This window comes from Ictidomys tridecemlineatus, chromosome 2, assembly GCF_052094955.1.
Source record: "Ictidomys tridecemlineatus isolate mIctTri1 chromosome 2, mIctTri1.hap1, whole genome shotgun sequence".
Taxonomy (NCBI): Eukaryota; Metazoa; Chordata; class Mammalia; order Rodentia; family Sciuridae; genus Ictidomys; species Ictidomys tridecemlineatus.
The window spans coordinates 113,593,543-113,737,721 of record NC_135478.1 but is presented as its reverse complement, the minus strand read 5'-3'; the positions used below and the strand labels follow the sequence as shown (position 1 = coordinate 113,737,721).

General features: G+C 36.6%; 1 protein-coding gene, 1 long non-coding RNA gene and 3 pseudogenes across 2 annotated transcripts; 3 read left to right on the top strand and 2 right to left on the bottom strand.

Moving 5' to 3' along the window:
• The first annotated feature begins 8,454 nt into the window (after positions 1-8,454).
• LOC144368475 (A-kinase-interacting protein 1 pseudogene) lies at positions 8,455-9,407 on the top strand (annotated as a pseudogene).
• Positions 9,408-9,521: 114 nt separating this feature from the next.
• LOC144369996 (uncharacterized) lies at positions 9,522-10,751 on the bottom strand. Its single transcript, XR_013429898.1, has 2 exons — positions 10,534-10,751; positions 9,522-9,897 (listed from the first exon to the last, which is right to left on the bottom strand). It is a non-coding gene; the product is annotated as an uncharacterized LOC144369996 (long non-coding RNA).
• A 29,168-nt stretch (positions 10,752-39,919) lies between these two features.
• On the top strand, positions 39,920-114,635 carry Hormad2 (HORMA domain containing 2). The gene is made up of 11 exons (XM_078039625.1): positions 39,920-39,975; positions 44,444-44,532; positions 54,334-54,475; positions 56,513-56,576; positions 57,070-57,106; positions 62,199-62,219; positions 62,878-62,904; positions 68,361-68,428; positions 70,936-71,087; positions 71,255-71,508; positions 113,776-114,635. Exons 2-11 carry the CDS (start codon positions 44,482-44,484, stop codon positions 113,878-113,880), a joined length of 921 nt encoding a protein of 306 aa, XP_077895751.1. The 5' UTR covers positions 39,920-39,975; positions 44,444-44,481; the 3' UTR covers positions 113,881-114,635.
• LOC144370626 (histone H1.0-like) lies at positions 46,453-47,002 on the top strand (annotated as a pseudogene).
• Positions 89,647-90,719, bottom strand: LOC101977078 (archaemetzincin-2 pseudogene; annotated as a pseudogene).
• Positions 114,636-144,179: the final 29,544 nt, after the last annotated feature.

The window sequence follows — 144,179 nt, the reverse complement described above, 5'->3', positions numbered from 1 at the left end:
ATTATCTGTAGTCTTAGTTCTACAAGTAATTACATATTTAATGTTCACTACCAGTCCTCCTATAGATATACGAGTTATTTTTATTGAATTAAACAGACACTTCTCAAAAGAAGAAATACAAATGACCAATACATTAAACACTAAAAAGTGTTCAACATTATTAGCAATTAGGGAAATGCAAATCAAAATTACACTGAGATTTCATCTCACACCAGTCAAAATGGCAGTCATCAAGAATACATATCAGAACAAATGTTAGAATGGATTTGAAAAAAAGAAATATTTTATACTCTTGATGGGATTATGAATTAGCATAACCACTATGGAAATCAGTATAGAGGTTCCTCAAAATACTAGGCATGAAACCACCATATGACCCCCCTATACCACTCCTTGGTTTTTATTCTGAAAAATTAAGGTCATAATACTACAGTGATACATACATACCCATGTTTATAGCAGCACAATTTACAAAAGTCAACTATGGACCAGCCTAGGTATCCATCAATGGATGAATGGATAAAGAATGTGATGGACATCGTTACCCAAAGTACATGTATGAAGACACAAATTGGTATCAACATGCTTTATATAAAACCAGAGATATGAAAAATTGTGCTGTATATGTGTAATAAGAATAGTAATGCTGTCATTTATTTTTAAAAAATAATTTAAAAATTCTGCTGTCATTTATTTTTTAAAAATCAATTAAAAATTTTTAAAAAAGAAAATATGATATATAATAAAAAATAAAGTTTTATTCATCATGAAGAAAACTGAAATTGTGTCATCTGCAGGAAAATGGATGGAACTAGAGACTATTATATTAAGTGAAAAAAGTCAAACTCAGAAGGTCAAAGTTTGTGTATTTTCTCTTATTTGCTGATGCTGGAGAGGAAAAAGTAGACGAAAGGGAGGGTCAGGATCTTATGAACATCCAAGGGAGATCAATAGAGTAGAGGAAAGGGAACGGGGGTTGGGGAGGGGAAGGAAGGTTGATACAGAGAGTCTCCTGCCCTTGGTTACACCCAGGGCCCCATCCCAGGATCTTGTGGATGGAAGGAATTCCCCTCCCCTGGATCCTCAGAGGCCTAGTTGTCTGTATGTATCCCCTGCCACCCCCACTCATATGTGTCTCATGCACACTTCTCTAAGTGGGAATGTTTACTCCCAATCTCTCTATACCATGTCTGCTCCATAAACACCACTTCTTTTACTGATTAAATGCAGAAGCTCTGAGGAAGACTTGAGCATCATTCTCTTTGATTTTGAGCATGAATACACTAGTAAAAACACTGAACAAGGGAAGGCTGTACATTAAGAGACTTTCTCTTCATTTCATTATTATCTATCTCCTGCTGACCTCATGTACCATTCCAAAACAGTGTGGAAAATTTCAAGAACTTTAATCATAAGGGACCACTAGGATTAGCTGTTAGGTACACTTTTATAGAATTTTTCCTCTGTTTACATTTAACATCATTTTGTGACCAATACCTAAGATGAACTAATTTGGTGAGCAAATATTGTTTTGATTTTGCTTGGTTTTTTCCAGCGAAGGAATTTTAAAGAATCCATGGTTTTGAAACACACTCAATATTCATTCAACACGAATTCTTAAAGGAATACTATGAAGTGTATAGCACTGCCCTGGACATGTGGGACATAAGACACCTGATCTCTGCCATAGGAGGACAGCTGATGGAAAGAGCTTAAGTTTACAACCAGGCCAAGATCTGAACTGCTGTCAGTGTGTGTGTGTGTGTGTGTGTGTGTGTGTGTGTGTGTGTATGTGTGTGTGTGTATGTGTGTGTGTGTGTATCTTGTATATATATACATATATATATACAACTTGTGTGTGTGTGTATATCCATGTTTCTCTGTTTTCTCTCTGTAACTTAGATACAATAAACCTTATTTCCTGATATTGTGAATATTTAAATCCTCTAGTCGCATCAAAATATATATTGCTTCATGACCAAGTTGAGACTACCTAAGGGATAAGTCATTTAATATTTTTTAAATACATTTAATATATCTATTAAACAGTGATTAGAGAAAAACCATTTGATCATCTCAGTATAGATGGAAAAGATTTTTGGAGAAAAACTTCAATATTTAATCATGATGAAAACTTTTTTTTTTTGGTACTGGGGATTAAACCCAGGGGCACTCAACCACTGAGCCACATAGCCAGCCCTTTTTATATTTTATTTAGAGACATGATCTCACTGAGTTGCTTTGGGCCTCACTAATTTGTTGGCGCTAGCTTTGAACTCATGATCCTCCTGCCTCAGCCTCGCCAGCCTGGGATTACAGGCGTGCACTACCATGCCTAGCAAAATGAAAACTCTTAACCAACTCTTATGAACTTCCTTTACTTAACAGTGCCTACCAAAAACCTAGAATTAATATCTTTATTAATGATGACATGTTAGAAGCATCCATTTAAAATCAGCTCAAATGGAGGTTGGATGGGTTTCTTTTCTTGTTGTTCATTCATTTTTGTTTTGAAATGCTAGGGTTAGAACCCAGGCCATATTCATGCTAGACTTTTTTACTACAATTTTAAAACACAATAAGTACATGAAGACTTTCTAAGAGACATGTTGGCAAGGATACTTTTAAGGGAGAATCTGCAAATATATGTTTTCTCAAAATTTATTTGCTGCAGATTCAAGAGTCTCCTCTATCACTCCTATCAGAAGAGCCTCAAAAACCCTAAGTGCTTTAGCAAAACTTCCCTTCCCAACTGGTTTTATAAGATAAAAATTATTTCCTTTACAATGATTTAAATTTACAATGAAAACATATATCACCTTAAAATATACTAGAAGATACTATTTTTCAAAATTATTTTAGAAGGCATGCAAACCGAAAATATTTGATGACTTGAGTTTTTCCAATTTTTTTCTTCTCTTCTCAAAACCCCAACTTTACCCAGATTCTATCAGTAGATGACCTGACTTTCTATTGTTGAGAAAATTAAGACTTTCAAGGCAAAATCCGCCCCCCCACAAAACACCTGCCACATCTGTACACTAATATCTGCACCTACTCCCTCTGCTAACCCTCCTATTCCTAGAAAGCTGCTAACTCAGCCCAATCCCCCTCCTTTGTACCAGGCACCCTCTCTTCTTGCTTCTTCCAAGGAATTGAGCAGCAATCTACTTCTCTCCTTCATCATCTTTTCCCCTTTCTACTGGATCATCCTTATTTGTATACAAATATTCTGCATTTTCCTTCATATTAAAAATAGTAACAACAGGAATGGGGATATAGCTCAGTGGTAGAGCACTTGCTTAGCATACAAGAAGCCTTGGTTTTCATCCCCAGTACTGAAAACAAACAAACAAAACAACAACAATCTGTTTTGATCTGTGTTCCCTGTCAGTGACCCACCCATTTCACTCCAATTCCTTTTTGTATTATTTTATAATTTATAGCAAAATTCTTTAAAAGAGTTGTCTAGTCTCAATTCTTCAATTCCTCTCTCAGGCCCACTTCAGTGTGGTCCACCTTCCACTAACATTACTCTCTCTGAAGTCAACAGTGACATGACACCTGTTTGCCATGTCCAGTGGTCAGCAGACACAAATCAACCCTCCAGACTTCTCAACAGCATGCAGCACACTTAATGTTACACTGTCCTGGAGTTCGTTTCTGGTTGCTTTTTCTCAGTCTCCTTCACTGACTCTGTTTTATCTATCTAAGCCTGTATGAACTGGAATCTTTCACACTTCAGTCCTTGATCTCTCCAAGGTCCTTTTTGTCTGCAGGACTTCCCTTCATCACATCCAGTAATGGTTTTAAATGCCATCTTATCCACTTGCTCCATGTATCTTCTCTTTCCTCTATACTGATTCTCTACCTTTTTCCATCCTGGTCTCTACCTAAGAAGCTGGCATCTATGTACTTTACTAACAGGTCTTTGGTTTCTAATTTGGTGTGGACTATGGTGAGGATGGCAAGTTAATACGGTGAAAAAGAAGAGAGACACTGGACTTTGATTTCCTTAACTCCCTCTGTGTGAGGACCTTTAACCAATGATGACTCTTCCGAGGCCTCCTCCTCCTTTATTCAACTCTCTCCTTCCAAGTTTCTTAAACCCTGTCTGCCCTGGACTTTGCATTTAAAGAAGAATGCTTTGTGTTTCCCTGCACTCGTACCTCTAAAAATAGTCCTTTTGTAAATACCCTCATTAAATGTTCCTAATTTGAGTATTTCATGTTCTCTGTTGGGATCCTGAAAGATACAATGCAGATGATTTTCAGTTGTGCAGCTTCCTTTTGAGTCTCCCTTCTGAACTTCAGACTTCTCTAATCAGCAGGCTGTATAAGATCATCTCTGAATGAATTAAAAAATGTGGCATATATACACAATGGAATTTTACTCAGCATTAGAAGAGAATAAAATCATGGCCTTTGCAGGTAAATGGATGGAATTGGAGAAGATAATGCTAGTTGAAGTTAGCCAATCCCCAAAATACAAATACTGAATGTTTTCTCTGATACAAGGAGGGTGACTCATAGTGGGGTAGGGAGGGGGAGCATGGGAAGAATGGATGAATTCTAGATAGGGAAGAGGGGTGGGAGGGAAAGGGAGGGGGAAGGGGATTAGCAAAGATGGTGGAATGTGATGGACATTATTATCCAAAGTACATGTATGAAGACTCAAATTGGTGTCAATATACTTTATATACAGAGATATGAAAATTGTGGTATATATGTGTAATAAGAATTGTAATGCAAAAAAACAAAGTCCATGTATAAAGCATGAATAGGTATGAACATACTCTAGATACAAAGATATGAAAAATTGAACTTTATATGTGTAAGAAGAATTGTAATGCATTCTGCTGTCGTGTATTTAAAAAAATAAAATCAATAAAACTAAAAAAAAAAGGTCATCTCTAAGATATCTAATAGAAATCTCAAATATCATGTCTAATGTCAAGCTCCTGGCATTCTCTCTCCAACCTGTTCATCCCTCATCCTTGGCTTCTCAATCAATGGCATCAAGGTCCTTCCTGGTGGAATCAGCTCTTGCTTTCTCACACTTTACACTGAGTTTGTCAGCAAGTCCTGGTTGTGCTGCTGTCCACTGGCCACTGCTCACCACCTTGTTGCAACTATTTTACTACTAGTCTGTTCCAAACTCAGTCTCATATGGATTACTCTAGGACCTCTCAGAATGCCTGCCTGCTTCTTCCCATGCCCCCTTCATCCATTCTCAGTCAACATTCAGGGCAGTCCTGCTACACACCATCAGAACTTATCATTCCTGAGCTGATCAGAGGCTTTTCTCTTACCCATCAGAGGGGCTCCTTTTCCTCCACAATCTCACCTATATCTCCTGGTTTTTTGTCTCCACTCCTGAGTCCTGGGCTCCTCACAGTTCTTCAAACACCCCCTGAACAAACCTGCATGAATTTGGTGATGTGGCTGGTATCCTTATTGCCTTCAGACCCTTCGCTTTTTTTTCAGTTATTTATTTTAAGTAATTATTTTGTTTATTGTCTTCTTCCTACAAGAAAGTATGTTCTGTAAGGGCAGAGGGGTTTGCCCCTTGCAATAATATTCGGTGCATAGCAATTGAAGGAAAGATAGCAGAATACAACAGTCACTAGTATGGCAATATGTAAAAACATGGATGTGTAACCAATGTGATTCTGCAATCTGTATACGGGGTAAAAATGGGAGTTCATAACCCACTTGAATCAAATGTATGAAATATGATATATCAAGAGCTTTGCAATGTTTTGAACAACCAATAAAAAAAGAATTTTGAAAGAATAAAAACCTAAATAAATGAAGACATGCTGTTTTAGTGAGTAGGAAAACTCAACATTATAAAGATGTCAGTTGTCCTCAATTGAGGACAAATTCACCACAATTTCCCTACTATTAACATATGCTGATGAACAGAGTCTAAAAATGTTTATCCACCTGTAAAGAAGAATAAGGTGAGGGAATTTGACTTTCCAGAGATCAAAACTTTTTCTTAAACCAGGTGTGGTGGTACATGCCTGTAATCCCAACGACTTGGGAGACTGAGGCAGGAGGATCACAAGTTTGAGGCCCACTTTAGCAACTTAATGATATCCTGTCTCAAAAAAAAATAAAGTACTGGAAATATAGTTCAATGGTAAATTTCTCCTGGTTTTAATCTCCAGTATGAAAAAAAATTTTTTCATAAATTTATGGTTAGGCAGACAAGGTGGTATTGGCTCAGGACTAAGAAGATTGACCATAGAACAAAAGAGAAAATCTAGAAACTGACCTATAAATATGGCAACTTATATAAGACAGAAGTAATATTGCAGTCACTGGAGATAAAAGAAAGAGTATTCAATAAATCACATGGGGACAACTGGTTACCCACATGGAAGAAAAGTGAAATTGGATTCCTATCTCACACCATACACACAATTAATTACAGGTGAATTAAAAAGCAAAATTTTAACATTTTAAACAGAAAATATATCTTCACTATTTTAGAGCAATAGAGGACTTACTAAAAAGACCCCACCAACAATAAAAAAGTTAACTATAAAGAAGATACTTATAAATCTGTTTACATAAACATGAGAAACATTTGTTCATTAACAGATACTATGACAAAGTGAAAATATACATAAAAAAATAGAAGATATTTCAAATAAACCTAACAGGCAAATGAATATATAATAAATTTCTAAAAGCCAACAAGAAATATATGGATATCCCAAAATGAAAATGGACAAAGAACTTGAATCAGCTTTCACAGAAGCAGAAATGCAAATGCCTAATATGCATAATAATATGCTTAATTCCATTAATAATCAGAAAATTCAAAAATTGCAGTATAAAGCACTAGATTTTTATTTCATTAATATCATAAAACAAATGTGAGTGCAGATATGGAAACAACGTTCTGCTGGTGGAAATGTCACTTGGACAACCATAGGGAAGACAATTGGTATTATCTTTTTATAATATCAGAAGATGTGTTAAGGAAAATGTTTAGTAACATTGTTTAAATTAACAAAAGTCAAACTATAGCCTTAAAGAAACACAATTGTACACAATGTAAAATTACTCGGCAATAAAGAAGAATGATTTTAAGACACTCACCCATAAATGGATGGATCTGAAGACCATCTGAAGTGAAATAAGCCAATCCCCAAAACACCAAAGGTTGAATGTTCTCTTTGATATGTGGATGCTAACCCACAACAAGGAGCAGGGGAAAATAGAAGTTCAGTGGATTAGACAAAGGGAAATGAAGGGGAGCAGGATAGGAATAGGAAAGGCAGTGGATTGAATCAGACATAATTTTCCTATGTACATAGATGAATACACCACAGTGAATCTCAACATCATGTACATCCACAAGAGTAGGATCCTAATAAGATATATTCCATGCTTGTATAAATATATCAAAATAGATTCTACTGTCATGTATAACTAAAAAAATAAAAATTTTTTTAAAACTCAAAAAAAAGCTAGAGAGAATTCAGATTTTCACAAAATGAATAGATTTATATGAATAGATAGTTTATTATTAGCATAGTAATTATATGTAGTGAACTTATATAAATTTTTTTATAATAGTGGCAATGGATGAACCACAACTACACATAAACTTTCTGTTTAGTCCTACCAGCCTGTGTTTTTCATGTCCACCACACCATGCCACTCAGTTCCAGCTGGAGATAACTAGTCAGTTTGGTATCAGTGTAGATTTTCAGCACAGCTCCATTTCCCTTCAGACTCATCCCACTTCTGACTCTGTGAAGGAAACAAAGCAGGCGTGTGTGTGTGTGTGTGTGTGTGTGTGTGTGTGTGTATGTATGTATGTTGACTGCTGTGTATAACAGGAGAAAGGAGGATTCTGGAACAGCATTAGAATTCTGATAAGATGAGGAAGGAGGAAATGGACACTGGTACACAGCCATCGTCCACTACTGTTTCTGTCTCCTGTTATACCACAAACTCCTTGAGGGAGGGACTACGTCATGATCATCTTGCATTTCCCCAGCACTAGGCCTGGAACATCTTACACATTAAACAAATATTGAAATAAAAAAAGAAATATTGAACAAAACATTAGCATAAGAAACATTCAAAAACATTAAACTGGTCAGATCTAATGAAACAGATCAACTGAAACCCAAATCAGGTCAGGAGCCCCTTGCCAGGACCAACATTCTCACTGAGAAGGCTGGTGTGGACAGACAAGGAAGTGGGCGAGGGCAGATTAGGACACAGATGTAGTTTAGGGGCTACTCTGAATGGCAAAGTAGCTGGTCAGGTGCAGTAAGCTCCCTGGGAGTGAGTTGAGGTGTAAGGGCTGATGGACACTTTACCTTCTAATGAAAGTGCCCTGGAATCCTTGGAGGTGACTGCACAGTAAAGTGGTATTTGCCTAGTCTTAAAAGTGCGATAGAGAGGGTGCATATGCACTGAGAAGATGGACTGGGAGACACGGAGAACTATTTCACTGACAGCAGTGAACCAGGTGGACTAATGTTCCCTTCAGCACTCAGCTAGGCTGGATCAAGAAGTGCTGGAGTGCAGCGGGCCAAGAGGAGGGCAGTGGACTGGCATTCACAGGAGTATCCCAAAAGCAGCATAGGGATTCTTTCCCAGGAAAGATCCTACCAAGAAAGACGACTGGCAGCAGGTCCCCAGCACTTTTTTTCCCAGGAGAGAGAGAAGAAAGGTACCAAATCCTTAGTGCTTCCTTCAGAACAGTGGCTGAATTCATGGACTATACTTCAAGTCAGTGTGGGAAATATTATTCTTCTGTGGCAGAGGAAAGAGGGACAACCCATGTCTCTCATTATCACAGAGGGAAGTCGCAGCTACACATGTGCTCTTACAGAAGGCTTGGTCAGAGAAATGACAGAGAAAAGACATCCCTCAGTTCCGGAAGCAACTATGAAACATCAGCATGTTTCAGAGGCATCCCAGCCGGCCAACAACGTATCAAAAGACCTCTACATAAAAGTATATCCAGGGGCCTATTCTGTCATTGTGGGCTCAACTTCCTTGACCAAGAAGACTCACGTAGTAGCCATTGTTTACTGGACAAAGTGTCTTCCCTGTTGGCTTTCACTGCCATCACATCACTCTTTTTTTCTTTTTCTTTTTTAATTTTTTTTTACTTGTAGTTGGACACAGTATCTTTATTTTTTTATTTATTTTAGTGTGAGAACCCAGCTCCTCACACTAGCTAGGTGAGCGCTCGGCAGCTGTGCCACAACCCCAGCCCCCCAACATAATTCTTTTTTTTAAGTAGCAAGAAGAATAAAGCCATCATATGATTTTCTTAATAACTATACATTAATCCTGCTTTTAGCACTGACTGTAGAAGTCAGCCTTCCTGGGAACTGGAATATGTCTCTTTCAGTTCCATTTTAACTTGAGAGCCCCCCATCCTCATTTGCCTGAAAGTAATAATGTGATGATGCTGTCTGAGCAGTTTTTACTTCTGGCTTTCCAAGTAAAGGCTAATTATGATAATAAAGGGAAAGATTTGGAAACAGAGAATTCATTTTATTGCTATTAAAAAGAGGTCAAACACAATGTTCCCCATGTACAACTGTAGACTTTATGAAAAGACAGCAGAGAGGCTGTGGAGACATTTGCCCAAATCAGGTCTTACTATACCCTGAGGCCTCTGTGGAAGTGTTGTCCTCAAGCAGTGCCACCAAGCAGGGCCACTGTCTCCTGTGCCCCTTACACATGGGGCCTTTCTGCTGCTCATCTACAGTGAGGTCTTAATGGGGTGAAGATGCTGCTGCTTACTTGACTCTCACCTGTAGCCTGTGTTCTACCTTCCATTGAACAAGGTTTTGTCGACCACTCTTTGTAATTTGTCAGGTATTTATTGTCATAATTCTTTAACTTCCTGTTAAAAAGAAAAAGAGAAAAATCCTGAGTCCCATGCTGAGTAAAATTTTAAGGATCAAGCTCTTGCCTAGCCTGCATGAGGCACTGGGTTCGATCCTTAGCACCACATAAAAATAAGAAAATAAAATAAAGGTATTGTGTTCATCGACAACTAACAAATATTTTTTAAAACTGTTTAAGGATCAGAAATCACTGTTTTTAGAAAGTTCATTGATATATCCCAAGATTTCTTAACCTACCACACCAACTGCCAGGTAGATCATATCATTTTGAATATAGCTAATCTTTCCTCAGGAAAAATGCTACATATTATGTGACCAAAATAAAGTTTTAAATAGATCTATATTAGCATTCCCATGAGGAACAGACTCGCCTAGACAGTGAGACTAATAAAGCAGACCCGTGGGACAGCGCTATTTAAATGGAGAACCTAGCACCTCCCCTCTCCCAAGAAACCAATGATGAGCTTCATGGGTTCTATAAGCCTTCTGAAATTATATGCAAAATTGTGAGTACAATTTTCTGGAAAAGAGAGCCATTGGTTTTATAATTCTCAAAGGGCATGTGACTCCAGATGATCTAAGAACTATGTAAGGATCCCCGAAAATGACTCTTCTCAATCATTCTGCCTTACCTAGACCCCCAGGGATTTTAGTTTGAATTCTTGGGAATTCTTGTCCCTTGGATGTATCCTGGTACCTCAGTTTTCTGTGTTCAACTTCCTCTGGCAGAGTTTACAGTGGCTTCATGTTGGTTGCTTTCAGGGTCAGCTCCTTAGTAGTCCCCACCACTGTACTTTGAACTCTCTGCTGTTTGTTGTTCTTCTCTTCTTTCCAGATGTTGCAACCTCTTGTTCCTAAACCCAAAATAATTAGGTATGGTGAATATACCACCATTTTGATGAGATTAGTCTTGATGACAAGTAGAACTACATTAAGATTCACTGAATGCTTAAGTATCTATAAGCTGCTAATATTGTTCTGTATTTTTAAAGAGAAATGGACTTTTGTTAATCATTTAAAAAAAAAAAGCACAGTAGAAGTTTTATTCTCTAGTCACCAAGAGTGGAGCCAGGCTGGCCATCCAATAGGACTTTTAGTGGCATTTCCCAGCTCACTCCCTAATTGAGCCAGCCAGTCTTTTGACAGGCTGGGGCACCTCAGTTCTCATGCACCAGGCCCACAGGGTTCACCCACTTGCCCTGTTTAACCAGTTAGAACAGTGTTAACATTTCCTACAACTCTGGTAATGAAGGATTTAGAGCACCTGAGTCTGAGGAAAAACAAGTAACTCTAAGAAACCCAAAGTCCTCCTGACTTATGGTGAAACTGCTATGATCTGGCCATTGTTTCCAAGTATTTCAGGACCAAAACTGAACTTCATTCCTGCCTACACCACAGGGGGATCACACTATAGTTAGATACTTTGTGCATTTCATGAAGGCTCTGACTGAGGGGCACTGGACCTGAATCCAGACTGCACTCTGCTCACTAGACCCAGGGGTCTGGTTGCATCCTGCATCTCCCAGGAGAAGGGGGCCCTTTTCTTCTTATAGAGGCAATTACTGCTTGCCACACTAGAGCTTCATCTGCCCAGAAGGGACCCTTCAACTAACTAGCACAGAGACCTATTCCCTTGCCATTGAATTCCTAAGATGGACCCAGAAGCCTTGAACTGATTTGACATCATTCTTGACTCAACAGGAAGTACCTCAGGCTTTCTTACTATCAGTGAGACCATCATAAATGCCTGACCTCATTGATTCTGTTTACCAGATTCTTATTCCTGGCCAATCTTCCCAGCCTTGCTGATGAATATCTCCGTCTCCCCAGCTGCTGTCTTCAGAGCATCCTCTGACCCCTTGATTTCTGTGCTCAGTGGCTGCTCATCCTGCTCCTACCTGCCCCCTGGCTCCTCTCCTGGCAGTTTCCTGGCTTACAGTTTAGCTCTGAACTTTCTTTTATCTGTGCCTAGGCTCCTGCGTGAATGCTGACATCAACACTGAATGCTTCTGGTCCTGGTGTTCAATCTTGATTCTGGGCTTCAAAACTTGAAGGCTTAGCATTGACAACAACCTCTGATCTGGGCAGAAGGGATTGTTATCCACAGATGGAGTGCCTCTGTCCAACCCAATAAGACATCCTTGAGCAGCCAGACCCAACACACAGGGCATGCTTTACAGATCTCTATTTGGAACTTCCTCTGATCCAGCACTCACTCCCCACTTGTTCTTCTGCTCAGTGAGCATGGATTCATCTCACTGTTGTCTTGGATCACATGCATCCTTATAGATGATTGGCCTTGACACTATTTTTGGCAATTTTCTCACAAACTCTCAGCAACATCCTTCATAATGTGGCCCATCTCCTAAGATCTTCACAAATGATGCCTATCGCCCCAGCTATCACCCCTACCATCTTCCCTTCATATCCGCAACCTGCTCTGGGGTAAGGTCCAGAGACTTTCATTGATGACTAGAATGGGAGGACTCAAAAGCCAAGTCTGAGAAGGGGCATGTGCTGAAAGTCCACATTGTTACCCAGCTGGACTGGCTGCCTGGAACTGAGTGTCATGGTGTATCAGACATGAGACACACAGGCCAGAAGATCTGGAGAGAAAAACCAGAATTGGAAAGGAATAAGAGACTAGGTTTATGAACCAAATGTTTGTGTACCTCTCGCCAAATTCATAATATTGAAGCCCTAACTCTCAATGTGATGATTCTGGAGGTGGAAACTTTGGGAGGTGATTAGGTTAGATCAGGTCATGAGGGTGGGGACCATATAATGGGATTAAGGGTCTTTTTAAATTTTTTTTTTTTAGTTGTAGGTGGATGCAATACCTTTATTTTATTTATTTATATGTGGTACTGAGGATTGAAACCAGTGCCTCACATGTGCTAGGCAAGTGCTCTACTGCTGAGCCACAACCCCAACCTGGATTAAGGGTCTTATGAGAAGAGAAAGGGTCTACATCTCTGAGTGCACACAGCAAGGAAAGTCTATGCAATGGCACAATAAGCTATCTACAATCTAAGGAAAAACCCTCCACAGACACTGACCATGCTGGAACCTTGATCTTGGACTTTCCAGACTCTAAATCTGTGAGAAAATAATTATTTATTTTTAAGTCACCCACCAGTCTATGGTATTTTGTTATGGCAACCCATGCTAAGACATTAGGGTGCTGATCCTGTCAAAAGCCTGGGAGAAAAATTACTGTTATCATTTAAATATAAGGTATCCTCCAAAAGCTCTTGTATGAAATAATGCAAGAAGGTTTAGAGGTGAAATGATTGGGTTAGAAGAGTCTTAACCCAATCAGTACATTAATCCTTTGATAGGGATTAACTGAGTAGTGAATGTAGACACAGTAGGGTGACACTGGAGGAGGTGGGGCATGGGGGCATGCCTCTGGGGTGTATAGTCAGTAGTGAGGGGTGTCAAGAGTATTATGAATGAGGGCCATAAACACTCACCTTATTGATTATTTATTATTTATTATTGTTTTTTTAACAGTCCTGGGGATCAAACAAGTAACTCTAAGAAACCCAAAGTCCTCCTGACTTATGGTGAAACTGCTATGATCTGGCCATTGTTTCCAAGTATTTCAGGACCAAAACCGAACTTCATTCCTGCCTACACCGCAGGGGGATCACACTATAGTTAGATACTTTGTGCATTTCATGAAGGCTCTGACTGAGGGGCACTAGACCTGAATCCAGACTGCACTCTGCTCACTAGACCCAGGGGTCTGGTTGTATCCTGCATCTCCCAGGAGAAGGGGACCCTTTTCTTCTTATAGAGGCAATTACTGCTTGCCACACTAGAGCTTCATCTGCCCAGAAGGGACCCTTCATCTAACTAGCACAGAGACCCATTCCCTTGCCATTGAATTCCTAAGATGGACCCAGAAGCCTTGGACTGATTTGACATCATTCTTGACTCAACAGGAAGTACCTCAGGCTTTCTTACTATCAGTGAGACCATCATAAATGCCTGACCTCATTGATTCTGTTTATCAGATTCTTATTCCCCTTCCTCCAGTAGGGCTGGGATGCTGGCCAATCTTCCCAGCCTTGCTGATGAATATCTCCGTCTCCCCAGCTGCTGTCTTCAGAGCATCCTCTGACCCCTTGATTTCTGTGCTCAGTGGCTTATTGATTACTGGGAGCTGTTGACAGGGTTGGCTATCCTCAAGTTTGATAATCTACAAAAATATTTAGGAGACTGATATGCTATATTTAATGTGATATGAAATTGAATTATTTACTTATAAAATACTCCAAGGTCTTTTCTACATATTTAAGAGATTTTAAAGATTTCTATTGTTTAATGAATGAAAGTTAAAATTAAATTTTCTTCAGGTGTTTTCCATAGAAACATAAGTGATTTTGTTGTTGTTGTTGTTGTTGTTGTTGTTGTTTTAACAGTCCTGGGGATCAAACCTGTGCTCTCATACCTGTGCTCTACCATTACCACTGAACTACATCCCTGAAAGCCAATTCTTTAAGGGGAAAATGTGTATTCTACTGTTCCTGAAAAAGTTCTAGATATGATGATTTTATGTATTTTACAACTGGGTAGTATTTTTTCAACATTTAGTAATGCTTGTTACCCACTTCCTGGATATTTTCCATGGGTAGGTACACTTCCTCTCTAAATTTACTTGATTAAAATAATTTAAGAATTACTTGGCAATTCAGTTTATAGAAATAAACTGTTATTTTAAGATATGATCCTAGAGGCTGAGACAGGAGGATCCAAGTATGAGGACAGTTTGGGCAACTTAGTGAGATCCTGCCTCAAAATAAAACATTAAAAAGGGTTGGGGATGTGGCCCAATGGTACAACACTCCTGGATACAATCTCTAGTACTGAAAAAGAAACAAAAACATGAAAAAAGGATGTGATTTTAGAGATTCATCACCACTTATTTTCAAAATTTTTCTATGTATAGTACTGAAAAGTGGGGGTAAGAAATACTTACCAATAATCTTGCCATCCTAACCTAAAACAGGGGGGTTGTCTATTTCCTTCAAGGAGTTTTTCTTAAAATATTTATTCTTTTTTTAAATATTTTTTAGTTGGACACAATATCTTTATTTATTTATTTATTTATTTATTTATTTATTTATTTATATGGTGCTGAAGATCAAACCCTGCGCCTTGCATTTTCTAGGTGAGCACTTTACCAATCCAGCCCCAAATATTTATTCTTTTAAAAATTAAATACTTCAAGCATACAAAAACTAATAATTAATATAACAGAATTCCTCTTTTCTTCAGTGTAGCAAATTATTTACTCTGAACATCCCTTCACTGGAAACAAAAATGCTAAATAAATTGTTGGAATTAAAAGTTATTATTAAATGAATCACTGAGTTGATAAGAGTATAAAATATCAGAAGTAAACATGTGGGAATTCTGAAAGATGAGAGTGCTTTGAACATAGCCTTCCTCATGCTTTTGACAGTGGCATGAGATGAAAGGGACAAGAAACAAGCCCAGAACCCAACCAATGTAAAGTCTAATAGGAGAGTCCCAGGTGTAGCTAGGATCCCAAATGGCAACACCTTCAGGAGACAAGTGCACTAGATATAAACACATCCCACAGATAGAAGCAGTAAGGAAATTTTTTCATCTTGACCACTATACTGTGTTGGATAGAAGGGTGTAAAAATCACCCCTGAAAATTCATAACTACAAACTAATCCAAATAGGAGTTTGTGTTCCACATTTTATATCTATAAGGATGAAAAAAACTTAAAGATAAAAAGGAAAAATGTAGGCTGGTTACAAGTTTCAATCATTTCAACAAACAAGATCTTTACTAAAGGAAACCATCTTCAAATCCCATGTCTAAAAGTTTCCACCAAATATCATCAAAGAGTATGATTTGACCATGAAAAAATCTCAAAACACACAAGCAGTCAAGACACTATAGAGAATATCCAAGAAACAAAGTAGAAAAATTAAAACCAAAACATTAGATATTATCATTATCAGTTGCACAAAAAAAGTGTGTTTAATTGGCTAAAAAATATTAATAAAGGGCCTTAAAATTCTATAAGGAAAAAGGACTAAAAATAATGACCTTGAAAATTTTCTCAAGAAATAGAACATCTAAAAATTAAAATATACTGTTTAAACATACTAAACACAGAAGAAATTATTCATAAGGTAGAACAGAGACAAAGAGATGAAAAGCATGAAATGAAAGGCAGGGTACTTGTAGCTATTAGCTCTTACATAGATCTAAGAGGAATGTCAGAGAGTAAGACTCAAATTCAATAGCAATCAGGAAAAGTTTCTTTTTTATTATTTTTATTACTTGAAACAATCACCACTTATTTTTTTCTCAGCAGTTTCTTTTTATTATGAAAAAAACGTGTTCTAATATATGGGTCTCCAGTTTATTTTACTTTCACCTCTTGATGGACACTTAGTCTTCATTCTATTATGCTATGAACTTTCATGTAAAGGCTATGGGTGAACATAATTTTCCCTACTCTTAAATAAACTCCTAGAAGTGGAATTGCCATCCCATGAGATAAGTGTGTTTCACTTTATAGGAACAGCCAAATTGTTTTCCAAAGAACTATATCATTTTGTATTTCCATCAGTAACTTGATCCCTGGTCCTGTCAATTTGAATTTTAGAGAGGGCTATCTAGAACCTAAAGGAAATATGAGGGAAAAAAAAAAGAAGGCAGATAATTGGAAGAGAAATAAGAATTCCAATTTCTCAAGAGAATGTGAACAAAGGAAAATGTGCCCTGCTTGGACAAACATAAAGTTCTTGCAGTTAAAAATGCTGGATAGGATATACAGTTCTAACACTGGCTAAATCACAAAATACAGATGTTTTCACTCTACCATCAACCAAAATAATTCATTCATTGTATAGAATAACAAAGTACTTGATACTTAAATATTTTAAGTATCAAGTACTTTCACTCCCAATACCTCCACACAGTCTTTGTCTACATACAGTGTGATATATTCTGATCACATTGCTTTCTGTGAATTGCTAGGAATATATGTAATGACACAAGAGTTGGGGGTCCTACAACAAAGGACTAGGGACCACCAGGCATAATACATGATTTCTTACTGTTTTTAAAGATGGAAATTGCTGATACCACCATATCTCTTTATTGTGACACTTAAAATTGTACATCATAGTAAGAATCAAGTACTTAATTTATTGCTATAAGTTGTTTGCATATGTTGTTGCTATTATTTGTCTCCCTCTAATCTGTGAGGTACTGGAAACCTACAAGGACACTATAAGTTCATAGGGTAGAAACTCTCCTGCTTCAGATCCATTATATCAAAGAAGACATTTGGTATTTGTTTTTTAGGGATTGGCTAGCTTCACCAAGCATAATCTGCTCTAGTGCCATCCATTTCCCTGCAAATTCCACGATTTTGTCATTTAGTTTAGTTTAACTGTAAACTTTCTAAATTCTTTCTCTGACATTTCCTGTGATGTCAATTGAGTCTGTTGTTGAGGCATTTGGGGTGATTTGGGTGATTTGTTCCCTTGGGGTTTTTCCGTATTGTTTTAATGTCTACCCATCTATCCAAATCATAGATTAGAAAATATCTTATGCAGTTTTTCTTATTGTTTGCCAAAATTGCTCTTCTTTCCATTCCCAACATATAGAAATTTTAGTTAAAGTATTTACCTAATCTCATTACATTCCAGGTTCTTAGATACTGCCGCCTCCCTCATGGAGCTTACATTCAAGTGTTACTCCTGGTTTAATGTTTTCCCAGTCTCTTCAAGGCAGAAATAATTATTCCCTTTTCTGTTCTACTCTTAGTTCATAATGCAAGGATGACACTTAGTATCAGTTAATATGTTTTAAAGCAGAGTGCCATGTCTTATTTATTTTTGTGAACTACCTAACTCAGTGTTTGGCACAATAAATAAGTGCCAATAAATAAGTGTTTGCTGAAATAATAAACATTTACAATTGCAGAGATCAAAAGATCAGCCATGCAGGATATAAACCCACACAAGGGGCAATGAAGAGAAGGGAGGCAGGATAGGAATCGGAAAGACAGTAGAATGAATCTGACATAACTTTTCTATGTTCATACATGAATAAAATACCAGTAAAACTCCATATCATGTACAACCACAAGAATGGGATCCTAACTAGAATAAGCTGTACTCCATGCATACATAATATGTCAAAATACACTCTACTGTCATGTATATCTAAAAAGAACAAATAAAAAGAATAAAAAAGCATGTGGTAATAAATGTGGACATAAAGAAGACACAAACTTATATCTACCAAGTTTTGTAAATAGTTATGATTTCTCTTTTTTACATATTTTAATTAAAATTAAATTACCCACACATTTATGGGGTAGATGTGATTTTTATTTTGTAGTGCTAAGGATTGAAACCAGGATCTTGTGAATGCTAGCAAGTGCTCTACAACTGAGCTATACTTCCAGCCCAAAATGTGAGATTTCATTCATGAATACATGTGTAAAAATCAGATGAGAATAACTGGCATATACATCACCTCAGACATTTATCATATCTTTGTGTTGGGGACATTCAAAATTCTACTATATAATCTGAAATAATTAATTGCTGTCAATGATTATTGTCTGACTATGCAATGGAACGTTAGAAATTATTCCTTCTACCTAACTGCATCTCTGTTAGCCAACCTTTCTTCATCCTTCTTTCCCCTATCCCCTTTCCAGAGTATTTATGAGTGGTTAAGAGGAAAAAATCAAACTTCTGAATAATGTGAATAAGAATGTAAAACAAATAAATCAATAAATTGATTTTTAGGTATGCAATTGATCCTTCTTATTAGTAGATGTCACATTTGTGTGTACTTGCCTAATAACTGTAATTTATTTGTAAACCCAAAATTAATACTCTTTCACTTTTGCAATCACTCTCAGATAAGCACAGAGCAGCAACAAATTTGAGACAAGTGAAGCACATGTTCCCATGTTTATAATATTTAGTGCCCAATTACATTAAATGTTTATGCTGCCTTTGGTGATTTTTCTATTTAAAATGGCCTCACACATTGTGCTAAAGTGCTGGTTAGTGTTCTGAAGTTCAAGAAGGTTGTGATATTCTTTAGAGAGAAAGTATATATGATTGATAACTTTCATTTAGGCATCAGTGGGTGAGGATGTGTGTGTGTGTGTGTGTGTGTATGTGTGTGTGTATGTGTCTGTATACACTTGTACATGATGTGCATGTTTGTATGAGCAAGGAAAAGGGTGTAGAAAAAAAGCATATGAAGTTTTTAACACTAGTCATCTCAGATATTGACTGAGGGTAGAAGGATATGAAAGAGACAGTATGATGGAATGGCTAAGAGCAAGAACTGTACAGCCAAAGAACCAGGTTCAAATCCTTATTCTGCTACTAACAAGTTGTATGGTCTTGGGCAGGGTCATCAAGCTCTCTATCAAAGAACCAAACAGTGAATATTTTAGGTCAAGCTCTCTATCAAAGAACCAAACAGTGAATATTTTAGGCTTTGCAGTTAATTCTACTATTATAACATGAAAGAAGCCATAGACAGAATGGGTAACATTCTGTAACAGAATGGGTACAGCTAGGTACCAATAAATCTTTATTTACAATATCTGAAAGAAAGAAACTCCTGGTCTTCCACAAGTTGTTTAACCCCTCTGGACTTTAATACTTCCATTTGAGAAACAGATAATAGTGACAATGTATTGTTGTGATATTAAATGAGTTAATGTTTACAGATAGTGCCTGATCCAACTGTTACTTATTTTTCATATAAGGTTTCCCTTTTTACAATAAGTGTGTATTACTTTGGTAATTTATCCAACATCAAATAAAGACAACCAAATGTAAAATAAAGAGAACACCTATACCCTCAGGGAATTTAAAAATCCTGTCAAAATGACTTAAACATAAAACAGGAGTTAGTACACAAAACAGCAGAGACTAAGCAGCAAATGAGTGCTCCAGGAACAAGAAAGTGAACTGTTGGTTACCTGAGGCTGGTTCAGAGAAGAAAAACTTTGTGGGCAAAGTAAGAACTAGTTGGGTAAGAAAATGTGGAATTCAGACAAGTGGCAAGGAAGAAGAATGTGATCAGTCCAGGCAACGAAGCAAGAACGCTGTGACACATCTGGAACAAAAAAAATCAGGTTAGTGTTGCTGGCACTGAGTTAAAAAAAGAGTAGAGTGAGAGAAAAGATAAAGTACATAGAAAGCAAGATGTAGAAAATCTAGAATGTCACTTTTATTAAAAAAAGAAATGCATTTAATCATTTAAAAATTGGAAACACTATATAATAAAGACTTTTAATAAAGATTGAGTTAAAACAAAAACTCCAGCTCTAGGACCATCAGAAGTATTTTTATGTGTGATTAATTCTTTTTAAGAACAAGTCATACTTATAACCTTCTATTACCAATAAGTGTCCATATGATAAAATGCATTTGGTTAGGTTCTGGGGATTCCAAAACTTGGTGACAAAATTACCAGTTATAATTGTAGTGATATGATACTAATCTAGATGGGCCTTAATAATAAACAGGCAGAAGAGTTTTTCTTTCTTCGTCAGATTAAAGTTTACACAATTTCACAGGTAGTTCAAATCTGAAGTTCTTTTTAGGCTTTGAACAGCATTTTTAAATTGGAAGAACTTTCAAACTAATATAATACAATACACTCATACAGATGCCAAAAAGAAACCTAGAAAATACTGATTTGCCATATCATAGAGTTAGCAAATGACAGGGGTCCTTTTACTATACTACACAGTTCAACAACTTGAATTCTAATAATTATGTTACCTAGAGGCAGGTACTTGTAAAGAATAATAATAAAGAGGAGACACAGACAAGGTGCAGGGGCAGGGAAGGTGGCAGAGTGGCTCATTGTTCAAGCGGTCATGTTTATTTATAACAATAGGTTACATTAGGTCATTAGTACCATAGCCACATTATTGTTTAGAGTTATCAGTAAGCTTGCTTATTTTGCAGTTACATATCATAGTTACAATATGCAATGTTGGGAGTTTTGTGCAGTTTTCAAAAAAGGTCCATTGTCTGAAATTACTGTTAGGTGGGCGGCTCCAGGAGCACTGGAGATTGGTGAAACATTGTAGTTATCAAGCAAACAAGTTCCTTTATTTCCAGGAGTTATGTGCCTAAGATTAAGGTTGAAGCTGATAAGACTCTAGCATGGAGGGCATTACCATAGTGACTGGGCATCCTGTGCCTTTGCACAGAAACTTTCCCAGGCACCAAGCATGCCACAACCATGAAGTCATCAGAGACCCCAATCCCAAACACAGAACCCCTAAGGTACTACCTGAAAGAACAATCAAGGCTTACCGATGGAGAAAATGCCCTTGTGGCAGCTTTGAGTTCAGCTTGTTGATTGGTGGTATTGGATGGGAGAGGTTTTGCCTCTATGATGGATGAGAGGGAAACAACATCATACCCCGCCACTTTAACCCCTTTGTGTATAAAGGAGCTACCATCTGAGAACCAGAGGAGGTCTGAAGAGGGCAGGGATCCCTCAGAAATGGTGGCAGGGCAGGGTAAAATCGTCTCTAATACCTCCAGGCATTTGTGGATGGGATCTTGTAAGGGAGAAGATGGGAGGAGGGAGGCAGGGTTCAGAACCCTGGAAAGAGGAAGTGACTGTAGCCCCTTGTAAGTGAGGAAATCCTTTAGATGGTGAGGAGATGAGATGGTTAGTGGGGAGCCAAAGGTAAGCTTGTGTGCTTCTTTCTGGAGGTCATGGGCTGCTGCTAGGGCTCTGAGGCATGGGGGCCAGCCCCTGACGGTGGGGTCGAACTGTTTGGATAGGTAGGCCACTGGTGCAAATGTGGGGCCATATTCCTGACCCAGAACACCCAGACTTTGTCCCTGTTTTTCATGTACATAGAGGGTGGAGGGTTGGGAGAGGTCAGGGAGATGCAGGGCGGGTGCCCAGAGGAGGGTCTTTTTGTAAAGGGCTTCCCTACCGCTGAGAGTAGGGGTTCATCTTGGGGGCCCTTGACCAGATTATATAGTGGCCTGGCAAGGAGGGAGAAATTCAAAAGTAATCCAGGCCATGAAGTACCCAGCCAAACCCAAGAAGGAGAGTCATCTTTGGTCTTTGGTGTAGGTATAGACACAATAAGCTGTTTTCTGTCTACTGTAATGGCCTTTTTCCCTTGAGAGATAGAGAACCCTAGATACATGCTATTTGGGCCTTTTGTGAAGAGGCCTGATATCCCTTTAAGGCCAAGAAATTAAGTAGGAGAACTGTGTCATCTGTTGAGCGCCCTTTGGATGGGCTAGAAGAATTTGAGAGGTTTGCAAGGGGTGCAGAGAGCAGGATTGGATCTGAGCAAGAAGAAAGCCTGGAAGAGATCCCTTAGAATGGAGGGATCCAGGGACTCAAAAAGGGGCCATCTGCTTTGGTTGTCTAAGGGATAAGTAGGCCAGGCCTGGGTGCTATATTTGATCCAAGAGGCATTGTAGGGGAGAGTCGACCGGCAGAGAGGACACATTACCCATGTAAGGAGGAAGGAAGAGGACGCAGAGAAGGAGAAAACTGATTTATTGGCAAAAGGGGCGTTCCCGCTAGAGCCAAAAAATCAGGAGTGCCTAAGTGGCAGGTTCGAGCTGCAGAGATTGGTCATCACCAAATACTGGCAGTCGAAACTCTCATCCTGGACGGAGCCAGAGCTGTGGGAGACCTTGGCCAAGGCTTTTCGGGACCCCTCCTGGAGAGGCCGGATACTCCCAGGGCTGGAAAGAGGGGAGAGGAAGGGGAGGTAAGTGTCTTTCTAGCTGCCAAGTCTTAAGGTGAGAGGACTAGGACTTTACAATCTGCCCAAGGAAGGAATCCCTGAGGGCCACTGTAGCCTTAAAGGCTGTAGTGGGATGCTTTCCTCCCCACAGGTGGGCAAAGAGATTTGCCGGACGATAATCAACATATTGCAAGAGGGTGGATTCAGGGCACTAGGGGTGAAAAGATTGGAGGTCAGAGGCCAAGGTTTGTCCAAAGAGGTGTGGACTATCTTGAAATCCCTGAGGAAGGACAGTCCAGGTTAAAGGCAAAAAGATATCCATTAAATCTATGACAGAGAAGTGGGTGGCAGTGTGGGGGATCTGAGACAGCAGAGTGTATGGGTTGGGAACCAAAGGCTATATGGGCCTAACGGAGGTGTTGATGAGTCATAGGTAGGACCCGTTGGGCTTTTTTACTGCTAGTATGGGAGAATTATAAGGGGAATGAGCAGGATGGAAGTATCCCTTGCTAAGAAGGTCCTGAATAATAGGTTGTAGGCTCAAGAAGAGCTTTTGTGGACAGGGGGTATTGAGCCTGATTTGGGAAGGTGTTAGGATCTTTGAAATGAATGTTAACTGGTGGGCAGGAAACAGTGGAGGGGGTATGGGTATTTGGGCTTGAAGCAAATAGGTGATAAAGAACCAGACAGAGGGTTTGAGAAGCCAGGTCATCTTACAGCTAACTTTGTTTGGCATGACCTGCAGACCAGCCTGTCCTGCACCTAACACCCTCAGTTCCACTCTTTATTCCTAGTACAATCTAGCTCCCTCCCCTCTCTATTAAGGCTGCTCTTCAAACTTTCTCCTAACTGGGTGTACCAGCTTGCTTCTCTCTTTGCTTTTCTCAAAGGTGGCCAAGGGAGAACAGTGACCCATTGTTACCATATTTCCCTTTGAGAGCAGTCAGATCTCTCCAGGTTTTATGTGAAACACCTCAACTTTAAATACTGATACTTGAAATTCTTACAAAACTGGGAGGGTAAACAAAACACACATGTTCCTCCTTAGGCCCAAAAGGCAACTAGTAAAGTGCTCTCTTATGATCACACTTATTCAGGGGTGATCATGCTCTGGACACCTAAGTGGTTTGTCAGAAGGACAACACACAACGGTTCCACTACCGGCCAGATCCAAGCAAGTAGGGGGCCTATAAGGAAGAGAAGGGGGTCTAGCTGGAGGGGGCCCTTAGGGTCTCTTTCCTTGAATGTAGGTCAAAGAGAGAACCCAATAGGGGCCAGAAATGAGGGGGAGAATTAGCATTAGGTTCTCAGATGGTAGCTCCTTTATACACGAAGGGGTTAAAGTAGTGGGGTATGCTGTCATTTCCCTCTCATCCATCATAGAGGCAAAACCTCTCCCATCCAATACACTGAACTCATAGTTGCCACAAGGGCATTTTCTCTGATGGCAAGCCTTGATTATTCTTTCACTACCCACAAATATTTTCTTTTTATGAAAAATATATTCCCAAAGGCTTATCTGTATTTATAAATCTGCTCCTAGAATGTGGTTAAGACATTTGCTGTATAAGAATACCTCTTGTTTAGTATACTATGTAGTAAGTGGTAATGAATTACCACTTCATTCTTTTTGTCAAAGTTATTTTATTCAGTTGCTTAAAAGTTACAATATTGCTTTTTGCATGTATCATGTGTAAGGGCTGCAAAATATTTGAAAAATTGCTTTTTGTATCTATAGATCCTAAGAAAATAATGTTCTTTTGAGTAGATGGGTAATAGCTGGCATAGAGTGTATGTGTTAACTTGTTGAAAACACTCCAAAATGTTGAGGCAATACTTGAAAAACACATTTGTAAGACTAAATAACTATGTAAAGGTGTTTTATTTTTAATATGCCAATTGAAAGTCCATTTGTAGTAATAAAGATCAATTATTGGAAAATACCTCTATAGGTTTATTACTAGAAGAATTATTTTTACTCAGTTCAGCTTGTATAGTACTTTAAAGAAAATTATTGATATTTTAATAAATGTCAAATACATGAAAATCTATATCACATTATCATAAAATTATTTTAATAATGTAGTGTGCTAGTGCCATAGTGCTGTTTGAAAGTTCAGCTATCAAGTAAGTGATTGTGGGCAAGTTACTTTATTTCTCCAGTTTCTTCCTTAACTGTGAGGTGTAATTGAAATAATAGCATAAAGTTGTGGTGGGGGGCAGTACAAGGGATTGAACTCACTCAGGGGCACTCTATCACTGAACCACATCCCCTCCCCTATTTTGTATTTTATTTAGAGATAGGGTCTCACTGAGTTGCTCAACACCTCCATTTTGCTGAAGCTGGCTTCGAAATCTTGATCCTCCTGCCTCAGCCTCCCAAGCCACTGGGATTACAAGTGTGTGTCACCAAGCCTGGCAAAATAAAGTTCTTGACACAACACTTGGCACATAGTTAAGTGCTTAATAAATGTTGGTTTTTATAATTATTGTTGTTGTTTTTAGTTCTAAAACAAAAATCACAGAGACACTTAAAATTTACTGAGAGAAGTAGCTCAAAAAGTCCAAATAACAAAGATTTGGTTGAAGCAAAATGTCAGTGTGTTAATTTACAGTGAGAAAAAAATAACTGTGAAACTATTCATATACTCAGTTCAGAACTTTCCTCTCAGGAAGGAAACACATTTAGGAGCCCAAATGAGATCAGGGTCTACTTGGTGAGTACACTGAAATCAAGCCAGAAATGTGACAGCTTTCTCTCTGCTCTATTTCTCCTTCAACTTCAATCTTTCCTATCTCTACTATAATTTAATATTCCTAGGAAAATTATTTTACTTGCTATCATGAACAAACCCTCTGGCTTTCCATTAGCTACAGAATAAAGTCATAAATTCCTTAGAAAAGTTTTCAAGATCCCTATTAATATGTTTCCAAAGTTGCTATCCAAATGTATTCCCTCTTTGTGTCCAATATAATGAGCTCTGCACTCAAGATTGGTTCTTTGGGGCTGGGGATGTGGCTCAAGCGGTAGCGCGCTCACCTGGCATGCGGGGTGGCCCAGATTCAATCCTCAGCACCACATACAAACAAAGATGTTGTGTCTGCCGATAACTAAAAAATATATATATATTTTTAAAAAGATTGGTTCTTTGTTATTCTCGGAAACAAGTCATGCTTATTATTTTTTATTAATTAACTTATTTATTTTAATAAGGTATGTATGGCAGCAGAATGCATTTTGATTCATTGTATACAATTGCAGCACAACTTTTCATTTCTCTGTACATGATGTAGCATCGCACCATATGTATAGTCATACATGTACATAAGGTAATAATGTCTATCTCATTCCACCATCTTTCCTTCCCCGCTTTGCCCAATCAAAGTTCCTCCATTTTTCCCATGCCCCCCTCCCCATATGGATCGGCATCCATTTATTAGAGAAAACATTTGGCCTTTGTTTTTTTGAGATTGGCTTACTTTGCTTATTGTGATATTCTCCAACTCGATCCATTTACCTGCAAATGCCATAATTTTATTCTCTTTTAATGCTGATTAATATTCCATTGTGTATATATACCACAGTTTCTTTATCCATTCATCTATTGAATAGCATCTAGGTTGCTTCCACAGTTTAGCTATTGTGAATTGAGCTGCTGTAAACATCTGTGTGGCTGCATTACAGTAGTATGTTGATTTTAATTCCTTTGGAGTGGGATAGCTGGGTCAAATGATGGTTCCAACCAATAAATGGGATAAGGAGCTGAACAAACACTTCTCAGAAGAAGATATATGAAAAAATGTTCAACATCTCTAGTAATTAGAGAAATGCAAATCAAAATTCTCTAAAATTTCATCTCACACCAGTCTGTTGCCATGCTTATTCTTATTTCATAATTTCCTCATGAAATTCTCCTCTTTCCAAAGTCTTTTGATCATTTAAGTTCCAGTTTAAGTCCTACCTTCTTCATAAAGAATAGACAATTCATTCCAGTCTATACTAAATCTCTCAACTCCTATGATTTGATTTGCCTTACCCTTTTTTACAAATATGCAAATATAGGCAAACTGACCTCTTATAAATGTTATTTCCCTAATCAGATTATAAACTTCTGTAAGAGGAAGTGTTTGGGGTTTGGGTTAATCGGTATATACTTTTACAATATAACAGTGTTGCATATATAATACTAAATATCAATGAATAAAAAAAGATGCATTAATGATTGTCCTAATTCAGCAAGGTTGTTTGTCCCTGACATGCCCCTTGTTATAGTTTGGATCCTAAATGTCCCCCAAATGTTCTTACATTAATGTGAATGGCAAGTCTGTAGCACTTTTGGGAGTTGATAGAAAATTTAGGAGGTCAGGACTAGTGAAAAGAAGTTAAGTCATTGAGGGTATGCCCTTCAAGGGAATATCAGGATCCCAGACCCTTTCTTTATATTTGTTTGCTTCTTGGCCACCATAAGGTGAGCAGCTTTGCCCTACCACCTACTTCCTGCCATGATGTCTGCCTTGAAAACCCTCAAAATAATGAAACCAACCAACCATGGACTGAAACCATGAGCCAAAATAAATTCTTTCACCTTTAAAGATCATTAACTCAGATATTTTGTTACAGTGATGGAATGCTGATCAACACACTCCCCCAGGCTCCTAGCATTCAAGTTTCTCTGAGTGCTCTCCCTACCCTTTAATTTCTGTCATTTCATCACCATATACAGCACAAGTTTCCTAACTGCTTCAGGAAGTGAATAACTAACAAAGAATCATTCTCTTCAAATGTCTCTTTATTTCTGATTTGTTTTACTCTAGACAATAAAAGTACATAAACATGAAATAAATAGGCAGTAAGTAACTTTGTAGACAGTTAAAATGTAGACATACTCTCCCAGAATATTATGTGACAATTAACTGATAAAAATGCTGCTAAATGGGGGCGGGGAAGACACGTGAAAATTCTGAAGTGACTCACTAAATGATCATTGACCTCTCTTTAAATTCTACACAAATTGGGTATTTTTTCAAATTTTTTTGTAGTTGTAGATGGATGGCATGCCTTTATTTAATTTGTTTACTTTTATGTGGTGCTGAGGATTGAACACAGTGCCTCCCAAGTGCAAGGCAAGCACTCTGCCACTGAGCTACAGCCCCAGTCCCAAATTGTGTATTCTGATGGAATTAGAGAGCTGAGCAGGAGCTATTTGTGAGAATGTTTCAGTTCCTTCAACAATTAAAACTTTTTAAAAAATTTAAGAGCTTGCCTAATACACTACTTCCTATCTTACTTGGCCCAAGGATGGAAATGAAAAATTCTAAAAACTATAATCAAGGATAGTTATATAAATAATTTCCCAGGTTGTTCAGTTAGGAATAAATTTAACAAGCTCAAAGTTGAAAACACAAAGGAAGAATGAATACAAAAATAGTCTTATCAGTCTATCTGAATCTGAGTGGGAAATATCTTTATTGTGAATTTTCCAAAGGAGAACTATTGAGATTGGTTGCCTTCTTTGGTAAATAAGTTTAAGAAACATTTTAATCTCCACTACTAATTATCTATAAATTTAACATATGGTCTCTGAATTAATTTTATCAACTGCTCAATGCAAATCATGGATGATTTGTTCATTCAAAAATACTTTTGTATAACCCAATCCAGAGGAATTAAATAGGCAATTCACAGAAGAAATATGAATGGTCAACAAATATATTTTAAAATGTTCAAAATCTTTAGCAATTAGAGAAATGCAAATTAAAAATGACACTGAGGCTGGGGATGTAGCTCAATGGTAGAGCACCTGCCTAGTATGTGCAAGGCCCTGAGTTCAATCCCCAGAACAGCAAAAATAAGTAAGTGAATAAAGACACTGAGATTCCATCTCACTCCAGTTAATAATGGCAATTATCAAGAATACAAGTAATGGGCTAGGGTTGAATTCAGTGGTAGAACATTTGCCTACCATGTGTGAAGCACTAGGTTTGATCCTCAGCACCACATAAAAATAAAAAAATAAATTAAATGTATTGTGTCCATCTACAACTAAAAAATATATTTTAAAAAAGAATAAAAATAGCAAGGAGTGTTGGTAAGGATATGGAGGGGAAAGGCACACTCATATATAGCTGGTGGGACTGCAAATTGGTGCAACCACTCTGGAAAGCAGTAAGGAGATTGCTCAGAAAACTTGAAATGGAACCACCATTTGACCCAGTTATCCCACTCCTCAGCTTATATCCAAAGGACTTAAAATCAGCATAGTACAGTGATGTGGCCACATCAATGTTCAGAGTAACTCAATTCACAATAGCTAAGCTATGGAACCAACCTAGAAGCCCTTCAAAAGATGAATGGGTAAAGAAAATGTGGTATATAAAAACAATACAATACTACTCAGCCATAAAGAAGAATGAAATTATGGCATTTGTTGGTAAATGGGTAGAACTAAAGACTATTATACTAAGTAAAATAAGCCAATCCCAGAAAACCAAAGGCCAAATGTTCTCTCTGATACCACACAATAAGGGGGGATATAAATTCATTGGATTAGGCAAAGGGGAATGAAGGGAAGGGCAGGTTGATGGGAATGGACAGAAAGACAGAAAGACAGAAGAATGAACTAGACTTAACTTTCCTATGTGCGTATATGAATACATGACTAATGAAATTCCACATCATGTACAACTGCAAGAATGGGATCCTAATTTGAATAAGCTACCCTCCATGCATGTATAATATGTCAAAATACACTCTACTGTCATGTATAAGTAAAAAAATTAAAAATACATTTGGAAGAGAAAAATAAATTATAAATCATGTGAAAATTCAAAAATATATCTTACTCATTTTTGTGATTCCCTCAGAGTGTAATACTGCTCTGCATACAACAGGGGTTCAAAAACATCTCTTGAATTAATTTCATATGTAATTTGTTTGTAAATTTCAAACTCAAAACTTAACATGTATACTTTATACCCATTAGAATGACTATCCAAAAAGGGGAAAAGAGTAAGTGTTAGGATATGAAAGAAATTAAACCCTAATCCACAGCTAGTGGACTGTAAGAGGGTCCAGTCATTGTGGGAAACAGTATGGCAATTTCTCAAACATTTAAACAAAATTACCATAATATCCTGAATCCCACTTCAAGGTATACACTGAAAAAATTTGAAAGTAGGGACTCAGGTACTTGTAGACTAATGCTCATAGCAGCATCAATTGAAATAATAAAAAGGTATAAATAATCCAAATGTCTAACAATAGATGAATGAATCAATAGGTATGGTGATATGCACCAGTAGTCCTAGCTACTCAGAAGTTTGATGCAGGGAGATTACTACTGTCTGGAAAATTGAAATGAGACCTTGTCGCAAAAAAAAAAAAAAAGACAACAACAAAATGTAGACAAATGAATAAACAAAAGGTGGTACATACGGGGAATATTACTCAATCTTTAGAAAGAAGTAAAATTCTAATGCATACTACAAGATAAATGAACCTTGAAAACATTATGCTAAATGAAAGAGCCAGACACAACAGGACAAATACTGACTGATTCCATGGATGAAATAACCATCACAGGCAAATTCATAGAAATAGAACATAGAATAAAGGTTATCAGGAGCTAGAGAATGGAAAAGATGGGGAGTTTAGTGGGTAGAGTTTCTTTCAGGGGTAATTTTTTTTAAAGACTTGGAAATGCATAGTGGTGACAGTTACACAACATAGTAAAGGTTCTAGTACCACTAAATTTTACACTTGAGAATAGGTGAGGTGATGAGTTTTATATATAGTGCACCAAAGTAAAAGAAAAAAAAGTAGCATTTAAGACATTTGGTTTTCACCTCTTTTGCTTCACAACATAAACATAAACTTCCCTTTTCTTTTCAAAGACCTTAATTAATTTCAGTTGAGGTTATTTTCAGTGTTTTATGGAATTCTGACTAAAATATTTGTAAAATAACCCATATGAAGAAATTTTATTCTGGATCACTCAGGATAGGTTGTTGTGTTATCAATTAACTCAAGATTCTAGAAGCCTTTTGCCAGTAACAGAAGGTAGAATTATTTCAGGATACTGCCACAAGGTGGTGATAGAGATTACAAACAGTAATATTTAATTTCTCAAATTACTTCTTCAGAGAGGCACTAGGAGACACTATTACAATATTTTTATGAGACTGAAAACTATCAAGTAAGTCCTTAAAACTTCTAAAGTCTCTTGTTGACTTCAAATTATAACCATTAAACCTGATTCAACACATCTGTTGCCTCCCTTAAATTTCAACAATTTAAAAAAAATTGTTATTGTCTAGACCTTCATTGGGAGTTTGGAATATAGTGTTATTCTATCAGTTCTTTCTTAGTTGCCAGTTGGAATATTTCTATGAAACAATTCTTCCAACTATAATTGTTACCTACTTGTAGATAAGATAAAAGAAAAACCAAGATAAATACTTGATTATTTTCCTCTATTCACTCGATTTTCTGAAACAATAAATTTATTTGCAAATATCCTGCAATGATAAACGATTATTTTTGATTTATTGGTATTATTGTGAATTCATAGATTTTTAAATGCATTTGGTGTGTTTGAATCCATTAAGTTATCACCTTTTAAAAAAAATGAGGAGTGGGGGTGTGAGTAGCAATATGAGTTTCAGATCTAGTTCTAGCTCATTAAACTAGGACCCCCTACTGATGTATTATTAGTTTCAGAGACAATAAATAAGAAAAATGATTATTTTTTAATAGCTTTCTATACTTGTGGGGTCCTTTTTTATGGATCTACAATAATAAGATATTCTGAGAGCATGTCTAGAGAAACTGATGCCATCTGACATGCCCTGAAAATAGTGTCAACCAATTAGAACATGGTACATTACTACACCTATATTTTCAGAATGTAAATTTTATTATCACTAAAAACAGGGCATTTGCTTTTGAGAACAATATATGGTAATATGTGGTAAATTCCTTAGGAATTAATATTTATGAGTAAAATTAAATTTTATACACACAAATCTATGTATACAGAGAAAAATAACCAGCAGTACAATCTAGTAGAAAAAGGCTTTGAAGTTAAGGGACCTAGATTCAAATTCTGACTCAACTACCTAGCAATTATGTGATTGTAGCCAAATTACTTAATTTCTCTGGGCCTGAGTTTTCTTTTTGTAAAATGGAGACAATAGATCCAACTTTCCATGGCTCTTTTCTGAGCATGTGTTTTTCTGGAGAGGTAGCATAGCACAGCAGTTAAGTACTTGCACTCTTTTGAAGGTGGCTGCCTAAAATCATATCTGTACTTGACTCACCATATGACTTTGGGCAAATAGTGTGCTTCAGTTTTCTCATTTACAAAATAGAGATAATAATAGTATCTACTTCATAAGGTTATTTAAGTATTAAATTAGTCATTATTTGTAACTTGTACACTCTCTGATACACATTTCATTATATGTAACAAATCATATTTGCTTAAAAACATTACAATCTCCTGATTTTCCTCTAGCCTCCTAGTTGTTCTTTCTCACTGTTTACTTTAGACTTTTCTCCCTGCCCGTTTTTCCTTGTTATTTTGATGTTCTTCCAGGTCTGTCCTAGGAACTCTTCCTTTTTTCACTTCTAAACACACTCCCTGGATGAACAAATATACTCTCATTTTCAGTGACAATTTATATTCTAACTATTGTTATATGTATATCCCCATCCCAGATTGTTCTTGTCAGTTGCTGACCAGTACCTCTGCCTCTCCATTAGACAGTTCCACTTAATATACTTAGCATATTCAAATGTGAATTATTTTTCCTAAAAATCTACATCTGTTTCCAAGCTAAGTGAAAGACATTATCAAATACTAATCATCCAAGCCTAAAATATATGACTCAACCCTGATCCCTTCCATATTCCCCTGCCCAATCATTTTAATATTTCTCAAATGTGTTCACTTCTCAGTTTAGCCATGTTATGGTAATCTCCACTTTAGATCAGACAAGACTTGACTTTTGCCTGAACAGTTGCAATCACCAATCTGCCTGTTGCAAGTCTTGCCATTCTCCATTCTGTTCTTTACATTGCAGCTAAAGATTTCCTTTCAAGTCACAAACTTAATAATGTATTATTTCCTAGGCTGAAAAACTTCAAAGGTTCCCCATTGCCCTCAGAATAAAATTCAAACTCCTTAGCATGTTTCAAGATTTAGCTCAAGCCTCCCTAGCCTCATCTCTAATCTAATTTCCTCTTGCATTTCTATGCACTAGCCCTTCTTATCTAGTTTAATTACCCTAAGGTACTCTATGCCCTCTGGCTTTCAGGCTTTGGCAATATTTTCTCCATCTGAAATGTCCTTCTCTATTCCAAGGTCCTACTCATATCCTAGAGATGGCTTAATATAATTTCCTCAAGTAATGATTTCCTGATTCTAATTATCACCACAATCGAGTTCAGATTATGTGTCCATTGCAAAATATACTGTATCATAGTTGCCTTTACCTACTGACCATATACTGTGAGCTAAAATAAGGACAAAGTTTATATATATATATATATATATATATATATATATATATATATATATATAAAGATTATATATATAATCTTTACCATTTAACCATTACCACTATCAAATTTCAGAACATTTTATCACTCCTAAAAGAAACTACATGCCCATTAGTCATCATGCTCACTCTTCTCTCAGCCTTCAGAACTACTAATCTTTTTCATCTCTATGGATTTGTATATTCTGGATATTTCATATAAATTGAATCATATAATATGTGATCCTTTATGTCTTATTTATCACATTCTTAAATCCTGAGTATCATCACAGTATGGGAACAAAACAGGTGCTCAATAAATATTTGCTCAATCAATGAAGAAATACTATTGTAACAAAGAATTAATGGTCTAGGGGGGAGAAATTACAAAATTGTAGAGGTAGGAGGAACTTTAAATATCATCCAGTGCAAATCTCTAATTTTCTAGATGAGGAAATCAAGATCCAAAATATCATTGACTTACCCAGGGTCAGTCAGCCATTTAGTGGTAAAAGTGAGACTTAAAAATGCAAAATGTTGGCACAGGACCCAGGCCCACAGTAGGCCCAGGTCCATCCCGCCACTGGCAGACATTTGCCAGAGCTCAAGCTCTGGCACAGGACTGCCTCTTCTGACTAGCAGACCACCACAGGAGCTCAGGCCCAGCCCAGATCTGCCCACATCAACATATGCAGGACCCAGGCCCAGGTATTGGCACCAAAATTTTTAAAGAACTCAAAAATCTTAACACCAAAAAACAAATAACCCAATTAATAAATGGGCCAAGGAACTGAACAGATACTTCTCAGAAGAAGATATATAATCAATCAACAAATATATGAAAATTTGTCCAACATCTCTAGCAATTACAGAAATGCAAATAAAAACTACTCTAGGATTCCATTTCACTCTAGTCAGAATGGCAACTATTAAAAATACAAACAACAATAAGTGTTGGTGAGGATGTGGGGAAAAAGGCACACTCATACATTACTGGTAGGACTGCAAATTGATACAGCCAATATGGAAAGCAGTATGGAGAATCCTTGGAAAACTGAGAATGGAACCACCATTTGACCCAGCTATTCCACTTCTTGGTCTATACCCAAAGCATATTACGTGGATGAATGGATAAAGAAACTGTGGTTTATACACAATGGAATATATACATAATGGAATATTATTCAGCATTAAAAGAGAATAAAATCATGGTATTTGCAGGTAAATGGATGGAGCTGGAGAATACTAAGTGAAATTAGCCAATCTCAAAAAACAAAATGCCGAATGATTTCTCTGATTTAAAGATGTTGATTCATTATATGTTACTGGGGTCAGGGGATTAAATGAACTCTAGATAGGGCAAAGGGGAAATGGGGAAGGAGTAGAAGGGAGGAGAAATAGGAATAGGAAAGGTGGTGGAATGCAATGTCATCATTACCCTAAGTACATTTATGAAGACATGAAGGATGTGACTCTACTTGTGTATAATCAGAGATATGAAAAATTGTGCTCTATATGTGTAATATGAATTGTAACGCATTCCGTTGTCATATATAAAAAAATTAAAATTTTAGATAAAATTTTTTAAAATGCCAAAAGTTTAATTCACAATGTAGGAGTTTTTCTAGACTGACTCCCCAAAATGAAAATTCCCTTTTTCTTTCCCTTTACTTAAAATGATGAAGTAGCCATTGCTTTCCTAAGTGTTGGGCTTGCTTACTTGCTTGTGTCTAAACATGGTAGATTCTTTATCTGATGTTTTAGAATGAGCTTGCTTCATGAAGGTAAAAAGACATAAATCATTTTTCAAAATAGCCAAGCTTCCTTTCAGTCTTTAATATTCTGCTGCCTCTATTGTTTCTCCCTTTGAGCAAGTGTCTTGGGAAGCTTCCTATTGAAGTACAACTTCTTCTTAATTTTTTTTAAATTTTTTTGTAGTTGTAGATGGACCAAATGCTTTTATTTTGTTCATTTTTATGTAGTGCTGCATATTGAACCCAGTGCTGCACACATGCTAGGCAAGCAGTCTGCCACTAAGTTATAGCCTCAGCCCAGTTCTGCTTAATTTTGAAAGCTCACATGCTAATGGACCCAGGAGGTATGACTATCAGAGATCACACACTCTCAGAGAATAGCTCTGATTTTTTTAATCACCTTGTTCTGATTCAATATCTAAAACCTAGAAGATATTTCCTTGGAAATTAAAAATAGAACTCTTTCAAGTGTCTTTTGCTTTTGTATTTGCTTGCATATTGGATCCACAAACATCTGAAATTTCACAGCGTATCCGTATCATTCACTCTTATGTTTGATATGCTGATTCTGTGACAAAAATTAATGATCTTCTTGAAAAGTCAAGATTTCTGTGTTCTTTTGGGAAAAAAAATCACTTTAGGCTTATCTTTTGATCTACATCTCAAATATTCTATTTTATTTATTATTTATTTTATTATTTTAATTGGTTTTTTTATTTATACATGACAGTAGAATTTATTTTGATATATTTATATAAGCATGGAATATATCTTATTCTAATTAGGATTACAGTCTCGTGCATATACACATGTTGAGATTCACTGTGGTGTATCAAATACTTTATTTTATTTTTTATAGAATATTTATTTATTTTTAGTCATACATGACAGCAGAATGAATTTTGACATATAATACATACATGGAATGTACATATCAATCATATTGTCAATTCTATTCTGCTGCCCTTCCTATCCTCCTTACTCCTCCCCTCCTCTCCCATCCTTCTCTCTATCCAATCTAATGTGACACACTTTTTTTTCTTTTTCTCATTACAACATCATATATGTATTCTGTATAATAATGAGGTTCTCCTTCCATCTTCTGTGCAAGTCCCCTTCTCCCTCTTTTTCCCTCCCACCTCTCTTTCCTATTTATTGGTAGTCTTCTTCTCATGCTCTTCTTCCCTATCCCATTTTGAATCACCCCCCTTATATCAGAGAAGACATTCGGCATTTGTTTTTTAGGGATTGGCTAACTTCACTTAGCATAATCTGCTCTAATGCCATCCATTTGCCTGCAAATGCCATGATCTTGTTATAAAATGCTTTATTTTTTTTTCACAATACCTTTATTTTGTTTATTTATTTTTATGTGGTGCTGAGAATTGAACCCAGGACCTCACACATGCTAGACGAGTGCTCTATCACTGAGCCACAACCCCAGCCCCTAGACTGTATTTTTTTCTTTTTTTAATTTTTGTATTATTAGTTGTTCAAAACATTACAAAGCTCTTGACATATCATATCTCATACATTTGATTCAAGCGGATTATGAACTCCCATTTTTACCCCGTATACATATTGCAGAATCACATCGGTTATACATCTTGTTTCCTTTACCACAGTCTAGCTAGGGATACTGCTACAACGATGTTCATAGCAGCACAACTTTTTATTCCAGCCAAGCCACCACCCCATTGTCAGTGCTGCCCACACTTAGGGAGGGTCCCTACTGTAGTTCTTTATCCCACATGCCAATCATTCCTAGACACACTCTCATTGACACATCCAGAAGCCTCTTAATCTTCAGCATCTCTTAATCCAAGTTGACAATTCAAATTAACCACTATTTTCCATGTAAGGAATATGTTTATGCGACTCCTTCTCTCACTACACCATAATCTCCCACAGCTCAGGGACCAAGTCATTATGTCTCTGATCCATATGGTACCAAATGGAATGCTTTATAAAATGGTAGTATAAAATAAATGCTTGATGAATGGACAAATACAGTGGTGTCCGCTTTTGATAACTGGAAGTTATATTGATTTTAGGAGTTATATTGATTTTAGGATTTCTATTGAAAGTTGAAAGCAAACAGCAAAAAATAAACCACCCTTCCTACTTAGCTTCTTTCTAACCAATCTCTTCTAATCACACTGAACAGGGACACCTCTAGAGATGTCCTGGGGACACATTCTATTCAATATGTGTGTTTTGAAAAGTCTCAAGTATCCCATCTTTTGGAGAAGATATCCAAGATTTATCTGAACTTGATGGGCAAAGTTCTGATTGGCTTAAGTAGGCAAAAGTGAGCTGTTTTGTATCACAATGTGTTGTCTGGTTTCTCAGCAGAACCTCTGAGATTCTAAAAGCTGAGAGCTTGCCTCCACAAGATTCTATTAACACGTTGCCAAAATAAAATTATTAAGATCAAAGAGAGAACCATGAATTCCTATTAACTGAGAATGAAAAATCATCCTTAGCACTCAAAGATTAAGGGTCAATGATTAGAGACTGTGTCTTTAGAAACATCTGTGTCATGTGACTATCAGATACAGTCACATGACACAGATGTTTCTAAAGTGGAAAGAGAAAATCTTGCCAGTGAATCTGGGTGCAGTGGCACCTGCTTGTATCCTAGCACTTTTGAGGATGAGGATGGAAGACCACTGGAACTGAGGAAGTCAAGACCAACCTGGGCAACACAGTAAGACCTCATCTCAAAATAACTAATTAAATCCAGCCAGGGAAAGTCACCTCGAATAAGATTTTCCTCCCTGTCCTCCTTTCACCAGTTTTGCCTGTTACTATGTGTATAATAAGTTTTGGAAAAACTTTAACAACCAGAGAATTTTGACATCCTTCATGAATAATGATCAACTTCTAGTGCAATACACATTTCCCCATCCCTAAACAAGACATTTTGCTTTGAAATCAAGGATTTTCAGTCTCTTATCACTAAAAGGGTGGATGTAGGGGCAGAAGCTGGGAAATTGTTTGAGTTAGTTTACTCAATTATCTATTGAAAACCTTCCATGAATATAACCAATAAAATGAAATTAAGCAGCTCCTGCCCTCAATGAGTTGATAAGCTAGTCAGAAAGGTGAATACTTTACCCATAGCTCCTACTGCAGGGCCAGGGTCAGGTGCTCATTTATCCATTCAGATTCTAAACAAAAGTCTCAAGGAGATCAGCAAGGAATGAGCAGGAGAAAGAGTAAGAGAAACTTCACAGAAGCAACTAGAAGAAAGAGAGGATAAATTATTTTTTCAGTCCACCAATATTTTTTTTTAATACCCATTATCTGCTGGGTACTGTGCTGAGTACTGGGAATCCTGGGGTGGTAATTCAGGCCTCTGATGCAGCTTATTTATAGACTATGGTTAAGAAAGAAGACCAGGTTAACAGATAGATGAAATCTAGATTGACATAAGTTCTATGAAGGAAACAGAATAATAAAAAGTGAGAGAAAATAATTGAGTGGGAAGGATTGCCATTAGTAAGGGGCAAGGGAGAGGTTTTTGGAAATGGTATAAGTTGACTGAGCTCAGACCTGAAGGCAGGTGACAATTAGGACAGCCAGCATAGAGGAGCCAGTGGTCCATTGGAATGGAACAAGACCATCTATGTGTGTGGTCGGAGCTTCAAAAGCAGTTACTTTTGGCAAGTTCAGGATTAAAGCAGTAATCAACTGAAAGTGATTTTGCTCCCCAGGGAACTTCTGGCCAAGACTGGAGGCAGCTTTGATTGTCAGGACTGAGGAGAAGGATGATATTAGTGCTGAGATTGCAAAAACCTGCTAGGAAGGAATATTTCATTGGAAATTAGTTTTCTTCATTCTATTCTTTTGTTTGTTTGTTTTAACACATGACAGTACAGTGACCTTGACATATCATACATTTGAATCACATGGGATACAATATCTCATTTTTCTGAAACTCCTGTTCTCAGCAGCTTGGATCTTTTTTCTTTCAGGCAGGAACAAAATAAGAACAGCTAGCTGTCAAGTGGCCCACTCTTTACTCCACTGTCTCAGGAAATCCCATTGCAGAAGCTGAAAGGACTCCAAGAAGCTTTGGAAAGTTGTCCAGGTTAGAAAAGATGTACTTAGACACATGGGAAAAGCCGTAGGGAAACCAGGCCCTGCGGCTGCCAAGGGTTACCTCTGAGAAAGGGACTGAGCTCAGGACCGGGTAAGGAGAATCCATGTAGACTTTTTAGTTTGCATAATTACACACTAAAGTTGAAAATACATAATGGGCCACTAGCAGGAAAGAGGTGGGAGATGCCCTGGAAAACTGAGGAACTTTGCCCTTTGGATCCCTAACCCGTCCTTCTGTTCAACGCCAGACCCCTCCAAGATCTATCCGGCCCGGGCTCCCTCAGTCCTGCGTTGGCCTGGGACCTCTCTGGGACCCCGCCTCGCAGTGGCCCGTCTATGGGTCCCAAAGTCCCCGGGACCTCACCCCCACCCAGCCCGGCCGCCTCACCTCAGCCGGCAGGCACCGCCTGTGGGAGCCCCCAACAGACTGTTCTCATTCTACGGATTGCCCAGACAGACCAGGTCCGCCCGCAAGCTTCCCGAGGCCCCGTGAACTTGGTGCGGGTCCCTGACCGCGCCCCCAGCTCCCAAGGCAGCACGAGCTTGGTGGGGGTCCCTCTAACCCCGGAGCGCGGCGCGAGCCTAGGAAGTGAGGAGATCTGTGGCTCTAGCTGCGGGAGAGCCGCTCTAAGAGCCGGCGCCGGAACTCAGCTGTGAGCTGAGGGGGGCCCCCCGCCTTCCAGCCGGCGGCGAGCATTAGCTGCCACACGCCCCGGCTTTGCATATTCATTTGGCTGTGCTACGCCTCCCGCGGTAGGTGGAGGAAAAATACATTATTCATGAGGAAACATCTGACCCCGCCCAGGAAGCCTTTGCTGATTATTCATGAGCCTGAGAGGGCTTGTTTGAGCCGTTGAGTGGGGTGAGAGGGAGGCGTTGAGCCGCTAAGGTGAGAGCTGTTCAGAGCCCAGGTCTCTTGAGAAAGGACGCTTGGGCGTTGTTAGTCCTGTGTTCTTCGTGTTCAAAACGTTTTTCTTTTCTTCTTGTTTGAGCCTCTGTTTGATTTTAAAGTATTTCACAGAGTCAAACATTTTCTGAGAAGCAGAAACTCCGGGGCTGAGGAGGCGGCCCAGGGGAGGCTATAGGTAACTTCCCCCGACTTTTTTTTTGTGTGTGTGTTTATTTTTTACTTATAGGTGGGCATTTTCAAGTGGTGCTGAGGATCGAACCCAGGGCCTCACGCATGGGAGGCGAGCGATCTACCTCTGAGCCACAACCCCAGCCCCCTCCCCCGACTTTTGATGAGGAAAATTTTCATACATTTAAAAAAGGAGACGGAGAAGGAAATACAAATGGGGTGGGAACACCCGCATCCCCACTGTCCAGTAACTTTAAAATTCAGACTTTTGAGGAGCTGGAGGGATGGGTCTGGCGAGGAAAAGCAGCCTTTAATTTGCCGTGAGGCAGCCGCTGGCTGTGAACTGGAAAAAAAAAAAAAAAAAAAGCATGTGGAGTTTTGGGGGTTTTCCTTCACCTGGTCAGGCTTTCTCCAGCCATTGACGTGTTAGGCCGATGCCTGGGGCAGACCAAGATATGAGAGAGGTGGCCACCAGTACCCGGGGAATGACCTGGGTTCCTCTTTCACTTTATGGAGAATTTGCCTTTAATCTCTGTAGACTACAGTCGTCCTAATAGGACAAGGCAGCCAGTGTCGTCAGGTGTGAACATACTTTATATACAACCAGAGATATGAAAAATTGTGCTCTATATGTGTAATAAGAATTGGAATGCATTCTGCTGTCATTTATCTTTAAAAAATCAATTAGAAGTTAAAAATTTGAAATTTAAAAAAAAAAACTCAAGATTAGCCAATGGCCTAGCTGTGCTCACCTGATGAAAAGGAAGGAAAAGCTTGGTTGTTGCCCCCTAGTTGGGTTTTAAACCTTGTTTGAGGGGAAAAAAAAAATCGTTAGGATGATACTCCCATTTTGCCCCCATTGACTCTAAGACCCTTGAAATGGGAAACCTCTTAGAGTTTATAATCCTGCAGGATGCCTGGCACATCGCAGTTGTCTGGTGAATGTTGCATGAACCATTGAAGTAGCATGAAAAAGTTATGCAAGATCAAAAGAGCATCAACAAATACCCAGTTAATGCAGTGGAAATCTTTTACTCTGAAGGAGCATGGAGTAGCAGAATTACTAGGGGCAAATGGAATGTGTTGAACCAGTGAATAATTTATTGAAGCAAGCTCTAAATGACAGGTCTAAATCACTGGGTGAACTTTGGTAAACCAAGTCTCCTTGCTGAACTTCACTTTCTTTTTCATTATGGTTATATGTTTTACATTTAAATCCATAATTCATTTTTAATTAATATTTGTATATTGTTGAATTTTAGGTTGAGGTTCTTTTCTTTCTCTTTTTCCCTTTCTCTCCCTCCCCCACCCTCTGTATATCCTTTTAATTCTAGCAATATTTGTTGAAAAGATTATCCTTCCTCCACTAAATTGACTTTCCTCTTCTTTAAAATGAAAAGGTTGGATTGGTAGTAAAGGATTCTATGTTGTCTTCCAGCTTCATTAATCTTTTGAACTCACTTATGCTGCATTTGAGTGAAGCTATCCTTCATATCATACATATGTAAGGAAGGTCATCTAGAGTTCATGTGCTTAAATAAGGTGCTGTGGTACCTCTCCAGATAAACACATGCTCAGATAGAACACTGAACAAGCCTGGAAAGTAGGCGCAATTGCCTCCATTTTACAAAAAAGGATTTTAAAGCCAAGAGACATTAAGTAATTTGTCTAGAGTCACAGGACTGCTAGGTAGTTGAGCCAGAATTTGAATTCAGGTTCCTTAACTCCAGTGCTTCTTTCTACTGTGTTATTATGCTGGTTATTTTTCTCAGCATACATGTATTTGTGTGTATAAATTTTAATTTTATTCATCTTATTAATATTGATTCCTTAGGAAATTACCAAATACTAAAAAAGCCTAATTTGAATCCTTTCTGAAAAGCAAATGCCCTGCATGTCTTTACTCATAATATAAATTTAATATAGGCCATTTATACATTGTAAAATATAGGTGTAGTAATGCATTATATTTTAGTTGGCTGATGCTATTTTCAGGGCTTGATTCTCTCTATAGGCCATTAGAATAGCTTATGATCATAGAGAAATAAAAAGAACCCCACCAATATAGAAAGCTATTTAAAAATCATTGTTCCTCTTATTGTCTCTAAATCTAATAACTACCACCCAGTGGGGGATAATGGTTTAACTGGCTAGAATTAGATAGAAATTCTAATTGCTACTTTTCCCCTCTCCTCATTTTAATTCTTGAAATTTAAGGGAGGCAACCGATCTGTTAAGTAAGATTTGAGGTTATACTCTGAAGTCAATAAATGGTACTGTGGAAGCTTAAAGACTAAAAGACTATTGGGTGGTTTAGTGCCTCATATAAAATATTGTAATACAGTGTTCCCTACTGCTGCTCTGAAGAGAGAAATTTAATGTTACTTATTTATAATCTCTATCACCACCTTGTGGCAGTGTCTTCAACTTATTGGCAAAAATCTTCAAGAATCTTGTGTCAATTGATAATACAATAGGTCACAGCCTATCCTGGGTGCTCCAAAATGAAATTTCTTCAGAAGAGTTATTTCACAAATCTTTGAAAATAAGCTCCAAATGAAATTAAATAAGGCTTCTGGAAAGAAAAGGGAAGATTTGCTTTTGTTTTATGTTCATGAAGCAAAAGAGGTGAAAACCAGATATTCTAAACCTTAGCTTTTTTTTATTACGGTAAACTATATTTAACATAAAACTCATCACCTCACCCATTCTCAGGTGTACAATTTAGTGGCACTAACTACATTCACTATGTTGTGCAGCCATCACCACTATCCATTTCCAAAACTATTCGTCACCCCCCACAAAAAACCCTACCCATTCGCTCCCCTTTTTTATCCCCCTAGCCCCTGATAACCTTTATTAAATTTTCCATGAATTTACCAACTGTTGATACATAATCTATAAAATTATAACATATTTGTCTTGTGTCTAGAATTTTTCACTCTGCATGTTTTTGTGGTTCTTTACATTGTAGCATGTATCAGAATTTCAATCCTTTCTATATTCCCTGATGTATACCACATTTTGTTTATTCATCTGCCCTTTCCCTTCCTTCCTTCCTTTCTTCCTCCCTTCCTTCCTTCCTTTCTTCCTTCCTTTCTTTCTTCCTTTCTTCCTTCTTTCTTTGCAATAAGTTCTTGTTATGTGTTCCTGGGCTTAAATAGCCCTCCTACCTCACTACCTCAGCCTTTTCAATAGCTAGGACTATTGGTGCATGCCACTGCTCCCAATATTGATTCATAGGCATTTGTTGTTTTTACCTTTTGAATATTTTGAAAAGCTGCTATGAACATTATAAGAATCTGAACCTTCATTTTCAACTTTTTTTTTTTTTTTGCTATCTTCCTAGAAATTGGATTGCTGGTTATTAAGGTTATTCTGTTTAAATTTTTGAGGAACTGCCATACTGTTTCCCACAAGGATGGACCATTTTACATTCCAATCAGCAACGCATACAGTTTTTAATTTCTTCACATTTTCACTAACACTCTTTTCCGTCTTTTTGAGTAGTCATTGTAATGGATATGAAGTATACACATTAGCTTTTGAATTTGGAATTTGCAAATAAATTACATCTGAAGTTAATTCAAGAAATGTTTTTCAGCCCCTGCTATATACCGAGCTGTATTAAACTCTAAGGGAAGTAACAAGGATGAGCAAAATATTTTATTGACTCTCTAGGTGGTTTATAACTTATTTTTCTCCTCAGTATGTGTTTGTGAATGAATAAATCATCATATGATTTTAATTGGGTAGCTTAAAAAATTAATCCAGTGACTTTATGCTAAATTTATAGAGAATGGGTAGTGGAAATTAAAATGTTCATTAAACTTATTTGCTGGGGCTGGGGTTGTAGCTCAGCAGTAGAGCACTCACCTAACACGTGCAAGGTGCTGGATTCTATCCTCAGAACCACACAAAATAAATAAATAAAATAAAGGTATTATGTCCAACTACAACCAAGAAAAAATTAAAAACTTATTTTCCAAAGATTACATTCAACTATAACTTATGTATTCTTTGGAAAATTCTCAATAAGGATCCAAATTTATTTTATAGTTTGGATAAGGCCTGATAGCACTATTGTAGTATTCATTCTTCCTTTATGTTTTCAAAATTAAGCTTAGACAGCTTCTCTCTAACTGAACAATCTGAGAAATAGTTTATACTTAACTGTTCTTGATTTTAGTTTTTCATTTATCTTTCAGTTATACCTTTTGGAAGAGTAAAATAGAAAGTACTATGATAGACAAGATCTCTAATTAAATTTTTTCAACAGGTTTTAATTATTGAAAGAATCCTGAAACATTTTTACAAATGGCTACTGCTCAACTCTCTCATTCCATCAGAATTCACAAGGCATCTAAGGTATTTGTTGGGAGTTAAAAGAAAATCAATGACCATTTATTGTGTCACTTCAGAATCAAGATGTTAATCTTTGCTTTTTATTGAAACAATTTTACCACTTATAATTGTCACATAATATTCTTGGAGAATATGTCTACATTTTAATTGTCTAATGGATTGGGGATATTGGGGAAATTAAAATAGATCACAAAGTTATTGACTGGGTGCTTGTTCATGTTGAAATATTTGTCTTCTAGAGTAAAAGAAATCAGAACTAAAAGACATTTTAAAGAACATTGGTTCTTTGTTAAGACATTCATCTCCTGAAGCAATTAGGAAATTTGTGCTGCACATGGTGATGTAATTAGAGGAACTAGAGGGTAAAGCACTGAGAGAAATGCAGATATTAGGAGCCTAGGGGAGTGTGTTGGTCAGCATTCCATTGCTGTGACAAAATACTTGAGATAATCAATTTAAAAAGAGGGAAGAATTTATTATGACTCATGGTTTCAGAGGTTTCAATGCATGGTTGGTTGGCTCCATTGATTCAAGACCTTTGGCAAGGTAGAACATCATGGCTTGAAGCACGTGGTAGAGTAAAGCTGCTCATTTCAGTGGCTGGGAAGCAAGGAAAAAGAGAAAAAAGGGCCAGGATCCCAATATTCCCTTTAAAGGCGTATACCCAATGACCTAATTTCTTCCTACTAGGCCCCCCTCCTAAAGATTACACCACCTCCAAATGGCGCCATAGGCTGGCAACCAAGTCCTTTGCATATGGGACTTTGGGGGAACATTTTAGATCCAAACCATAATAGAATACATGCCAAGACCAGGCAACCTTGCTGGATTAAAACCTTTATTAATACATCATTCATTGAGATTCAATATTATAAAATATATGTAACAATATTTTATTTTCTAAGAGAACACCAAAATAAAGCAAACAGACAAAACTAAAATTTTATCTTCCAAAAGTTTATGATCTGTTTAGGATAATAAGATTTATAGATGGTAAGTTGATGTACCCATATTTACCTAAGTGTGGAAGAAATATACATCATATATTGATGTGAAATATATAATATATTAGGCATTTATAAAACTACCAATAACAATCCTGAAGTATTATACCAGCTAAGAAGAGGGGAAAAAACCCCTATAGTAACAAACTGTAGGGGGATTTACCAACCATTGATCTTCATTACTACAAATTATTATTATTATTACTTTTAAATTTCACATTTAGTGTAAAGTATCTTCATAGTTTCAAATTATTCAGTTTTATAAATGTTATTCAAGTATTGCCTCTACATTTTGGATTGTTTTCAATAAGTTAATACATGCATGCTATGCCAGCTACTACCCAATTACTTAAAAGAACCTTAATTCATCAAGATCTATAGATACAAAAAGCATTTTTTTTTCAAAAATTTTACACACAAACACATACCTCAATACATGTTTCATGCAAAATTAATGATGTTATTATATAACTTTTAACAACTGTGTGTACTATGCTTTGACAAAAAGAATGAAATGGTAATTCATTACCACTCTCTGTGTAGTATACCAAACAAGAGGCATTCTTGAGGTGCAGAACTGAGAAAAGGGAAGCAGAAGTGGAGGCAGAGCAGGAGCAGGAGTCCAAACCCAAACCCAAACCCAAGCCTAAGCCACAGCTGGAGCCAGATGCGGGACCCAAGTGCACACGGGTGCAAGCAAGCCATGAGGAGCTGGCTGGGCAAGAAGAAGCAGTGATCCCTCACCCTCATCCCCGATAGCCAGACTCCAGATTGGCCTGCTGGTCAGGGGACCAAGAGCAGATCCCAAGTCAGGCTTCATTCAGCCTTCCACAAGGGCTAGTCCCTTTGGAAGGTGCCTTCAACAGCAGGACCAGGTGGGTCACTATGACTGAGAACTCCATGTCCTACAGCCAAACCCATGTGGGTGAAAGCCTCCAAGAAATCCACAGTCCACCCTGGGTATTCAGAAATGATCATGGCTCCATCCAGGCTGAGAAGAACAGCACTGGCTCCATCTGGAAATATAACAAGAGTCTCTATAAGATGGGTAAGACCACCAACTCCCAGATCTAGTTGTCCATCAAGCATCTGGTGACCACCAATGTCCTCAATCAAACCAAAAGGGTGGTATCTCAGGGTCCTTCTGTTTGGCCAAGAGTGGCAAGCCCAAGAGGTCAGTGGCCTTCAAAAAGATCAAAAAAGAAATCAAGAAGGTGGCTATGCCAAAGAAGTCAAAAAAGAAATCAAGAAGGTGGCTATGCCAAGAAGGCTGCCTCGAAGCCCCAGCAAGAAGCCCAAAGCACCCCCAGTCAAGAAGGCCAAGAGGAAGCTGGCTACCATACCCAAGAAAACCAAAAAAAACCCCCAAGATTATCAAAGCCAAGCCCATCAAAGCATCCAAACCCAAGAAGGCCAAAACAGTGAAGCCCAAAGCCAAGTCCAGTGCCAAGAGGGCTGCCAAGAAGTGACAATGAAGGTTTTTCTTATGGACACTCCTTCCTCTCTATTTTCTGCAAATACTTTTCAAAAATGATTTCTCCATTCTTATCTCTTGGTCCTCATCTATAACCCTTTGCCCCATTCTATTCTGATTTTATTAGAGACAGAATCTGGATTCCTCAGAAATTGTAGAATAATTTTCTTTTCCTTAACCAGTTGTACAAGGACAGCAACAACCAATCTCATCTGTGTAATGATGAGGATATACTTATATTTTGTTTTGTTTATTTGCTAGTAATATTACAGGGTTAGGGATTTAGGTGGGTATGTGTGTTTTGTTGAGTAGTTTGTTCACTATGAAGATAGATGGCAGAGGACAGAACAGGCAAGGTAGTTTGTTCTGGCTAGACGAGAGGGAACCCAGAACTACAGGGGTTGTAGGAGTATCTTTAAGTCTTTAAGTTGGGCACCCCTTTTGAGACTTTCAGAACCTTTGGTGGAGAGGAAAGGGGTAGCAGCTTCGAGCAGCAAAGAAGGGAAGTAGAAAAAACTCTCCCTGGAGTGACTTCCCAGTGATGAGCAGTGGCAGGTCCAAGCCCAGTTTCCTTCTCACTTTTGTTAATCTGCCCTTATGGTCTCTCTGTTTTCTTAGGGAAGGGGATGGGGTCCAAGTAACGGTTGGGAGAAGCTAAAGCTTTTGCCAGTCAGCTAGAAACTATCCATTGGAGGGTCTGTGGGCTTCACAAAGTCCCCTGTTAAATGGAAGTAGAAACTTTTGGGGAAGGTGAGAGGAATCAGTCAGCCAAGTGCTTCAGTGTGCACTGTTGAAACTTTGGGTTTTTCTACATAATTGATGGATTGTGTCCTAGGAGGACTTTTTGGTGGTTGTCTCTATTGCATAAGACATGGCTTTATCTGGTCTCACTAGCCACTTAAAAACCTCCTGACCTCTTTTTATTTCTGAGTCTTTTATAAATAGTTATAGACAGGGAAGGGGAAGGACAGGAAGTGGACAGTAAGACAATGCAGTTGATTTTGAATTTGCCAAGTAGTTTTAGAGACTAGGTCTGTGTATATGTATATATGCCTGTCTAGGGCTAATATTTAACATTACACACTGGGATCTGGGAGAAAAAAGAAAAAAAACTGTACAGTTGTCTTCCTTTTATTTTTAATAAAATAGGAAATCACCCACTTGCATTCCCCCCCTACACACACACCTTTTTCAAACAAGTGTTATTTGTGCTAGGAAAAGATTTGCTGTCATCATAATTTTAAAACTTTGCATTCTTATGCATCATAATTATATCTAGAATGTCTTGTACATTCTAAAATCATTTTTATGGATATAGAAAAGCTTTGGGGAAGTTCTTTTTCATCTAAAGACCTGTTGAGGGATAGTTTCTGCTTCTGTGTGACAGAATTATAAAATTTAAGCAGTAGAGTTGTGTTATATAGTAAAAGGATCTCAGTCACTTGCTAGCTCTATGATCTGGCAAATAATTTATTTCCTAGGTTTCTTTTTGGCACCTGAGGCATGAGTACATTTTATTAGATTAACTCAAAGATCCTTTCAGTTTTAAAATGCTGTGCAAGGCCTAAAAAAGGATTGAGGGTAGATCTACCCAACTAATTTTCTCAACCTTAATCTGAAGATAAATGCCTATTTATTATTAAGGCCACATAAGTATTAAAAATAATTTCATCTATGTTAGTGTAGTCTCACTACAATTGTAACAGTTAAAGTATATTCTATCACCAAGTTTTGGAATCCCCAGAACCTAACCAAATTTGTATTTTATCATATTGAGGCTTGCTGGTAATAGAAGCTTATAAGTATGACTTGGTCTTAAAAATTAACTTCAGAATGGAACCACGATTTGACTCAGCTATCCCTCTCCTTGATCTATATACCCAAAAGACTTAAAAACAGCATACTACAAGGACACAGCCACATTACAGCAGCATAATTCACAATAGCTAAACTGTGGAGCCAACCTAGATGTCCCTCAATGGATGAATGAATTTAAAAAAATGTGGCATATATACACAGTGGAATTTTACTCAGCAATAAAAGAGAATAAAATCATGGCATTTGCAGGTAAATGGATGGCATTGAAGAAGATAATGCTAAGCGAAATTAGCCAATCCCAAAAAAACAAATGCTGAATATTTTCTCTGATATAAGGAGGCTGACTCATAATGGGGTAGGGAAGGGGAACATGGGAAGAACTGATGAATTCTTGATAGGGCAGAGGGGTGGGAGGGAAAGGGGGTTAGCAAGGATGGTGGAATGTGATAGACATCATTATCCAAAGTACATATGAAGACACAAATTGGTGTCAAATACTTTATATACAACCAGAGATATGAAAAATTGTGGTATATGTGTGTAATAAGAATCGTAATGCATTCCACTGTCATTTATTTAAAAAAAAAACTTCATCAACCCTAGCCAGAACAATTAGGCAAAAAAAATTAAAAGGATATGAATAGGAAAAGAAGACCTCAAACTACTCCAATTTGCCAACGATATTCTATATTTAGAAGACCAAAAACACTGCACCAAAAAGCTTTTAGAATTCATAAATAAATTCAGCAAAGTAACAAGATAACACCCATAAATCAATTGTGTTCCTATACACCAGTGATGAATCAGCTGAAAGAGAAATTAGGAAAACTATCCCATTCACAATAGCCTCAAAAAAATAGTGGGAATGAATTTAACAATAGAAGTGAAAGATCTCTACAATGCAAACTGCAGAACACTGAAGAAAGAAATTGAAAAAGGTCTTAGAAGATGCAAAGACCTCCCATGTTCTTGGATAGGCAGAATTAATACCATACAGATTTGATACAATTCCTATTAAAACTCCAATGATGTTCTTCACAGAACTAGAAAAAGCAGTCATGAAATACATTTGGCAAAATAAGAGGCCCAGAATAGTCAAACTAATCTTTAGTGAGAAAAGTGAAGCATAAAGCATCACAATACCAGACTTTAAATTATAGTACAGAACTACAGTAACAAAAACAGCAAAATATCCACATAAAAATAGACACAAAGACCAATAGAACAGAATAGAAGACACAGAGACAAACCCACACAAATACAGTTATCTTATACTAGGTAAGGCACCAGAAACATACATTGGAGAAAAGATAGCCTCTTCAATAAGTGGTGCTGAGAAAACTGGAAATCCATATACAGTAAATGAAATTTACCTCCTATCTTTCACCCTACAAAAAACTCAATTCAAAGTAGATCAAGGACCTAAGTAAGCATTAAACCAGAGACCCTATGGCTACCAGAAGAAAATATAGGCCTGCATCTCCATTATGTTGTCTTAACTCAATTCAAAGTAGATCAAGGACCTAAGTAAGCATTAAACCAGAGACCCTATGGCTACCAGAAGAAAATATAGGCCTGCATTTCCATTATGTTGTCTTAGGAACAGACTTCCTCAGTAAGACTCCTATATCACAAGAAGTAAAATCAAGTATCAATAAATGGAATGGTATCCAACTAAAAAGCTTCTTTGCAGCAAGGGAAACAAGCAAGAGTATAAAGAGAAAGCCTACATAATGGGAGAAAATCTTTTCCACCTGCACCTCAGAGCATTAATCTCCTGGATATATAAAGAACTTAAAAAACTTAACACCCAAAAAACAAATAACCCAATCAATGAATGGGCACTAAATAGGCACTGAATAGGCACTTCACAGAATAGGCATTGAATAGGCACTTCTCAGAAGAAAAAAATATGAATAGTCAACAAATATATAAAAAAATATTCAACATCTCTAGCAATTAATGAAATGCAAATCAAAACTACACTGAAATTCCATCTCACCCCAGTCAGAATGGCAATTATCAAGAATACAAGTAACAGTAAATGTTGGCGAAGAAATTGCTAGTGGGACTGCAAATTGCTGTAACCACCATGGAAAACAATATGAAGATTCCTCAGGAAACTTGGAATGGAACCACCAATTGACCCAGTTATCCTCAGCATATACCCAAAGGACTTAAAATCAGCATATTATAGTAACAGCCACATCAATGTTTATAGTAACTCAATTCACAGTATCTAAGCTATTGAACCAACCTAGATGCCCTTCAACAGAAGGATAGATAAAGAGAATGTAGAATATTACTCAGCCATAAAGAAGAATGAAATTGTGGCATTTACTGGTAAGTGGATGGAACTGGTTACTATCATGCTAAGTGAAATAAGCCAATCCTAGAAAACCAAAGGCCAAATGTTCCCTCTGATACGTGAATGCTAACACATAATAAGGAGGGGGAGGAGGGAAGAATAGAAGCATTGGATTACACAAAGGGAAATGAAGGAAAGGGTGGGGGATGGAAATAGGAAAGAGTAGAATGAATCAGACATAACTTTCCTGTATATATGAGTACACGACCAGTGAAACTCCACATCATACACAACCACAAGAATGGGATCCTAATTAGAATAAGTTATACTCTATGTAACTATCATATATATATCATATGTAAAATTTTTAAAATCTTTTTTTGGAGTGGGGTACCAGGGATTGAACTCAGGGGCATTTTACCACTGAGCTACATCCTCAGCCCTATTTTGTATTTTATTTAGGGACAAGGTCTCAATGAGTTGCTTAGCACCTCACTTTTGCTGAGGTTGGCTTTGAACTTGCGATCCTCTTGCCTGAGCCTCCCAAGCTGCTGGAATTACAGGCATGCACCACTGAGCCTGGCTAAAATTTTAAAAAAATAAAAATTTTTAAAGAACTTCATCAGATTTGAGGACTACTACTTTGCTACACATATAAGATACTTCTGGTGGTCCTAGAACTGTAGATGTTTTTTAACTCAAGCATTTAATAATAGAAGAAAACTTCCCTATCCAAGTTTCAGGAATTTCCTGTTTCTTTAAGGATTAAATACAATTTTTTTCATGTGGCATTCTAGATTGCTACATCTTGGTTTCTGTGTCCTTCTCCCTTTTTATTCCCATTATACCCTGCTTGAACTCTCAGCATCACAATTTCTTTTTTTTTTTGTTAGGTCTAATTTATATATATTTTTTTCCATTTTTTTATTGGTTGTTCACAACATTACAAAGCTCTTAACATATCATATTTCATACATTAGATTGAAGTGGGGTTATGAACTCCCAATTTTACCCCAAATGCAGATTGCAGAATCACGTCGGTTACACATCCACAATTTTACATAATGCCCAATTAGTAATTGTTGTATTCTGCTACCTTTCCTATCCCCTACTATCCCCCTTCCCCTCCCCTCCCATCTTCTCTCTCTACCCCATCTACTGTAATTCATTACTCTCCTTGTTTATTTTCCCATTCCCCTCACAACCTCTTATATGTAATTTTGTATAGCAATAAATTGCATGGAAATGAAGGGAGACCCTCAGCATCACAATTTCAACCTGATACCTGTGTCCCAAATGTGTCACAGCATTCTTGCTTCCTTGCCTGAACTAATTGTATTCCTCTTTCTTGTCACTTGTTCAAATCCTACCTTTTTTTCAGGACCCAACTAGGTCTCGTTTTGCCTACAAAGCTTTCATACTCAGGGCCAGCCTCAGGTAACCAATAGCTCACCTTCTCTTCCTGGAGCCTCTAGTGTCTCTCCATTCATTTACTACTTAGTCTCTGCTGTCTGGTATGCTAACTTCTCTTTTATGTCCAAGTCTTTTCTTTTTGATAGGATTGTAAATTCCATGAGGCTACTGGTGTTTTTCCCTCCCCCCACTCCTCTCCCTGCCTCTCTCTCTAGTATTGGGGATTGAACCCAGGGTCACTTGACCACTGAGCCACATCCCAGCCCTTTTCATATTTTATTTTGAGACAGGGTCTCCCTAAGTTGCTTAGGGCCTCAGTAAGTTGCTGAGGCTGCCTTTGAATTTAGGATCCTGCCTCAGCCTCCTGAGTTGCTGGGATTACAGGCATGCACCACTGCACTTGGCTCAAGTGTTCTCTTTATTTTAATTTTGGTTTTATTTAATATTTTACAGATTATCAGAGTAATAAATGCTTGTTGTAACAATTGAAACAATACATGAAAAATATTAAACTGTTGAACCAGGCACTATTTAAGCACTTTATAAACATTAACTCATTTACTCTCAGCAACAATTCAACAAAGTATGTATCACTAAAAAATATTTTTAAGTAGTTGTCACTGATATCTATATTTTACAGATGATAGAAATAGGTTGCAGAGAAGTAAATATCAGGAACTTTCCACCATACATTATAAATAAAGTTTGGTTGGAACACAACCTACTCCCATTCAGTTAAGAGTGTCTATATCTTCCTACATGCTAAAATGGCAAAATCAACTGCAAAGCCTAAAATATTTACTATGTGGCCCTTTGACAGAAAAACTTTCTGACCTGTGACCAAGACCATACAGTTTGTTAGTAACAGAATAAGGACTTAAACCTGACTCTTTGACTGTACTGTCCATCCTCTTAATCATTTTACTATACTCCCTTACTGTTATCCTTCTACCCTTAAATCACCCTCTGAGGTTATGCTGTTAAGAACTTCACCTGCTTCTTTCTACACCTTTTTCCTTGCTTATACAAATGTGCACAATTATCTGTGAATACACACACACACACACACACACACACAAACACACATACACACATGCACACACTTATTCATGCCTAAATGAAAGTTATCTAACACATGCATTTTTTTTTCTCTAATGGATATCACAGGAATTTAGGAATCAGTCAGCATTTCCTTATGCTTGGGGCCATTTTAAATAGCAAAATCATAAAAGGAAGCCCAAAAGAGGTAAATAATTGGGCACTAAATAGACTAAAAAAAGTACACATGTTTACAGTATGATAGCTGAACTGAGAAGAATGAGAGTGGCTTTATTTCAGCTATCATACTGTAAACATGGAAACATGAGCTTCAGATGACAAATTTGTTGCTGCCCTATGCATATCTGTAAATGATTGCAAAAATGAAAAATTGTTGGTTCTGGATTTACAAATAAATTGTAGTGAGTAAGAAAGTACACAAATGTGCAACCTACTAATAACAAGAATCGAACCCAGTGCCTCACACATGCCAGGCAAGTGCACCTCTGCTGACCACAGCCCCAGCTCCTTTTTTCCCCCTTTTGAGATGTTGGGGATTGAACCTCCCACATTAGGCAGTGCTCTAGCACTGACTACATAAGATAATGCAACATATTTCCATTTATTACCTTTAAATGTATCAAATTTGAAGTAAAAAAAAATCTTTTTATCCTAGCTGTGATAATAGTATAGTTGGTGGGATGAGTATATTTAAAAATACTAATGTTTTTCACCTTATTTTTTTCTAGGAAACAGTTTTTCCATCCCAAATCACTAATGAGCATGAGTCACTGATAATGGTGAAGAAACTTTTTGCTACTTCTCTCTCATGCATAACATACCTAAGGGGCCTGTTCCCAGAGAGTTCTTATGGAGAACGCCATTTGGATGGTAAAAATTAATTAAAATGGTTGCTTTGGTTGTTATAGCCATTTTCTCTATTTAGCAAGAGTAAATTCATTTCTCACAATGTACTAATTGCAACTCATGGGTCTACAAGACTAAGTTGCTAATCCATTTTCCATTTTAATTTCACTATTTTAGTGGTTTTTCTTAAAAGAAACATTAACTTCTGACAAGTTACAAGTGAAAAAAATATATCTGTATGGACAAGCGTAGTAGTATTTCTAAGCTATCCCTGTAAAATAATAGCCAGAACAAAATCTGAATGCTAAAGATTCACTTTAGTTTTCACCTTATTTGAATTTGTTCTTTGAGGAAGTTCAAAGGAATCAGGTGAAAAACTCTTCTCCCTATTAACATATATAACTATGCTGGGGGGAAAAAGGCAAATCTATTTGTTGATTATTATGGATATTCAGATAAACTACTATTCTTACTAGTTCTGTCTTTTTCTCAGTTGCCAATTTCACTCCTTTTGTTTCTTGTGCCCTTAAACATATCACTTTATTGCCTTGTATCATAAGCTATTTCTGGCTCTTTTCCTTCCTTCATATTAAAAAAAAATTTACCTGGGATTCTTCAGTTTTTCAAAATATTAGTGTCTTTTTTTTAAAGACACTAATATTTTGGACTTTGGATCTTTTGGTTTGTTATTAAAATGGGAACTGTCATTTGGAAAATTAATAGAGCCACAAGTTTCCTTGTTAAGATGTTATTTTTTCTTTTTTTTTTTTTTTTACTTTATTGTTGGTCGTTCAAAACATTACACAGTTCTTAATACATCATCTTTCACAGTTTGATTCAAGTGGGTTATGAACTCCCAACTTTACCCCGTATACAAATTGCTGTATCACATCAGTTACCCTTCCATTCAGCAGAATACATCAGACACTAGAAAGGCAATATGTCAATCAAAGATGTTATTTTTTCAAAATCTAAATTTAACTCTCTCACATTCATATTTAATGGCATAACTTAACCTCATTCCAATTAAATTTTTAAGTAGTTTTTAATTCTCTATATAAGCATCAATGAAATGCATGTGTACTATAAACAATATCAGCATGATATTGTGATCATGATAACTTAATTTGTATTATATGACTTTTTAAAAAATTATGGTATATAAATCTGTAGTAGTGAATATGTTTATATAGCATCTCATTACAGTTTCTCCTTGTATTTATAATATGGAATTGTGAAGGACATGTTTTAGGTAATTAAGCACTTACTGTATGTCAGTCACTATCCTAGACATGGGGTTAAAACCATTCCTTTGACAGTTATAGTAGAAGTTTTGTCTCCTTCTCACCATTTGTACTTAAAGTAACTCACATTATTAAAATGCTCAATTCTCCTATGTCATTTTCTTTCTAATAATCTTTAAATGTTATGCCAACCTGGAATGATTTTCATATCCTTCAATTGAAGAAGAAATGATGTCTATTTTAGGGTAGGAAAACAATATGAAAAGGTAATTGACTCATACAAAATTATAACAAACCAGTGATTGACTTTTGAATGATCTTAATCAAAACACTTTTAATATGATGTTTCTTTTATTCCCTAAACACTTGGCTTTATTACCAAACATTATTTCCATCTGAAACCCAAGTATTTAGGGAAGAAAAGAACCTTGAGAAAAATCTATGCAAATTTTTTTTTCATTTTTTATTCAGTGAGATGGAGAGAAATGAGATTGAGGTATAGTTTTAAATTAGTCAATGGAGTTAGTCTCAATACTATGATTACTTAAAATTGAAAAGAAGTAAAGAAGTAACAAATCAATTTTGCAATCCAGTTGTTCTGTGTTATAAACATGAAAGACTGCTAAACTGTCATCAAATTGGGACTAATATAATTATCAACATAGGATTTATTTTTTAAATGATATTTAGAGATTCAAATGTTTTATAGGCCATAAAACTAAATAAGTTATATAACTAAAATAATGGAAAAACCCTAGCATGGACATTCTCAGTACTGTACTCAGCAGATGAAAATAGACTGTTTCTATTTTTATAGATCTCAGTTTAAAAATTCTTCGAGAAGACAAAAAATGTCCTGGGTCACTGCATATTATCAAATGGTAAGTAACTGAAATTTCAAAAAAGTTGAACAAATTTTTATAATAGCCGAAATTGCCCATAAGATTTGATTTGGTATGATCATTTCCTAAAAACCATTTCTTTCTTTAAAAAAAATTATTTCTAGAAATTTGTAGCAATTCTTCAATAGTACTTTAAGATTATTTTAAGATACTGATTTGTTTTCAAAAGAAAATAAACTTGTATAAAGAAAAACATCAAGATTTGTTTATTATCATTTGAACCTCAGTGTAATAAACATTATGAGAGAAAAAAAAGATGCTCCACTGCCTTAGAATTGCTTAAAGTTCTAAAAGCATTTAAAAGATGTTGGGAGATTTAAAAATAATTAAATGGGAAAGGTAAAATGGTTAAATGGTTACCAATTCAATATATTTAAAAGCAGGAAAGGGGTAAACTACTTCTGTACTTGGCAATATTTTTTACTTTTTTTCATGTGGTCCAAATTGACATCAAACATTTATTTCTTGACAGGATTCAAGGTTGTTTTGATGCTTTGGAGAAGAGATATGTAAGAATGTTTTTAAATCTTTACCAGGGTCTTTAAAAAGTTTAGATTTTTATCTTATATTTTATTTTGTTGTTTAACAGTGTATCAGTACCTACATTTGCATTCACAAACCAGTTTCCTTTTACTTTATGTCTTTGTAGTCTCATTGATGTCTCCTTTATGACAATTAGAAGTGAAACCCTCATTTTTTTATTTTTCATATGCGTATCTTTTTGACCACAAAATTTCCTCTGAAGTCACTGGAAGATATTCACAGGATGTGGGATAGAGGAGGCAAGAATCTGATAGTTAGCACATTGAACATATTCAAAATAGTGGTGATTCATTTGCAGATATGAAAGGAAAAAAATGACTTGAATAATTGATTTTTATTCTTAGTTATTTTGGTAACTGTGTTCAATTCATGTATGTAACTTGTTCTCTGAATTAACTACTGTTTTACCTAGAATTTTTTAAAAAACGCAACTGAATAGAAGACATTGTATTTTATATAAAAAATGCAGACATTCAAAGAAAAAAACATGGAAGTATTTATTATTTGATAAGTTCCTTTTATTTAGCCTAAATTCAAATTTGAAGATTTAAAAATATAATATTTATACTTATAAGATTTCTCAATAAAGTTAAAAATATCAGCCAGAGAAATTTGTTTAGAAAATCCAGAAACTAAAAATAATTATAAAGATGTATTTTAAAAGTATTTTTAGAAAACTGTCATTTAATTTTAACCAGTTCTCCAAATATTAGTAATTTATCTATAAAGTTTTTGTTTCTAGGATTTTCATATTTGTTTTAATAACCCTCCAAAATTACCACAATTTCATGTATTATGTGAAATATACCCCTATTGAATATGAAGTAGGAAACTGCTTAATTGCTGAGTTGCTGCAAGGCAAATAGGTAATACTGTTCCTCTTACCATTCAGTTACTTGCATGAATTAAGGTTACAGTTCAACATGGCATAAGGGTCATGTGGTATTTAAATATAATTAAATATATCATATATCTTTGTGAATAATATTTTGATGAAACTGTTTCCATCATTTTCAGTCATGATATAGCAATGTCACAATGATACCCAGAGCAAGGAACTGTGTCAAGGAACACTGGGTTATAAAAACTTTATAAACTTCATAGCAATCACTAGTTTTTACTGTTGTTCTGGACAATAAAGAATGTGCTGCCAAAGCCCATTTTACAAAAATAAGAAAGAATAAAAACACAACTCAAATTTAAGTGCATCTGATCTTTCATGCTTCCTTAGAGAGCTATAAAAAGTGTGAAAAAATGGAGGCACTGGTCTTAGTTGAAGAGACAAGGTGCATATAAATTAAATTTCTACCACAGCTTTCCCTCCTTCTTCCCATCTATGTCTTCTTCTTACTCCTCAATTCTGACTTTTTTTTTAATATTTATCTTTTAGTTATCATCGGACACGACATATTTGTTTGTATGTGGCGCTGAGGATCAAACCCGGGCCGCACACAGGCCAGGCAAGCACGCTACCACTTGAGCCACATCCCCAGCCAGAATTCTGATTTCTTTAAGAAATTTTATGTGATTAAGACTTCATGGGTGGGAGGAGCCTTCCATTGGATTATTTAGTACATTCATATATTTCCTCTCTTCACTGAAATTATTATTTATGACTTATTCAACTCTGGCCTTGGGGACCTAGGGATACAAATATAAAACAGGTGAGGGCAAAAGTTCATAGACCACAGTAGAAAATGAGCACTACTTATATGCAGGGCTAATGATCAATGGTTACATACTGGCCCAGCTCTACCTGCTGAGAAAATGTTGGTTGTACTTCTGTATTGATGATAAATCACTGCTTTTCTGAGGCCCCAGGTGAACCTTCACCAACTTCCTTCCTGTTGCCCCACCGTTTTTTTTTCTCTCTAGACCTTTCTCAAATCTAGCAACTAAGGATTAACACCTCTTGTCCAAAAGTTGTGTCTACAAGTCCAGCTCTAGACTAAGTCAGCACCCTTTCTGATTGGTCAATACCTGTGCCATATTGGACTTCAAATATTGATTTTTTCATATCAGTTTGATATTTTTATTTAAAAATATGATATGATATATATATTTGACTATCACCCCTATAACAAGTATAAGTAACTATAAGACTCAGAAAATGATGCATGCTGGGACTGGGGTTATGGCTTGGTGGTAGAGTGCTTGCCTAACATGTGAGGCACTGGGTTCAATCCTCAGCACCACATAAAAATAAATAAATAAAAATATTGTGTCCATCTATAACTAAAAAATTTTTTAAAAGAAAAGAAAAAAGAAAATGATGCGTGCCAAGTTGGGTGTGATGGTACATGCCTGTAATCCCAGCTACTTGGGAGACTGAGATAGGAAGATCACAAGTTGGGAGGCCAGCCTGAACAACTTATTAAGATCCTGTCCCAAAATTTAAAAAGAGCTGGGAATGTAGCTCAGTAGCAGAGCATCCCTGAGTTCAGTCCAATATTGGAAAGAAAAAAAGTGATAGATGTCAAAGGAGAGCTACTAATCAGCTGCAGTATGAGGCATGGAAAAGGAAATATTGTACTCCATAAGGACATAAGGAGAAATTTTGAAAGACTTTTGAGCTTTTGATACCCTGAGTGTTTGGACAGGTTGAAAAAAGGAGGTCATCACTGGCATACTAAACAACATTCTTTTATTCTCCTTCATCTATTCATTTAGCAACATCTTCTGGGTGTTCATCATTAAGGTGCCATACAATATATTTAAGAGCTAGAATTTCAGAATCAAACAGTTTTAGGTGAATCCAAGTTTTATCACTTAATACCTGTGTGACTTTGGTCTAGTAACCTACCTCTTAGTACTACATATATAATGGGCATAATAATAGAACCTACCTGTTAGGGTTATCTAAGAACTGAGAATTCAATGAGTTCATAATTGAAACAATGGTTCTCAAACCTTTAGTTCATATCTGAATCACCTGGAGGGCTTGTTAAAACACAGATTTCCAAGCCCCATCCCCAAATTTCTGATGTGAGAATTTGTATTTTAGACAAATTTGAGGTGATGCTCTCACTGCTGCTCTAGGACCATACTTTGAGAAACACCGATCTGAAATGTTTAGAACAATGCCTGGCACATAATATGCTCAATGTAGATGTTGACCATTTATACCTTCATTCTGTATCCTTGACTGTTTAATCTGTACCAGACATTGTGCCTAGACACTGGATACAAATGAGATGAAGATGTGATTCCTCCTCTCCAGGGGCGTCACGGTGTACTAGAGAGTTACTCCTTAAATAAAATAAATCTAACATTGTATGTACTAAAATAACATGTAATGTACAAGAATATCTTAACTAGTTTGATGCATTTATTATACTAAATGATTATGGTTATATCTGATGTTTTAGAAATTGAATTAAGCTCTTAGATAAATAGTATTTACATTATTTTTCAGTTTTTAATATTTTATAACTTCTCTCAGGTGATTTTGTGCTTGTAGGGAATAAGATTTTAAAAGTAGTTTAAGTAAAGTCAAGTTGGATTACCTAGAGATTCTTAGAATATGTGCTAGTAGATGATTATTTACAGTTATGAAATTTTGGGTGATTTTTACATTGTTTTCCTTGTGCTGTATGTATGCTATGCTTGAATTATTCAAATAATTATGTAAATTTTTATATAATTATTATTTAAAAGATGATATATTTATCTCTTTACTCCCATTCTCAGTTCCCCACCATTGCAAATCCCTGTCCCAATTACATTCTTTCAGAAACCTGAATCTGATCATGTCATTCTTTTACCTAAACAATATCCAGGGCTTTTAAAATAAAGGTCAGAGTCCTTCACAGGACCTGCAAGACCTGTATAATCCCTATCTGCCTTCCCAAAGCATTGCTCTAATTTCCATGTTCAAACAACACAAAGATTCTAGTACATGCCAAGCTCCTCTGAATTTTGCACATATTGTTTCTTTTGTCTAGAAAATTCTCCCCTTGACCCCATACACATTATATACCTAACTCCAATTTATTCTTTAAGTCTATGCTTAAATATTTACTTCTCCGGGAGGCTTCCATGACATTCCCTCTTCCCCAGCCTAGATTATCCCTCTATTTAGTACTCTCAAGGCATCTCATGCTGCTTTTTTATAGCCATTAATACAATTGCAATGATGTAGCTACTATGCTGGGTTTTTTGGTTTAATATTGGTCAATGCTGCTAATCTGCAGGTTTCCTGAGATCAGGGGCCATATGTATTTTACATGTATGAATGAACTATTAATTAATACCGTTTCACTGAGTGATCTTAAAAATCAATTATATGCAACAACCAAAATAACCACAGGGTGTCACTAAAGTTTTAGTTATTTGCAATGAAATTACAGTCCTAAAATTTTCCCATTTGAATTCTAGGCTTAAAAAAAAAAAAAAAAAAAAAGCTTGATTATTTCTATCTATGCTATATATTCTATTCTATTAATCAGAGAGAATCTCTTAATAGTAGTGTATATATAGAGGCAAGAGTTTTATAGACATCAGCCTTAGATTTTTATTCTAGGAGATTAGTTTTAAAAGAGATACTTTTTTTAAGATACTTGGGGTATCTTTAATTTTTAGAAACAAGGAATTATTTCATATATCTTGATGCATTTATGCATTTATTGCCTCACAAATTCAAATATAACTTCTTGAGAATAGGGTAGTTACCTTTTTTTTTAATATCCCTTTCCTTTCCAGCAGTCTTAGGTATGTAATAGGTACTACTTGAATGAATGAATAATTAGTATTCCTTTATCTGACTTTTTGAATAATTTTTTCTACCTAAATATTTGTAATATGTCTGAAATACTATCTTTTTCATATTTTTAATTGTGCATTATAGTTGTACATAATGGTGTGTTATACATACATATAACATAACAATATTAACTTGGCCAATATCATTCCTCAATATTTCCCCTTTCCATCTCCTTCTACCTCCCCTTGGTTCCTTTCCTCTACTTTCTCTGAAATAATATTTTAATTAGCTTTTGTTGAAAATAACAATGATATAGATGTAATTATATTCTAACAAAGTTTTCTTTTTTCTTGAAGCTACATATGGCAGTACTTACAGTAAGTACATACTTAAAGATAACTAAACCTCTGTCTCTACTTCCTTGACTTTTGTATTCTCCCTGTTCCTTTTTTATCCATATTATTATATTTTAGAATTTAAAAAATAGTTCATCAGAATTTTTATTAAAACATTAATTATATATTTTGTAGATTATAGACATGGAGAAACATGGGATATACTATCTGCTTCATCTGTTGGCTATCAGGATTTTTATATTTTTAAAGTTACTTTACAGGCTCAAAGTTTTTTGTTTTTGAAATTTTATAGACTCTTTTGAAGTTTTGTATATTCCTGATTATCACATGGCATATGTAGTTTAAAAAAATGAGAATATGCCATTAAGAGTCTTAGATATATGATTTGTTTAAACATTTAAACCATGCCAATTATTTAGAATTTATTGTATCTCATTCACAGTAGTTATAAATACCTTATATTTTTTGTATGGAATTAACCCTTATAGTCAGTGTTCATAAAGTATTCTAATGGATCCATGTTCACAAAACAAGAGCTTATCCTATCTCCAGCTTGAAATATGTATCAATACAGTACTCAATAGAGTACAAATTGTCCTCTTTATATAGAAAATGTATTCTGTGAGGAATAATCTAGTAAATTTCAGAAATTAAATGCTGTTTATTTTTCCTTTAACAGCTTTACACAAATCCAAAGGAACCTGAGGTAAGAAGACAAATGTATAGGTAGATAGTATATGTGTATTATATTTAAGTATGTTTACCTGAGTTGAGACTATAGACTATGTTGCTACACTACTATTTGAACAGCAAGAGTGAGCTCTTTCAACATATTTTCTTATAAATGTGACCAATCCTTTAGTATGAGATTTTCAAATATTACCTAGGAGTATTTTTTTTAAAAAAAGGCATTGAGTAGAACTGGGCCTCTTCCATAACATATTAACATTAAAAGACTCTCTTGATATATAAATATATAAAAAACACATTTTATTTCTTTTAACTGATTCTGAAAATTGCTTATGATCTTTTAGTAAAATAAACCAGACATGGCATAATTCTAAACTTTTTTTTTTTGCCAACTAAATTCTCCCCTTTTGACCTTTACAGAGTTTCAGAATTTTTACCTCTTTACTTCCCTATCTATTTCTTTCTTTACCTTAGTGATTGCTACTTATCCTCAAGGCCAACTTAAATTCAAATCTTCCATAAAAGCCTCTCTGGCTAGATTGTCTACACTAACTTCTCTAAATTTATTTTCCAGAAGAACCCCACAATTTAACACTCTCAATTGACTCATGCAGATTATTTTCCCAAGCAGACTGTGAATTCTTGAGGACAAGGTTCTTGTCTTGTTTTCTATCTTCCACAGTGAATATTATAGTCCTAGACACATAATAGTTACTTTTGCCACTTTGGCTTCTGTGGCTGTAGTACTGAGTTGTTCTCTCCTCTTGTTCTGTTCTCTTCATCTTCTTCCTAGCTTTCTTTACTTTTTCCTTGCTTTCAGTTTTTCTTCTCTTAGCCAATGTATTTGGTCTAACTGCTCATATTCAAGACAAAATTGTTTTTAACTCTTAAAATTCTCTCTTTGCAAAATTATGAATAACCATGTAAGCAAAGGGGAAGCAACCTTTGAATACGGATGGATCACAATTTCTCAATGTCCAAACTAGTTTTACCTTTCTTTATCTTTGTCTCTTTTTTGTTTTAAATTTTTTTGAAGTTATAGATAGACAGAATGCCTTTATTTTATTTATTTTTTATGTGGTGCTAAGTATCAAACCCAGTGTCTCACACATGCTAAGAAAGTTCTCTGCCACTGAGCTGCAGCCCTAGCTGTCTTTGTCTCTTGTCTTCCTTTTTTCTTAGGTTTAAACAGAAGTTTCCTAAACTACAACTTTCTGATAAATTGTTAATTGGTTATTTTCTTGGTACAGCATTTATCATGTTTTCTTATGAATGTAAAACTCCTAGTTATAAATCAGTAATATGGTGGGTAGTGAAATGCTGACTAACTTAGCCTTAAATACAGAAAAAATCTTACAGAATGGGAAAAAAACTGAAATGAGTTTCAATGCTAGCACATACAACAATGAGGATAAAAACCAAAAACTTATTGTATGGTAAGTTCTAAGCTATCACTTATGACCCAAGAAAATATCTTGAATATTTGTAAATTATTCCCTATAGTGATGATCCCTAACTACTAGGTGTTCATGGCGCCCTTCTGATTACTGAAAGATTTGATGGTTGCTTGAGGATATTAAAAAAACTCAAAAGAATAACAGAGTCAGCAATAATTATAGTATAACTACTACTATAGCATAACAACATTCATAGTGCCTAAAAGCATCCATCCACAAGATTACACTGTTTTATTTACTGTTTAGCATCATGTCACTGATACTACTGTTTAGTTCCGTGATCATATTCTTTTATGTACTCACAAAACAACATTCTCACATAAACAGTCTTTGGCATTTATCTGATATTGTGCCAAACATTTGAGTCATATCCCTAGAAATATATCTGTCCCTAGACAAAATTTTATAAACAATAACAATGTTAATATTTACCTAAAGCAGCAAAAATATACTTTACACATCAATTTAAATTTGCAGGACTCTTGTGACAAGTATGTTATGATACAACAGTGAAAGACTTTGGCTTAAGATAAATTGTGCTTCCCCAGTTCAAAGGCCAACAAAGTTTGGAGTACTTCACAAAGTTCTGGCATTTCTGCACATGAAGTTTTGTTCTGCTTGCTCCATCTTTTGAAAGAGAAATTGACAAAGGCAGCTGAAGTAGTAAAGAATGATAGCTTTTCATAGACGCATACTACAAAAAGTATGATGGGTATTAATAAGATATGTAATCTGTATGTAAATATGTTAAATAAAGGTTTAATTTGTGACATAAAGAATTAGTATACATGAATACTGTAAAAATACAGATCTTATGATATTACTATCTATTCCTTTGTGCTTATTAGAGGTAGTCAATGTCCAATTATAATAGTCTCCTTCAGGAACTGAACTATAGGTGGTCCCTGTTTCTAACCACATTATGCTTTCAGAAATTTTGGTTTTTAAAAATGTTTATAAGATGAAACCCTAACTGAGCATGTACTCTGGGCTGAATATTTATTCACTTGGCAAATATAAATTGGGGCTGGACATGGTGGCACATGGCTGTGATCCCAGCAGCTTGGGAGGTTAAGGCAGAAGGAACACAAGTTCAAAGCCAGCCTCATCAGCTTAGCAAGACCCTGTCTCAAAATAAAATGTAAAAAGGGCTGGGGATGTGACTCAGTGATTAAGTGCCAAATGTGTGTGTGTGTTTGTTTGTTTGTGTGTGTGTGTGTGTGTGTGTGTGTGTGTGTGTGTGAGAGAGAGAGAGAGAGAGAGAGAGAGAGAGAGAGAGAGAGAAAGAAATAGAGAGACAATATACATATTATATGTGAATTGGGCTCATTTTATGTGCTTACCATTATTCAAACTACAAAAACATGAAAGTAAATGGAATAAATAAGGTCCCTGCCCTCTTGAAGCTTTATATTCTTATGTGGAGGGACAAATAATAAGTAAACAAAATTTAGCAAAAACTTTCAGATAGTTATATTACTGTGTATGAAAAAAAATTTAAATGTAGTTTACTAAACAATGCTGATGTAGAGATGGAAAAGGAAGAAATAAATGGCTGTGTTAGATTGGCAGTTCATAGAAAGCCTTCCTACCAGACCACTATTTTAGCTGAGACTGAATGACCAGAAGGAGTCAGCCTTTGCAGTTCTATGAGAGGCAATGGCATATAACAGGTAGAATAATATGCTAACTAACATTACAGGTACTAGAGTCAAATCTCAGCTCTACCACTTAACCAGCTTCTTCAGTAATGAGAATAATAATATATACTTCAGAGTAGCAAGGGCTACTGAAATCTACTTCATGGCTACAGCATTTTGGACAGTGGCCAAATATTATCATTAACCGGAGATAGCATGTTCCAGAGTATAACTATACAAAGGCCCTAAGAGGGGAAGGAATCTTGGATGTTTATGAAAGAAAAGGTGCCATGATCCTATCACTTAGTGAATGGGAGGGAAAGTGAAGGAGAAGTAGGTAGGGGACAGATGAGTAAGGTCTTATAGAACAACATAATTCATAAATTAAAAGATGTCAGGGAAATGGGATGCCATTAGGTAGAGGGGTTTAAGCAAAGGTATTGCATGGTCTGATTTGTATTTCCAAAAACTTTTTGGCTATAGAATAGAGAATGAATATTAGATGGTCTTCCAATTCACTTTGAAGATAGTCCTGAAAAGTCTTACCAATGGATTAGAAAGTGAGGGAGAAGAGGCTACGCGTGTTGCTGTTGCTTTGGTCTATATGAATGTGATCAGCATGGTTGATAGAAACAATTGATGTTCAATTTAAAATATCACCTTTGTCAGGCAACACAGCCTGAAAAGTGGGAGAACATTTTGTGAGTTATAATATACCTTCTTTGATAAATTAGTTTCAAGTTAATAAGAATTAGCATCTTCTATAAAACAATTATAAATGTAAAGCCTATTGCTTCAGTGATCAAATAATAAAATACAAGTAAAATTATCAGCTACTGAAAGATTTCTTTCATTTAAAAAATAAAAACTCACAACATTAAATAGCTATAGTTAACTCAGAAACATGGGCAGGCAGGAAGTAGGCATTGTTTGACAGGGCAATTACATCCAGCATTGGTTAAGAGAAGACACTGTGTGTGTATCTAGCCTGTCCAGAGTGAACTTGTTGTTGTTAGGCAGCTGTAGATAGATGCTTCTAATCTCACCCATCTCTCCTACTGTAGCCATAAACAGTCTTCTGAACTTTCATTTCTCAAGTAGGTTAGAAAAATACTTGTATCTTAAAATTAACTCCATGATAAATCTCTCACTTTAGAGTTTAACCAACATGAGCCAGTTTTCCTAGTACATGGTCACCTGTGATTAAGGTATATATAAAGGTACAAGATCTGCAGAACTAGAAGACTAAAATTCAGAGTAGAGAAAAGTAATAGAAGCACTGGGACTTTTTCTGATCAATCTAACATCTTCATTCCCACATTATCAAGGATTAAATATTCAACCAGATGAATGAGGGGCATTTTTGTGTGTTCTGAAATCTGTCCCTTGTTATTTCTAGCTTTCTTAACAGAAGAGCAGATAGTAGTAATATCCAGTTTTTAGTGTAGAATTGAAAAAAAATAATACTTGATAGATTCCTTCTTTTTGTTTGTCTAGTCTTCCCTGAATTTCTGCAGTAGCCTCTTAATATGTCAGTTTCCATATCTTTCTTAAGATTGGCAGGGTGAGCTTTAAAAATGCAAATCACTCCCCAACTTAAAACCCTTCTGGTTTATATGGAATAAAATCCAACCCCCCCTTACCATGGCCAATAAAACATAACAACCCTCTCTACAACTTCATCTCCTACATTCTCCCCCTTGCTCTCTCATCTTTAGCCTCCTCTCAGATCTTGGAAGAGGGGGACATCCCTTCTGGAGGCTTTGTATTGCTGTTTGCTCTGCCTGGATCATCACACCCAAGGACTGCACATGGCTCACCTCTCTTGAGGTTCAACTCAAATATCACATCTTCGGGGATGCTTTCCTTGGCCCTTTCAAGCCAAATCAGTACTTTTCCCCTTTCATCTTCCATCACAGTATCTGCTTCATATTGTTCACAGCAATCGTACTAGGTGAAATAATTTATTGATTATCTCCTGATCAGACTGTAAATTCAAGAAAAACAGGGAGCAAAAGTTTTGTTCATTACTGTGACTCCAATGCTTGATACAAAACAGACATTCACTAAAATAGGTATTATGTGAATGAATAGTTTCTCAACTGATTCCCCCATCATACCCTAGTGGGTCAGATACTTGACTGTGCCTTAGTTTTTCCAACTTCAATTATAATGGAAGCATTTATCATCTTACTCACTTTTGGAGAAAAAGTATCTTTATATCTGGAAATATTACTCCTAAATAGTATAATACTGTGAAATAAACAGGTATATAGGAAGCATGGTAGGTATACAATGAAAATGTGCCTTATTATCAGGTAAAATTCTGGATTTCTTTTTAAAATTAATTTCTTTATTACCTTTGGTTTTTCTAGAAAGTGACTGAGATATACCAGTTCAAATTCAAATACACAAAAGAAGGAGCCACTATGGATTTTGACAGGTAGAATCTAATTATTTAATGAACCTGAGAAAACATATAGAAGTGAGATAAACATAAGTTTTTATAAGCCAGAAAAAAGTTTTATACTTCTTTTATCATTTTTCCATAAATCCTATGAAACTTTACTATTATAAAAATGAACTGTTATAATTAAATTTCTGAAATCCATGGATTTAATTGATGGAGAGAAGAGGAGATGATAAGCATCGCCATTATATTAACAAGGCTGTCTGCACAATGTTGATTGAAGAACTCCATAAGGCCCTGTCTAGCTACTAACCCAATGTTTCTCAACTGCTATAATGAGATATTGATCTTTTACACATTCTATATAGTCAGTTGGGGCCAGGGTTAGATAAAAAAAAAAAAACCTGGACTATTTGCCTGCATGCATAACTTTTGTCATCTGCCTACCTCACAGTGATGTACAAATAGCATTTTCTATGTGCTTCTCTGTATGGCAAAGACTTGAAAACACCTTATTATCCTATCAAATCTAAAACTCCAAGTTTTAAACACATTTAGTGGATTAAATAGCACACTAGTGGATTAAATAGTAGTTCAGAAGGACCCATTGCAGATGAAGATGTTTTGTTGAGGAGCAATATTTATTCTTCTTTCAGTAGTTTTTTGGCTTCAGATCAGCCAGGAGGTAGAGAGAGCTAAAGATTTACTGATACAATAGAAATGGAAGATGCAAATGATAGTGAAAAGCCCTAGGTAGTGGAGTGCTCCAAGTAAGGGAGATGGATATCTCCAAAAGGAATGAATTTAAGAGAAATGTGGCAGAATTCTCCCTTTTCTCTATTATTAGCTCTCTGGAGCTTGACGATTTCTCTCTAATACTCACTTCCTTAATTATTCCCTCATTTATAAAACTTATAGGCAATACTCAAATGTGAGAACAAAGTTCCAAAAATGAGAGTTAAAATTTTAATCATCACTAGCTAACGTTTGTATAGCATTTTACAAATTATATTCACATTTACACATATTTTCTCACATAAAGCTGTTGTTTTTACTCTCTAAAACTCAAATATAAATATCCCTGGCAACCAGATTAATCTCTTTGGTTTTAAAGACACATATGCCAAGAGGTAAGCAGTAAAATAAAAATGGCCAAATCTTCCAGATATTAGGGAGTCAAGAAAATAATACATATTAGAATTTCCTAGAAGCCAAAAAATAGTATTTGTTTACATCAGAGTTTTGAATGATTTTACTGATGAATCCTGGAGGATCCCCTGGGCCACCTGACTATATAGCCTTTCACTCAGGTTACCTTGTTTAAATTGGTTAAATTCTGGCAGACAAAGCTAAGTTGTTTGAAATTGATGGAGAAGCTTAATAAAGGTTTGCTTTATGAATTTACACTGCCTCTAAAGATCAGTTAGGGGAAAACTCAATAGTTCAATTACTTAGGATTATTTTTCAACACTGTGCAATTATACCAACAATCATAGCTCTTCCCCAAAACTACTCAAATATGAGACTAATTGGAGAAGAAAATTTCAGAGAGAAAAAAAGTTTAGAATTGGAAGGTAATTTAGTCCAACTTGTTCATTCATATTCATTGAATGAAAGATACTGATGAAATATACAGTCACTTGCTGCTTAGTGAGGGACAAACAGTTCTCCTAAGGGGAAAGCTGTGGGGATTATAGGGGAAGACTTCTTTGAAAAGATGATACATTGCATTAGGTTTTAGAAGAGAAATAGAAAAGCACAATACAGGTGGAATGAACAGCAAATGCACGTGGTTGAGAGGAAATTGGACAGTAGCTGCTGGTGAGAATAGAGAAGAGTATGAATGGACATTAAAGGCATTATACACCATCCTTTATTTGATTGAAAGGTTATTAATTTAATGGAAGAATTTTAAGCATGAAGGTGATATGAGCATATTTTCCTATTAGGATTATTATTTTGTCAGTGGTATGGAAAATGGTTTGCAATGTGGAAATAAAGGAAAGGAGGAAGAATAGTTAAGATTCCCATTGGGGTAATCCCTGCAAGTGTGAGGATGGGATGCCTTTGAGAGATAACCAGATGGTAGATACAGAGCTAGTAACTGATTTTATGGTTAGGGAGTTATAGAAATGTCTGTAAGCTTATCTTACAAATGACATAAACAATAAAGTGTATCTCAATGATTTGACTGAAGACATTCAGCTAGTTAACAGCAGAGATGATATTAGATGCCAGGATACCTAATTCCAAATCCAGTGTTCTCATTATTATGACATGTGGTTATTTGTAATAAGCAGATTTTTTAAAATAAGGTCATATTTTAAATGCTTTAGGTGAACATATTATTTTAGAAGTCCTTTGTATATGCATTGAAAGAGTATAATTATTCCTTTAATTTATAATCTAAAAATTTTCTCCCAAATGTCTAGATGTTTATATTTATTTGATCATATACTCAAAAGTTGTGTTCTTTTGGGAATATATTGTCAGTATTGCATATGATTGAAAAGTATACCTTTTTTTCTATGTGATTATAGCAGTAGTACAAGCTTTGAAAGTGGAACAAATAGTAAAGATATCAAGAAGGCCAGTGTACTACTGATTCGTAAATTATATATACTGATGCAGAACCTTGGACCCCTTCCTAATGATGTTATACTTACTATGAAACTCCATTACTACAATTCAGGTAGGTGGAGACCTTTATTTAAATTCTTCTTAAGTACTAAACTAATATTTTATGTTAATAGAAGGATTTTACAAACATCTGAAAGATACCTGTTGCTATACTTAAAATATTAATCTGGCTTCTATTGAAACAAAGTTTCATGGCTTTTTGCCCTTTTCATTTTGCAGTGACTCCACATGATTACCAACCACCTGGTTTTAAAGAAGGGGTGAATTCACACTTCTTGCTGTTTGATGGGGAACCTGTCAATCTGCAAGTGGGATTGGTCTCCACAGGCTTTCATAGCATGAAAGTAAAAGTCACTACGGAGGCAGCCAGATTATCTGATTTGGAGAACAATCTGTTTCAGGAGAATAATACTACTGAAATTGTCCATCAGGGTCTAGACTGTGATGATGAAGAAGAGGAGTACAACAATCAAGTAAGGCCAAGTTTTAGTGAGCCTCCATTTCTTCAGTTAAATACAACTGACATTTTTCACTTTGCATACAGGTCATATCACAGTAACAACAGTCCAGTGGAGCATGCCAGGTATAAAAACTGAAACAAAACTAGTTTTGACAGCAAGGATTTTTTAGTCTAAAAAAGTACAGTCCTAGCCAGGACAGGTGAGATGACTCACACCTGTAATCCCAGCAGCTATGGAGGCTGAGGCAGGAGAATCACAAGTTCAAAGCCAGCCACAACATCTTAGCAAGGTCCTAAGCAATTCAATGAGACAGACCCTATCTCTAAATAAAATACAAAAAAGTGCTGGGGATGTGGCTCAGTGGTTAAGCACCCCTGGGTTTAATCTCTGGTACCAAAAAAAAAGTACGGGCCTCAAGAAAGAAATATGTTTTTAGATGAAATTGCCTATTGCCCATGATTAGGAGAAAAATATTTCCCAATATATTTCTAATTTTCATAAGTGACATATTTTTAGGACTTACAAATATTTTAGGTGTCTATTCATATCAAATACATGTACAAATCAGCTCTTGATTTTCTGGAATAATCAAGTGGGAAGGAGCCAAGAAAGAAAGTTTGTGGATTAACCCAAATCAGAGTGAAAACAAAATGTTAGCACTTGTTTATGTGGAGAAACAAGCTTTGGGTCTAGATCACTGGGGAAAGCCAGGGAGCTAATGGGTTTGCAGCCAAAGGAGCTGAACAGGCAGGACTCTGAGCCCCTTACCTTGCCTTTTGCATAGAGACTTTAGAGTTGGGTACTGCTAGGGCCCCACTGTGCCCTAGGTAAATCTATACTGTTGACTTACTGTTTACTGGCTGCTAACTGTAGGCTGACATTGTATTAAAAGGGTTGTGAGACAAACACATTTTTAAAATCTTCTCAGGAGACATTTTAAGATTAGGAATATAACTTATTTGCCTGAGATAATCTGAGTCCTACTTACAGAAGATGACTACTAGGTAATTTCTGAAGGTTCTTTCCAGATCTTTAACTCAGTGATATATATGTTTACTGCATGGAAAACAAGTCCCAGTCTTACTTGAATTAATATAAATAATACAACCAAACGAACAACAAGGTTGTTTTGTTTTGTTTTCATTTTTAGTATCTTCACAATGTCAGTCATGAAAAAGGCTTTAGATTTTTGGTACAGTTTTCTTCTCTTATTCTACTCAAGGAAGATATAGCTAACATAGAAAGGCTAAGAAAAATAAATAAAGGTTAAGAAAAGAATGAACAGATTTCAACTGGATTTTTATCCTTAAAAAAATTAAGAATTTCATGTTTGCCAAATAAGATTTAAATAAGACAGCCTAGAAAAGTATATTTTAATTAATAGATTAAATGAGGCAGATGATGACATTTTCCAAGTATATATTTAACAGAAACTATATGTACAAAGATCTGGCTTTCATGGTAAACTTATATTTGATATTAGTTTCTCTCTCAACCAGCCAATCATATGAGAGAATGCAAATATACTGAAGTGCTACTGACATTTTTCTACTAAAGATTCCTTTGGTTTTACTTCATGGAAAATACAAATGTTTATACGCATGTGTACATATGTAGAACTTTAACCTTATTGCTTTTAAAAATTACTGTATTTTGAAACATAATTCATCAAAGAGAGTACACAAAAGTTATATGTACCATTTAAAGAATAATGAAAACATCTGTATACCCACACAGGCCAAGAAGTAGAAATTTACCACTAGAAGCCACCAGGTATCCCTTTATTAATGCACTTCACGTATCTCTAAAGATAAATGCATCCTGAGTTATTTTATAATCCTTCCTTTGGTCTTTTTAGTTTTATCATCTACCAATATTTTGGCCCTTTTAAAATTTCTATGTAGAAATAATAATACTCCAAGTATTTTTCTATGATTTTAGTCCTTAGCTTGACCATCACAACTGAGATTCATCCATTATGTGTGGTTTTTCTTTTATTTATACTGTTGTAATGTATTCTACTCATTTGTTTTGTTTCATTTTTGAGATGGGGTCTTATTCTGTTACCCAGGCTGGTCTCGAACTCCTGGGCTTAGGTGATCTTCTTGCCTCAGCTTCCTAAGTGTTAGGACTACACGTGTGTGCCACCATGCCCAGCTAATATCCTACTCTTGTTGAAGTTATTTCTTTTTAATTGTTAGAAACATTCATGTACACATCTCCTGGTACACATGTGAAAGAATATTTCTAGGGATTATATCAGAGAGTTCTAGTCTTGCACATTTTAAACTTCATTAGGTAACACAAAACTATTTTCCAAAATGATTGTACCAATTTATATTCCACCAACAGTGAAGGAGAATCCCTATGTTCTTGCCAACACTTGATATTGTCAGAGTTTACATCTTCTGACATTTTGCTAGATCTGAGGTAGGAGTACAACCTCATTATTGTAATTTTAATTTCCCAGGTTATCAGTGAGTTTGAGAATCTTCTTATTGTCCAATCTTCTATAGAAAGTAGCTGTTCAAGTCTTTCATACATTTTTTTTCTTTTTTTTTTTTTTTTTTTTGTACCAGGGGTTGAACCCAGGGTATACCCCCAGTCTTTTTTTTTTATTTTTTTATTTTGAGGCAGAGTCTCACTAAGTTTTGTAAGTCCTTGCCAAATTTCTGAAGCTGACTTTGAACTTGTGATCCTACTGAGTTGCTGGGATTACAGGCATGCACCACTATGCCTGGTTCATACATTTTTCTATTATTTATTTTTTCCTCATCGACTTTTAAAAGGTGTTCTGAATTTTTCTTTTACTTATTTGTGTTTTAATATTTTTTTCAGGTTTGTGCTTGTCTTTTAACTTATCTTTAAAAGGTCTTTGATAAAGAAATGTTTTTTAATTTTAATGTAGTTTATTCTTTTTCTTTAATATGTGCTTATGGGTATCTCAAGAAATCCTTTTCTACCTGAAGGCATTAATAACAATCTCCTGTATTTTATCCTGAAAGTTTTAAAATTTTTCTTTTCACATTTAGGTTTTTAATTTTTGTTCCTTTCTTCCTTTTATTTTTCCCCCCAGTACTGGCAATTGAATCCAAAGCCTTGCACATACTAGGCAACCACCCTAACACTAAGCCACATCCCATACCCACATTTAAGTGTTTGTTTACTTGTTTTGCAGTTCTGGAGATAGAACCCAGGCACACTCTACCAATGAGATGCATCCTCAGCCCTTTCTTTGTTTTGTTTTCCTAACTAGGTTCTCAGACTGGCCTCAAACTTACTATCCTCCTGCCTCAGACTTCTGAGTAGCTGAGATGATAGGTATTGTCCACTATGCCCACATCACATTTAGATCATTAAAAGTTTGTTTTCATTTATGGTCTGAGGTAGACTAGACCCCGTTAACATTTGTTAAATTTAAGCATAATCTATATACATAAAATATATATGTCATAATAATATATTTCAATAAATATTCACAAACTGAATACTAGGTCTAGTAGAAGGGTAAGACAAATAAGATGCTTAGGGGAACCTTTTTTTCTAATTTCTAAAAATCTTTAATTGGCACATTATAATTGTACATAACAGTGGGATTTGTTGTTACATATTCATACATGCAAATAACAAAATTTGGTCATTTCCATTCCCTAGTAACTCCCATTCCCTCCCCTTCTCCCTCTCCCTGGTCTCCTTTCTCTGCTCTACTGGCCTAAGGATACACATTTTAAGGTTGCTTTCAGGTGCCAAGAGTGAGCTTAAATTGTGCTCTCTGAGTATATTGCTTTCCATGCCTTGTCCCAGCTCTACTGAATAAACATGTGAAATCAACAGTCAGACCAAGAAACAGAATAGTACCATCCTTCCAGAAACTTCTTACTTTTCAGTCACTATTCATTCAACAAGAGTATTGCTGTCCTGACTTCCATTCGTTTCTCTTGATTATTCTATAGATGTAGAATCACATAGTATGAGCTGTCACTTTAGTTGATATTATAATGTAAGATTTATGCATATTTTTACACATTGTTGTAGACCATTATCATAATTTATCATTCCACTGTTGATATGCATTTGAGTGATTTTCAATTTGGGGCCTTTATGATTAGTACTGCTCAGACATCTGGAACGTGTGTTTTAGTGAAATATGTAGTGGGAATAGAATTGCCAGGAGTAGAATTGCTGTGTCAAAGGGTATGCATACATTTAGTCTTAAGAGACACCACAAAACAGTTTCCAAAATGGTTGTGCCAATTTATATTTCCATCAGTGTATGAAAGTGTGATCACATCCTCACCAACCCTTGGCATTTTCCACCTTTTTACTTCTGTCCATTCTGGTGAGTATGCAATGGTATGTCATCATGGTTTAATTGACATTTCTCTGATGCCTGATGAAGATGAGCACCTTTTTGTACATTTATTGGCCATGTTGTATATCTTCTTTTGTGAAGTTATCAGTTCATGTTGTTTGCTATTTTTTATTTATCTTTCATTTTTATTGATTTATAGAAATTCTGCATATAAATCCTTTGTCAGATAATATATGCTGAATATCTTTTTAACTTTATAAATTGCCTCTTAATCTTATTTTTTCTTTTCCAGTTTTTACTGGTACATGACAGTTGTACATAATGATGAGATTCATTATTACATATTGATATGTGCACACAATATAATACTATCTTGACTCCCTTAATAAGGTGTTTTATGAATAGAAGTTCTTTATTTTAATGTAATTCAATTTATGAATTACTACATTGAGCAATTTAGGGTACTGCTTAAGAAATTTTTGTTTGCTCCAAAGATTATAGAAACTTTCTATATCTTTTTTTTTCTCTAAAAGTGGTGGAGAAATAACTGCAGAAACACAAGGGTTTTGTTTTGTTTTTAATTATAAGAAAAACTTCTGCTGCGTGTAGTAGAGTACCTGTTTAGCATTTGTGACTCTGGGTTCAATCCCCTGCAGGCACAGGGCAGGCAAATCAATAAAACTCCAATGAATAACTTCATACCAAAAAGTATGAATACCTGGAGTTAAACCCCACCTTAAAATATGTGAGTGTGTGTGTATGAATATGTAGAATGGAAAGGCAGTTAGAAGATTTGCATTGCTTTTTAAATTAATGTTATTATGATATTGCTTTTTAAAGTGCTTTCTAGGGGATGTGTGGTAGAATGCATGCTTATTAGGTTCAAGGCCCTGGGTTCAATCTCCAGCGTGTGTTATCATCTCACAAAGCCCAGTGTGATATTAGTTTTTATTTCAATTCAGATTTTTGGTCAATTACACACTGGAGAAAATAATGATTATGTTATTTGTCTAGAACTATAATCAGTTTGCTAGGTTATCTAATACTGTTGTATGTCCTTCTAGATTTCCATTTGAAGCTAAATGTCTATTGTTATACTGATGATATTATGCTTATAACAAATCTAGGCATCATGGCAAGTAATTCTTCTAGCATTTATATTAGGAAATCCAAATTGAGAGCTAAGACTTCAGAAGACCAATCCTTCAGACAGTGGTAAAGAAAAGTTAGAAACAACTATGTATTTTATGGAGTCCCATCTCAAGTGTGCTTCATCCTGCACAGTAGAGGCTCTTCCTGCTCTGATAACCAAATACAGAACAAACAGAATCATTAAGCTAAAAACATTATTTTGACATTTAAACAAGGCTACTTGAAACTTACCATGAAGAAAGCTTAAAATAATTGAATATATTGTAATAACCATAAATTATTAGCATTTATTCAGCCAACAATTTTATATTGATGCCTACCATGTTTGAGTCACAGTACAAAGGTCACATGCACAAAGATAAATAGACCAAATCCCTATGGTTTAATCATTTGAAGAATTCCAAAACTGGATTCTAAGTGGCTGCACCTTTTTTTTTTTTTTAACTTTTCCAACATCAGTGTATGAGAGTTTCAATTCTTCACATTCTTACTTACATGTGTCTCACTTTTTGATTCTGGGTATGAAGTGGTCACTCATCGTGGATTTGATTTACATTTCTCTAATGACTAACAAAGTGAGGTATCTTTTCATGTGCTTATTATCCACTTATATATCTTAATGGAGATATATTGATTCTGATCTTTTGCTCATTTTATGTTGTTTTTTTTTCCTTTTATTGTTGAGGTATAAGAGTTCTTTATCAAGTCTGGGTAGAATACCTTTTCAGATACATAATTTATGAATATTTTCTCCCTTTCTATTTCCATTTACATGGATTTTCCTTAATTTCTTTCAGCAATGTTTTACAATTTCCTGAGTATAAATTTTGCATTCATTTTGTTAAATTTATTCCTAAGTATGTTATTCTTTTGATATTTTTGTGAATGGAATTTTTAAATTTCATTTTCAGATTATTTATCATAAGTGTATAAAATTACAGATGAATTTATGTGCTAATTTTATATCCTGAAACCTTGTTGAGAGGATTGATTTGTCACGGGTGTAATTAGATGAAATTAATATTTAAATCAGTGAACTTTGAGTAAAGTAAAATCAGCACTCCATAATGTGCATGGTCTTCAGATAGTTGAAGGCCTGAAAAGAACAAAAAGTTTGGCCTCCTTAAACAAGAGGCAATCTCCAGCAAACTGCCTTTGGTCTTATCTGCACCATTGACTTTCCTGGGTCACTAGCCTGCCAGCCTACAGGAAATTATAACATTGGCTTTCATCCCTCTAGAGTCTGCTGACACACACTGTAGATTTTTTAGACTTGCCAGTCCCCATAATCACATGAGCAAATTCCTTATAATAAGTGTCTTTACAAATAGTGTATATAAATCCAGCAACATATATACATGCATGCATGCACAAGCTCACACTATAACCAAGCTTGATTTAATATCTGAAAATTAATAAATATAATACAAATATAAATATAATACATTATGTAAAACAATAAAAAGCAAAAATCACATGATTCTATCAAAAGAAACAGAAAAAGCATTTGACAAAATCCAACACTGTTTTAATGACTTAAAGAAAGCACTCAGCAAATTAGAAAGGGCAATGACCTTTTCAACATGATACAGGGCATCAATCCTGAAAAATACTTAATATCATACCTAATGGTAAAAGAATAGATGCTTCTCCCCCCAAGATCAGAAATAAATACTATTGTCACTTCTATTCAACATTGTAATGGAGGTTCTAGCCAGGCCAATGAGATAGGAAAAGAAAAGGTATCCAAATTGAAAAGGGATGTTCTTATCTATAAAAAATTCTAAAGAATCCACTAAAAATCTATTACAATAAAGGAGTTCAGCAGGTGTACTAGTCAGGTTTCTCCAGAAAAACAAAATTACTAAGATAAACTTATAAGATTTTAAAAAAAGAAAAAAATGTGTGTGGGGGGGGGGTGTGCCCGCATTCGCATGCTGTCCTGCTGAGTTTTGTTTGCTAGTATTATATTGAAGATTTTTGTGCCCAATTCATAAGGGATACTGAGCCATAGTTTTCTTGTGATATCTTTGTGTGGTATTAATATCAGGTAACACTGGCTTCATTAAATGAGTTCAAAAGTGTTTGTTCCTCTTCTACTTTTTGAAAGAGTTGGTATTAATTCTTTAAAAGTTTGGTAGAACCCTGCACCTACTAGAAGAAAAAGTAGGCCCATATCTCCATCATATTGGTTTAGGAACTGAATTCATCAACAAGATTCCTGAAGTGCAAGAAATAAAATCAAGAATCAATAAATGGGATTTTAAAAACTAAAAAGTTTCTTCACAGCAAAGGAAACAATCAAGAACATGAAGAGAGCCTACAGAATGAGAGAAAATCTTTGCCACCTGAACCTCAAATTGAGTATTAATCTACAGGATATATAAGGACTCAAAAAATTTAACACCAAAAAAAACCACAAATAACCCAATCAATGAATGGGCAAAGGAACTGAACAGATACTTCACAGAAGAAGAAATATGAATGGTCAACGAATATATGAAAAAATGTTCAACATGACTAGCAATTAGAGAAATAAAAATTAAAGCTACTGGGCTGGGGATGTGGCTCAAGCGGTAGCGCGCTGGCCTGGCATGCCTGTGGCCCGGGTTTGATCCTCAGCACCACATACAAACAAAGATGTTGTGTCCACCGAAAACTAAAAAAAAAATAAATATTAAAATTCTCTCTCTCTCTCTCTCTCTCTCTCTCTCTCTCTCTCTCTCTCTCTTTAAAAAAAAATTAAAGCTACTGAGAATTCATCTCACTCCAGTAAGAATGGCAATTATCAAGAATACAAGTAACAATAAATTTTGGCAAGGATGTGGGAAAAAAATGTACACTTCTACGTTGCTGGTAGGACTGCAAATTGGTGCAACAACTATGGAAAGCAATGTGGAGATTCCTCAGAAAATTTGGAATGGAATCACCAATTGACCCAGTTATCCTACTCCTTGGCATATATCCGGAGGACTTAAAATCAGCATACTATAGTGACAGAACCACATCAATGTTCATAGCGTAGCTATGGAACCAACCTAGATGCCCTTCAATAGATGAATGGATAAAGAAATGTGGTACATATACACAATGGAATATTACTTAGCCATAAAGATGAATAAAACTATGGCATTTGCCAGTAAATGGATGGAACTGGAGGCTATTATGCTAAGTAAAATAAACTACTTTCAAAAAACCAAAGGCTGCATATTCTGATACAGAGATGCTGACTCACAATAGGTGGCAGGGAGGGAGGAGCAGAGGGGAGAAGGAAGGGGGTTGGGAATGGGAAAGACAGTAGAAAATCAAACATAACTTTCTTATGTTCGTATATAAATACACAACCAGTGTGCCTCCACATCATGTGCAACCACAAGAACGAGAAGTTATACTCCATGTATGTATAATATGTCAAAATACATTCTACTGTCATGTATAAGTAAAAACAAATTTTTTTAAAATATACAAAACAAAAGATTGGTAGACTTCAGTGGTGAAGCTCTCAGGAGCTGGGCTTTCCTTTGTGGGTAATTTTAAAATTATTAATTCAGTCTGTTCACTTATTATAAATGTATTCATAGTTTCTATTTCTTTATTTGTCAGTTTGGGTATTTTAATAATTTAGGAAATTTCCATTTCTTCTAATTTGTTGATACAAAATTTTTCATAATATTCCCTTATAGTCTTTTGATTTTTGTACAGTCAATAATAATGTCTTTTTCATTCTGATTTCAGTAATTTTAGTCTTTGCTCTTATTTTCTTGGTCAGTCTGGCTAAAGTTTTATCAATTTTTTTTTGATTTCTCAAAGAATCATATTTTGAATTCATTGATTTTTTCATATTGCCTTTTATTACTTCATTTCTTGAATTTCCTCACAAATGATTATTAGACCTGTCATTCTAAGAGATGGTGGTATGTGGTGCATGACTATATTTCTTCTAAGATGGGTCTGCTAGCAACAAATTATCTCAGTTTTGTTTTCTGGGAATTTTTTAATTTTACCTTTGTTTTTTGTTGTTTTAGGTTTTTGTTTTTGTTTTGTTTTGTTTTGTTTTGGGTGCTGGGAATTGAACCCAGGGCCTTGTGCTTTTGGGGTATGCACTCTACCAACTGAGCAATATCCCCAACCCCTTTACCTTTGTTTTTAAAAGAGAGTTTTATTGAATGGATAAAGAATTCTTGGTTCTTGGTTGACAGTTTTTGCTTTTTTGTTTTTGCCCTTGAGCAGTTTGAATATGTTGCACTACCTCACTGGCCTCCATTGTTTTTTGTGGCTTTTTTGTTGTTGTTGTTGTTAATATTTTTTTTAGTTGTAGTTGGGCGCAGTACCTTTATTTATTTTTATGTGATGCTGAGGATCGAAACCAGGGCCTTGCAGGTGCTAGGCGAGCCTGCTACAGCTTAGCCACAACCCCAGTCTCATGATCTCCATTGTTTCTGCTGAGAAGACAGCTGTTGCCTTACTGGGGTCCCCCTGCTAGCAATGAGTTATTTTTTCTTTCATTGATATTCAAATTTTTCTCCTTGTCTTTGGTTTTCAACATTTTTTTAATATGATATGTCTGATTGTGGATCTCTTTTCTTTTGTCTTCCTTGGAGTTTGTTGAGTTTCCTGAATGTGCATGTGAGTTATTGTTTTAAAACACATTTGGGGTGTTTTCAGTCCTTATTTCTTCAATTTTTTTATGCTTCTTTCTCTTTATTCATCCTTGGTACTCTCAGTATATTTATGTTGATACACTTAATGGTGTCCTACATTTCTCTGAGGCACTTATCAGTTTTCTTTTTTCAAAATGTCACTATCTCTATTGATCTAACTGCCAGTTATTCTTATTCTTTCCTCTATCAGTTTAAATTTGCTGCTGACTTTTCTAGTGAGTTTTCATTTCAGTTATTGTAGTTTTCAAATCCAGAATTACCACTGGTACTTATTATAATTTCTATCTCTTTATTGACATTATCTATGTGACATTTTCATCATTATACCTCCCTTCAGTGTTTTAATCATTGTTTCCTTTAATTCTTTGAACACATAAGATTATTTTGAAATATTTGCCTGTCTTATTTGACATCTGACTAGTCTCATAGGCATTATCTATTACCCATTTCTTTTGCATATTTCAAGTCATACTTTCTGTTTCTTTGCATGTCCCAAAATTTTTTGTTTGAGAATTGACATTTTAGATAGCAACTGTTGTTCTGGTCCAGCCTCCACTTCCTGGACTCATCATTATATTTTCTTCATTTATTTGTTTAGTGACTAGTTAGATTATTTTAATGAAATTTAATTCTCTGCTGCAGTATTAAATATCTGATGTTGATACTCAGGGGTGCAGCCTGACGTATGTCCACAGTCACCCTGGGATGATGGTGGGTTTTATCATGACATTTCTTTGATTATCTCTTTCCCTGACCATTCTCAGGTTTTAAATTCAACTAATTACTAGTGATTGCTATGTTTTCAAAAATGCCTCAGCCAGAAACTGTCCTTTAGTCTAATTCAGTCAAATTTGGGCTCTTTTGAAGGGATGTTTCTGAGTTTCCAGTGTTTAAAATTTGTTCTTACCCTAGAAGGGCTTTTCTCAACTACCTGTTTACTTGATTCTTTGCTGTGAAGTTGTCAAACTATAAATGTAGCCTTTATCTCCAATGAATCTACCAATCTCTTCTCAATTGCTTTTCAATACAAGCTCCACTATATTTGAGCATGTCCTTAGCTTTAAACTTTTCCATGCTCTGTTGCAAATAAAGTCACTATCCTTGGAAGGAGTTATCTGTTTTGTTCTGCACTTCTCTCCCTTGGAAAAAGAAAAATCTCTTGAGTCACAGATCAGACGCTAGAGATTGGAATAGTAACATGCTTTTCTCTGAGTGACACTGCTGCTTTGGGAACTAAGTGCTGGGCGTCCAGTACACTCAGGTCCTCAGCTTGTCTCTCCCAGATGAAGCCACTGCGTTTTAAGCCACAGCAAGGGTGATTGGGACTCCAGAATTCTCAACAGTGCTTTGCCAAAGGTAAAGTCTATTTCACCAACAGTGGCTGGAACCCTCATCTTATGGCCATACTAATATGGAATTTAACCTCTGTGATACATAACTGGAAGTAGCATAAAAAAATGATGATGTTCTTTGGCTCCTATGAAAATAATTCTTGGAGTGAGAGCTTGGGGAAGAGGGAGGGAGCCTTGTATTCTTGGCTGCACCAGGCTAGTGGAATGGAGTCTCACTGAGATGGTTGTTCAGATGCCATCAACTTTCAATGTTCTTAGCAAGTTTAAGTAGATATTCTTGAATAAAGGTGTCTTCATTTGATTGATGCCTTTAGGACCAATTTTTTAAAATAGTTTTGACCAGTTTTGCTAAAAACCAGATTGTGGAGCTTCTCATATGAACATGTGAAATGTTGATATCTTATACAGTTTTTTTAAGGTAAAATATAGGGACAGAAAATAGATAAGTAGTTGTCCAGTTAGGTATGAGGATTAACTACAAAGGGCATAGGGTATTTGGGAACTGGTATACATTTTTCTTGTGTATATGTTTATCAAAATTCACAGAATTGACTTAGTAACAGTGTAATTTTATTGTGTGCAAATTATAGCTCAATAAAATAAATGGAAAAGGTTTTTACAAATATCCTCAAAGATTTAAAGAAAAACATGAATAGATAAAAATAGATAATTAATAGATAAAAATTAAGTGTTAAAAGGGGTGCACATAAACCCCAAATCTTAAAAATGCGGTATCTGAAATTTTCAAAAATATTTTTCAGTTGTAGATGGACACAATATCTTTATTTTTATGTGGTACTGAGGATCAAACCCAGTATCTCACATGTGCAAGGTAAGCACTCTACCGCTGAGATACAACCCCAGCCCCCATATTTGAAATTTTAAAATATCACTGCATGAATTTATCAGCATATTAGAGGCCACAATAACTCAGTGACTTTGAAGATGGAGCAATGGAAACTATCCAAATTGAAACATATTGAGAAGACAAAAGAAAAAAAAAATCACCCCTCAGTGAAAGGTGGGACAACAAATATGTAAATGAAATCCCAGAAATTGAATGGGAGTTTAAAATATAGTGCCTGTAAGTTTTACAAAATGATGAATTCTGTCAAATAATATAAAGAGATATAATGTAACCTTAAAAGTCCTTAAGAATATAGAGAAAAAGATTGCAGAACTCATTTTAGGAGGCCAACATTATGCTGATGCTAAAACCGACCAAGGCATTCCAAACAAAGGAAACTTTGGACCAACCAATATCTCTCATACCTATATATGCAAATAACAAAATATTAGTGAGTTCGGCAATATAAGGAATAGATAATACATCATGAATAATGTAGTTAATCTCAGGAATGCATGATTGGTTTTAGATTTGAAAATCAAGCAATATAATTCCCTGTATTAAAAGAATGATGGGGAAAAATTACAGGATCATGTCTATACCTACAGAAAAAAAAAATTAGAGCCCAATCTCTTACCTTGCACAAAAGTCAACTCAAAATGGATCAAAAACCTAGGAATTATACCAGAAACTTTGCAACTGCTAGAAGAAAACAGGTTCAACACTCCAACTGAGTGGCACAGGCAATAGCTTCCTCAATAGGACTCCTAAAGTTCAGGAAGTAATAACAAGAATTAAAAAAATGGGATGGCATCAAATTAAAAGCTGCTTCATGCAAAGAACAAAGAGTGTGAAGAGAACCTACAGAATGGAAGAAAATCTTTGCCAGCTACTCTTCTGACAGAGGATTAAAATTCAGAATATATAAAGAACTCAAAAAACTTAAAACCAAAAAAACAAATAGCCCAATAAATAAAGAGGCAAATAAACTAAGCATACATTTCTCAAAAGAAGAAATACAAATGCCCAAAAAGTATAAAAGTGTTTACATCTTTAATAATCAAGGAAATGCAAATCAAAACTATACTGAGATTTTAATCTCACTCCAGTTAGAATGGCAATCATCAAGGATAAAAATAAAAATAAATACTGGCAAGGATTTAGGGAAATAGGAATACTTACACCGTTGGTGGTATTGTCAAGTTAGTAGAAGTACTATGGAAATCAATATGGAGTCTCCCCAAAAGACTAGGAATGGAACCACCATATGACACAGAAATACCACTCCTTGGTACTTATCCAAAAGAATTAAAGTCAGCATACTATAGCGATAACTTGCATTGTATCACTAGGCCTTGTTCATAGAAGCACAATTCACAACAGCCACATTATGGAACCAGCTTAAGTGTTGTCAACAGATGAATGGATAAACAAAATGTGATATATATACACAATGGAGTTTTACGAAGCCATAAAGAAGAACAAAATTATATCATTTGCAGGGAAATGGATGAAATTGAAGAACATCACATTGAGTGAAATAAGCCCAACTCAAAATGTCAACAGTCTCAGTTTCTCTCATGTGAAAGCTAGATAGAAAAAAAAAAGTAGGGGAAAGGATCTCTTGAAATATAAGTGAGACCAGTAAAGGATAAGGATCCAGGGAGAGGGAAAAAGGAAGGGAAAGGGAAGATACTAAGAAAAGAAATTGGCTAAATTATATTATGTGCATGTGAAAATATACCACAGTGTATCTCACTATAATGTATAATTATAATGCACCATAATTTTTTAAAACAATGAAAAGGCAAGCCAAAGACTTGGAGAAAATATTCTGAATACATATATCCAATAAAGAACTTATAGTCAGGGGTGGGAATATAGCTCAGTGGTAGAGCACTTTCTTAGTATGTATGAGGCCATGGGTTCAATGCCCAATATCACAAAATAAAATAAAAAATAAAAATAACTTGGAGTCAGACTATGTAAAGGATATTTGAGTTATAAATATGTCCAAGAATTTGAGAGATACCTCACAGAAATATTTATCAGAGATCAAATGAACAGATGAAAAAGATGCTTAACTTCATTAGTCATCAGAGAAATGTAAATTCAAATCAAAATAGAATATTAGCACCTGTCTGCTAGAATAATGAAACTTAAAAATGTTGGCATTATCAAGTATTGTCAAGGTTGTAAAGCTTTTAGAATTATCATATATTGCCAGTGGGTGTGTAAAGTGGCACACCTACTTTGCTTAATGTTATAGGATATTGATACTATTTTATCAATATCCTATAACATTAAGCAGTACTGACTATATGATGCAGCAATGTTCATTTCTAAGTATTTATGAAAATATACAATCTCAGAAAGACCTATATATGTGAATGTTCATAACAGCTTTATTCATAACAGATCCCAACTAGAAGCTCCTAGGATGTCCATTGGTATGTCAGAGGATCAGCAAATTGTAATATCTTTGGGAAATGAATTATCATTAGCAATGGAAAAGAACAACTGATTACATGCAAGTATGTGAATGAATTTTTTAAAGTTAGAAAAGTCAAACACAAAAGAGTGAATTTTGTATAATTTCATTTACATGAAATTCTAGAAGAAGCAAGCCGTAATGAGAGGAAATAAATCAAGTGTTTGGCTGGTGGGTAGAGATGTAGTGCAAAGAGGTTGAAAGGAACTTTTTAGGATGGTAAAGTGTTTTACATCTTCATTGTAATAGTGGTTACAAGGATATGTACAATAGACAGAAATAAACACCTAAAATAGATGTATTTTATTGTAAATAAATTTTGCCTCATTACAGTTGAATTTTAAAAAGCAGTGATCCAGTGTTAATCTTTAATGTCCTATTAATAATTGGTCGATATTGGAAGTAGCCTAAATGTTCTCCTGTGAAGAATTATTTCAGTAAATTTTGATACAACAATAAAATGAAGAAAAAAATTATTGTTCTAGAGAAAATATTTTAAAATATTTGTACTTTTTAAAGGAAAAAACAAAAATAACACCTAATAATTATCTCGCCACATATAATAAAATTTTGGTTATATCTATAACTGGTACTTATATTTGTATAACAATATAATTCTCTTTTGAAAGGAGCTGGTGATTAAACACAAGACCTCTAGCTTGCTGAGCTACACCCCCAGCCCTAACTATATAATTTATACTGAACTGAGTCATATAGTAAGCCATGATTGCTTTTTTCTTTCTTGAACAAGTTTTTGTCTTGTCTTCCCTCCAATTAATACTGATTTTCATTTGTTTAGTTTTCTCTTTACTTCTTCCTAATTCAATTCCAAACCTACTGATTATCTAAATCTGCACTGTTCAAAATGATAGCAACTAACCACATTTGGTTAATAAAACTTAAATTAATTTTAATTAAAAGAATAAGTTCCTTTGGTCATTAGTTCCATGTTAAAGTGCTCCACTAGGTTCTACTGGACAGTACAGATGTAAAACATTTCTATCATCACAGAAAATTTTAAAAACAAAGTTAGTCTAAATCTTCCTTAGATATTCAGAGACAGCAATTTCATCCTTACTGAGAAATCTCTCTGGAATCTTTTCACCTTTGATCAAGTCTGGATGGTGCTGGATTGTCATCCTAGAATCTCCCTTCATCAACTTCCAGGGAATTCTTTGCCCCCTCCAGTGTTAGATATCTTATTTCCTGTTCTTGGTTTATTCTCTCATTTCAGTGGAGCACCTTCTCTGGTAATTTCCTTAGTGAAGATTGAATGGGAGGTAAGTTTTTGAGATCTTACATGCCCTAAAAATACCATTATTTTACTCTTATACTTGACTGATAATTTGGCTAGAAATTTTTAAAATCAACTATATTTTATTACAGTTTTTGAGGCATTATCCTCTTTTTTTCTAGCTTCCAGTATTGTTTTTGAGAATTTCCAAGCCATTATAATTCTGTGTGTTTTCTGATTTTTCTTGTCTGGAATCTTTTTCCTCAGAGTTCTGAAATTTCATAACATGTGCCTTGATGTAGATATGTTTTCATCCATTATTTCTGCTAAGTATTCAGTGCTCCCTTTCAATCTGGTAACTCAGGTACTTCTTCAGTTATGGGAAATTTTCTTCAAATTATTTTCTTGATGAAAATTGTATCCCATCAAATTTCTCTGTCATGTATTTCAAGGTCTCCTAATTTTTAGGTATTGGACCTATTATACAGGTACTCTATTTTTTAAAAATCTTTTCAAATTTTCTGTGTTTTTTGCTTTAGCCCTGTCTTAGGAAGAACTGCTCAATTTGGTCTTTCTCTTTTAATTTTCATTTGGACTATTGCATTTTCATTCCCAAGAGCATTTTGTTATTGTTGTTCTCTGAATATCAATTTTTATGGTATTTTGTTCTTGTGTATGGTTATAAAATTGTCTCTTAAGGATATTAATTATCTGTATATAGATTTTTTAAATCTCTGTATGTCTGTGTTTATTTCCAGTGTTTACTCTGTTTCCTCCTTTCCCTCTCCCCTCTTCCTTGCTTTCCTTAAAGGTTCTCAGAGGGTTGCTAGTGCTTGAGAGTCTGCTCACATTTAATGGGGGGAGACTGTAAATGTCTGCGCTTAAGGATGAGGCATGCTTATTATGGATTTCACTACAGAATGACTTATCCAAATCTTTGGGGGAATTCCCAATATCTGTCTTTTTAAGTGTTTCTTCTTAGTCAGTTTCCTCAGAAACTTGGCTGGCCATCAGTGTTTAGGGAGTCAAACAGAGATAGATGCCAAGGGTCTCGCATTAAGAATGTTCAGAATGCATGCTTTCACTTAACTCCCTAGTTCCAGTACCATAACACTCTGACTTAACTATTCTTTGTATTCTACTTTTCAAAGACTTTATATCATGTTCTCTAGTTATAAAAGAGGGGCAACTACTTACTTCTACAAAATTGGGTAGGGGGTCTGAGGACTGCAGAAGCTTCATAAATGTTTTTCATCTGAATTTTCTTATTTTAGCCTCTCTGCCCACCTTGCTCACCCCATCTTCTAAGGATCATGCTGCTGGGAATTCCTTAGACTGATGGACATTTATTTGGTTGGTCCTCAGTTTTTTGCACTGCTGGTTTAGGTTTCTTAGGTCTGTTACCTTAGGTGTGTCTCTTCCATCTGCTTTCTAGCTTTCAAAATTTCATTGCTGTTATCCTCTCATTCTTTCTGTCTATTTGGATGTCTGCCTCTTAAAGAAATCTCTTCACTATCATTCTAGTGAGGTTTGGGGAAGAAACTAAATAAATGTGCCATATTTTTGCTATCAATTTACCGTCTTTATCCAAAGCTAGCAAATTTATTTCTAAAAACAAATATTTTAAGAGATAGTTTATAAGACAAATAATGCATTTTTTCCTTAAGCATTTTGGTCTGACAAATAAAATTAATCCTACTTGTATCAGGCGGGATTTCTGAGAATTGGTAAAGATTGCTTGAGAATTTTAGCATGAAAAATATTCTATAATAAGTAAAAATACTGCAAATATATTTAAAGAATCTAAGTCCAAATGGTCTCTAGAAGAGACAGTTGAAAATAAACATCTCAGCTGTGCCACTGAATGTAATAAATTACATTATCAAAAAAATTGCATTTTTAAAAAAATTCTCACTTATACAGAATTTTTTGAGTTTACCAGAACATTCTAGGCCTAGGCTTAATTTAGGGGGAAAAAAGGACTGGTAAAAGATAATATGAAAATCACCTAGATACTTTTGTATTCGTTTATAAGGACACACAGAAAGATTAAATTCCTCCACTTTTTTTAATAATGCACAAATATTTATTTTAATTATTCCTATCTGAAGATACTTATTTTTTTGAGAACAGAAAGGCATTTAATTATTCACTCTTTCCATTCCTTAAAAGTTTCCACAAGTTTCGGTAAATACACATTATTTTCACAACTCTGTTTCAGAGTTGCTCTTGGTGTATCAGCAGATACATATTCAATCCACCTTACCAGTGCTTTGTATCTTTCTGCAATATTGAAGCCAATGGCACACTGCAACTTGTGTAAACAGAAAGGGCAAAGGTTTAGAAGATGACAGCTTCTTCCAAGTGACTGGAGCCTTGCATGTGAGCCACTGGCATTGTCACAGTCCAAATATGTGTTCAATCTCATGGATCACAGCAGCAAAACACTAGTGATTTCAGGAATAAAGTAGTTATCAAAAATGGAATAGTCACTGGAAGATTTTTTCTGGAGCTTCTTCACTGTGCCTTCATAGTGTGAGCTATAGAATTCACTGCCATTTCTAGCAAAGCTGAATATGCCCACACTATCTGTCAAAGAAGCCTGTCCAAAGCAAAATTCCAGGAATCTCTTTTATAAAGATCAATCATTGTTATTCCCACAACACAGAAGGCATCTTCAGATTTCTTCTTTTTTAAGAACTTCAGGATATGTCCTGCATTAATTTGTAAATTGCCCATGTAAGCATTTAAAAGAACACCATGTTGCAGTAACAGAAACCTGTTCTAGGAGTACTACAGACAAGCCATAGAAAAATGCTTCATAGTAACCCTTGAGCCATTTAATATATTCTTCACTGAAAACTCTGGTGTTTCCTAGAGATCCAATGGATAGCATATAAACATTGTGCTTCTCTGGAGAGGGTATATTTCTGCAGGGATTAGCTGTTCAAAGTCTTGGGGAGCCTCAGGATAGGAAGTGATCCAATCTGATTGTGAATGCAAAGTATAAATGCAAAGTAATAGATCGTGCCACAGAGATCTGGTTGGCTGGAGGGCTTCATTTATTAATTGCTGTTCTCTAGCATCTAATTTCTCATACTGTGACACGAGGACTGGGTTCTTAGGGACGAAAGCTGTTTTTAGTATCTATTCAGAATGATGTAATACTTGCATAATGGCAGGTCTCATCCATTCACATCATGTTCCTATGTAGAGCTTTCATCCTTCCTTTGAGTGGGCAAACAGATGTTACACCATGAGGCTTTCTTTATAAAGGAAGGCTCCCATGAGGCTTTCTTTATAAAGGACAGGCACACTGAAAGGTGCTCAGGAGGGTGCCTTCACCCCCACGGGTCTTGCTGCTGCCCACCCGCCTCCCACAGATACCCCAGTGCCCCTCCACTTGTTTTTGGATGCTTTGTGTCACAATACTGACTTTGTTCAAAAGTTAGATTTTGAAATTCTTGGAGAGATGAAATTGGTCTAAGCATTAGATAGAAACCTTCAAGTGTTCCTAATTATTACTTATAGTTATTGTCCTTTTTCATTCTTTCCCAGTTTCTCACAAGATGCTTTCCCTTTACTGTACTGCTCCCACCTGTTCTTTAACTTGCAGAGCTAGCTTCTTTCTTCAACTTCAACTTCGTAACTACTGTCTTCAAAATAAATAATGATTTCTATCAAAAAGATCTCCTAGCTGCATATCGCAGCACACATTGTTAATCCCAGCAACTTGAGAGACTGAGGAAGGACTAAAGACAGCAAATTCTAAGCCAGCCTCAGCAATTTAGTGAGACCCTGCCTCAAAATATAAAAATAAAAAGGACTCGGGGACTGGGGGCTGGGTATGTGGCTCAAGCGGTAGCGCGCTCGCCTGGCATGCGTGCGGCGCGGGTTCTATCCTCAGCACCACATACCAACAAAGATGTTGTGTCCGCTGAGAACTAAAAAATAAATTTTAAAAATTCTCTCTCTCTCTCTCTCTCTCTCTCTCTCTCTCTCTCTCTCTCTCTCTCTCTCTCTCCTCTCCTCTCCTCTCTCACTCTCTCTTTAAAAAAAAAAAAAAAAGGACTGAGTATGTTGCTTAGAGGTAGAGTGCCTCTGGGTTCAATTCCCAGAATGGAGAGGTCACGAGATCTCATAGTCTTTGCTCCTGATTGATTCTTGATCTATTCCAGTTTTTTATTTAGAAATTTTGTGTGTGTGTGTGGTACTGGGGTTGAACCCAGAGGCTCACATCTGTTAGGCAAATGCTCACTGAGCTACATCCTCAGTGCTTATTTTATTTTGATATAGGTTCTCACTAAATTGCCCAGGCTGTTTTCAAACATAGGATCTTCCCACCTCTGCCTCCATAGTAGCTGAGATTATAGGTATGTGCCACTGCACCTGGCTTCTAGATCTAATTTATGATGTTAACTATACTCTTTTAAAAATATTCCCTCGTTTCTGTGATATTTATACTCTTCTCATTTTCTTTCCATCTGTTTGACCATCATCTATTTCTCTCTTCCACTTTTATTCTTCCTCCAACCTCAAATTGTGGTCTTCTTACAGCATCTCCAAGATGTTTAACCACATAGTCTTTCAGTTCTATACACTTTCTTTTGGAACACCTATTCATTTTAGGGCTTCAAATATCACATACATATACTGCCAATGTCCAAATGTCTTATCTTGAACCTACCCATGCACAAAAGTTTCAAATCTATCTTTTTAGCCTTCTGTTGGGCATATCCTCTTTGATGTCTCACTATCATGCCAAATGTGCACATCATTTTGTTCACCACTGTTCTTCCCCTTCCACACCCAGAATAAGTTTCCCTATCCAGTTTTCCTGTTTCTCAGTGTCACCTTTATCTCAATGTCTTAAGTTCAGAATCTTGAAATCATTCTCCTTATTTAGTCAGGTATCAGAATTCCCCCAAGCCTTTCCTTTCCAGTGTTTTCTTACTGACAGACTTTCATCCTCTTTCATTTGATCTGATGCTATCACTTCAGGCTCTCCCACAGCCTCCTCAACCCTGCATACCACTGCCATCTAATCTGTTTTAAATATAACTTATCTAATCAAAAATATTTCATTACTCCTGTTTCCTACTATATCAAGTCTAAACACCTCTGTTTGGTTTTCGGGCTGCTCATAATCTGGCTCCACCTTACTTGTCTTATTTCTCATTATTACTCAACACATTCCCTTTCCTTCAGTTAAGTTGGCTTTTGCAGTGTCACAAGAACAAGTCAAGTTCTTTTCTGCACCCATAGCTTAAAAAATGCAATTTCTTTTGTCCATAATGCCTGTCTTATCATAGACCTAAATTATACACATCTTGCAAGAGAATTGACTATGCTTCTTGTTTCCACTTCCCTGTGTTCTACTCTCTTTAGCCCACTTTACCCAGGCTTTCATCCACTGCACTATCCAATCCACAGTTCTTTTTATTTTTCTGTCATTACTCACTTCCTTGGTCTTACCCATCTCAGTTAGTGATGCCATCATTTATCCAGTTGCTCTAACCAAAACACCTAGGAACCATCATTGGTTCTTCCTCATAACCCACATTCAGTTCAAAGCAAGTCCATCGAACATTCCCTTCAAAATATAATTCAAATGTGACCATATTATCTCACTGTTAATTCAAGCAAACAGTACCTTTCAGTGGTCTTACTGACCTTGCATAGTGTTATTTGACACAAAGCATCCAGAGTCATCTTTAAAGATGTGAATATGTTCATGCTCCTTCTTTTTCTATGGTCTTTAAGGCCATACCTGATCTCCAACCATTTGTCCCCAAAATGTCTGTTATAGCAAAAGTATTCAGGTCAGAACCAAGTATTTTAGATGTTAAATTTCTTCAGCCTCCTATAGCTTGAAACAGGTCGTCGTCATTCCTTCCCTGATTTTCATGACCTTGACATTTTTTTATAGAATGGGCTCATTTTGTACAGTTTTCTTAGGGTTGTGTTTGCTTGAATTTTCCTTGGGATTAGATTTCAGAGTATTCACCATAGAAATGGTGCTGAGTAATCATTACTTCCTTCAAGTGGCATATGATTTTTATTTGTCCCATTAATGATAGTGTTTATTTGTTTATTGGTTAAGATGTCTATCAGGCTTTACTATAAAGTTACTCTTTTCTTCCCCTTTGCAAATAATAGTTTATAGGGAAATACTTTGAAACTATATAAATGATCCTGATCCTCATCAAATATTTCCATTTATTAATTTATATCAGTATGAACTCTTCATGAGTCCTTATTATATCTATTACCATCATTATTTATTTTGATGATCACATTCTCTAATATTTTGCCAGTAGGAGCCCTCTCAAGAAGGCTTCCATTCTTTAATATGATCCCCCTAATTCTTTAAGCATTTCCTTACATTCTGGCATGCAGAGTCTTCTTATACTTTCCCTATTCCAGCTCTGGAATCAGCCATTTCTCTTAAGAGCCTACAGAATGGAAGAAAATCTTTGCCCCCTGTCCTTCATTTAGACCATTAATTTCCAGGATATACAAAGAAAACATTATACCAAAAAAAAACCTATCAGTAAATGCACAAAGGAGCTGAACAGGCACTTCACAGAAAAAAAATATGAATGATAAACAAATATATGAAAAAATTTTCAACATTGCTAGCAACTAGAGAAATGCAAATTAAAAACTGACATTCCATCTCCCTCCAGTCAGGATAGTAATTATTAAAAATACAAGTACAATAAATGTTGGTGAAGCTGTGGGGAAAAGGTACACTCATACATTGCAGGTGGGACTACAAATTGGTGCAATCACTATGGAAAACAGTATGAATATTCCTTAGAAAACTTGGAATGGAACCATCAATTGACCCAGTTATCCCACTCCTTGGTTTATACCCAAAGAACTAAAATTCAGCATAGTATAGTGATGTGGCCATATCAATGTTCATAACAGCTCAATTCATAATAGTTAAGCTGTACAACCAACCTAGGTGTCCTTCATTTATAAAAGGATAAAAGAAAATGTGGTACATATACACAATGGAATATTATTCAGCCATAAAGAAGAGTGAAATTATGGCATTTTCCAGTAAATGGATACAATTGGAGACGATCATGCTAAGTGGAAATAGCCAATCCCAAAAAACCAAAGGCAGAATGTTCTCTCTGATATGTGGATGCTAATGCACAATAGGGGGGCGGGGGGAAATAGGAGCTCATTGGAGTAGATAAAGGAATGAAGGGAAGGATGGGAGATGGGAATGGAAAAGATAGTAGAGTGAATGTGCATATATGATTGTATGACCAGTGAAATTCCATATTATTTATCCCCAAGAATGGGATCCTAATTAGAATAAGTTACACTCCATGTAGGTACAGTATGTCAAAATACACTCTACTGTCAGGATATCTAAAAAGACCAAATTCTAAAAATATTTTTTTTAAAAGACCCCTGGTTTGTAACCTTTCCTTTTAGTAGCCAAGATGTGGGCTTTCTCAGTGAAAAAAACAAGGGAATATCTATAGCTGTGTGTACATGCATACATACACACACATACGCCTATATTTGTGTGTCTGCGTGGAGGTCCAAGAGGTTACACCTATACTGACAATTCCAATCCAGTACTATAAAGGTCATTCTAGTTTTCTCAACTTCTATATTTGTAATTTCTTCATTAGTAAGAAACCTGTCTCCTGTCATCCTTAACTTATTTATTTGATCAGCTCCCTGAAATATAAACAAACTCCCATTCTCACCACATATGTCCCACATATAGATTGCCATCTCATCCTTCTGGGACTCTGATTCCCCAAACAGATTGCCTCCTCACCCTGCTTGAGCTTTGACATTTGCCCTGGGCCTTTCTTCTCCTCATGTAGATGCCCTCTTCAGGCTCTGACACCCAATTGTGGATCACTCACACATGTGATGCCTTCTTTATTTCATTCAGGCTCTGCCTCCTCACCTCAACCCTATTTTCCATGTGTATGTTTCTCATCCTTCTCACACTCTGCTATCTATCTATGCAGATGCCTAACTGGCTGTCATACCTAACATTGGCTTTAGGAATGAGCTGGTCATCAAGGGGTGGGAAGAATAAGAACTGTGTTCAACATTTTATTTAGAATGTGCTTTCTAGTTAGTGTTGATATAACAATATGTTAAGAAGGCTATTGTATTTCTGTTCTCTTTCTCTTAAAAAAGTAGAGTATCAATCAGTGTGGGAATACCATGGCAATTGATGGACAAGGATTTCTGTTAAAACAAACAAATCAATGTAGAAACCAAAGAAAGAAAGAGAAAATTTTCTTCACATTTTTCATCTTTTGTTCAAATGTTTTGGTATTATGAACATAATCTCAGAATCAGTATTGAATAGTAATGATTAATATATTCATGAATCTTGCATTGTTAAAAATTTTTTGTTCCTTTTAGTTATACATGACAGTATCTTGCACATTTTGAAGAAGATGATTTCTGATGCATGATGCTTTTGAATAAAAATTTATCTTTTAAAACTGAGAAATGCAAACATTTAGTCACAATAACATTACTGTCATTCAGTTATACCACAGGATTTTTCAAGGCAGTGTTTACACTGAATTGATTGCTCCTTGAAACATTTGAATTGAAACCTCTGCAAGATGGTCCTTGATGACCTTTTCACAGAGAAGTGCTAATAAGGAATAAAGATATTTCCATCAAAGAGTCTAAACTCCTGGAAACTACAGCTTTCCCAGGACAAAAATACTGTACCTGAGTTTGCCTCCAAGCCTTTCAAGATATAAACTAACCCTTTCAATAAGTAGCTTTCTCATTCTTACTTTTACTCCATATTTTCCTTTCTAAATTACAAATTTGGCCTTTCTTCTAAATCAAGATATGATATGGAATGATTTTTTAATTCTAAGCCAAGAACATACCCAAACTCCCAGTGAATTCCCAGGAGTCCTAAATGCTATAAAAGTACTCTCTTGGTTGTGTCTTGCTCCTTTAGGGAGTCATCCCTCCCCATCTGTATCCTCTTGGAGACCATGAAGAGGAAAAACAGTCTCTGTGGCTTCTCCAACCAGGTGGGTCAGATTAGCTGTACAGTTCACTTAGAAGGAAGCTAACAAAGCTCCTCTGTGGGTGTTTGAGCACATTTTACAAAACTGTTAATGACCTCATGAGCCAAAGAAACCAGGTCTCACATTGTGGACTAAGCCTAAATATTATAACTTTATATTTATGTAGTGTCTTTTTTCCAAGGAACTCCAGCTTCTTTACAGACATTATGTCATTAATCCTCAAAGCATCCCTGTTTGGTACAGGGCTAATATGATCCCCTTCCCTTTTTTTTTTTTTTTTCCCGCTGTGATGGAAACTTGCAAGTCAGTGATGGAACCCAGCCCCCTAGTTCTTAGTTTAATGCATTATACCATGAAAAAATCCAGACAAATACTTCTGCACGTTTATTCATAGCTTCTTGGGTGGGATTTGAGAAGATGTCTCAGTTTGTATGCATTTCAATCTTCAGTGTCTCTAGCTTCTATTCTTACAATTTTCTTCATTACAAGATCAGCATGTTCAAGCATATGTAGTTTACTTTTCACTGTTGCATTTATGGCAAAATAGAAGTTTGTAGCTGAAATTTGAAGTGAAAGACTTTGTTATTGGATATGCTATTTTATTTATCACTCAGAGATTCCTTACATTTCTTATATCCCAAAATAAGTTTGTTTTTTTTAAGTTTCCACGACAACTCAGGGTACATTTCATTTTATAGCAATCCCATGTTCACTAAAATCAGGTAATGTTCAGCTAGATACAAGCAATTTGTATTGAATGACTAACAAGTACCAAATTTTGTGCCAAACATTCTCAAACACATAATCCTATTTTACATATGTAATATTTTATGAGAACCTGTTAGATTTAAGTCTTATGTGTATGGAAACACTCCCTAGACTAACACAAGAAAAAGAGAGGCACTAATAAAATATGGCCTCATCTACTATATCCCACCCAAAAAAGAACCCTCTCAATTAACTCTTAATTCCCTAAGTGGAAACCCCTGGGGTAACTATTTCCACAAAAGTGGAAAATATGAGTAAATTATAAAAATTATCAGGAATTAGCTCAAGTCAAAAACAAAACAAAAACACTTCAAAAGACTGTTAACACAAAAGACTTTGCAGTTAACACAAGGCACAGAGAACAAAACGTATTCATAGCTAAAGATGACAAATATTTCTTTATTTTAGTTGGTTAGACACTACCTAATCAGGATTATTAGAATCAAGAATTATGAACTATAGTGACAAAACTTTAAAACTCATAAAGATCAGTTTTACATTCCATTTTTAAATAAGTTGATATGAACTATTTGTGTTGTTAAGTTGGTAGATGCCTATACTTTGCTGAATTAGATACTGATAGTGAAATGAGAGATACTGGGCAGAATCAGAAAAACTCTTCTTCTGAAACAAAGCAGAAACTTTCAATTATTAATCACTAAATTCTAAAAACCTCAAAGTAAAATGTGTCATATACCCTGCAACAATACTGTTCCGCTCTGCTCTCCAGCCCAACTAGATTTGAAATGGGCCTACATTTCTAAATAGTGTTTAATTTGAAACTGAGCAGCCCTACTACATCATGGAAAATCTTTATAGACTGGAAAATATGTATAGTATGTCATACTTTAGGTATATAATCTAGCTATGTTCTGTAGCATAGTTATACTGCAGTGTATACTCAACAATTTAAGTTTTTAAAAAAACATATACATAACATTTCAAGCATTTATTTTTTCTTGTCATAGGAAATATTAACCAAAAGGAATGCCTGGTGTCCCAAATAAAAAATTTAGTGATGGGGAAATTTAGAAAGTGTTAGTCAAAAACTAATATTTAGGGCTGGGGTTATGGCCCAGTGGGAAAGCACTTGCCTAGCATGTGTGAGGCACTGGGTTCGATTCTCAGTACCCCATATAATCAAATAAATAAATGTTTAAAAAAAAAACTAATGTTTAGCCAGGCGCAGTGGCACACACCTGTAATCCTAGCAGCTTGGGAGGCTGAGGCAGGAGGATCGCAAGTTCCAAGCCAGCCTCAGCAAAAGTGAGGCACTAAGCAACTCACTGAGACCCTGTCTCTAAATAAAATACAAAATGTGGCTCAGTGGTCAAGTGCCTCTGAGTTCAATCCCCAGTACCCCTGCCCCCCCCCCAAAAAAACTGATGTTTGTCTAAGCAGTGTCTCCCTGTATAGCTATGCTGATGGTACACTGCAAAATTCTAGATACCTAAAACAAACAAAATGGAACTGGTGCCCCTGGAGTTTAACAGTGTCTTGCAGCCCTGACTTTAACTGAATAATAAAGCTTTTAAAATGTCCATGTTTTTTCTCTAATTCACAGCTTAAGACCAATTATGAGCTGCAGTGGGGCTTTAATTATTATTCTTGCTATTTATATGCATGCAAGGTTTTTAGTTTTTTCATCTCCATATTGGTTCCAAACGACTTCCTTACTGACTGAGGTTCAGCACACTAGTCTGGCTTTCTCACAGGTTTTCATGAGTCAGGGGAAAAACATGTTAGAAAAAATTCTAACAGGAGTCTCATCGGACATGCTTAATCAGCCCTGGGCTAATTTATGAAGTCCCTCCCTCCATTCTTTTCTTTCTATATTCCTATAGCACACTAATTGCCCTTACTTCCTCTTTTCTGTATTGGATCCTGGTTAGAGTTTGTGGCTTATATGCCTGTGTCTCTTGCCATCTTGAAACATTGTACTGTCAACTCTTGTCATCTTGCTTCCACCCTGCCCTGCTCCCATCAGCATTATGGCACTTGATGGAAACTTGAATCTTCTGCTTTCCTGACCTTCCTTCTTTACTCTTCCATTCTTCAGATATACAAGAAACTAGCAGTTGTAGTTGTCTTCTAGGAGGGGAATTGGGTTACTCTGGGATGGCAGGGAGACTCTTGCTATGTACTCTTACATAACCTTTTGAACTGTATACTAGGTGAATGCATTAGCTATTGAAATAGGTAAATAAAACAAAAATGGAAGAAGGCAATTAAATAACTAGACTTGAACTGAACTGATGACAGAAAATTCTGTTATTTATAGGAAAGGGTTCAAATGTACTAAAAAAATAAAAGTGTATCAGGAAGAAAGATATGATTATTTTGTGTTAGGAACTTAATTTCATTGTTTCATTGTTTCCTGGATAAATGACATGAAAATTCAGTTTAGGTATCTATCTCTTATATAAAATATATCCACACTCTGAATATCCAATTACTTCTTAGAAGTTTTCTTTTTCTTCTCTTCAGGTGAGCTTATGCCAACATAAAATGAAAACCCAAATTCTTAGTGAACATGTCTTGCATTCTGCCTCCTCCTTGTGTGGACAAACATTTCAGGGGATGCCAGGGTTCCCAAAGGTCATCTTCTCTCTCTTCTTTCTGCCAGCAAGAATAGGCAGCTCTATGACCCAAGGTTTGGATATCTCACTAATAGAGATCATTGCAGACAAAGTGGTCTTTGGTATTGTATAAGATCTAGCTCTGTAGTCATTTCTGTACTTACAGTTTTATGTGTTCCTTTCCACACCTGTGCACTTTGTATAGCCTCATATACAAGCAAATGACCTACATAGCTAGTCTGTGAGAAGCAGCATATCACATTTCCAATTCTGTATCTATAATCTGTACCTCTCTTTTTTGAAGAATCAGCAAAACTTCTGATTTTAGTACATATAGTAGCACCATCATGTCATTGCTTGTGGATTTCTTCCATTCATGCCACAAAACAAACTTTTCATTTTTATAACTACTTAAGTATGTTCTTGAGGATGTTGCTGTGCTTTATGTGTCCATCTTTAGCTACCATGGAATTCAAAATTAATTACTCAGGCACTTAAAAGTATAGAACTTACATTTTTCAATTTAAAATCATATAATATTTAATTAGAAAAAATAATTTAATTTTTAAAAAGCATATATTATTTTAGAATATTTTATGATTGAAAAAATTAAGTCAAATTAATTTTAAGAATTTTAAGGGGTTTTCTATTGGTCCATTTCAAGAGTTTTATAATAACGTTTTTACCATATTGAAATAAGGAAAATAAGAGATGAAAGTAATAAGCATATTGATTATAAACATCAAGTAATAAAAGTAATAACTTTAACAGAACTTATAAATTAATATAAGATGTCATATTTTATTTTTTGTTTTGATATTGAGGTTGAACACAGGGCCTTGTTCATGCTAAGCACATACTTTACCATTGAGCCCTAGAATGTCATATTTAAACTTTAATAGTGCAAGCTACACACAAATACATTATCTTAGTGGTTCAAAAATTACTAGTGAGGATATTCTGTACCTTTTATTTCACATTTAAAATGTGCATGTGTGTGTGTACGCACACACAGAAAATGTGAGGTGTGTGATATGGCAACCACTAGCTACATATGGCTATTGTGGACTTCAAATGTGACTAATTTGAATTAAGATGTGTTATAAGTATAAAAAAATATACTGGAATGTGTACATGTACTACCAAAAAAAGAATGTAGGCCAGGTATGATGGTGCATGCCTATAATCACAACCACTCAGGAGGCTGAGGCAGGAAGATGGAAAGTTTAAGGGCAGCCTGGGCAATTTAGATTAGCCTCTGTCTCAAAATGAAGAGAAGAAAAAGAGGGACTGGGGATGTAGCTCAGGGATAAAGTGCCTGAATTCTATCCCCAATACTGAAAAAAAAGTAAAAATTCAAAATATCTCAATAAATTTTATATTGATCACATTGGAATGATAATCTTTTTGATTAAATAAAAATATTATTGGGATGGAGGTATAGCTCAGTGGTAGAATAAGTGTTTAATCTGTGCAAGGCTCTGGGTTTTATCACCAGTACCTCATAGATATACACACACATACATGCACACACACACACTTTCTCTCTCTCTCTCTCTCTCTCTCTCTCTCTCTCTCTCTCTCTCTCTCTCCTCTCTCTAAATATATATATAATATATACTATATGTATATAATTATATACTTAAATATATATACATGTATAATTATATAATTATATATCTATATATATTTAAGTATATAATTATATATTTTTATATATATGTACTTATATATATATATATATACATATATAATTAAAATTTAATTTTATCTGTTTTTCACTTTTTAAAATATGGCCAAACTCTAAAATTATATATTTGGTTTATAATTGTGTCTATGTATTACATTCTTTTTCTATTGGATAACACTATTATATGTGTGTGTGTGTATATGTGTGTATAAATTGATTTCTAATAATCAGAAGATACATTATTTTGAAATTATCTCTAAACTGTCCTATTCAAATATAGGAAATATATTTTCCTTTGTGGTCTCATCTTTTTAAAATAATCATGTGCTGCTTTTATTTTTTACTATCATAAATATACATAATATAGAATTTACTATTTTGATCATTTTTAATTGTATCATTTCATGGCATTAAGTACATTCACATTGTCATGCAACCATCACCATCATCCATCTCTAGAACTTTGTATCCTTCCAAACTAAAACTCCATAACCATTAAACAATAACTCCTCATCTCTCTCTCCCCTCTTCTCCTGGCAACTATCTTTTTATGTTTGTCTATAGGAATTTGACTACTCTAAGACAGGCGTGGGGGCTCATACTTGTAATCCCAGTGGTTCAGGAGGCTGAGGCAGGAAGATAGTGAGTTCAAAACCAGCTTCAGTAAAAGCAAGGTGCAAAGCACACAGTGAGACCTTGTCTCTAAATAAAAAATACAAAATAAAGCTGGGAGTGTTGCTCAGTGGTCAAGTACCCTGAGTTTAATCCCTGGTACAAAAAAAAAAAAAAAAAGAATTTGACTACTCTAGATGCCGCGTACAAGGAAAAATCAAAGAATATTTGTCCTTTTGTAACTGCCTTACTTCATTTAGTCTTCCTTACAATTCATCCATGTTGAAGCATGTATCAAAATTTTATTCCTTTTTTAAAAAACTTTGTTTTATACCTTTATTTTATTTATTTATTTTTATGTGGTACTGAGGATCAAACCCAGCACTTCCACCTGCTAGGCAAGCCCTCTACCACTGAGCCACAACCCCAGCCCCATCCTTCTTAAGCCCAAATAATATTCTGTCGTATGTATAAACCATATTTTGTTTATCCATTTTTCAGCTCATCTAATGATGGACATCTGGGCTGCTTCCACCTTTTGGCTACTGTAAATAATACTGTGAACCTGGGTGTACAAATGTCTTTACATGTTTTTACTTTTAGTCCTTTTAGAAATATATCCCAAAGTGGAATTATTAGATCATAAGGTATTATTATTTTTGTGTGTGTGTAACTACCCTACTGTTTTCCATGGCTGCTATATATTTTACATACCTGCAGCAATGCACAAGTGTCCCAATTTCTCCACATCATCTAACACTTGTTCTTTTCTTTTTTTAAATAATAGCCATCCTGATAGGTGTAAAGTGGTATGTCATTGTGGTTTTGGTTTGCATTTCTCTAATGATTAGTGATGTTGAACATGTTTTTATGTGTTTATTGGCCAACCGTATATCTTCTTTAGAGAAATGTCTCTTCAAATTATTTGCCTATTTTAAAAGCAGGTTGTTTTGTCATTGTTAAGTTGTAGAGTTTTTTTAATATATATTTTGAGTATTAATCCTCTGTCAGATATGTGATTTTACAAGTATTTTCTCCCATTCCATTTTGTGTCCTTTGAACCACAGAATTTTAATTTTGATCGAGTCCAATTTACCTGTTTTTTCTTTTATTGCCTGTGTTTTTCCAAGAAATCCTTACCAAAACCAATGTCATAAAACTTTCCCCTGTGTTTTATTCTAAAAAATTTTATAGGTTGGTTATTGTTTTGTTTGCAGTTCTGTGGATTGAACTCATGGTGCTCTATCAATAAGCAATATCCCCAACTCTTTTATTTTTTTATTTTATTTTGAAACAGAGTCTTGTTAAGTTACCATTGCTGGCCTCAAAATTGTGATCCTCCTGCCTCAGCCTCCTGAATAGCTGGGATTACAGGCATGGGCCACCACACCCACCTGTTCTTATTGTAGTCACTCTAACTTTATGTTTTGATATCTGGAAGGGCACCTGACTCCCCTTCATTATTCTTGTTTTTCAGTGTCTTTAATGTTTACCCACACATTTTCTTTTGCATATGACTATTAGAATCAGCTTAACAAGTTCCAACAGATATATTATTGGAATTTTGGCCAAGATTGTGTTATTTTGATAAATTAGTCTTGAGAAAGTTGACATTTTTATAATAGTAAGTTTGTATTTTGAGGCAACATTATTCCTAATCCCTATATTCCTACTACCACCATGGTTCCTAGTACTTTTTCTATTTGTTTATGTTATACCCAGATTGCCTATGTGGAGCAGCTCTGTCCAATAGAACTTTCTGTGATAATGAAAGGTTCTATGTCTGTGATGTCTGATAGATAACACTCATCACATGTGGGTATTGAATACCTGAAATGTGGCTAAGGCAACTGAGGAACTTTGCCTCTTTCAGCTTTTAGTAGTTGTTGGCATTCCTTAGCTTGTGGCCATATTACTCCAGTCTATTCCTGTGTGGTCACATTTTCTTCTACAATCTGTGTTCAAATATCTCCCTGCCTCCTTTTTGTAGGATTACATGTGATTACATTTAGGACCCACCTAGATAAATAAGAATAATCTCTCCATATCAACACCCTAAATCACATCTGCAAAGACTCCCTCTCCACTTCCCACACAAGGTAATATTCACACATTCCAAAGATTAGGACATGGACATCTTTTGGGACCCAGTTTTCAACCTACCACAGGATCCAGTTTGGCTGGGATAGGGGATTCTTGGGGTAATAGGAATGATAACAACTGTCAGTTACTGAATGACTTACACACATGAAGTGTTGTACTAGGCACTCTCTCTGCGCTATTCCATTTACTCATTACAAGAACACTGTGTAGGCCATCTTTGATGACTGAGAAATGATGATTAATAGAAATTGAAAGTCACAGGAAAAATTGGTTACAAAGGAAAAGCAATGAATTCAGCTTTGGCTGCATTTAGTTTGAGGTCCCAGTAGGCAAAGCCCAAGAAAGTGTCAGTCCCCCATAGAAGCCTTGCAAGAAGTTCTGATGACCTCATCTACTACAATTTTCTTTTAAATGGTTATACTCTTTTCTACTTTGTTTTATTTGGGTTTTTTAAATTTTTTTTAGTTGTAGATGATTGTAATACCTTTATTTTATTTATTTATTTTTAATGTGCTGCCTAGATCAAACCCAGTGCCTCACACATGCTAGGCAAGTGCTCTGCCACTGAGCCACAACCCCTGCCCTCACCTACAATTTTCTACCTTAGCTCTTCTCTTCAGAAGAAGCAATTTATAAGGAGCACTGAGTGAAATCAGAACTGGGTTCATGACTTCCACTTACTAAATTTGTGAAATAGATAAATCACTTTATTTCTCTGAGCTTCAATTTCCACATCCGTGAGGAATATATGACATGATATATATGACATTTAAGTGTGCAGACTGTTATAAACTTTCAAATGTTTATGAAAAGAACAACAAAAATGTAAATATGTCAACCACAAGTATTTTAATTTGAAGGTGATATATCTTAAAGCTATCTGGATCCTAAGTAATGTTAACATTATTTTTGCAAGTCTATTTTCAGCTCCCTTTCCCATTATCCATATGACTATTCTGTATCTCATATTCATCACTGAAGTTCATAAGAGCTACCTAACACCAATTCTTTCCCTTTCTAAGAGAATAATCTAAACTCATAAAGATAATTAAGGCCATCAAGCATGAACACCTCTGTCCTCATATTTAAAGGTTTGTCTTGTGGAACTCAACTTATGATGTCCTCAACTCATAATTTTTTACTTTAAAATTATATACACATCAATTGTACTTCAAATTTTTAATTTTGATCTTTTCATGAGATAGCAATATAAGATACTCTCTCATGATGGTGAGCAGTGGCAGAGAGCTACAGCTCCAAGTTGACAAAACAATCACAGGGATAAACAACAGACACCCTCCAGTACTGTGTTTACTAAACTATGATGTTCAGTAGGGTAGGTATATTAAATGCATTTTTTACTTAGAATATTTTCAATTTATAGTGGGTTTGTCAATTTGGATGTAACCCATCATAAGTTCAGAAGAATCTGTATGTTCACTTTAGCTCTTTTAGATCTCAGAAGAAGAAATATTCTTTTTTTTATCCAAAGTGAATAATTCTTTTCATATGTGTTCTTGTTGCAACTTCTTCCATCTTTGGCTCCAGGTCATGTAATCAAAACCTTTATGGACATCTTTATTTTGAATCTTTTCTCTCCAATTCAGAATCTTGAAAACACAGTCAATTATTTCTCTATTCACCCTTCCTACCATATTCCCACACCCCATGTCCTCAGCTTCTTCTATTTCAATATTGGTCAATGGCATTATCAGAAACTCCAGTAATATTTGTCATTTTTTATTCCCTTCTTTCCTTCTCATCCCTGTGCCCATTCTAGTTAACGTTCAAGTCATGATAGTGATACTGCTAGTTACCAGTGATAGGTTCTGTTTCCCCAGGTGTTGAAGTGGGAACCTCCAAAAAGTGCTGAGACAAGCATAGAAAGCAAGTTTTATTTAAAAAATAGTAACACAGACTTTTCCTGGAAGGAAGAAAGGGGCCATAGCTGGTATCCAAAGAAGTAGGAATATCCTGCCCTCTAATAAATTTTAAATTCTCTCTGTTCTCCTGCCCTCTTCTTCCCATCCTGTGTATGGGACCAGTTGGCAGGGGGCGGGGGCGGCAGGGAATACACCAAAAAGCAAATGGACTAGGGGAAAAGGGCCAAATCTGGAGTGATCCAGGAAGTAAGGTACAAGCCAGTAGGTATCAATTAGCAACTCTTATAACTCCCTGCAGGGAGGAATAATTCCTGAAGCAGGTTACCTTAGCAACAGGCTGGAGCAGGAGTGGGGGGGGCTTTGGAAGGAGGAGGGGAGAAAGGACAGCATTTGATTTCCTTTTCAACCAGCCCCCACCTTCCTGATTGGACCTGATTATTTATTATCTATATTGACCATCTTTCTGCTCCCTGGCTTCAGCAGGGTTTAGGTTCATCTTCTCTTGCCTTGTCCTACTATCCTATTGGCACTATCCCTCTATCCTTTGCACTGTTTTTGTTCTTGCTCAGACTGTAGTAGCCTCATTGTGTCTCATTTCTGTTCTCTCCTGTCACCCTTCACACTGCTGCCATGGGAATCCTTCTAAAATAGATCTGTTCTTGGAATACTTCAGTAGTATTCTATTACAGGACAAAATCCAAATTTTAGAAAATGATATCCTCATCCCATTGCTGTTGGTTCCAGAGGTATTCTTCTTTATATCCTTATAGCTGTAGTCCTTCTGTCTAGAATGTTTTATCTGCATCCCACTCTCCAACACCATTTGCCTGGTCAATTTCTGCTCCTCTTGTACTACTTAATTCAAACTTTACATCCCCTTTGCAGCCTTTCCAAATCTCCCCAGGAAGAACTGATATGATCTTTCTGGAACCCCTGGTGTGCCTTATATCTGACTTTATCATTTCATCTGTAATGTGTTTGCTTTACCCTATCAAGCTCTCTTTGAGACCAGCTTTGTATATTTAGTGTTTAGCACAATGTCAGGAACAGAGAAGGTGCTCAGAAAACATTTGTTAAATTAATTAATTAATTATAAAACATTTGAAGTCATACTATGCCCTAGATAATAAGGAGGGAGTATTGATACAATTACTTTTGGATATAAATGCAGATATTCACACAACCCTACGAAGAATATATATTTATCTCCTATTTAGGGATAGTGATGGTTCAGTACCCTAGTGTAAACTACAGAAGAAAAGGAAATTAAGCGAATTGGCAAACCCTTCACAAGTCCCAGTAAAACATGGGACACTTCCCAACATATCAGAGAGCTTAAAGTTCTACTGGAATTGGAGATAAGTATTCTTTTAAAGCATTTGTATTCTTTCTGCTCTTTCATCATGAATATTAACATAAGCTGCATTTATATAAATGTTATTTATTTTATAATTGCTATTGATATTTCATTGTGCCAAAAGATAAATGGGAGAGAAATCAAAACTAACATCAGTGCTATAACTTCCTTATAGGGGCAAGAGGCACAGACTCTGTGAACCAAAGAATTTCTTGATTTGAGAACTGCCAAATCCAGAGATTTGGGATTTGGGCCTTATTTATAAATTTATACTGGTGAGGACTTATTTTCTAAAGAGAATACATTTTGCCAGATTTGACCTGAAAAATAATTTTGAAGTAAACAAAATTCATTACACTCTTATCCCAGGTACATAAAGTACTCACAGTATTTCCTGGTTGCCTGAGGCTACCTCTCTCTTCCTCTCCCAAACAGGTCTACCTCCTAATACAAAACAATCTCTGTGGCCTGAACTGCTCTTTCTGTATGAAAACATACCTGTGTCTGTTTTCCAAATGTGAGAAACCTGCTTCCAACAGTCTGCCATTTAGAGATCGTTTGATAAATTACACTAACATCATATTGAGTAAAAATTCCAGGAGATTTTGCATTATTATCTGTAGTGTATTAGATGACATAATACCTAACCCTGGGAGCCAATCTAATAAAGGGATGTTCTCACTGTTCCATATACTTTCCATGTCTTTTCATGGTTCAGGGGCTTTAAACAAGCTGAACCTTCTTCCTGGAATCACCCTCCTCCACCTCAACCTCCAGTGCAGTGAACTGCTACTCATTCTTCAAGACCTGGATTAATGTCCCTTTTTTAAGAAGCCCTCTCTAATTCCCCAGATTAAGTTGGTTATTTATTCCCTTTTGACTTTTATAAAACTTTGTGTACTTGTCTCAATTTCTTTGATATTTTATGCACTCTTAAATTGACTTCTGAGCAACTTATATTTCCACCAATCCAAAGTACCCAATAGCCTCCATGTGGCTAAATCAAGTGTCGTACTTCAATCCTCATCTTCCTTGACCTCTCAGCAACACTCAACGCTACTGACCACCACCTTTTATTTTCTCTATTCGGTCTTCTCAAAACGCTTTTCTCCTGGCTTTCTTGACACAACAGTCTTTGACCTCTCTTTTCCTTCATCTCCTTTGTTGACTCATCTTTCATTTAATCTTTAAATATTGGAGTTCCTTAAGGCTGTGTCCTGGCACCTTCCCCTTCTCCCACTCAACAAGCAAGCTCTTCAAGACGCATGGCCTTAATTACCCTACATACGCAGATGACTTTTAGATTTACATCTCCAACGCAGACCTCTCTCCTGAGCTTCACACTTCCACATACAGCCACCTATTTGTGTTTCCCTGGGGGAGTTTTTGAATATAGCAGGCTCAAAATTCCCATTGTTACCTTCCTAAGAACAGCACTCCCATCCGTGCACTAGCCTAATTAGAAACTGGGGAGTTATAGTTGACACACCTATCTCTTCCTTATTATCATATCCAGTTGGTCATCCTTCTGACTCTTCCTTTTAAATGTTTCTCTCAATATCAACTTTTCTGCATCTCTACTGCCACACAGTTATCACCTGACTACCACCATAGCAGACCCATCACCCTACATGCACTTAATGCCTCCAGAATAATTAATTCTACACTGCAGGTGGAGTGCTTTTTGATGATTCATTCATTCACTTATTCATCAAAAAATTTTATTCAGCCCTTACTATGTGCTCACTTCTTAGAGGTTGATGATAAATGTGACCAAAACCAACATGTTCCTGCTCTCCTAGAATTCTACAAAGAGTATGGTTGGGGGATCTAACTTAATTGGGTGGGAGTGGTATAGAAAAAGAAAATCCTTTTTCCTCTGCTCTCATGCCAAAATCAACACAAGAGACTTCTATGACCTACAAAGTTAGGAACTTCTCCTCACCAACAAGCAAGCAAGAACTTCTGGGTGTCCTCTTCTCCAACTCAGTTCTGTTACAGTCTACCCAGAGATACTGTCAGATCCCACAGGATGAGGGCTTAGTCCCTGAGGATGCAGCCACACACCTTTTAAGTGCCAATTACAAGCTGCAGGTTGTTTCACCTGTGCTTTGGACCAACTATAACTCCCCAGCTATAAATCAGCATTCCCTCAACCCTCTTCTCAAGTTTGACTAATTTGCTTAAGTAGCTTATAGAACCCAGGGAAACACTCTTATGTTTGCCAGTTTACTATAAATGTTACAAAGGATACAGATAAAGACATGCATTGGGTAAGAGATAGGAGAAAGGGGCACATGCTCTCTATGGACCAACAATTTCCACATGTTCAGTTATCTGGAAGCTCTTCAAACCCTATCCTTTTGGATTTTAATGAACATTTCATTGCATATCTAATGCTAATAGACTTGGTGGGGAAACCCAGAAAGGCCTGTCTGTTCAGAGTCTCCCTGGTCTCTCTGTATAGCATTCCTACCTCCTGGATATAGGACAATATCCCTTCTGAAATGGGGAGGGGAGGCTTATCATTTACTATCTTATCAGATAAGATATTTCAAAGAAAGGTGATAAAATTAGAGTTTCTATGACTTGTCTTGGGGGAGAGAAGAGCACAGCATGCCAGTGAACATTAAAGGCAAAGTCCAGAGGGAAGCAAGCCAGGCCCATTTGAAGATCTGCAAGTAAAGAAGCAATGTGGGATCAAGATGAAGCCACAGAGATAGGGCAGGGCCATAAAACATCTAGAATTTATCCTAAAGTCAATAAGAAGACATTAAAGAGTGAATGATGAAGCAGAAGAATGTGTTCAGATTTACGTATAAGACAACTTGTATTCCAGACTAGAGAATGAATTGGGAAAGCAGTAATAGTAATTGGGAGAGATGATGTTGGCCTCCAATAAAGTAGAAGTAGTAGGGACAGAGAAAAATGGACAGATTTGAGAGATGTTAAGAAGGTAGGATCAATAAGATTTAGTGATTGATTGTTATAGTAAGAATGATGGAGTGATCAAAAAATGACTCAGATTTTTAACTTGGACACCTTAAGTAAGTGAGATCAAAGATTGGAAGTAGGCTTCAAAAAGTAGGTGATGAATTCCAATTTGGATACACTGCATTTGAGTTTTCCTTGGAAAATCCATGTGGAGACTTTTAATAGGCAATTGGGTAGACACATGGCTAGGAATTCTGAAGGCAGATCTAGATTTTGATCATATAAATGTGGGAGTTTTTTCTGGGTGTGGTGGCTCATCCCTGTAATCCCAGCAGCTCTGGAAGCTAAGGCTTGAAGATCGTGAGTTCAAAGCCAGCTTTAACAAAAGCAAGGCACTAAGCAACTCAGTGAGACTCTGTCTCTAAATAAATTACAAAATTGGGCTGGGGGGCTGGGATTGAGTGTCCCTCATTTTAATTCCCAGTACCCACCACCACCACTCCAAAAAAAGTGGGAATCTTGTGAGTGATAATTGATTCCTGGGAGTGGACAAGATCATTCACAGACTAGAGAAAAGAAAAAAAAGACAGCCAAAGACAGAACTCAAGGAAAATATTCAAGTAATATGCATTTTTAAGAGAATGAATAAAAGAATAAATAATAAAAAGAATAATTTAGAAGAAGGGACTCTTTCCAGTGCTATCTAAATACTGCTACAGATAAATAGATGATAGATAGATAGATAGATAAAAAGATAGATAATTGCTACCAAATCAGCTGCTACCCTATCTATGTATAAGGCAAAGCTGTTCTTAGGTTTCTCAAATGGTGAAAATGTTATTAAACCAAAAATAATGGAAAATAGGAGCAGGAAAAAACATATCTTCAGCCAGGCACAGTGACACACACCTGTAATCCCAATGACTCAAGAGGCTAAAGCAGGAAGATTGCAAGTTTGAGACCAGCCTCAGCAATTTAGGTCCTAAGCAACCTAGTGAGAACTTGTCTCAAAATAAAAAATTAAAAAAGCATATCAGGTCTTTTTTAGAAACATATACTCTTATTAGTCTGCATACAAGAAACACATTAAAATATGAACTGCGTTAGAAACAATTTGATGCTTGTTTAATGTTGTTCACTTCACCCAGATAATCTGTTTAGCCTATCTGATTACTGGCTGTTTGTTTGGCCAGTCAGCTTTAGCATCAAACATGCTAAAATCAGCCAGTTGGGATATACCTGAAAGATGTTTCTCAAATGTTCCTTTGCATAGATGAGTTTATTGGTTTATATCATTCATATACATTATTTATCTGTGTTAGGAATTGTCCCTGGACTAATAACAAACTTGCTTTAGAATCCATTAATTTTCTGTAAATCATTGAGAACTCCCAAGCCTCACTGGTTGCCTTGAGAATATACACATTATAGAAAATGTTTTGACTAATTCACTGCAACAAAATTGTAGTTCTGCAACTTGTAATAAAATTCTGGCTTATTTGAACTAAGAAGAAAAAAAGAACAAAACTATTAAACCATGAAGCCAACTTTTCACTTGAGAATTTGTAAACCCATCTTCTCTTCTCTCACTTCTTCTCAGAATTGACAGAAGAATAATTTTGTTTGAATGGAAAGCATGCTCAAGCAACATTTCTAGACAAGTTGAATTTCACCAAGTACTTTTTCTTACAATCAAACTATAGCAAATTTATTTCCTAGATAAAAAAGTTGGTTTATGTATTTTGGGGGTTTTATGTTCTACTACTTTCCCTTAAGTAGACCATTTCAAACTTTTGCATGTATAAGCAAACCAGTTATTCGATTAGCAGCTCTATTTATTTCATCAGAGTTCCACTATTTTATATATAGTCAATGTCTCCATTTAAGCCAGAAGGAATTTATGGTTTCTGAGATCAGGAATTTAACTGCTTTCTACAGCTAAAGGATAAATTAGTACTTAAATTACCCTTTTAAGACCCAATGTTTGTTTCTAAATGGTACTCAAATGCTTTAGTTACAGTACCACTATTTTGTAGTAACATCATATGAATAATAATAATAATAATAATAATAATAACATGAAACTAGTACAAAATTAAAAAGGGATAATGTGGGACCCTGTGCTAGACATTCTGACAAGTCTTGATTTAAAATATATCCTATTCTAGCTGGTTGCAGTGGTGCACACCTCTAATCGCAGCAGCTCAGGAGGCTGAGACTGAAGGATTGCGAGTTCAAAGCCAGCCTCAGCAATTTAGTGAGGCACTAAACAATTCAGTGAGACTCTGCCTCTAATAAAATATTTTAAAATGGCTGGGGACATGGCTCAGTGGTTAAGTGCCCCTGGGTTCAATCCCCAGTACCAAAAAAAAAATCATATTCCATTTTCCTTTCAAAGAAGGAACAAAGGATATGGAAAACCCTTTTCTCCCATCTAGCAGCTAGAAAATATATAAATGTTCTCTATGTATTTCTTGGAATTCCAGGCACTAGAGATTGTCTGACAGATTATACTATATCCAGATTTTTACTTAGTTAAGCAAAAACAAGTCCTAAAATCCTTACCAAAGCTAAGCCCAATGGAGATGATGATGGTTAATGATGGCTCACTAATCAACTTGCTTTTTTAAATATTTATTTATTTATTTATTTTAGTTGTAGTTGGACACAATATCTTTGTTTATTTATTTATTTTTATGTGGTGCTCAGGGTCGAACCCCCAGCCCCGCACATGCTAGGTGAGTGCTCTACCGCTAAGCCACAGTCCCAGCCCTCAACTTGCTTTGAATCAATAACATATTAGAGGGATCTTTCTTAATTCATTAATCTGAACATATGATAGAAAAAAATAAGACTGTATCTCTGCTAACTTAAATAGGGACTTAAATTATGGCTGTCTCTAAAGCAATCAATGCTCTAAATCTCTCCTAACCCTGAATTGCTCCTAGTTGGCCCCACACCTTGACAACTCTCTCTTGAAGAGTTGAATGTGCTGAATTCACAAGAGAGATCCAAGAAACTGTCCCCAAAACTGGCTGCCTCCAGGAGACCTCAACTCCTGAAACTTGTAATACCAGACTCTGATACTGGCAGTAAGGCCTTCATGCAGGGCCAAACCAACCCACAGGAAAGCAGGTTTGGATCCGTTATGCAGCTTGAGGGATTAATTCTTGGTCTACCTGTCTTATATATGTCTTGTGCAGATGTCAAAATCTCTGCTGAACTGTGTCTTTCTCTGGTGATTCTCACAGATTCAAAGAATGAATTTTGTGTACAGTCAGCAAAGTTCTGAAAGCTCCAGGAAGAAGAGGAAGGTCAGCGAACCAGTGAAAGTCTTCATCCCTTACAGAAAATGAAAGTTAGATGCCTTCACTACATTTATTTTAAATAATTTTATTTTGCAAAGATATGTGTTAAGTATCTTAGCTGGAAAGTAAGATCTTATCACCAAAACCTTTTTCTAAATTTGTTACTCAACTTCTTCAGTCAATTTACTGTTAAGCTACTGAGTAGGATATGGGTTCACTTTGCCTCGAATCTCCAGGGCTGCAACCTGAGTTAGAGATAAGACAACCCTTTTATTTGTAAAAGAACCACAACAGCTATAAGCTGTTGTTCCCAAAGGAAAGAAGGGTTTTCTTTGTGTAATTAAACTATCCAGGTATTTAGACTACTCTGAAATGTTTTAACTTGTTGTAACCTGTATGCTGGAATGCCTCTATAGCTTTATTAAAACTCTCACAAAGTTACATAGGATATGTGTGGTGATGCTTAGCCAGGTGTGATTTGTGTGTTAACTTCAGTCATGAGGTTGATCAGCTAAGTGTGGACCAGCATGTGCTCTCCTTGTAAAGTTCCTCAATTCTTACCCCTATTCTGTTGGCCAGTCCAAACCAAGGGACATGCTATAATTCAAGTGTCTGTCTCCCTTTTAAGGCCTATGTTAAATATTTCCCAGTAAATACTTTAGTTTATCCATCTGTAACCCATAAATGATGCTATTTGTCCCCTCCTTAATCTGGAATAATTTTGATAGACTTAAAGTATTATTTCTATTAATGGACAATTTAAATGTTAAATGTATGTGTTTTATAGTTAAATAAAACCAAAATGCAAGGTATTTTTTACTCGTTTTTTTTTCACATTGTATAGTGTCTTCACTTAGATCAGTGTGTTTTCTTCAAATGTAAAGTATAGTGAGGCAATCAGCACCTGAAGTGCTTATTAAGATATGGATTACTGAGCCTGCCTCATTTCTACTAAATTAAACTCATGGGAGTTGGATCCTGTGGAAAATTCTCAGGATTTTAATGCACATGAAATAATTGAGAATCTATGACCTCTGACCCAGACTAAAGAGAGCCTCTGGGCTAGAAATACACAAGTACCAGCAGAAAGCCATGTGTTACAGTAACAGGGAAGAAAATCCAAGGGAGTCTGCCTGTCTAGCACCACCCCTTGCTGGACTCTGACCATCCAGGGCAGCCTACCAAGTGGGGCCTTGATCTGGGCTGAAGCACCAGGACCTGGGGGGAGGAGGGTAAAGGGAGTACATTTTCCCTGCCCAGTATATTAAGTGGATTCATGTAAGCCTGCTCTGCCACTAAAGGAGAAGGAGGGAAAAGGTATTGGGTTTATTATATCCTTGATAGAATTGTAGCCTGAGTCACCATAATTTCTTTTAAGAGCATCACATAAAGAGATTAGCTGTCTAGTAGAGGGATTAGGTTTGTTTTGTGTCTCTCCAGAGAGCAGATCTAAGACCAAATTGTCGAAAGCTACAGGAGGTCAATTTGGCACAGTAGAAGGAGGAGCTTTTAACTTCACAGGTTGTCAAAATTTTTAAATAGGCTACCTTGTGAGGTAATCATCATACCTTCACTGCAAGCCTTTGAATACAATGGAGATTTACGGAGACTCTAGAGTCTTTGACCTGGCAAAGCAAATTATATAATCAGTCAATTTGGATTTCAGAAGGAACCATTTTATTTAAAGGGGGAATTGAGTTCTCAATCTTTACTTACAGTTGTAAGATTGACAAATCCTTTAAGTCAAAGTCTAAAATCTGTTTCTAGAAAATTTCTGTAGTGATTTTATTATCTGTTAATACTCCTCTCCCGATGGAACGGTTATATTGCTGCCAGTGGGTGGAATGTGTGTTTCTGATGCAGCATGAGGCAGTAGAAAGAAGTTGCTGAGCCTGTGCCTTTGGCTGGGCTCACAGGGAAGGAGATTTGTTATCAGGAAGATCTGAGAAACATGAAAATATGAACTAGCTGATTTTATACAGCATAGCTCATATATGCAACCAGCTATCAAGATCGGAGGGTATTCAATTCCATTTACCAAATGATTTATTAGAAGGAAAGAAATCTTTTCTATAGTCGATCCATTTCTGTCCCTAACAGAATGATATGAATAAACACAGGGAGCTGGAACTTCCAAGAAAAAAAAAAAAAAAAGATGACCTAGGCCCCGAGCTGGGTAGCCTGAGCTGAACCAGACTAGCCCCTCCCTCACCCTGACTGTGCTTGCTTCTTCAGCACAATTATAAAGATTAGATGACGATAGCTTGGAAACTGGGACATTGTTAAATTAAAAAATTATGCAGAGGAAGTTTGAATTTGGCTGTTTGGGGTTTTTCTGTCTTTACAGAAAGTTAGTCTAGCTGGAAAGAAATGGGTTAGGCTCGTGATTGCCACCAGCCTTTGAAGCCAGGCACTGAAACCGCACCTTCATTTCCCCTCTTGCAGGTCCCTCTGGTGTCTGGGTTCTTTCATTCTCCAGCTCACTTCTGCCAGGAAGAAGCTGGAAATAGTGATCAATGTTGAAGTTGCATTCACATTAAGTTCAAAGTTACTTTTAAATTTTCACTAACCATTAAAGCCAATTTTCAATGTAACTTAAAATTGTCAATTTATGTATGATTTCAAACCAAACAATATTGGATCTTTAGGGACTTTCATAGATTCTTATAGTAAAAATAATTCTCAGTTATAGTTGTCATTTAGAAATATGACATCCCAAGTAATAAAATGAAATTTATACTGTGCTTGAAAGAGTTAAGGCAAAATCTTCCACACTGTGAATCTAGATTCTATACAAGTGAGAAAATCTAGATTCTATACAAGTGAGAAAATGCCTCTTTAGAAACTATAAGGGTTTTTTAGATAATATTTTAAGTGTGTTTATGTGATTTGTGTACTGAGGTCCTGGCTGAGACTTGATACATAATTTTCCATTTCTATGGAAGACATCAGTGAGGGCATCATTATTTTGGTTTAAAAAAAAAAATAGCCGAGCACAGTGGCACACATTTGTAATCCCAGTGGCTAGGGAGACTAAGACAGGAGGATCACTAGTTCAAAGCCAGTCTCAGCAACAGTGAGACACTAAGTAACTCAGCGAGACCCTGTCTCTAAATAAAATACAAAATAGGGCTGGGGATATAGCTCAGTGCCCCTGAGTTCAATCCCTGGTATCCAAAAATAAATAAATAAGGTAAATAAAAGAGCCCTTTTTTAAATTAGTGGGCCTTTTGGTTATGCAATGGTAAAGTCAAGTTCTAATTAGAAATGGCAATGCTTAAGGGTCTAAGTAGCTAATCTGCTCATATTATGTCCTCTTGGGTTTACTACATCTCTGCAAATAAAATAGGGCTTCATCTTCTGGGAGGGTCAAAGTTGTTGAGATTCACTCTTATAGCTCATAGTTAAACCCTGGCTCACTCTCTGCAGGGGAAACTGGTCCCTGCAGCCTAGCCAGAAGTTGAATTTTAGATTTGCTCAGTAGGGAACCCTGGGAAAGGGTTTGGCCACCTGTGCTGATTTATTCAGCATCTGAGTTTTTCCTGTGTTATAATTTGATTGTGTTATCCCTGAACCTTCAGTAAATTCTCACTAAATGTTTTAGAGTGATTTTTGTTGTTTTGGTGGTGGTGGTACTGCTATTTGGGGCTGGGAGAAAGTCAGGGCTTCACATTTGCTCTACTACTGAGTTATATCTCCACCTTACTCTGGTCTTAACTGTGCCACAGGGTCAGCAGTACAAGGGTTTCTCTGTAGCAGGAGATGTGGCAGCCTAGTTGAAGCAGCCATAAACACTTGGGAGACATTGGTGGAGTGAATAAGCATTGAAGTCTCAAATACTTAAGGACAGAAACCTGATGTAAGAGAGACTTTAAAAAAAATACACATACACACACACACACACACACACACACACACACACATATATATACATATACATACATATATATATATATATATGGCTGTAGATGGACACAGTACCTTTATTTATTTTTCTTTTATGTGGTGCTGAGGATCAAACCCAGGGCCTCATACATGCTAGTCAAGCACTCTACCACTGAGCCACAATACTAGCCTATAAGAGAGACTTTTGAGGAGTTCTTATTTGAATGTTTCAGCACTCCTGAAGGCTGGAGAGGTCTGGGACATATAGCTTCTGTTAGGATAATTACTAATGGGCTCTAGGATAAACAAGCAAAGTTAATTTTCCATCTTCCTTTTAACAAGGAAGTTAAGAACAAACTTGAGCTACCATTCAAAACCTGACTGCCATTTTGTAGGAAAGTTATTTCACCTCTCTGGCCCTCAGTAATCATTCTATAAAATGTGGATAATAATGGTATCTGCTTATAACTCTTTGGAGGACTAAATTGAGCAATTCAAGCAAACTGCCCACCATTCGTTTAGCCAGTGCTCCACAGATGTCCATCATTATTGCTATTTTTTTAAACTCTCAACAAGTCCTCTTCTACTGTAGTCTCCAGGAGCTTAGGATCCCTGTGCTGCTTTTTGTCTATCTAGAGTTACCTACATCAACATCTTCTCCAAGCACTTGACTTTGCCCGTGTTCTCAGCACCTGCCCACTCCTTTTTCCCAAATAAAAATTCCCTTTCTCTTAACATAGCTTTTAAAAGGAAAACATCAAATTATGCTTAATGAGCTGCCCTCCCACATTTGCATTTTAAAACAGAAGCTTGTTAATAACAAAAATGAGTCTCACTTGGGACCGCCATATAAGAACAGACTGAATAAACAGAGGGAAGAAGAAACTTTAAAGAGGACTTTGTAGCTATCTTCAAATAAATGAAGGGCATGAAATGCAGGGAACCACAGATACATTCTGTTTTGTTGCAAACAGCAGAACACAGAGCCAGTGGAGGAAGTCAGATAGGCAAATTTGGCCTTGATATTAAAATATTTCTCCTCCATGCTCTAACAAAGTGCCTGGCACATGGAAGGCAACCAACATTGTCCTGTTTTTATTAGTAATTAGAGCTGCCAGCTGGTGACTGCTTCGGGCTGTAATGAGTTCCCACCATTAGAAGTGTTCAAGCCTAACTGTATAGAATGTTTCCATTTGAACCAACTGAATACTAACCTTCTTCTGGCCATAAATTTCTATGACACTTTTATTAATGGTAGAATTTCAACAGATATTTTGGAGCAAAGAATATTTCATAATTCTTTCTTTCATAATTTCCAAAAGGCAGTGAAGTGGTTAAAACTGAAGTCTTGGAATTCAAACCCTGGTCATCCTATTTACTTACTGTGTGACTCAGGGCAAGTTGTCTGTTCTCTCTGTACTTCAGTTTCCTTAGCTATAAAACGGGATCAATAGTAGTGTCTTTCTCACAAAGTTATTGTGAGAGCTAAATAAGTTACTGTAATCCAGGTGGAGTGCTTAGAAGAATGTCTGACACACACACAGAAGATTAATGTTCAGTCAATGTTAGTTATGAGGTATTATCTGATACCCTTACCTTTTCTAAGCTTTTTACATCTTTTTAGTATGTGGAGGCACATCATCAATAGCATAATTGACCCTGACCTGGTTTTTTTCCTGAATCAGTTGCCAACCTTGGCCACTGTGATGAACCAGTGAGTGCACTTTCGTATAAACTAGTTTTAAAACTGTACAAGCAGGAAGAGGCTGTGATATGATATGCAATTTACAAAGGATCTCTGATGAAACACAATCATGGCTGTGGACACCCTTATGGTGCTATGTGCCTGGCAATTGGAAGATACCCAGTAAATATTTGTTCAATGAACAGATGAACTTGGCATGGTTCTTATTATTTCCTACATTTTATTTACTTAGTTTTGATTAGGTAATACATTCACATGATTTTAAATTCAAAAGGAACAAAAGGATATATAGAGAAAAACATTCCTTCCCCTGTCCCCTAACCGTCCAGTTCCCTTCCCCACAGGTAACTATTACAACCGCTTTCTCATATATCTTTCCAGAGCTATTTTTGGCATAAACAAGGAAACATGCTTGCTTACGCACATTCATTTCTTTCCCACCTTTTTAAACAAATAACATCTTACACTGCTGTAGGCATAATTATTGAAGTGGCCCCAAACTTGAGGGTGAGCGTGGGTATGCAAAGGAGGAATTAGAAAAGAAAAAGTTCAGAAGCAGAAATATCAACCATAGACTATGACTAGGCCCTGGAGGGAGGGAGAGAGGGAGAAGGAGAGAGAGGGAGAGAGGAGAGACCTAGAATACATACACACTGTGACTGTGTGGGTGTGTGGGTGTGTGGGTGTGGTGTTAGGAATTGACCCAGGGCCCATACTTGCTAGGCAAGCACTCTACCATTGTGCTACAACCCCAATTCTGGATTAGTGTACTGAGGAGATAGATAAAGAATTGTTGGAGGCTTTTTAAAATTACACTACAGTAACCATCACTACAATCAAGATATAGATCATTTCTGTCACAGCCAGCCCACCCTCCTCAGGCCTAGGCACCCAGTCCTCTGCTTTGTCAGAGTTATAAGTCTATTTGAATGTGGTGGGATCTCTACTTAGCATGGCTAATCACAGTCAACATCCATGACATTCGCTTGGCCAAGCAGTCTATTAAGCACCTACATGTGCTCATTCATTTAATGAGCACAACCAATTGTATCAAGTTCTATTGTTAACCCAGTTTCAGATGAGATAGCTAAGACATAAAGTGAAATCACTTGCCCAAAGAACAGCTAGTAAATATCAGAGCCAGAATTTTGAAACCAAAACAATCTGCTTCCAAAGACCGTTTATGGAAATAAAGACACTCAAGTCCCAACAGAAAGACTTCACTACTATTCAGCAAGATGGAGGGGGGAATCCTTAGCAGGGTAATATAGAAACAACTTGTTCAGCAAACTTCAAGCATGTTTTAAACAGCCAGTAGTTTTTCTTGATTAGTGGGCAGAATTTGACTTCATTCCCCTGCTTTCACTTGCACACCAGCCACGCTGTTTTCTTCTAAGAAATTAAAACATTTAGAACTATCTCTTTATGTTAAAGAACTGGTGTGGTCAGGGTATTACTAAGAACTACAACTATCTCTGCCTATCTATGGGTCCCAGAATATGCATGTCATTCTGAAACCACAAGGAATGTGGTTAAGTCCCCTGGTCACATCTCTCTCAACAAAGATTTATCCATTTTACTGTTGACTCCAAATAGCTTTTCTCTTGGACTAAGATGTTAATTCACAGTGATGCCTACTAATGGGCCTTCCCTAAAGAGCAGCCTATTAGAGAAATTAATTACATGAATGTTCAGAAACTTCCCAATCTGATGAAATGGCTCCCCAGCTATAACAATATGAGAAGGAAACCATTGACTTAAATCATAATGGAGATAAGTTCTTAACAAATGAAATGTAGTTTGCTAAGATAACTATAGACACCATGAGAAACAGGATAATGAAAATGTTACTAATGGAACCAATATTCACTCTCCAATGGGGGTTTATTAGATACATATCATATTTTTTTCAAGTTTTTTGCCTATTAACTTTTTAAAAATTGTTTAAAATTTTTATTAGTTATACATTACAGTAGAATGTATTTTGACATACATACATGGAGTGTAATTTCTCATTCTTGTGGTTGTACATGATGTGAAGTTATACTGGTCATGTATTCATATATGAACATAGGAAAGTTTTGTCTGATTCATGCTACTATCTATTCCCATTCCTCTTCCTTTCTATCATCCTCCCCTGTTCCAATCCAGTGAACCTCCATTCCTTCTCCTCCCCATTGTGAGTCAGAATCTGCATATCAGAGAGAACATTCTGCCTTTGGTTTTCCAGGTTTGGCCTATTTCACTTAGCATGATAGCCTCTAGTTCCACCCATTTTCTGGCATTTACTAGAGATTTGTCAAAGTGTGGATTTTAGTCTTAATATTATTTTATTTCATTCTTCTTTTTAGCTGAGTAATATTCCATTGGGTATTTCGCCACATTTTCGTTAACCATTTATCTATTGAAGAGTATCTAGGTTGGTTCCCTAGCTTAGCTATTGTGAATTGATCTTCTATGAACATTGACATGGCTGCGTCACTATACTATACTGATTTTTAGTCCTTTGGGTATATGATGAGGCATGGACTGACTGGATCTAATGGTGGTTCCATTCCAAGTTTTTTGAGGAATCTCCATACTATTTTCCAGAGTGGTTGCACCAATATGCAGAACTACCAGCAATATATGAATGTACCTTTTCCCCGACATCCTTGCCAACATTTATTGTTACTTGTATTCTTTTTATTTATCTATTTATTTTAGTTTTAGATGGACATATACCTTATTTTATTTATTTATTTTTATGTGGGGCTGAGGATGAACCCAGTGCCTCACACGTGCTAGGCAATCACTCTACCACTGAGCCCCAATCCTAGACCTACTTATATTCTTGATAATTGCCATTCTGACTGGAGTGAAATGAAATCTCATTGTAGTTTTAATTTGCATTTCTCTAATTTCTAGTGACTTTGAACATTTTTTCAATTACTTGTTGACCATTCATATTTCTTCTTCTCTGAAATGTCTTATTCAGTTCCTTTGCCCATTTTTTGTTTGGGTTATTTGTTTTTTGGTATTAAGTTTTTTGAGTTCTTTATATATCCTGGAGATTAATGCTCTAAATGAGATGCAGGTGGAAAAGATTTTCTCCTATTCTGTAAGCTCTCTGTTTACATTCTTAATTGTTTCCTTTGCTGTGAAGAAGCTTTTTAGTTTGATACCATCTCATTTATCAAATTCTTTATTACCACTGTTATTTAAGTCCTAAGTTTCTAGATTATTTTCAACTAAAACCTGGGGATTAGATTAGATAACTTTTGGCTCACTTGTTTCTCTTTATGGTCCATTTTCACACTGTGAAAATCTCCAGAAATGGCAATAGCTGAAGAAGAAGATAATAGCAGAAGATTTTGTTAGGGCTTGTGCTGGTAACTGACAATCCACAAATTCAATGGTTTCTAGGCAGATTGTGGGGGATAGTACATAGCAGGGTAACATGGAGAATTTACTAGAGATTTGTCAAAGTGTGGATTTTAGTCTTAATATTCTTTTATTCCTGGACAAGTCTTTAAGCTTTCTAGTCCTTTGTTTCTTTAGCTGCAAAATGAGGGTAATGATGAGCTGGGGATATAGTTCTATGGTGGAGCACTTCCCTAGCATTCATGAGGCACTCAGTTTAATCCCAAGTACCACAAAAAAAAATATGTATATGATGGTGAACCCACCTCCCACCCAGAGGTTTCATCAAGCAGGAAGTATAAATAGTAGGTTGTAATATCAGCCTATCCAAGCCTGGCACAGTTTCTGGGCTCTAAGATACCTGAGAGGATGGATAGAGAGGTTTAAAATGGGGGAAACCAGCCCATCTATCAGTGAATCTAGGAAAGGCCTGATCCCCAGGAACCAGGGGAGAACAGACCAGTTCTCTATCCCCTCCCCCAGGCATTGGGGTTACTGTGGAGCAAAAGCAAGATTCATCTGAACTTAATTCATAGTTAACTAAAACATATGCTTCAGTTAGAATCAACAGCCTTTGGGATGATGCTCAAGGGGGAGTTGTTTTTATTAATGAAATTCATTCAGGATTATAGTATATAAAACAGTCATTGACATGTTATACACTCTTTGGGAGATTATGGTGATACACAAAGTATAAAGTGACTTAGAACTAAGTTACTGAGGTTGCATGATGATAAAACACCTCTCAAGATCTTGCTATTGCTTCTTAGAATGGATAGGCTAAATAAAATCTAACAAAGTTCTAGCTAAAAGTCATTAGTCTAACAGTTCTGATGGAAACTGTTCAACCAATTCTGCAACCAAAAAGATAAACAACTTAAAACTGCCAGGTATCGGTATTATTGTAATATTCCCTTTATCAAAAACCTATAACTGAACTTTATAGGTAAGAATTTACAGTAAGCAGAAAATACTTGGAAACTTGTCAGTTAAGGTTTCCCATTATAGAAGAACTTCTGTTTGTAAGCTTTTAACCCTCTAAAGTCAGAAAAAAAATTTAACTTTCATGGTTAGTTTCTAAGGAAATTATATGAAGGTCATGATAACCAGAATAGCCTCAAATTGTCATTTCTAATAGGACATAAGTCTCCTAAGGAAAAACAACCTGCTCTTTTTTTTTGGGGGGGGGGGTAATATAAATAACAATAAAAATCTAAAAATTCTCAACTTATTTCTAAAGACGAGAGTTAACTAAATCACTTCAAAGTGATTTCATTTCCTGCTGCTCCCCTAACCTCCTCAAAATTGAGACTATGACAAATATTTGCATAGGTTTATTATTCACATTTAATCATGAATAATTCACTTTGTACAGACAGCTGGGTAAACAAACGATTTGGAATTTCCTTTTTCTGGAAGATTCTTTATTGACTGAAAGAAACCGGAATCAGTAGTGATTTTTATATGCCTTTTCAGTGCCATCCTGATCTCTCTCCCCTAGGCAGGATATTCCCTCCCCAAACTTTGTGATTTTTTTTTTAATTCTTTCTGTCAGTTCTTGGATTACACTTCTCCAACATAATATTTTTATTTAAAAATAAAAAATTGTCTCATTCAGTTCTGTTGTCTGCAAGATAATATAAAAGTATGTTTCTCATTTTGCACACATTAGGATTTTTTTAAAACTATGGTTTGCTTTTGTGTGGAAACTCTATTAACAATGGGAAAAGATCCTTTCAAATTCATGCTGCCTTGTGATTACATCCTTCATCTTTTGCTGTCATTCATTAACAATTTCACAATTATTTGAATATCTACCACAAAGCCAGTTTTCATTTCCCTCTACTCCTCCTAGGCCTACGTGAGGAAGTGAAACACGTATCACTGAACACAGGTTTACCCAAGGCATTTCAATTCCTGGGCAAGGGGGTAGAATTTACTAAAGTTAAAGGATCCTTCAGGGTCTGTGAATGTCATTAATCTAATTGTGACAGTACAGCCTGTGGTGGAGAATTAGGCTTTCCATAATTCAACTATGACCAAATGGAGATGGGGTACGGTTTATCCTTGGGAAATCCCTGCTCTTTGTCATATCCTAGCAAAAACCTTTAAGAATTTTAGTCACCCACCAAGTGTCATACATCCACTGTATTAGTTGAGGAAAAACATAGGAATAGGTATATATGTGTCCTGACTTTAGTAATTCACATCACAGAATATGAATGTTCTAGAAAATATGACAAGTAGCATCCCAGAGAAAATTAACCATAATTTGACCAAATTTAAAAAGTAATGCTTTCTCTACATAGCAAATATGTAATACTTACTATATGTTGCATGGTGTTTTTTTTTTGGGGGGGGGGTACCAGATATTGAACTCAGGGGCATTTGACCACTAAGCCACATCCCCAGCCCTATTTTGTATTTTATTTAGAGACAGGGTCTCACTGAGTTGCTTAGTGCCTCACTTTTACTGAAGCTGGCTTTGAACTCAAAATCCTAAGCTCTTCATCTATATTAACTCTTTATTCTCATAACAACCCTTTGAGATAGTTACAGTCTTTATCCCTACCCTACATATGAGGAAATTAAGGCATTGAGAAATGGAATAATTTGCTTAATATCACCACAGAAAGTGATAAAACCAGAATTTGAACTAGGCAACCTTTCTTCAAAGACTGTGCTTTTAACTACCAGCAGAGAATAATATCTGCTTATGGTAAAAAGTTTGGAAAATTATTAAAAGCATTAAAAATTACCTGCAGACCTACCACCTATTTTAGAATATTTTGTATGCAAGCATTTAGTGGACTATATCTCTATATACTAACTTCCTGATTTGTTGTTGTTAATTATACCTTGTAAACATTCTTCCATAGATAAAGATTAATTTCATTGAACACTCAAACCATTTTCTTGGTCTGCTTCATAAATACCAGCACAGTCAAGTTTGGAAGCACTTATGATTAGTAGGGTAAGGCAGGGAGTTGCCAATTTGGCAGATGTCTTATTTCCCCCAAGTTCAAAGAACTGCCCTAAAAATAGAGTAAACATAACTTCTTTTAAGCAACCTGAAAAAAGTGTTGTAGCCTAGAAACAGTGTGCCGTTTCCCTTCAAAGCATTTATGTCCTGTCCACTTCTTACTTCTTATTGTTCAGCTTTCTGAGGGGTGAGATGGGGCGGTAAGTCTTGGTGTGAAGAAAAATGTAGGCTAATCAACAGGAAACCCAAAGTCCTTGATACAGCACAGTGGCCTCTAATTTTGGCTTGGTATGGTTGCTTTCTCTTTCTTTGATAGATGTTGCAATACTAATAATGATAATAATATTTTGAAAAACATTATCCTAGTAAACAAAACTATTACTGTCTGCCAATACATTAAAGAGCAGTCTCTGAAGCAAAGACAGTAGTGATCATTGCTATGGCCATTTACAGCTTTTGGCCAAGTCACATGCCATCCTGTCAAGAGCCAAAGAGGTAAACAACACAGTCGGTGCTGACCTAACCTCAGAAGCACTCTTGGAGCACAAGGAAATTGGCTTGAAAAGACTTTCTCTTCTTTCTTCCTTGTTAATTGAATATCTAGCTCTAATTAAAAAGGCAGACAGAAAACAATATTCAAAAGGGAAAGTTAAGGAATGACACTCATCTCTGGGGAGGAAACAAAAAACAATTGAGTCTTGAGTCTCGTGGAGTCATTAGAGACAGGGCTGCATTGACCTGCCCTCTGTCCCAAGCTGTTTTGCCCTTTCTTCAGTGAGAAAGTGGAGAGGAAAAGCAAGGGCCAACCTTCTCATAGGGTCCTCTCTGTGAGTTACTTCTGTATGCACATAAATTTCCACAGTAAGTACCTTCTGGAGTTTGATACAACCTAGTCGCTCTTTCAAACCTCTGTCCAGTGTTCTAACTTGAATTGTGCTACTTGAAAATCAGGTACATCTGGGTTGCTAAGTCAAACTGAACTTTTCTTGAAACCAAAACTCACTAACTTGAGTTAAATCCCTAAATCTCTCCCCTATTCTCTTATTTTTCCCTTTAAAATTCCCTTTTCTCCATTTCTCTCAGTCCCTGGTCCTAGGTGCCCTTGGAGAAGTTTGAAATTTAAGATGTGGTACCAGGCAGCCAAATGGATAAAAGGAAATTTTTCTTTATCCTTAAAGCTAAAGTCATCTCTCTTTGTTTCAAGTATTTTGAAAACCAGTTCTAATTCTTTCTGAGTCTTTCCCTCTAATCTTTGGAGAATGACAAGGCATTGGGAGAGGAAACTAATTAGCTATTTCATCCACTGACAGCTATTGAAGGTCACCATTCAATTTACCAATCTTGCAATTCCAAAGAGACTCCTCCTAGGGAAGGGTTGAAGATTTGGGGAGTAGTGAGTGCCAAGTACCAGACTGACAGTCTTTCTTCAGAGAAGGCTTAAATAGATAATAGCAATATATCTGGATGATATATAGTCAGATGCTGCGTAACAACATCTCAGCCAAAACCAGACTGCGTATACAATGGTGGTCCCACGAGATTATGTCACCCAGTGATGTCGTGGTCATCTCTGTTTGCAAAAGCACACTCTATGATGTTCACACAACAAAATTGCTAGTGACACATTTCTTAGGACATGTTATTGTCATTAAGTGGAGCTCCACAGCCAGGAGAGGCTGAGTCAGCTGCCCCAGATCACACAGTTTATGCAGGAGCCAGGTCTGAATGCTGTGCATGTGTCCTGTGCCTTGGCTATCCCCTCACCCTGAGTCTTGCTCCACTTCTTGTCCGGATCTACTATGCAGCTCTACTATAGCCTTAGTAAACTGCTCTCAAAGACTGTCTTTCTCTAAGACATACTGATCAGTTAAACAAATCTATTAAGTAGTTAGTGTTTGACTTTGGGACCCTTTACCCTATCCTGAGGTACCCCCTCTTGAAGCCCCTACTACTTGTTCCTGCCCTCTCATGCTATTCCTCTCATTTCCCCAGGTCCTCCATAGACCACATTCCACCAGGCCTGCTCTCCTGGAAAACCATTTGGGACTTGAATCTACAACTTTTCTCTCAAAATTAAAGTCACTTGCCCTATATCTCATCTCTCTTAAGTCTTCCTAGGGGACCAATTTGTACTAAGAGACTACAAGAGAGCAATGACCATATTCTAGTACCCCAGGGCCCTCGGTTCCACTTATTAGTTATGTGAGCTTGGGACAATCCAGCCCCCACCACCCTATGTCACCTATAAAATGAGGATCATAATTATTTACAGATGAGGAGCAAGTAAAATCATTTGGAATGTTATCATCCCAACTACTTCCTTCTCTCTCCCCACACCCTTCTATTACTCCTAACACACATTTCAGGGCAGTGTCCTCTGTCCTACCCAGAGGACTGCAACAGCATCCTGTCCAGTCTCCCTGACTCTAGACATGGTCACCACTACACCTTTCTCCATGAGGAAAAGAAGATAGGATCTTTCCAGAGTATAAGCTTTTCCAGGTTTATTGTGTGCCTAAAACCTGCAGCAGCTCCCAGGACCCCAGGTTAAGTTCAGAAACCTTGACATATTCGGAAGTTCTGCACACTCAGGGCCTTGCTCACCTCACCAGCACCCGCTATGCAAAGCTTCTGGCACATGCTGCTTCACCCCTAGGGCTTTGAGCAGACTCTTTTCCTACAGCACTCTTCTCTCAGTAACCTTTTCCAACTTGCATTCATTCTTCAGATCTCAGTGTAAGCATCATTCCCTCCAGGAATGCTTTCTGAGTTGAATCAGATGCCTTCCTCTATGTCCCTTCCTGTCTTTCTTCTCCTCTTGCACACAGAACACACAGTAACTGTCCTCTCCTCCCACAGTAGAGGATAAGCTGTGGAGGGGAAGGAAACAGGGAGCTCTGGGCAAACAAGTAAGGAGTGAATGAATATTCCTGGCACCTTTCCTGGAACATAGAAAGTGCTCAATTATTTTTCAGGTATGTTACTCTTACTTGAAAATATTTGCTTTTTGAAATCCCCACCCTCTTCTTTGCATTTCAAAACCCCTTCCAGTATTTAATGCTTCAATCCAAATAAGAGAATACTAGAATATTGGGTCTAGAAATCCAGTATTTTTCAAAGGGGAAAAGGGACATTCATACAGTAATAACAAAAATATACTATAAGATAAATTAGCATTAATGCTAACAATCTAGCCCCCACTACCCTATGTCACCTATGTAATACTAATACGACATATGACGGTATCTCAGTTAGGTCATAAAATACTCCTATGAACTAGATTGGACATATATTTTACAGAGTATATTAGTTATAACTCTAAAATTGAAAGCAGCAGAAACAAGCTTGAGTTAGCTTAAGCAAAATCTAGAGAGGAAAAAAAAGGAGGTGGAGCATTTGTTATAACATGCAGGGTTGTATCATGGAACCCAAGCGCGTAATTGGTTTTTAGTCAGAGACTGGAGCTAGAAACCACAAAGCCTTTAGAAACCCAGAGTTTCTGGGGTTTCATTTCTGCTTCTCTCCACACATATAATCCATTCTTCTTTTTCCTCTTAATGGCTCTTTCTAATACCTAGTCCTTTGGTCAAAGATGGCAGCACATGGCTCCAATGTCAATAGTTACAGACCTGGCCACATGAAGAGGCTGGCAGGCAGTCCCTCAGACCCAGGTGCAAGTCCTCAGAGAAGATGATCTTATGGGTTCAGTAGAGGTGTCCACAATGACCAGGGCAATAGTGGGAATCTATACCACACAGGGGCCAATTCTCAAGATGGATCCATTAAGTGGGATGAGAGAAAGGGAAGGAAGGGAAAGAATTTTCCCAAGGTCTCCTACAAAGAGGTAAAGGGCCTTTTTTGAAAGCAAACAAGCCATAGGTGGAGAGTCAGAGAGTCAGAGTCAGCTGTGCTCAAATGTCTGAAAATCGTGTTTTTCAACAGAAAATTAGAAATATTGAGATTAGGTATACTTTGGACATATGGATCAAAATATGCATTCTGCAGTGCACATTTACTTGGCATACTCGGTACCCATTTATAGAAATGAACCATTTGGCAGCTTCACAAAAGGGACATCCAAAGCTCTATGGAAACCTTTTGCCAGAGCTTAAAATTAAATTAAAACAAGCTTATGTTTTAATCCATAATGAGAATTAACCCATTAAGTTTATAAAAGTCATGTTTAAAACTCATTGATAATTTCAAACACTTATTTGTAATTTTAAAATTTATTTTATTTAAAATGAAATTTGAACTTTAACAGTTATACTTTTTTTGGCCCTGTTGGTTTTAAACTTACTTTTAAGAATTCTGTAGAATCTTTTAAGAGGCAAATGAGAGAGTAGAATTTATCTGGTTAGTTGGGTACCACTGAATTTCCCCTTAGCTTTTGGGCCTTCTTCCCATCTACCTGGGAGTCCTCATTGTCCCTATATGAAACCCTGGTGTTCTGAGCAAGGGTACTACCTGGTTAGGAAAATCTCTGATCTAGTCCAGATGGAAAAATGAGATTTGGAGCAATGGTTCACAAACCTAAATATACAGAAAGTCCTGGGGAGCTTTTTAGAAATGAAGGTCCTCTTGGGCTGGGAATATAGCTCAGGGGTAGAGTACTTGTAGCATGCAGGAATCCCTGGGCTTGATTCCCAGCACTGAAAAAGAATAAAAATAAAAAATGCTAATAAATGCAGATCCTCAGGCCCTACTTCCAGAGATGAATTCAAGGAATCTACATTCCTTCCAGACAGCCCAATGGGTTCTGATACAAGAGCTCCTCCAGCCCAGTCTGGTGAGAACTTTCCACGCCAGATCACTGGAGACAGAACAGTAACTAAGCCCCAGGTTCCTGTTATCCTGTTCAGTGCTCTTTCTACTACATTCCACTGACTGTCTAGCCTCTCATTGTCAAAATATAAACTTCACTATTTAAAAAAATAAATAAGAATTGACCTACATTGAATGGACAAATAAAATGTGATCTAACCAAAGGATGGAATATCATCAGTCTTAATTTTAGTTGTGTTATTATTATTATACTAATAAAAAATAATCAGGGGGTGCTAAACCAATGAGCCACATCCCCGGCCCTTTTTATATTTTATTTTAAGACACTGTCTCACTAAATTGGTGAGGCTAATTTTGAACTCATGATCTTTCTGCCTCAGCCTCTGGATATCACTGGGATTACCGACCAGCATGACTGCACTGGCCAATCTTAATTTCAAGAAATAAATTCTGACACATGCTGTAATATTGATGAACCTTGAGGACATTATGCTAAATAAAATAAATCCTACATAAAAGGACAAATAGTATAGGCAAATTCAGAGACAGGAAATAGAATGAATGGTGGTTGCCAGAAGCTAGGGAGAAAGGAAACAGGGAGTCAATGTTTTATGGGTACAGAGTTTTAGTTTTACAAGATAAAAACAATCCCAGAGATGGGTGGTGGTGTTCAAGGTTGCACATGCTAGGAATATATTTACTATCATACACTTAAAATGGTAAATTATATATGCTACCTGTATTTTGCTACAATTTAGAAAAAAATTTGTACTTGAAGCAGATTTCATTTATCATTTTGTAGATTGAGAAAATGCATTTATAAACCAGTCAGTTGCTAAACATTCTATTCACCCAAATACTTTAATTCCTTTAATTGTATTGACTTCAGCTGCCCCAGAATGGTTATCTCTGCAATTAACTGCCACGGTACCACCTCACAATGCTATGATGAAATACCCATGTGCTCCTGCTCACATCTCAGCTTAACACCTGCTAAGCAGGTGACAGCAGCCTTAATATAATAAGGCTGAGGTCCTTGGCTCATGCAGATTCACCCTGTGTGCAAGAAGTGCAAAAGGAAAGAGGGAAGGCAAAGTGGAGGCAGAAATTTTGGAAATTTTGAAAGTGGCTATGAGCACAATGAAGCACCAGCCAGCCAAAAATGTTAAGACTGAAAATGTCAGTGTGATCCTTTAGAGAGTTGTCATACTACAATTTCCTAGAAATCTAGAGGGACACATTTAAAGACAGTGAAGAACCGAATGGAAGTAACTGGAAAAAAGGCTGGCCCCTACCTCTGAAAGTCCTATCACAATGGAATCTTAAGAAAGAGCAAAGCTAAAAGTCACCCCAAAACCCACATGTTGTAAATTCAAGGTGCTAGGTGGGAACTCAAATTTCATTCTTGGTCATAAAATGTAACATAAGGGTTGGGGGGTATAGCTCAGTTGGCAAGTACCTGCCTAGCATGCCTGAGTCCCCAGGGGAAACAAGGTACATACTGGATTGCTTTGAGCAAGAAAGGAAAGAGAGGAAAGAGGGAGACAGGTCAGTGCCAGCTTTTGGGGTCGACAACGATAAGTTTGCTTGCTCCTCTCTGAGAAGTTTATCTGGTGGTCCTAAGTTTCTGTCATTGGGCAATTTTCCAAACTCTGGGGAAGTTACTCACAAAGAAGAAGTCAGCTCCAGACAACTCGTCGGGAAATGTGGAGAGTCAGTGCATGAGTGGTTTTCATACTAATCCAGGATTTATTAAAGCTCAGAAAGCAAGCAGAATTTTGCAAGTAGAGTCATCAGCATTTCAATAGAAAGGAAAGTTTCTCTCTGAAAAGTTCTGAAGGAGGCAGGCAGCCAAGGCTGGGAAGAGTTGGGGACTCCTCTGTGAGCATAGTGCTAGGGCTGGGGGACTCTGGCAGTGGAACATTCCATCCTTTCTAAACCCTATCACCTGCTTCTAGGGTACAAAGTTTGCACTTGCATTAGGAGGAATTGGACGCCATGATCTAATAGAGCTAACTTTTCCCTTTTTAATATGGACTACAGGCTATCAGCGGCTCTGCCAGTTACTAATGCTATGAGAAAGATTTAAATGCCAAGTGGCCTTCACTTTATTACACTGATGGCTTATATGGACATTAAATTGTTTTAAGTCTACAAAGGTAACTAAAGAAATTCTACATGAAGTCATTTGTAAATCTACATACAGTCAACCTTCTGTATCCATGGGTTCCCTAGTCTGGACTCAACCAATTACATATAGAAAATTGTAATTAGGTCCATGATGGTTGTACGTATACTGAATACATACAAACTTTTTTCTTCATTATTCCCTTAACAATGCAGTATAATAACTATTTACATAGCACTTACATTGTATTAAGTATTATAAGTAATCCAGAGATGATTTAAAGTATATGGGAGGATATGTTTAAATTACAGGCAAATACTAAACCATTTTGTAAAAGGAACTTGAGACATCACAGATTTTGATATCCAGGCTGGATCCTGGAACCAATTCTCCATGGATACCAAGAGACAACTGTATACTTGTGAAAGGTGAGTAAATACTTCTGAAAACATTTTTGCTTATAGCTCTGAATTTTGATTTGTCTCTTTGTCCTGGTGTGGTGGCACATACCTATAAACCTAGTATCTCAGGAAACTGGGGCAGGAGGATTTTAAGTTCAAGGTCAGCCTCAGCAATTTAGCGAGTACATGTTTCAAAATGAAAAGGTTTGAAGATGTAGCTCAGTTGTAGCACACCCTTGGATTCAATTCTCCAACACCAAAAACAAACAAAACCAAATAAATAAATAAATAGAATATTTATGAAGTAAACATTGTAGTTTAGATAAATCATCTGTCACTGCCCATCTTGATTTCCAAGGATGTTACATCAAATGGATTGTTTTCCCTTAGTTTAAAAAAAAAATCCAATAGTTCTGCAGCTGCCTTGGGACTTTATAAGTATTCCTTTGTTTTAACCAACAACAACAATTTTAAAAATGTTTTTAATGTCTAAAAACAATGGAAGACCAGATTGCCTCTCTTTTTTGAGGAGGAGGATACTGGGGATTGAACCCAGGGGCGCTTAACCACAGATATATATCCCTGGCCCCTTGTAATTAAATTTTTTATTTTGAAACAGGGTCTCTCTAAATTGCTTAGGAGCTCCCTAAATTGCTGAGGCTGGCCTGGGTCTTGCAGTACTTGTGCCTCAATCTCCCAAATTGCTGAGATTACTGGTGTGTGCTACTATGCCCTGAGCACAGCTTTGGCTTGAGTTTAATGAGGGACTAGTTCCTAAGCATATGTTGATGCTGATTTTAAGTGGCCAACTCAATGCACAAATCTTGTTGGAGGAAGGTTCCATGCAAGGCACCAAATGGACACCACACAAGGAGGGCCTGAGCCCTGCAGAGGGTTGTCAGCATTCTGGATACCACAGGGTTTCTGAGCAGAGAAAGGTCTGGCATGGTGCAGGAAAGCTTCATACAGGAGGTAAGTATTGAGCAGTATTTTAAGGGAAGGTCAGAGTTTGGATACTTAAAAAAAAAGAGTAAGGCAGGAAGAATATTTCCTACTGGGAGAAGCAGAGATACAATTGGCTTAAAGGTATAAGAATAGAGGAGGGTTCTGTGACAGAAAATGTACCAGTATAGCAGGATTCTCAGATAGATCTGGAAAAGTTTCAGGACAAATTATGAATTAAAGGTTTGTAAACACTTAGAGAATCCTAACCCTTAAGAGTCAAGCACAAGTTCACCAAGAGCTAGTCATTTCCTGTTATTTCATAAAATTACTAGTCTAGTAAATTAGAAGATGTAGAGGGGATTCTGGCTGGAATTCTTGGCTGGAATTTGGTCTTTTCTAATATAAAGTTTCTCTCAGCCTGTGGAAGGAATAGAATGGAAGACTTGGTGTTCTATTATGCATCATATTTCTGCAGGGCATCTGATATGGGCTGCAATATTCTTGATAAAAGTATGGTAAACATCCATCCCCAAAGAGTTGGTGATGTATCAATGGTAGAAAAAAGGACAGCCCAATGTTGACAGTGCTCTACATTTGGCCCATTTCTTTTTTCCCTCTTCATTCCTGTTTACCAATAACATAAGGATACACACAGCATATACATCTATCAGAGTTTCAGATGATACAAAACTAGAAAGAATCAATAAAACATATTCATTGACATATCAAAAAATGATCTTGAGCTATGCATGGTGGCACATACCTATAATCTCATAAGCTCAGGAGGATGAGGCAAGAGGATTGTGAGTTGAAAGCCAGCCTCAGTAGTTTAGCAAGGCCCTAAGTAATTTGGCAAGACCCTCTCTCTAAATAAAATATAAAGTAAAGGGGCTAGGGATGTTGCTCAGTAAGTAGTTAAGCATCCCTATATTCAATCCCTAGTACCAAAAAAAAAAAAAAAAAAAAAAGTCTTGCTTGCTTCTTTTTAGCAGGAACTGCCAACTTCCAGTAACTCACCAAAATAATGAACTCAAAGGGAAAGAGGAGAGGTACTCCTCTTTCAAGCATGTTCTCTAGGCCCTCTAGAAAATATGGAGTATAGCCAGGCACGGTAGCATAGATCAGTGATCCCAGCTATTGGAGAGACTGAGGCAGGAGGATTTTGAGTTCAAGGCAAGCAAAGGCAGGGGTGAGATTAAGGGAGGAGGGGAAACAAAGAAAGACAGGCAGTCTACAGGGAATTGTTTATTAGGCCACATGCATGTGAATCTACAAAAAAAAAAAAAAGTGATATCATAGACATGGAAGGAATGGACGTTGTTCGAAAAGGAACATCCCACAACCATGGCAAAACTGGAAGTCTACAGTATGACCCAGCATGCTGTTGGCATAGCTGTAAACAAGTTAAGGGCAAGTTTCCTGCCAAGAGGATTAGTGTGTGTATTAAGCACTCTAAGAAAGAGAGAAGGAAGCAAAAAGGCACCTGGGTTCAACTGAAGCACCCACCTGCTACATCTAGAGAACACACTGTGAGAACAAATGGAAAAAAGCCTGAGCTTCTAGACTCTAGTCCCTATGGATTTATGACATAATCAGTATAAAACAATAATAAACAAAAAGACCTCTGGACTGTCAAAAGCATTTTTAAAAGATCTTTCTGGGCTAGAATGATAGATAGAAACAAGCAGATGTCGTATAGTAGGTATAAATATAAAATACCATACCAAGGGATAAACTCTTAAAATCATTTGAAGAGATCTATATGCGTAACAGTTGATGTGAAAAGAGACCAAAGGCTTTTAATTGCCCACTATATGACCCAGCAGTGTAATGTGCTTGGCAAAAAAAATATGGTGTTTGTTAAATAAATCTTGTTCTCATAGCCTTTATTTCAACCAATCTTTATTTAGCTCCTAACATGTTTCAGGCACTGGTTGGGGCAATGAATACACTGGATAATGAGACATGAGTTCTTGCCTTCACATAGCCCTGTAGCTTAGTAAAGAAGAGAGACAGGCACAAGAAGAAGGAAACAAACCCATAAAATCATAAAATACCATGACAGGAGCCAGGAGGGACAAATGAAGGTGTGAAAGAGAGGGATAAGGGCTCCAATCTTCACAAGGTGGTCAGGACAGGCCTCTCAGAGGAAGCAGCATTCAAACTGAGGTCATACAAAGAGGAAGGAGAATCACGGAGGCAGAACTTGCCAAGGGTCAACAAGTACATTGGCCCTGAATCAAGAAGGAGCCCAATGTGTTCTTCAAACTGAAAGACCAGAAAGACTGACTTCCTACTGTGGCCACTAGTGTCCATTCTTTCAATGGTAGAGTTCTGTCACAGGGCTGCTAGGCTGCACTGCATGTCACAGCCTCCCTTGCAGTGGACTATGACCAGAGTTCTCAGAAGTGGAATGTTAACAAGCTCTCTGTGTCAGGAGCCGGCCCTTCAGAGGTGAGAAAACCCTCTCTTCACACTCTTTCCTTTTGAAGCTGGCTGCATCTGGGTCTTGGCAGCAATCCAGCTTGGACAAGAATACTTCATGGAAAAGCAGAACTCACTTGGAAGGGGCTTGGATTGCAGAATGACTGCAGCAAACAGGATCCCTGCTAACCTGGATCACTCACCTGGGACAGTTCTTGCAAGAGAAAAAAAAAACATTCTATATTTTTTAAGCCATTGAATTATTGCTATTACCTGATTTTATCTGATCTAACCTGATCTTCTACCTAATCTAACTGCTATAGGAACAAAGGAGATACTAGTGCCTCCAACCAGTGCACAGTCAGAATACTGCATTTAGTTCAGAAGGTTCCTTATTTTTAAGAGATATTGATAATTTGAAGCATGTCAAGAGGGTAGGAGTAACAAGGAGATGCAGGAGTGTGAAAATCAAGGAGAATCTGTTAAAAGTGGTTATTTATTCTGGAAAAGAGATTTCTCTAGGGTGGCATAATGGCTGTCTTCAAACATTAAGGAAGAGGAATGAAGTTGAATTGAGATAGTTTAGCAGGACTTATTAGTGGTTGGGATTTATAATGAAATAAATACTGCTTCAGTGAAGGGAAGAGGGGTGGGGTTCCTGGGAAAAGGCCAGATTTCTTTGAGTTACAGAAGTTTCTCCTTGGCATTATCTCCAAATGAAGACTGGTTTCCCGCTGGTGAGGAGATATTGTAAGGGTGATTCTAGCATCCTTGTGGGGAGCCCAGTGAATTATAGTATTTTAGGTAGAAGGTAGTAAATAATGCAGTTTGAGGCCAGGTCATAATGAGAACTGAATGTCTGTTTGGATCGAATCCTGGAGGCAAGGGGAATCTTGAAGGTTTCTGAGCAGAGTAGGAACATGCACAAAGCAATCTGCTAGGAACATTGCTTTGGCCAATGGAGGGAGAAAATTGTTCTGATTGTTATGTCCCATGTTTGTCATTTGGTCCTTGTATTCCCTGAACCAGTAGTGATTGAAGGAAAGCCAAGAGTAAAGAATATTGATATTTTCTCATTCTTGAGATAATCAAAAAAACGTTTATGGACTTGTATTTTGTTTTTAAACTTATCTTCCAAGATAAATGATTCTTTTATTCCAAGGAACTCAAAGTACTTTACACTCTAGCCTCATTTATGCTTGTCACATATCTGAACTGCTATATCAGGGGCAAGATGGTCAAACCTCATCTCTCATGATAAGGAGAAGGGCTCATAAAGAAGGGAAGTGAGTTGTTCAAGGTCACAGTGAGTCAATGGTAGGGCAGGATCCTTGATGGAGTTCTCCCAACCCACACTGCCCGGAGCCCATGCCAGGGGTGCCCTCAACTACGCATGTCTCCCACATACCCGAAAAAAACAACCTGAATAAATATTCTTTCCAGAGTTGGAAATTAATCCACACATTTAAGGTTTGATCAGTTTCACTTTGCAGAGGAGGAAAGTGAGTTTCAGCAAAGGCCTATCTGACTTGAACCCAGTCCCTGGTGTTCCTGCCACTAGATCTTATCATCCTATTTACCCATAAAATGGAAGACCCATCTCACATGATGGCCTGAAATTATCTAAGCCCTCACCATGAGCCCCACTGTCTGGAAATATAAAGGCTCACACTGTATTGGCTTTGGCCACCAAAGAGAGAGAACATTCTGCAGTCCTTGAAAACGCACAGCTGAGGGGGGCAGGGAGAAGTGTGTAGAGCCTTGTACTTACAAAGTCAAAAGGGAAAACATGTGTTTCCCATTTGTCTTGGGATGGGAAAGAAAAACTTTTCCTTTCACTTAATCTTGGTTCAAACAAACAGAGAGACTGCCCCTTTTGTAAACTCACCGAATGTCAAATATTGTTCACTAGTGTGGCATCGACTTACTAAGCCACTGGAGAGCCACTTTCCTCACGTAATCCCCTCGGCTAGAAAGCACTTTAGCCTGAAGAAGGGCGACTAAATGAATACACATTTCCTCTGATGAATTGGACAAGAGTCAATCCGAGGAGTCAGGTTTCCAAATCTATAACCTCTGATTTCAGCCAGAGCCCCGAGGCAACACGGTCTCAGTCATGACTCAGGATTTTGTGAGTGAAAGCAAGCACGTCAAGTGATGTAAGAAAATTTCCCCGATCCACTGGCCTCCTCCTCCCTGGGGAATTCTGTAGAAGAGCACTGGGTGTGTTGGGGGTGGGAGGGCGTCATGTCCCTGGGTGCCCAGTTGCCCGGCACACCTATCAACCATTGCAGCACCCAGGGTCAGCACTTGACAAAGGAAGTACTCAGTGACAATTACTTTCCTGTTGGCCCGAGAACTCAGATAATTGCACTGCAATGTGTGTGAGAACCTCATAAAGTAAACCAAGAATCAGAGGGGCCAGGTCTGGGCTAAAGGGAAGTGTCAAGTGGGGGTGGTGGGGCGGGACAGTGATGCAAGGCTGCCTTTGAAGTCACTTTGTTTGTGAAAAGTCTGCTGCTCTCCCTTCAGGAAGCTCCACTGGAATGAGGTCTCTGTGCATGCGGGGTTTAGGGCTATTGTCTTTGGCTCTGATTTTCACCTCAAGCTTTAGCTAGGACATGTATAAATCCCATAACAACAGCCTGACATGAAATTGCTCACCCTCTCATTGCATCAGGGGACTTTTACTCAGGCAGACTTTGAATGCCTTATTGTTTAATAAGACAGGAAGTTTACTCTCAATGCAAATGAGGAATCTTTTCTTCCCGCTTACCTCCTTGGAAGATCCCTACAGAGGCCTGCCTTGTTATCCATAGTCTGACTCCTCATCTAGCAACTTCTAAGAGAGCATCTGCAGCTCACAGCAGCTGCCTCATTTCTTCCTCAGCTTGGGGTTTTCGCACCCAAGCTTTAGGCAGACTTTCTCCTGAAGGCAACTCTAGGTGATGTAAGGGCCACCCAGGGACAGGGCAAAGTTGGATCTTATGACAAAGGATGGATTTGTTTGTTTGTTTTGGTGAGGGATACCAGATAAACTGTGGGGTACTTAACCACTGAGCCACATCCCCAGCCCTATTTTGTATTTTATTTAGAGACAAAGTCTCACTGAGTTGCTTAGTGCCTCACTTTTTGCTGAGGCTGGTTTTGAACCTGCTATCCTCCTGCTTCAGCCTCATGATTACAGGCATGCACCACCGCACCGGACAAAGGTTGAATTTTCTGTTTTCAAGTTCTTATTCTGATCTGAACGGAAGGTTCCTTGTTACATACATACAGAGAAATCCCATGATGCCTTTACCGCCCCCCCCCCACACACACACACACACACTTGGGATATATCTCATGGTGACTGACTCTCGTTTGGAGCATCAGGCTAGGACTCTGAAGTCAAAATGTCAGACTAACAGGCATTGCCAAGAAGATGTCTAATGCAGAACAAAAACTTGTGGGCTTCCTCATCTCACTTCATACCTGTAGACAAACTCTTACAAAGGTACCAGTATAACCCTCTCACTCTCTTGCTGATGCCCCAGCCAAGAAACTGGCTCAGAGAGATTCTCAAAGAAAAAGAAGTTCATAGATAAAATCACTCTTAGTCAAAGGAAACCAGATAAGACGATTAAGAGGGAAATGACAGAGACTCTGACTTTGTGGGATGAGGTTTTATTTGGTATGTATCTCCAGAATCTTTTTTCCCTATGTATCTGAAGAGAAATCAATAATGTGTGTGTGTGTGTGTGTGTGTGTGTGTGTGTGTTTAAGAAAGAAAAAAAGTTGGACATTTTTCATAAGCACTAGGGATTAATCTAGGGTTGAATTACCATCATAATTGTCTGCACGTTTCTAAGATTCATCATGGTACCTGATAGCATATGTGTTAAAGACCTATTTGTTTAAAAATTGCAATATTGACCAGAGTTTTATATGTGTGCATGTGAATATACACATGTACATATATGTGTGCATTTTCATTTGCACCAACTCAGGTACAATTTAGCAAAAATTAAGTGTCCAGAGCTCTGCTCTCAGACTTTGAATCATTTCTAGTTTTTTCTATAACCCAGGAACATCGGAGTGCTCAGGTGTCTTCCTCCAAGATTCTGATTTAATTGAGTTGGACTGGGATCTGGGGACAGAGTATTTTTAAAGCTCCTCAGGTTGTTCTAATGTGACCCCAGAGTCCCTGTCCACTGAACTAGGCCAGTCCTCTAATGCAGCCTCTCTCTATTGGCCCACAAAATAGGACTACATGTGCCGGATCCTTTCCCTTACTCAGGCACTAGTATTCCTCTCATCTCGCTGGTTCCATCCCTAGTTTCACTCCACACTTCAGGCACCTGGGATCTGTCCTCTGTGGCAAGAAAATTCCCCCTGAAATGCCCTCAAAGTATAACATCGTTTCAGTTGATCCTTAATACCCAATAAATATTACTGTATTTGTAATGAATTCCATCATTCTCATCTGATCTTTTCTAATGTAATAAGAAAAATCAACCCTTGTTCAGTGGCACATGACCACTTGATTGGACCTTTCTTCACTGAGTCTGTGTTTCAGCCTCCTAAGGAGCCAGTGCAATCCATCTGTACAAGTCACAAATAACCAAGTGTCACGAATCTTTAGGAAACTTTGGGGCCTGGCACAGAGCTTAGCACATCTTAGGTGCTCAGCAAACTTCTGGTGAAATTGAGAATATTAAGTCTATGAACTCAGAGTGCTTCCCCAATCTAGTGTGGGTCTGGAAATTCAATTGACTGAACCGAGGAAAAGTTGAACTGGTGATTGTCAAAACCCTCTCAGAGAAGGCCACAACGGGCACAACTATTCAAAGAAAGGCAGGGGTGATCGGCATCTTTCTTCCCCACTTCTCCATCCTCCCATCCCTCAGAACAGCATTTCCTGTCATTGTAGATATGGGACTCAGGGACTTCCTTTCCACCAGGAAAGAAATTTCGTTGGTAGTGTTATTAAACCAGGGCCCCTCTGGATGGGGATGATGCTGCATGTTGTAGCTTATAAATAGTGAACAAAGGAATTTTCTTCAGTCTGTATAAACACCCAAGTGGCCCAGATTCTCAGCATGACCCATCCCACCTCATTCCAGGGTGTTTCTGGATGAAAGTAATAGATATGAAACTAGCATTTGTTAGTTTTCAATGCTATTTTGTATTATACTCATAGTATTTTTTTATTCTTTTTAGTTATACATGACAGTAGAATCTATTTGGATATATTACTCATAGTATTTTTTTTTACTATTTTTTAATATCTGGTGGGACCAGCCCCTCCCAAACCTACCCCTCTTCTTTTTCAGAACTGTCTTTGTCGTTTCTCACACTCATTGTATATGATTTTTTTAATAATTATTTTATAATAATGTTCTTACAACTGTGCTTTTTCTCTCTTTTTTTGACTGTTTACTAAATTTTTATTGTAAAGAATTTAGTATCAGAAGCAAGGTAATTTCTACTTGGAATTTTTATATTGAATTTTTCAAATGGAATGTTAAAATGACAAAAAAATCTTTAAACAGCCTAAAAGCTAAGAATAATAATTGCTACATTAAAAAAAAAAACAGGACATCAATATGTCATAAATATGTCATAAATGACATGTATAAGATTCATGGAAGTACAGTTGTATATGATTTTTTTAAAACAATGAATTCTACTGTGGTTTTGATCAAAATCACAAGGAATCAGCAGATTAATTTGAGGCTAAAGAAAATACTAATCATAATTTTTCTATTTAACAATACCCATTTTATTTGAAATTCTTAAAATTTGCAGGTAACATTATGTGATGCTATCAAGAACCCACACAGGCTTGTTGCTAAACCTTGGATGCTATTGTAAATATTGTGATTATGGTCATTAGTAGCATATGTGTGCAGATGAATGCCCTGACCTTGTTTATCCTGTGCTTATCTTGTATTCAGCCATTTTTCTAAATCCTTGTATTAACTCCAGTAGTTTTTAGCTGGTTCCTTTACATTTTTCAAGAGTATCACCACAGGATTGTGGAAAAATGATGTTGTTTTTTGATGTCCAAGCAAGAGGTGCTAGTTATCCAATACATTGGTGTCCTAGGGCTGCTATTACAAAAGACCATAAACTAGGTGACTTAAAGAGTAAAAATGTATTCTCTCGAAGTTCTGAAGGCCAGAAATCCAAATTGAGCAGGATTGATTCCCTCTGGAGCCCCAGAAGGAGAATCTGTCCCATGCCTCTCCTGGCTTCCAGTAATTTCTGTTAATGGTTGGTGATTCTCAACTTGTAGATACATCACTGCAGTCTACCTCTGCCTTCGCATGCATTTTCCCCCATGTGCCTGAGTCCCCCCAAATCTCTCTTTCCTCATAAGAATATCAGTCCTTGGATCTAGGTCTCATCCTAATCCACGGTGACCCCATTTTGATTTGATTACATTCTACCTTTTTCCAAAGAAGGTCATATTCATCAGTACTGTGGAAGGTTAGGATCTCAACATATCTTTGGGGGGGACACAACAATCCCACAGCATCCAGTGTTCCTGTCTGACCAGTCTACATTAGAATTTTGGAACCATATTTCAAGATGTGCAATGAGAAAATTTATCGTGTCCTGATGAAGGGGACCACACAATGAAGAATCTTGCAGCCACGAGATGTGAGAAATAGTTATGGAAACAATATTCAACTTGGCTCTAGGCCTTTATAAGAATGTAATGCCTTCCTTCTCAGAGTTACAGGGATTTCCTGGTATACCTAATAAGTATTGTTCCAGGGGTGGCATTCACAGGAGAAAATTTGGCTCAATATAATTTTGGCTCAAAGAGCCAAAGGATCTTTGGATTACAACCATCTACCAAGGCCTTGTACTTGCAACAATAGGGAGTTACCTCATACTTTGCTCATCGGACAAAAATGTTTGAGGCCTATGATATGCCAGGCAGCAGGCCCCAAATCAGATGTTGGGGCAATACCAGACTTAAATGAGACACTCAGGCCTTGCCCTCAGGAAGCCTGAAGTTTAGTGGGCCCTGAAAGAGTCCAGGAAGGCTGACTGGACATGTGGGTTGAGGTGTTTCAGAATTAAGGCACCATGGTCTTTAAAATTCTTGAGAGAGAAAAAAAATTGTAAAACAATGCAGAACCCCATCTTATACAGTCACAACACCATTTGTATATTAAATATCTGAGAAATCTTATTTAAAAAGAAATCCTTGAGAGGCAATTTATAAATGAAGCAAGGGATTGGGGGGCATAAGAACGCGGGTGAAATGGATTTTTTAAAACACAAACTTCAATGAATATGGGGCTTTCTTTGGCAGGACACATGCAAAATAGCAGACTTCCTCACACCATCACACATGTTGGATCCTCAGAGGAGAATTTTTATCTGCCCAAGTCTTAGATTCCACTCTCCTGCTTCCAATTACAGTGTTCTCAGCTTTACTCCACCCACCCTGAGTAAAAAATGCTCAACAAACAAACAGCCCAGACCCACAATGGCTGCTGGGGCCAGAGCCATCTCAGTGGAGAAACCGAATCCCTCTCCCAAATCTCAGCAGACAAAATAGCCCAAGCCATAGGTGTTTCCCCTTCTGCCCGGGACACTCAGCCAGGGAAAGCAAATCGAGAAAGCGCTAAATCAAGTATTTTCAGCAGAACCAGGCCCTGGGGTGGAAGGGAGAGGCCTCCACTTTCA

Coding starts and splice junctions, on each gene's coding strand:
- Hormad2 (XM_078039625.1), top strand. CDS start 44,482: ATGGCTACTGCTCAACTCTCTCATTCCATCAGAATTCACAAGGCATCT. Junction 68,429..70,935: donor GCCACTATGGATTTTGACAG/GTAGAATCTAAT, acceptor ATGTGATTATAG/CAGTAGTACAAGCTTTGAAA. Junction 71,509..113,775: donor AAGAGGAGTACAACAATCAA/GTAAGGCCAAGT, acceptor TGATTCTCACAG/ATTCAAAGAATGAATTTTGT.